At 37.7% G+C, this 144,179-nt stretch overlaps 1 protein-coding gene and 1 long non-coding RNA gene across 2 annotated transcripts; both read right to left on the minus strand.

Annotated features, from left to right (window-relative positions):
- Nucleotides 1–12,623: 12,623 nt before the first annotated feature.
- LOC308653941 lies at nucleotides 12,624–62,045 on the minus strand. Its single transcript, XR_014023141.1, has 5 exons — nucleotides 61,829–62,045; nucleotides 46,463–46,497; nucleotides 35,178–35,222; nucleotides 33,953–34,075; nucleotides 12,624–12,711 (listed from the first exon to the last, which is right to left on the minus strand). It is a non-coding gene; the product is annotated as an uncharacterized lncRNA (long non-coding RNA).
- A 46,544-nt stretch (nucleotides 62,046–108,589) lies between these two features.
- ADAMTS1 (ADAM metallopeptidase with thrombospondin type 1 motif 1) lies at nucleotides 108,590–119,317 on the minus strand. Its single transcript, XM_081302369.1, has 9 exons — nucleotides 116,624–119,317; nucleotides 114,700–115,046; nucleotides 114,224–114,356; nucleotides 113,666–113,833; nucleotides 112,727–113,016; nucleotides 112,308–112,494; nucleotides 112,026–112,198; nucleotides 110,913–111,088; nucleotides 108,590–110,523 (listed from the first exon to the last, which is right to left on the minus strand). The coding sequence occupies exons 1-9, from the start codon at nucleotides 117,348–117,350 to the stop codon at nucleotides 109,824–109,826; spliced, it is 2,901 nt and encodes a 966-aa protein (XP_081158495.1). The 5' UTR covers nucleotides 117,351–119,317; the 3' UTR covers nucleotides 108,590–109,823.
- Nucleotides 119,318–144,179: the final 24,862 nt, after the last annotated feature.

Here is a 144,179-nt window from a genome sequence, read left to right on the forward strand (position 1 = left end):
AAGTTGCTTAGGGCCTTGCTAAACAGTAAGCACATCCCCAGGTTGTTTTTTATTTTTTTTCATCTTGAGACAGGATGTTGATAAGTTGCTGCGGCTGGCCTTGAACTTTCAATCCTTCTACCTCAGTCTACTGAGCCACTGGGATTACAAGCATTCACCACAGTGCCCGGCAATCTACTGATTTTGATAAGAACTAGTGACTGAGGTCATTTCTTTTCCAGTAATTCTTAGCTATTCATAGAAACTTGAAGACATCACAAATCAATAAAAAGGGATTTTGTGTTTTTACTCATTTGATGGTTTGCAAATACTTTCAGTTAAAATGTTTTGAGCTCTTTACTTTTATTTGACCACAAAGAGGTATGTGTCTTTGTCTGGGTTTGTTGAAGGGGAAAGTTCCTCTGCCACCGGTTTTGATTAATTTTACCTGTTAACTGGCCAGGGTTTGCAGTACATCCACCTCCAATCTACCTCTAAGTAGCTGCAAAGTCCCACTAGGTCAATGCCAGAGCCCCTTTAATGCATTGCCACAACCCACACTGGCCATGAGTTTTCTTCTCTTCATCCTCTCTTTTTCTCCATTATGATTTCTTTTAAATTGCCTGCATGGTTAAAAAAAAAAAAAAGTACTTCTTTCACTAGCTCTACCTACAAGTCCCTCTGTCTGTCCTCCCCCACGTTGCGTCCTCTGCTTCATGGCTCCAGTCCTTCTCTGGTCTCCTCTTCGGGCCACATTGCTGCTTCCACATGAACCTCCCATGTCTTTCCATAGCAGGGCTCTGTCCTTGCTTTTTTGGAGGCTTCTCTCCCGTCACTGCCTGTATTATGGTTTGGATGTGAGGTGTACCCCAGAATCTCGTGCAAGAGGCAATGCAGGAAGTGTCGGAGGTGAAATGATTCCATTAGGGGAGCTGTAACCTTATTGGTGGGTGAACACATTGGATGGGTTAGTAATTTGAATGGAGAACTAACTGAAGGCAGGTGGTGCGTGGCTGGAGGAAGGTCAATGGGAGTGTGCTCTCAAGGACTATATATTCTTTTTTTTTTAATTTTTTTTTATTGATTATTTATCGCATTACATAGTTCATGATATATCATCTTTCATACATTAGACTCAAATTGTGCTTTGAACTCCCATTTTCACCCCAAATACAGATTGCAGAATCACATCTGTTACATATTCACATTTTTACATAATGCCATATTAGTGACTGTTGTATTCTGCTACCTTTCCTATCCCCTACTATCCCCCCTCCCCTCCCCTCCCCTCCCATCTTCCCTCTCTACCTCCCCTGCTGTTGTTCAATTCTCTCCCTTTTTTTTTCCCTCCCCCTTGCCCTTCATAACCTCTTATAATTTTATGTATCCTTGAAGGTCTCCTACCATTTCCATATGCTTTCCCTTCTCTCTCCGTTTCTCTCCCCCCATTCGTCTTTGTTTACTGTAGTCTTTTCCTCATGCTCTTTCTTCCTGTTCTGTTCTTAGTTGTTCTCTTTATATCAAAGCAGACATTTGGCATTTGTTTTTTAGGGCTTGGCTAGCTTCGCTTAGCATAATCTGCTCTAATGCCATCCATTTCCCTGCAAATTCTATGATTTTGTCATTTCTTAGTGCTGCATAATACTCCATTGTGTATAGATGCCACATTTTTTTATCCATTCATCAATTGAAGGGCATCTAGGTTGGTTCCACAGTCTAGCTATTGTGAATTGTGCAGCTATAATCATTGATGCAGCCGTATCCCTATAGTGCGCTCTTTTAAGGTCCTCAGGGAATAGTCCGAGAAGTGCGATAGCTGGGTCAAATGGTGGTTCCATTCCCAGCTTTCCCAGGAATCTCCATACTGCTTTCCAAATTGGCCTCACCATTTTGCAGTCCCACCAGCAGTGTACAAGTGTACCCTTTTCCCCACATCCCCGCCAACACTTGTTGTTGTTTGACTTCATAATGGCTGCCAATCTTACTGGAGTGAGATGGTATCTTAGGGTGGTTTTGATTTGCATTTCTCTGATTGCTAGAGATGGTGAGCATTTTTTCATGTACTTGTTGATTGATTGTATGTCCTCCTCTGAGAAGTGTCTGTTGAGGTCCTTGGCCCATTTGTTAATTGGGTTATTTGTTATCTTATTGTTTAATTTTTTGAGTTCTTTGTACATTCTGGATATTAGGGCTCTATTGGAGGTGTGGGGGGTAAAGATTTGTTCCCAGGATGTAGGCTCTCTATTTACCTCTTTTATTGTTTCCCTTGCTGAGAAAAAACTTTTTAGTTTAAGTAAGTCCCATTTGTTTATTCTTGTTGTTAACTCTTGGGCTATGGGTGTCCTATTAAGGAATTTGGAGCCTGACCCCACAATTTGTAGATCGTAGCCAACTTTTTCTTCTATCAGACGCAGTGTCTCTGATTTGATACCTAGCTCCCTGATCCATTTTGAGTTAATTTTTGTGGATGGCGAGAGAAAGGGATTCAATTTCATTTTGTTGCATATGGATTTCCAATTTTCCCAGCACCATTTGTTGAAAATGCTATCCTTCCTCCATTGCATGCTTTTAGCCCCTTTATCAAATATAAGATAGTTGTAACTTTGTGGATTAGTCTCTGTGTCTTCTATTCTGTACCATTGGTCTACCCGCCTGTTTTGGTACCAGTACCATGCTGTTTTTGTTACTATTGCTTTGTAGTACAGTTTGACCTCTGGTATCGCTATGCCTCCAGATTCACACTTCCTGCTTAGAATTGCTTTTGCTATTCTGGGTCTTTTGTTTTTCCATATGAATTTCATGATTGCTTTGTCTATTTCTACAAGAAATGCCATTGGGATTTTGATTGGCATCGCATTAAACCTGTAGAGAAGTTTGGGTAATATCGCCATTTTGACGATGTTAGTTCTGCCTATCCATGAACAGGGTACATTTTTCCATCTTCTGAGATCTTCTTCTATCTCTCTCTTTAGGGTTCTGTAGTTTTCATTGTATAAATCTTTCACCTCTTTTGTTAGGTTGATTCCCAAGTATCTTATTTTCTTTGAGGATATTGTGAATGGAGTGGTTTTCCTTATTTCCATTTCAGAGGTTTTGTTGCTGATATACAGGAATGCCTTTGATTTATGCGTGTTGATTTTATACCCTGCCACTTTGCTGAATTCATTTATTAACTCTAGCAGCTTCTTTGTAGACTCTTTTGGGTCTGTTAAGTATATTATCATGTCATCCGCAAATAGCGATAGTTTAATTTCTTCTTTTCCTATTTTTATGCCTTTAATTTCTTTTGTCTGTCTAATTGCTCTGGCTAGTACTTCGAGAACTAAATTGAATAGAAGTGGTGATAGAGGGCATCCCTGTCTTGTTCCAGATTTTAGAGGAAATGCCTTCAGTTTTTCTCCGTTTAGGATGATGCTAGCCTGAGGTTTAGCATATACAGCTTTTACAATGTTGAGGTAAGTTCCTGTTATCCCTAGTTTTTCTAGTGTTTTGAACATAAAGGGATGCTGTACTTTGTCAAATGCTTTTTCTGCATCCATCGAGATGATCATGTGGTTCTTGTCTTTAAGTCTATTGATGTGGTGAATAGCATTTATTGATTTCCATATATTGAACCATCCTTGCATCCCAGGAATGAATCCTACTTGATCATGGTGCACAAGTTTTCTGATATGTTTTTGTATTCGATTTGCCAGAATTTTATTGAGAATTTTGGCATCCAAGTTCATTAGAGATATTGGTCTGTAGTTTTCTTTCTTTGAAGTATCTTTGTCTGGTTTTGGGATCAAAGTGATGTTGGCCTCATAGAATGAATTTGGAAGAGCTCCTTCTTTTTCTATTTCTTGAAATAGCTTGAAAAGTATTGGTATTAATTCTTCTTTGAAGGTTTTGTAGAACTCCGCTGTATAGCCATCTGGTCCAGGGCTTTTCTTGGTTGGTAGTCTTTTGATGGCTTCTTCTATTTCTTCTTTTGTTATTGGTCTGTTTAAATTGTGTGTGTCTTCCTGTCTCAATCTGGGCAAATCATATGCCTTAAGAAATTTATCGATATCTTCATTATCTTCTATTTTATTGGAATATAGGGTTTCAAAATACTTTCTAATTATCTTCTGTATTTCTGTAGTGTCTGTTGTGATATTGCCTTTTTCATCCCGTATGTTAGTAATTTGAGTTCTCTCTCTTCTTCTTTTCGTTAGCATGGCTAAGGGCTTGTCTATCTTATTTATTTTTTCAAAGAACCAACTTTTAGTTTTATCTATCTTTTCAATGGTTTCTTTTGTTTCAATTTCGTTGATTTCTGCTCTAATTTTAATTATTTCTTGTCTTCTACTACATTTGCTGTTGTTTTGCTCTTCCTTTTCTAGGTTTTTGAGGTGTTGTGTGAGTTCATTTATTTGTTGGTTTTTTCTTTTTTTGAGGTAAGAACTCCAAGAAATGAATTTCCCTCTTAAAACTGCTTTCATTGTGTCCCATAGATTCTGGTATGTTGTGTCTGTGTTGTCATTTGACTCTAAGAATTTTTTCATCTCCTCCTTTATGTCTTCTACAACCCATTGATCATTCAATAACATATTGTTCATTTTCCATGTGATGTAGGATTTTTCCTTCCTTCTTTTATCATTGATTTCCAATTTCATTCCATTATGGTCAGATATGGTGCATGGTATTATCTCCACGCCTTTATACTTACGAAGAGTTGCCTTGTGGCATAATATATGGTCTATCTTTGAGTAGGATCCATGTGCTGCTGAGAAGAACGTGTATCCACTTGATGATGGTTGATATATTCTATATATGTCGGTTAAGTCTAGGTTATTGATTGTGCTGTTGAGTTCTATAGTTTCTTTATTCAGCTTTTGTCTAGAGGATCTGTCTAATGGCGAGAGCGGTGTGTTGAAGTCACCCATAATTATTGTGTTGTGGTCTATTTGACTCTTGAACTTGAGGAGAATTTGTTTTATGAACGTTGCAGCTCCATTGTTTGGTGCATACAAATTGATGATTGTTATGTCTTGTTGGTGGATGGTTCCTTTTAACAGTATATAGTGACCTTCTTTATCCTTCTTGATTAACTTAGGTTTGAAGTTGATTTTATTCGATATGAGTATGGCCACTCCTGCTTGCTTCCGAGGGCCATATGAGTGGTATGATTTTTCCCATCCTTTTACCTTCAGCCTGTGTATGTCTTTTCCTATCATATGAGTCTCCTGAAGGCAGCATATTGTTGGATTTGTTTTTTTGATCCAGGTTACTAGCCTATGTCTCTTGATTGGTGAATTTAGGCCATTAACATTTAAGGTTACAATTGAGATATGATTTGTATTTCCAGTCATGCTTCTTTATTTATTTATTTTAGTTTGGCTAGTTTTGCTTTTTGGTTGTTTTCCTCCCCCTTTACTGAGATACCTCCTGCTGTTAGTTTTGGGCACTATTTATCAAGTCCTCTTCTTGTAGTGTTTTGTTTAAAATGCTTTGCAGAGCTGGTTTTCTTGCTGCAAATTCTTTTAGCTTTTGTTTATCATGAAAGATTTTAATTTCATTGTCAAATTTGAAGCTCAATTTTGCTGGATATAGTATTCTTGGTTGGAATCCATTATTTTTCAGCGTTTGAAATACATTATTCCAGGATCTTCTCGCTTTCAAAGTTTGTGATGAGAAATCGGTCGTTAACCTAATTTGTTTACCCCTGAAAGTAATCTGCCTCTTTTCTCTCGTAGCTTTTAATATTCTCTCCTTGTTCTGTACGTTGGCTATCTTCATAATTATATGTCTTGGGGTTGGTCTATTATGGTTTTGAATGTTTGGGGTACTGTAGGCTTCCAGGATTTGGCAATCCATTCCATCTTTCATCTCTGGGAAGTTTTCTAGAATTATTTCATTTAATATGCTGTCCATTCCTTTGGTTTGAAACTCTGTGCCTTCTTCTATCCCTATGACTCTCAGATTTGGTTTTTTTATGACATCCCATAACTCTTGAATAGATTGTTCTTGGGATTTAAGCATCTTTTCTGTGTTGACTATATTCTTTTCAAGTTGATAAACCTTGTCTTCATTATCTGATGTTCTGACTTCTACTTGATCAAGTCTATTTGTAATATTCTCGTTTGAGTTTTTAATTTGGTTTATAGTTTCCTGCAATTCTAGGATTATTGTTTGATTTTTTTTAAGATCTCTATCTCCTGGTAGATCTCGTTCTTTGCCATTTGAATTTGTTTGTTTAATTCATTTTCAAAATATACTTTTATTTCTTGGACTTGCTGTCTCATGTCTTCTCTAATATTCCTTTCCATTCGAGTTAGGTATCCCTTGAGTTCTTTCCATATCCCTGTTTCTGAAGTTTCTATGTCCTCCTGTAGAATTGAGTTGTCTTGCATTGTTTGAAATCCTTTTTTCCCTTGTTTTCTCATGTTGTCCATGTTACTTTCCAGCTCTTTTTGATTGTCGTGTTTCTGCTCTCTTCTATAGATTTGTTTTGTTTCTGTATTACTCTGATGTCTCTCCTTTGTGTTGTTGAACTATGCCTGCTAACGTGGATTCTGCTGGGAAGGAATTCCGACGTCCGAGCTCCTGTGACGACACTACTCTGCTATGCCGTGCCCCAGTCTCCTTGCCGGGGTGCCCTAATGGGGGGGTGTGACTGGACTGTCTCTGTTTGGTTTCAGCACCCGGTTGTGGCAGGCGGGCAGACTCCCGCCGCCCAGTATCTCAGGCCGTGGGCAGGTGATCCATCGCCAGCGGGAGGGCGTTCTCCTACCGCCCAGTTACGCTGGCAGTGGATGAACTGTCGCCGGCGGGCCTGCAGTTTACAGCTGCCCAGTCACGAGAGCCTTGCCTCTAGTCTCCTGTTCTCTCCTGCTAGGCTTGGGTTCTCCTGCTAGACCAGATTTCCCCTCAGTGATGGTTCTCGGCAGTTCAAACTGTACTCTGGGCCTGTTTTGTTGCAATCTGTGGGAGAGTGGCGGTGGATACTTCAGCTCTCTAAGATGGTGGCCGCTGTTTGCCTTAGCGGAGTGTCCCTTGTGGGGGGCGGGGCCTTACCGGCTTCCTTCCCCGACTGCAATCCCGAACTCAGCCCGGGGGTCAGTGCGGGCTTGGGCTTGGCTGGTGGGATACCACCGTGTCGCAGCCACTTAATTCCCTGCTGACTGCTTAACCCCTTCTCTGCGGCGCCACGCCTTCTGTAGCCTCGGGGCAGGCTGCGCGTATCAGACAGCCTGGATCTCCGGGGTCACACCGTTGGCTTTTGGGATCCCCGGCACTCTATGGTTTTGATTTTTTCTGCTTGCCCCTCCCCCAGCGCTTGCTAGGCAGGTTTTGTTTTGTCCGCTGATGGGAGGGGGGGGTTGAGCGTCAGGTGCCTCTAGCTCCCCTTTAGTCTTTATGCAGGCTCACTCTGATACTGCCTCCCCCTGAAAGTCTAGGAGAGATTTTATGCGAAATCCCCCTAAGTATGGGGGCTGGGCTGGGTCACACACACCTGTTTTGTTGCTGCAATCTGTTGGAGAGTGGCGGTGGATACTTCAGCTCTCTAAGATGGTGGCCGCTGTTTGCCTTAGCGGAGTGTCCCTTGTGGGGGGCGGGGCCTTACCGGCTTCCTTCCCCGACTGCAATCCCGAACTCAGCCCGGGGGTCAGTGCGGGCTTGGGCTTGGCTGGTGGGATACCACCGTGTCGCAGCCACTTAATTCCCTGCTGACTGCTTAACCCCTTCTCTGCGGCGCCATGCCTTCTGTAGCCTCGGGGCAGGCCGCGCGTATCAGACAGCCTGGATCTCCGGGGTCACACCGCTGGCTTTTGGGATCCCCGGCACTCTATGGTTTTGATTTTTTCTGCTTGCCCCTCCCCCAGCGCTGGCTAGGCAGGTTTTGTTTTGTCCGCTGATGGGAGGGGGGGTTGAGGGTCAGGTGCCTCTAGCTCCCCTTTAGTCTTTATGCAGGCTCACTCTGATACTGCCTCCCCCTGAAAGTCTAGGAGAGATTTTATGCGAACTCCCCCTATGTATGGGGGCTGGGCTGGGTCACACACACCTGTTTTGTTGCTGCAATCTGTGGGAGAGTGGCGGTGGATACTTCAGCTCTCTAAGATGGTGGCCGCTGTTTGCCTTAGCGGAGTGTCCCTTGTGGGGGGCGGGGCCTTACCGGCTTCCTTCCCCGACTGCAATCCCGAACTCAGCCCGGGGGTCAGTGCGGGCTTGGGCTTGGCTGGTGGGATACCACCGTGTCGCAGCCATTTAATTCCCTGCTGACTGCTTAACCCCTTCTCTGCGGCGCCACGCCTTCTGTAGCCTCGGGGCAGGCCGCGCGTATCAGACAGCCTGGATCTCCGGGGTCACACCGTTGGCTTTTGGGATCCCCGGCACTCTATGGTTTTGATTTTTTCTGCTTGCCCCTCCCCCAGCGCTTGCTAGGCAGGTTTTGTTTTGTCCGCTGATGGGAGGGGGGGGTTGAGCGTCAGGTGCCTCTAGCTCCCCTTTAGTCTTTATGCAGGCTCACTCTGATACTGCCTCCCCCTGAAAGTCTAGGAGAGATTTTATGCGAAATCCCCCTAAGTATGGGGGCTGGGCTGGGTCACACACACCTGTTTTGTTGCTGCAATCTGTCGGAGAGTGGCGGTGGATACTTCAGCTCTCTAAGATGGTGGCCGCTGTTTGCCTTAGCGGAGTGTCAGGACTATATATTCTTGTCCCTGGCTTCTCATGATCTGTTTCCTGATTGCCTACAGCTGATCAGCTTTCCTCTGCCACACCATTTTGCCATGATATTCTGCCTTATCTCAGGCCGAAAGTGGTGGAGTCGGCTATCCATGGGCTGAACCTCTGAAACCGTGAGACAAAATAAACTTGTTGGAAGCCCTAAATGAACTCTGGGCATGTCTGAGCCATCTCTCAGGGAGGTGGGCCTCTCAGTAATCTCACAGATCTGAGACCTCTGCAGGCTACAGTGGCAAATGTCCTGCTCAAAGAGAATCCTGTGATAGTGTGAAATTTATTGGCTTAGACAACCTTAGGTTCAACCACAATGCCCTGAAAGTAGAAAGAGATACCAGTGCACCCCACTAGCCTTGGAGCCCAGCTGCCTGGAAGGGAAAAATTAGTGTGCAAGTGATAAGTCCCCAAGCAGGCCAACTTCCCAACAGCCTGTTTACCTTGAAGAAACCTTCCTCACAATAAATTTCTTTGGTGTGTTTCACTATAAATAAAACATTCCCAGGCTTTTCCCCTTTGTTAGGATCAGACTCAACAGGTCTTTTCCATCCATTAAACACTCAATTTAACAAATGTTTTTCACGTCTTTTGTTTTATTTCTTAATACTAATTTTCCAGACTTTTATTTTCAGCCAGCCCACACCTCTGGTAGTTACTTATTCTCTCCTCATGCAGGTCGTTGGTGAGAAAACTTTCCATCCTGTAAGTTGTTTTTGTCAGGTATTTTGATCACAGTGACAAAAAGCTGACACAGACTGGTTGCGTATATACAGATCCCAACCCATGCATCACTTCCCTGATTTTTTTTTTTTTAGGTTTGTAGTTTCATTCTTTGCACTTCAAGGTATGAAGAGCAAAACAAAAAATTTTAAAACCCAAATACCTCACTATTATTGTTTTTTATTGGTTGTTCAAAACATTACAGAGCTCTTGACATATCATATTTCATACATTAGATTCAAGTGGGTTATGAACTCCCATTTTTACCCCAAATACAGATTGCAGAATCACATCGGTTACACATCCACATTTTTACATAATGCCATATTAGTAACTGTTGTATTCTGCTACCTTTCCTATCCTCTACTATCCCCCCTCCCCTCCCCTCCCATCTTCTCTCTCTACCCCATCTACTGTAATTCATTTCCCTCCTTGTTTATTATCCCATTCCCCTCACAACCTCTTATATGTAATTTTGTATAACAATGAGGGTCTCCCTCCATTTCCATGCAATTTCCCTTTTCTCTCCCTTTCCCTCCCACCTCATGTCTCTGTTTAATGTTAATCTTTTCTTCCTGCTCTTCCTCCCTATTCTATTCTTAGTTGCTCTCATTATATCAAAGAAGACATTTGGTATTTGTTTTTTAGGGATTGGCTAGCTTCACTAAGCATAATCTGCTCTAGTGCCATCCATTTCCCTGCAAATTCCATGATTTTGTCATTTTTAGTGCTGCGTAATACTCCATGGTGTATAAATGCCACATTTTTTAATCCATTCATCTATTGAAGGACATCTGGGTTGGTTCCACAGTCTAGCTATTGTGAATTGTGCTGCTGTGAACATCGATGTGGCAGTATCCCTGTAGTATGATCTTTTAAGGTTTTCAGGGAATAGTCCGAGAAGGGCAATAGCAGGGTCAAATGGTGGTTCCATTCCCAGCTTTCCCAGGAATCTCCAAACTGCTTTCCAAATTGGCCGCACCAATTTGCAGTCCCACCAGCAATGTACAAGAGTACACTTTTCTCCACATCCTCTCCAGCACTTGTTGTTGTTTGCCTCCATAATGGCTGATAATTTTACTGGAGTGAGATGGTATCTTAGGGTGGTTTTGATTTGCATTTCTCTGACTGCTAGAGATGGTGAGCATTTTTTCATGTACTTGTTGATTGTATGTTGTCCTCTGAGAAGTGTCTGTTCAGGTCTTTGGCCCATTTGTTGATTGGGTTATTTGTTATCTTATTGTTTAATTTTTTGAGTTCTTTGTATACTCTGGATATTATCTGAAGTGTGAGGAGTAAAAATTTGTTCCCAGCTTTTTAGTTTGAATCCATTGCATTTATTCATTCTTGATTTTACTGCTTACACTTTAGGAGTCTTGTTAAGAAAGCCAGGTCCTAAGCCCAAATGATTTAGGCCTACTTTCTTTTCTATTAGGCATAGTGTTTCTGTTCTAGTGCCTAAATCTTTGATTCACTTTGAGTTGAGTTTTGTGCAGGTTGAGAGAGAGAGGTTTAATTTCATTTTGCTACATATGAATTTCCAGTTTCTAGCACCATTTGTTGAAGAGGCTATTTTAATCCAGTGAATATTTTCAGCACCTTTGTCTAGTATGAGATAAGTGTGTTTCTGTGGGCTTTTCTCTGTCTCTTCTATTCTGTACCATTGGTCTACATGTCTGTTTTAGTGCCAATACCATGCCTTTTTTGTTACTATGGCTCTATAGGATAGTTTAAGGTTGATATTGTGATACTTCTTGCTTCACTGTTCTTGTTAAGGATTGCTTTGGCTATTCTGGGTCTCTTATTTTTCCAAGTGAATTTCATGATTGATTTTTCTATTTCTATGAAGAATGTCATTGGGATTTTAATAAGAATTGCATTAAAACTGTATAATGCTTTGGTAGTATGGCTATTTTAGCAATATTAATTCTGCCTAAAGATTGATTTGTTAATGTAGAAAATTTATTGTTTTCCCCCAACTGCCTCACAGTTATTTGCTTTGTTGAGTAGATTGGTGTAATAAAAACATATTTTTATAACTTGTCATCTTTATCCATTTTGACATTTTCCCATAACATCTAAAATGTTGAAATAGTATAGGAGTGATCAGTCAGAGTTGTCTTTCCAGAAATCTGGGGCACTTTGGTGCAGAGCTTTCCTGTACTGACATTGTCATTAAGATTGAGATTTATAGAGAACTCAATATAAAGTAAAAGACTTGAGTTTACTTAGAAGACCTCTGACTGCTGAAAGCGTATTGAGCTCTATGCTCTCCTCTTCATCTTGGTTTGACATCTCTATTCTGGATTTTCTTTCTATTCCCCCCAAATACTTATTCTCTGTGACAAATCCTGACTCACAGATGAGTTCAGAGCCCTTCTCAGCAGAGGAGCTAGCTGCCAGGTGGTGAAGGTTTTTAAATAGAAAGCCAGACATCAGAGAGTTTATTTTCAGAACAGACCAACCAAGCTCCACCATATATGAGAATAAAATAGGCATGGGAGAAATTTTTTTATACTTTTCATATATATTGATGCTAGATGGATGCTTAGATTATATATATATATATATGGTTAGTGGGACTTAAGGCCATGTTAATTTGATGTAGAAAAATGAATGTGACATTTTTAGCTCAATTATTGTGGGTTAAGTTTAGATATGTGCTTTCAAATCTGGAGCCACATTTGAATTTAATTCAACTTTTTTTTGGTGGATGACAAATGCATTCCTAATGATACCATCAACATGAGCAAAGAGCAAATGGACTAAATTAGTTATAAGGGCTCTAAGCTCCCCTTGGTTTTGGACTTGTTATCATTGAAATAGTGAAAATAAATTGCAGAAATATTCTTGTTTATAGCATTTTTTAACTTTCCCAAGGAAAAAAATCATGATATCTAGTTTATCTTTCACTGATTTTCAGGAGAATGTGCAACTTTAACAGAGGAAGCAGAGAATCCCCCAAGCTATTCCCACACTGAAGTCGGAAACTATAATATGGAGACACTAAACAGTTAAGCAATATATATCAAGATTTTTAAAATCTTATTTGTATGTTTTTGCAGAATAGTTCTGCTTTTTGAAATCTTTGTAAAAATTATGCAGAAGATATTATTGCATAATTATTGATATTTGACAATCATTGGGAAGAACATCAATATCCAAAGATATAAAATAAGTACCTACATCATCTAGGGAACTGTCTTCTCCACTTTTTATGTAGGATAACTCTTTTCCTGGATCTATGTTGTTCTCTTTCATGGTTCTTCTTCTTTTTTTGCTCACTCAGATAGTCAGATATTCTGGTAGCTTTTTGAGAAAGAGTGCAAAGAAAAGATAAAATGATTTTTAAGATTTATTTGTGTGTCTGAAAATAATTTCAATCCACACTTGAATGCAATAGTTTAATTAGATTTTGAATGTAGACTGCAAGTAATTTTCTCAGTTTTTTGAATGTATCATGCTATTGACTTGCAACTTCAGATGTTGCTCTTGAAAAATCCAACAGCATTATAATATTTCATCATTTATAGGGAACTTTTATGTCCAGAATTCTGAAATTTCACAGCAAGATGCCTTGGTATAATTACTCTTATTTTACTTTGCTTAACTTATTGACAAGTTCTGCAATTTCAGGTCTTTCAGTTGCAAAGCGTTTTCTTGCATTATTTTCTAATATTTTCTTTCTCTTTTTCTCCCTCTCTTGCAAAGAACATTTGCCTTTCCAGACTGAATATCTAACTTTCTTAACTTTTCTTTACAACTTTATATCTCCTCTATGTGTTATCTGATGAGAAAATTTTATTTTATTAGTTCAGCTATTTTATTGACTTTTTTATTCTTGCTATCATATCTTTGAATTTCCAGGAGCCCTTTCTTTCTTTCTTTAAATATCTTTTTATTACTTCATATATTTAATATTGTAGTACTTATATTCTTCTTATCTATGAATTTTTCTTTTATACTTTCCTACTTATTAAATCAATAGCTACAGCTGTTTTTTGTGCAAATTTCTTAGCATATATGGGATAATAAGGAAAGTGAACTTTCATCATGTTTATCTTTTCTATTGTATGTTTGGTACTACTTATTAATTTCTGGTCCTTTTCTTTGTCTTTCTATTTATTTTCCTTTTCCTTCTCTTATAATTTTGAGGTGTGACTAATTTAATTAATTAGTTCATTAACATCACCTTTAAATGAACTGATAGTGAAATTAGCTCATTAAATTTCAACCATTCATTAAAAGAAATTCTCCTGAAGAAATGCAAATAATAAGAAACCCCAAATTGACTTCAAATACATATGATCACTTTAGTTGATGCAGAAGTGGTGGTGAAATCAAGATGAATCAATGCTTAAAAATAAAATAGATTTACAAGAAGAAGACAACATCTTCTACCTGGAATACCATATGAATTACCATTTAACAAAAATCATTGCTAATGGTGATATGTGGAAAGCATATTCTGAATATCAGCAACAATGCAAGAGTGACAACTAGCCCTACTTATATTTAATGCTGTTAGGGAAAGTCAGGGAAAGAAAGTCCTAAAAAATACCAACTGAAGCAGAGTAAAAAGCAGAAAGTCATTCAAACCTTATGCCTTACACTTAAATAATCTGGAAATGGATCAAATGTGTAAATAAACAAAATACAAAATTTTGAAAAATGAGAGTTTCTTTGTGACTTCAGAGTGAAGAAGGACTTTAAACCTGGGTTTTAAAATCAAGGACAACAAATTAATTAGTAATTTTAACTACATTAAAATAAAAATCTTCTGTGAAGTTAAAAAGCATTTGTGCTTCTGGGAGTCTATCCTATGGTGTGTCTGTTCTCCATGTAACATTATGACATTATTCACAAGATTAAGTGATGGAGGTATGCATCGATGATGAAATTATCATTAATATTATTATAATTACTGAATAATAGTTAGCTTAAAAAACAATGTGAATGCTTCCTGATAACATGATAGCCAGGACAATTTACCAAGTGAATAAACCAAGATATAAGATAAGATAAGCCACTTTTTGTAGCGTGCAAGAAATGCAAATATCAAGATACATTTATTTGTGAAATTATATTTCTTATAAATAAACATTGAAAAAATACACAGTAATAAAAGTAGTTCCCTAGAGAAGCTGCAAGAAGGAAGAGCCTAGAAATGGACAGACTTATTAGTGTATATATGTTTATATAGTATGATTTTTTTACCATATAAATTATATCCTACTCATTAAGTAACACCAATACAAATAAAATAGAAGTAGCCACTAAAATTCTAACCAATATGCACCCAAACTATACATGGAGAAAGTTATAGAAAATATTAAAAGAAATAAATGAGACCAACTGTATTCATGTAAAACTCAGTATCAAAGTTAGTTCTCAAAATGACTCATTAAATCAATTTACTCTCAAGATATAAGTGAAACAAGTGTTTTAGTGGAAATGGTCCAGCTGATTATATCATTATGTGTTAGTACAGAAGTATATAAATAAGTAAGATAACCTTGAAGAATAACAAACTGAGAAGACATGTTTTCTCAAATATGTGAACTTATTTTAAAGTAATAATAATAAATATAAGTAATCCCTGATTTATAATGGTTCAGGTTATAATTTTTTTTCTTACTTCATGATGGTAAAAAAAAAAGTTGTATGAATTCAGTGGAATCCACACTTTGAATTTTGAGTTGGATCTTTCTCTGGAGTTGTGATAGGCAGTGTGATTTTCTCTTGATGCTGGGTAACGGCCATGACTAGTGAGACACAGCCTCTTTGTGAGTTGAGGATCATCTAATATGGTACAGTCATAGAGGAAGGACAGACTTATAGACCATCAGAATAAGTAAGTAGCAAACCAGAAACACATTATGCCCAGCATGTACTTAGCCTCTTGTAGTGTGTCAGGGATGCTAGGATTCACCAAGCACCTCCTATTCCTCACATGACTTCACTTTGGCTGAAACCATCTGTGTAGTTCTGACCAATGGGCCATAAACGGAAGTCATGTATCACCTCCACAACAAAGCTAATAGTTAATATCTATTGAACAGGCAAATAAATAAATAGTTAATATCTATTGAACAGGCAAATAAGAGTTTGCTAGGATTTGGTACTATTCCGTTTCTTGGTCTAAAGGAAATGTATAAATATTTTGTACTTTTGTTTTTCTTTAAAATGTACATATATCATTTTATATATTATTTTTCCTGGGTATGCTTTTTTCACAATTGTACAGTTAAAGAATAAGTAAGAAATGGTTTTTCACCGATATTCTAGATAAACAAAAATTTTCAAATAAATCACTATTTACACAGTACACTGTCATATTTTACTACTTAGTACGTGAAAAAAAATTTAAACTATGGTGTTTTCATTGATTTAAACTTCCCTCAATGTAAAATGCCTTGCTTATTCCTCTTAATGATTTTCAACTTAAAATATTTTATGTCTGATATTATTTTGACCTCTGCTTTCCTTTTTTAGTATTTTCCTAGTAAACATTTAGCTTGTTATCTTATGTCTAAATTGTGTGTATAATTTTAAGTTAAACACATGCTCTAAGAAGTATTTAATATCACTTCAAAAGCCTCACTCTGAAATTTTATTCCATTAAATGGGCCACATATACCACAACCCAAATTTAATATCAAAACAGTATAGTTGACTTTATTTGTCATTTGTCTTTCACTACCTGGGGTTTTATGCTTGTTTATTTGTTTGTTTGTTTTTTTTTCTTTTTTTGTCAGTTTCTGCTCTTATAAGCTATTTAGTTTACTATTGTTTGAAAGGCAGATGTACTACTTTAAATTTTACAACTTGTTCTTTATTGTTTTCAAATCTGTGTGTGTGTGCATGTGTGTGTGCCCAAAGACGGAATAATAAAATTCCATTTCTTTAAAGGATGGGAATTAAGCAAAGACAGGACTTGGCAAAGAAATAAATACACTAGATAACAAACATGGGCCCCCAAGACATTTCAGTAGATTCCATCATTCAGGGTCTGGGTGAAAATGAGGTGAGCCTTTCGAAGATCCCTTTGGCTGTAGAATGCAGCTGCTGGGTGCTCAACTCTAGAGGCACAGCTGCATCATTAATTAGATGGAGGGTAAAAAAGTCTCTACCAACTTTCTAGACATTATTAGGAAAAACAATATTTGGTGCTTCCAAAATGCAAGTCTAAGATTTCAATGTGCTAATGTGTTCCGGAAGTATGTTAGCTTTCCATTCATAGGCCAGGACTGGGGATGCAGGTGTACATTGACTGTTTCAAATTCTTTTTTTTTTTAAAGAGCCAAGGAGAAAACTGTGTAGGTCCCAGTTGTGGATTCATGTGACTTGCCCACAAACTCTAGTCACCCTCCACAGGGTCTAGAGTGGACTTCAGACTGATTAACCATATTCATGGGAGGAAGAACTCTTCCTTAGGAGTCAGGTTTCTTGGGCTGAACAATTTCTTGTAAAGACATAGTACAATCAGACACAGGCCCAAGAATGAAAACATGCTGATGCAAAAGCATGGAATTGGTGGTGTAGGTGGCCACTGTTTCAAATTTCTAATCTTGTTAAAACAAGAGCAATGCATCTAATATGACTTAGAGAGGTACTCTTTGTAGATATGACAGATTTACACAAAATTACACAAAATTTGTGAACATTTCATGAATTACTTCATGGCAGAAATATTTTCCCCTCTTCAATGTAAATTCTCAGTTTCTGGATTCTTGACCACTAGCATTGACCCTCTGGCTTGCCAGTTGAGGCAGAAATCAATATGGTTTTTCTTTCTTTGTCTGCTATTTTTGGCAACATTAAGTACTTGATAATAAGAAGATAGTTTTGGCTAAAAAAAAAATAACCACAGATACAGGAATAACTGGTTTTCTAAAAGTTGTTGATGTGGTATTAATACTGAGACAATCTTTCTTCTCTTATTGAACTTCTAAGCCCTTTATAAATGAGGCTTATAGGGTGTATGGCCTTGAAATAATACAAACTGTGAGGTGTAAAACAGACTGTAGACATCCCACTGATAAAAAGCCCAGACTATAGAAGCTATTTCATCACCCCTAGGTTAAAAGACTGTTCTCCTCAAAACGAAGGAAAATAAGAAACTTGGGAAGATTTCGGTTGGTATTTTTGAACTCTGAAATTTAGCTGATGATACTTAGGATATTTGATTTTGGATTTTAAGTCCTTTGAATTTTAATGTCTCTGTGCTTTCATTTGCCAGGGGATTTCAACTTTGGAATTTCTCCTTTGGAACTCAATAATGGGAGATGATTTGCCTGGCAACTCTCTAGTTTGCTGGAATTTCCATCATTAGAGCCACTTTTTGCATGCTAGAATCAAGTGCTGCCAGGTCCTTCCCTCTCATTCCAGACAGTTGCTTCTGAATGAGGAGCATGATGACTCCAGAGGTTCAAATTCATTGACTCAGTAATTTTTGTTGTGAAAAGAAAGATCAGAAGCATCACTAGGCAAGTTGAACCAGTTTGGTGATGAATGAGGCATCGGCAAAGCCCACAGATAGTGAAGCAGGTATCATAGTGAGTGGGGAAGGCAAATCCACATCCAGAATGAGATAGAAAATCCTAGAGCACCCTCCTTGAGGGAGAGATCCCTGCGTAATCAAACTTCCACCAGTTAAATGGGCTCTGTCATTTCTTTACCCTGACAGTTTCGAGATCAACATTAATCTCTGCTATTGGCTATTCAAACAGAACCAATAGTCCTCAAATCTGATTTTAAAGGGTAACACGTGTTGTGACCATCATTGACACTTTGCTCATGGGCCACTGAACTGACTGATTTGAGAAAAGGACAATTTTGTATCAACACAGCAGATGACCCTGAACATCACTTCACTGAGAAGTTCTTAACACAGTCAGAACCATGTGGGGAGTATTGCTCTCCTTGGGGCATATCCTTAAAAGTCCACATCCACTTATGCTTCAGATATTTTTATAACGAGCAATTCTTTCTTTCCTTCTGGATTCTTAATTATTAGTTAAATGCCCATTAATCAGTACAGCCATTTTTCCTTTCATGTAAATTATACAGGTAGATGCAAACTTGGAAATTCTGTTATGTCTACCTTCCCTCCTTTATGGATAACTATAATTTCACAGAAATCCATTTCTTCTTCAGTTTTTTACTATTTATAAATCAGATTCCAGATTTTTTCTCCATCCAGAACATGCAGAATGCATTCCATTCATTCCACAGATGTTCAATAAGAAAGAGATGTAGAATACAGTCTGTATGAATCATCACTTGTGTACAGGACCCATACCTTCAGAACTGGATCTGTCCTGTTTTGTTTATAACTTTCCTCCCTGATGATAGAGGGCTATCTATCACTTCAGGGTTATCTTTTTTAAAAAGAGCATCATGGCTCTTTCTTAGATGATAGGAGAGCAAGTTACAAGATATTCTAATTGTATTTGAATAATTTTTATATTTCTTAGCTCCCTAGGTCTTTTGAAAACTTCCCTGAAGTAACAAACTTCTGATTTTCTGATGACATGTTGCTTTGTCACATATTCTTCTTTCCAAAGAACCTGTTAGTTCTTCCTTTCCAGTCGTTATTGTCCAATTGTATTAATAGAGAAAACCAGCCTGTGTTCTGTAGGATATGAGACAAACAAAGCCTCAGAGAAGTCAATAGTAGTAATAGAGTCAGAGGATTGATGGTAGTCCTAGCCAGAGCAGAGAAGAGGCATTGATGTCATGAACAAATGAAAAGAAATCACTCTGGTAATCTTAGAGTAATTTTTCTAATATTTCATAGCTGATGGACACATAGAACAACTGCCTAGCAAAACTGTCATAGGCATGTAGATTGTTCACAGCAAAAGTTCACTTGAAGTCAACACCTAATTTCATCTAAAGTAAATCTGCTTTTACTCCCTGAGTTGGTTATTTTGAATTGTCAATGTGACTGGATTAAGAGAAGCTGATTAAGAGGCTTATAGGTGTGTCAATGAGGGTGTGCCTAGAAATGATTGGTTTGTGGGATAGCCAACTGAAATGGAGACCCTCCCTAAGCATGAGCAGCACCATCCAATAGGATGATGGCTTGGATGGAATAAAAGTCAGAAGAAAAGGAAGCAGCAGCAGATGCAAGCTCCGTTCTTCTTGAATAGGTTCTTGATTATTGCTGCCATCTCTGAGGATATAGGACTCTTGCTTCTTCACTCTTCCGAGCGGACTCTGCCAATGACTCTCTAGAAGCCTTCCGTCTCATACTAGGATAACACTGTTCTGGGGCTTCAGCCTCTTAGTCTGTGCAGTTACCACTACTCCCAGCTCTCCAGCCTTCAGACAGCCATTGTGGACTCTCCCGCTTCAGGTCACATAAATCAACCTGTTAAATCCCCTTTTTATACTTATATTTCCTGTGGATTCTGTTCCTCTGGAGAACCCTGACCAATACACTGCCCAAGTCACAACTTCCCAACAGTACCTGCTATCTAGGCAAGTTAAGTGAGGATGCATAGGAACCACCACAGTTTCATCTCTTAAGTCTTTGAAGAATGTAGTATTGCTCTTGTTTTATTCATCTTGTCGCATGGACAAGAATTCTGTGAACCCTACTATTATAATAGTTGCCACTTCAAGTTTCAAAGAGCCAATGAAGTCTAAGAATTTTATTTTCAAGTGTGTATTCAGGAACTGAGTTCTTCTTTTTGTAGGATATAATGAACAAATTAATTGGGATCCTTTCCTAACTCTAAGATGAACTTTGTCAGAATGCCCATAATATCAACTCTAATTACTGCTTTATGATGGTGTCCAGATCTACAGAGATGGACACTAGCTCAAAATGAGATACTAGCAATCAACAGCAGGTGGGACTATTTCCCTTCAACACTGAATGTTTCTTTGCAACCAGTTCTAAGGAAGATCAATAGTATATACACATGACAGTGTCACAAGGTCCTTAAGGTATCTAGATTTCTCTTTATTTAATGTCTCCAGACTTTTTAATGTAGTATAAATCTGGTAATTGAGTGCAAGGCTCTCATTATGGTTCAAATTTGATCACCATTCAGTATATTCAAAAGTTTTATATTACCAGGTGCTTGAAATGAGACCTTTAGGATAATTCTACCCAATTTGTTTTTGAGAATCCATAATTAACTATTGCCCAAGATCTTGAATTTTAAAACATTGTGATTACCTCTGTGATCTTGCTGCCAACCCCAGCAATTACATCTACTACACCCACTTGTGTTTGATGGCTATGTTGTCACATGCTCCCTTCCATTTCTTGAAAATGTAGAGCTCAATTCAATGGCCATAGGACCCTCCCCAACGCAGATGCTATCATGTCCCAGCCACATCCCTCTGATTCCCAATCTTAAAGGACAAAGGTGTACAAGTTTAGGACAAAGTAAGGCTGGTCACCTGGTAATGACGTTGAATGACTTTAGTGCCCATAGTCCATTTATATTTTCTATCTGATGCATGCATGAGGCGTCACTGTTAAAAGCATTGAATAAAGGTCCACTCTTATCACTTGAATTCTGGCAAAATTTAAGGACAAAATGTAGATTCACAGATAAGACAAACTTCTTTTTGAAAAACAACAGAGAAAACCTGTGGGTTGAATAAACAAGCTCCTATTGGACTTATATAAGATCATGAAAGTCAGCAAATTAATGTACAGCTATGTGCCCAGAGTTTAGAATCCTAGCAACCAAAGGAGATCCACAACTCTTATCAACAGGGTAATCTGATGTTATCAGTTGGCAGGCTTGGCAGAGAGTATAATGACATAAGGCTTCAAAACATCTCAAAGAACTCTGTGCAGCCTCAGCTCGTTCAAGAGTATTTTCCAAGGGTGGTGGTGTATTTTGTACAACAGTGTCTCAAGTTTCTACAGCATTGCTTGTTCTGACTCCTCCCTTTTGGCATGGAAAGAATATAGTTGTATTATTGTAAATACCTGGAATAGATTTCAGAACCAGTTTACTTTCTTGGTACAAATAATGTAAAAGTGAAATGTTTGCCAATGAAGTCATAGAATTCCAGAGAAAACATGTGCTGGTCCAGCCCTCTAATTTCAGGCACAAAGATAAGAAAGCATTTCCTAATCACCAGTTGAATTCTGAATCACCTTATCTGTATTTTCCTCATTTTTTGCTTCATGACATAGTTGAGGAAACTAGAAATGTACACAACCAAGCACCAATGTAAGGTTTTATTCATGTTACATCAAGGACAATAAATTGATGGTGATATTGTAGAATCAGTAAAAATGGCACAAAAAATGCACTGGTTATGCAAATAAAAATGATAGGTCACATGAGAAAAAAATATATGCAGAATTTTGATAAAGTGTGAAGATCATTTCTAAGATGAAGATGGGGGATTCTTAAAAGACAAGAAGTTCCTAATTCTATTCTGCATTATTTTCTGTTTTGTGTAACAATTTACCGCAAATTTCATTGTTTATAAGAAAACATTTATTACCTTGGTTTCTGTGGGCCAGAAGTCCAGGCGTGGTTCTACCAGGTCCTCTGCAAGACTGCAATTAAGGTGCTGTTCAGGGTGAGGTTAGTACCTGGAGCCTCAGGTGGAGAAATATACACCTGAATCTCAACTCAGGTTGTTGGCAGACTTGCTTTCCTATGGTTCTGTAGTTATAGAACTCAGCAGCTTGCTTTTTCACAATGAGCTCAGGGGGGTGCAATGGCTGATTTTAGGTATCAACTTGGAAAGCATTTTGGAAGAAGTTTAACTATTTTTTTCTATACCATTAAACTCAGGGGCACTTTACTATTGAGCTATATACACTCCCAGTTCTTTCTACTTCTTTAAATTTAGGGATTGGGTCTTACTAAATTTCCCAGACTGGCCTGCAGCTTGGAATTCTCCTGCCTCAGCCCCACAAGTCTCTGGAATTACAGGTATGCGCCACCACACTGGCTAAGGTTGACCATTGAATTGGTGTATGGGGTAAAACAAATGGCTGTCCTTCCTGAGATTATGCCTCATTCCATCCATGAGACCAAAAGCATCTGCCTTGTCAACCATTGTTTCTCTTGGTCCCTACATCAAATTTGGACTCACTAACCTCCAGAACCATTTCAGCCAATTCCTAATGATAAACCTCTCTTTCATTTTCTCTCTTGCAAGAGTTATTTGCACAACCAGAGAAGGAAAGAGAGAGGTCTATATCATACACATCTTAATTGCTTCTGTTTCTCTGGAAAACTCTGACTCATATAGCCACTTTACAGCCAGCCAGCCACTAAAATGGAGATATCCATAATGTATGGTAGTAAAGAAAATGACATCTCATCATCTTGGTTATATTCTATTAATGAGAAGCTGGTCCTAGAACCCACCTACATTCTGGGAGGGGGTATTATACAAGGATAAGAACTCCAGGCAGTCAAGATCTCAGGGACCAACTTAAAGCCCATGCACAGTAGCTAAAAAGCCTCTAAAATCTACATAACCATGAACTTATATTCAGGGCCCTTGGCATTTTCAGCATGACAAAAAGAGAGAAGCCAAGTCTGTAGTCAATGAAGAACATATGGGATTATGGAAATGCAGGAATTTATACATGAAAATAAGAGTAATCTAGTGGGGAAATAGAGTTAATCTCCCACTGGAAAGGTGTAAAGATGGGGAAGGCAAAACAGGGAGAGGGGCCCATCATTTCTATTGAAAAGGAGAGGGGCATTATTACCCTCAGGCCTCAGAATACGAAATTGCTAAGAGGCTAAAGAAGTTCAAGCTGCAGAAAAAGAAGGTGGGTAAAACCTGATAGATATTTTCAGCCTTTAAAGATCTTATTAATGGGTCCCTTTGTTTCCTACCCAGACCAGGAAATAAGAGAATCAGCACCCACAGCAATGAGGTTCCAGAACAGACTCAGGCTGTGGTATAAAGATGTCCATCACAGGTCAGCTGGGATGTGGCGGTCAAAATAAATCTGTGAAATATGGTATATTAAGAACTATGTAATGTTTTGAACAACCAACAATAAAAAAAAAAAAAGACAAAAAAAAATAGCAAGAACAGAAGGTGTTGATAATGAAGGATGTCAGATCACCACACCTGGCACTGAGTGTGGTAGCCAAATCCCATCCCTGGGGAAAGAAGGTGTCAGAGGGAAATGGCAGTTATCTAGTATTTTCCAGTGGTTGCTCTCCACAAAACTTAGTTTTGATGCCAATTGTGGAATTACCCAGCTCTCGATTATATTTCTCTAGGGTGATGGAGAATCTGAACACTTACTTCACAGGATTGTTAAGACATAGCAAGACCAGGTATATGTTATACACTCATTAATACCGTTTTCATTTCCAATTGGTGAAAAGAAATATTCAGGCAAGTACTGACTTGGTAAACTTAGAGTGTTTTTGAAGTTGAGATCATTTAATTGACTGAAATATTTTCATCTAAAATAGAATCCAGACAAATTCAGGGATCCAAAGTAATCTACAGTTTTTTAAATTATTATTATTAAAAATCTAAGCTCTCTGCTTCCTGCTTGCAACTGGACGTTGATTGAAAGATATGGCCAAACATGCAAACAGATATTTCGGGGTGGGAAGGGGGCTTGTTCCTATTGGAGTAGGTACGAGCTGGAAGGTACTGGTGGTTTGGACCACTGGGATTAAATTAGGTTCAAAAGTAAGTTTAATTCAAAGACTAAATTCAATCTTATTAAAAGAAATTAAGGCAGAACAGTATTTTAGGCAGACTAGCAAGTGTAAACTGTGACCACTGACCATCTGAGAAAATGTCAGGGGCTAAAGAGAATAGAACCCAGTAGAAAAGTAAAAACCTTTTCCAAAGTAAAAACCAGTGGAGCAGTAAAACCCTCCAGAGGGGTCTGGCTTCATGGCTACACCCTCTGCATAAAGTACTTCTGCACAGGGCCCCCAAACACGCAAAGGACCCATGCTTGTCTTAATCTTCTAATGCCATTGTCTTAAAATAGTTAATAATTTTTTAAATGAATGACTCCTCATTTTCAATGAGAACTGGGTTCAGGAAATTGTGTAGCCACTCCTGCCTCAATGTCCCAGGTGAAGGGTCACAGAAGGCATCTCCCAATAGGATGGCCTCAGGGGCTGTTCTACAGAAAAACAGTCAGGTGGAATGTTGGTAGTAGGTATATATGACAATTAACCTTGAGTGACTTGCTATTAAGGGTTCAGGGTACAGAATTTGCCATCCTGGAAGTTTGCAGTCAAAGAATTGTACCCATATTTTTAATTATTTTTTTTTGTAGATGGACACAGCACCTTTATTTTGTTTATTAACTTTTATGTGGTGCTGAGGATCAAACCCAGTGTGTCACACATGCTAGGCAAGCATTCTACCACTCAGTGTCCCACGGAAAGGATCAATAGGTGGTCCCCAACCACCCCGCCAATATTTTTTTTAAGTGGATGTTGTTAAGTTATTAAGTTGCATCTTAATAAGTGATTTTGTTGTTATTGTTGTTGTTGTTGTTTTTGTTTTCTGCTCTACCTTTTCTGGCTTCCCATTTACAACTGTTTATTTGTCTTCTTATCAAAGTTCCAGACTGACTAAAAGAAAGAGAAGAGTTGTGGACACTGTAAAGGGGGGAAAGAGGTTTAAATACACATGTGCACACACACTTTTTGTGTTAATATCTCAGAAATAAAATTCTATTGCTTTCAATGAGTTACAAAAATTAATTTGTATTTAATATGTAATACAACGCTGTCTGTAGATTTGCTCAATGCTTTTGAAATCAAAACTTGCTGTTTAGCTATGAATTTAAGCAGGTTTCCTGGATGCTTTGACATTGCCTGCCAAAGACAGTAAAAAATAATATCCAGGCATCATGAATAAAAACAAATGAAACAGAGAGTCTTACCTGTTGAATTATTTACCATACAGACAGTCAGTTTCAGTTGGCAATTTGGTTATATGCAATTTATTTTGAAATTTATAAATAAAGTTAGCATTACTATTTTGACAGAAGCATTTCTCTAGGCTCTCTCTCTTTCTCACTCCCCCTCCCTTCTTTCTCCCTGTCATAGTCCCATACACACATTTTTATTGTTCCTCCCTTTTGCCCATCATGGTCTCCCAGCCTGAGTGCAATGGAAAAATAATAGGAACAAACAGCCCTTCAGCAGGAACCCAGTTCCTGTGTTTTCCATTTGGGGCCAGGAAGTAGCAGAAGACTTCCATGCTGTGCTGTTGATGTCAAATCCCCTAGGTGATGTTCTCTCCTCATCACGTGGGGTAGAGGTGGGTTGTTTGGAATGCAGCATGTTACTGGGCGCACCCTTTCCCTGCAGTGATCCCACCCAGTGAGGTGACCTGAATTGGCCTCCTGGGACAGAGCAAGGGTGGTTACCTATGTGGTCAGATTTCATGCCTTGATAAGTACAAACTTAATGAGACTCCTTACCTCATCTAATTATTTTTTAAAACCAACAAATATTTTACCTGTTATGCTATCTAGCCGAAAAGAGACAAAGGATTCATTCAGACTAGATTTTTTTTTAAACAAAACCTATCACAACCACCAACACAAAACAAAAGCAACATGTCTCAACCAGAAGCACCTCAAAACACACAGCAGCCATTTCAGTCAGAAGGTGGAGAAGTGCAGCTTGGGCCCTCCAGAGAATGACAAATGCTCTCCATGGTCCTCTGCCCTTTAGGGGAATGAGTGCCCTGTAGCCAGCAAAGAGGCTGGGAGCAGCCCTCACAGTGCAGGTGTTTCTTACTCATCCTAGCAACAGACAGTCTACAAAGCTAACGTTGGCCAAGATAAGACTTTTAATCCATTCCTTGCCCTAAAGTCTCTATTAAGAATGTTTCCCTTAGTTAGCCAAGCCCTAAAAAACAAATGCCAAATGTCTGCTTTGATATAAAGAGAGCAACTAAGAACAGAACAGGAAGGAAGAGCATGAGGAAAAGACTACAGTAAACAAAGACGAATGGGGGGAGAGAAACGGAGAGAGAAGGGAAAGCATACGGAAATGGTAGGAGACCTTCAATGATACATAAAATTATAAGAGGTCATGAGGGGCAAGGGGGAGGGAAAAAAAGGGAGAGAATTGAACAACAGCAGGGGAGGTAGAGAGGGAAGATGGGAGGGGAGGGGAGGGGAGGGGGGATAGTAGGGGATAGGAAAGGTAGCAGAATACAACAGTCACTAATATGGCATTATGTAAAAATGTGAATATGTAACAGATGTGATTCTGCAATCTGTATTTGGGGTGAAAATGGGAGTTCAAAACACAATTTGAGTCAAATGTATGAAAGATGATATATCATGAGCTATGTAATGTTTTAAATAATCAATAAAAAAAATTTCATAAAAAAAAAGAATGTTTCCCTTGAGCTGAAATCAGTGCATGGTGGTCATTAAATCAAAGAGCATGGATACATCCTTCCCAATGTCCAGGAAGTAGCAGTGCATGAGTATCCAGCCATATCCCCATGGTCAGCCACCTCTTCCTTTTCCCCTCTTGTTGCATACTCTTTTGAATGTTCTCCTTTCTCATCTCTAATCATTTTGTGCTTAAACTCCGAAATGAGATAACAGCTAACCAGAGTCACAATATGAAGTCTATCAGTGCATTAAGAAACTATCCAGTGATGGGACAGGGATATATCTCCGTTGATGGAGCACTGGTCTAGTATATGCAAGTCCCTGGGTTCAATCCCCAGTACTGTCAAAAAAATATTTAAAAATTATTTATTCAAAAAGACAAGAGATCAGTTAAATGCAAAAGGCATTATTTCATCAATTACAGTAATTTTGGAAACATCGTGGTGACTTACAAACTTTCTTTTAGTTCTAGAACAAAACCAGACTGAAGATTTTATTTATGTGACAGTGAGCAATGACTTCATGGCTATACCCATTTTGTTCAGAAGTTGTTTATATTTGGAGTTTAGATGTTTCCAAATTATGAAAGGCAAAAATGGCCATGTTTCTTGTATTTAGTCACAATAAACATTAAACAGTTTGCAATTCTCTCCTTATAAGAACTTGCTCCTCTGAAAACCTGACTGCTACAGAGATAAAACACACATGCTCACGGTCATACATGCATGTATATGTGTGTATTGTAATAGAATATATATGCAATATATATAAAGGATAGTAATGTCTATAGTTTTCTACATTAGTTTCAATTTTTAGTATTCTGTTCTAGAAAAAAATATCATGTGTGAGATCATAGGTCATAAAAATTGGTCCAGAAAATATTAACCTCTCAGGTGAAGCTCAGCTGGTAGTGTCTAAAAGCCAGGAGTCAAATTGGTCCAATTTTTCTACGGAACTTGCTATACATTTCCTAGCAGTTAATTAAGTTCAGGGCTTCAGTTTTATGGTTTGAGTCAAGGATATACACTTAGCTCATGCACTTTACAGGATTATTTTGAGAGATCAGGAAAATATTTTATGTGAAAGCATTCTGGAATCTATAAAACATTTCACAAGCATGTGTTTCCATGTCTACGTGGTATCTATTGTTTTCAGAGAGAAAGGTGGTTGAATTTGGCCTTTAGTTATTCAATAAATTATTTATTTTTCACAATACTGACATATTGATATGAATGAAAAACAGAAAGGTAGAAAAAAAAAGTCTTTCTAATCAAAGGTAGACATAGATTTCTATGTCTTTCTTGGAAGACATAGATTTTAAACACATATTTTGAAGATATAACCATACTTTGTAGATACCTAATAAATATTAGTTTTTAATTTTCCAAAAAAAAAAATACCACATGTAACAATTCTGTTAAGAAATGAAGGCAGTTTTTTTAAAATCTGTTTTACCATGACAAATTCAACACAAGGGGGCGTTGCCACCATTTATTTTAAAATATTCCCCCATGTATTCTCTATGCAAAGTGTTTTTCATCATATATAATAGCTCCACATGTGCATGTGACAGAGCACATTTCCTAAAATTTATTCATCCCAAACATCAATGTACGCACACTACAATTTTCACATGCTAGGTATAATCCTAGGGACTCTAAAACTCCAATTTTCTTTTTACTTAATAATTCTTCATCACACTTAGCGACTTGAAGCTAAAACAATCTAATACAAAAGAATAACAGGTACTAAACAATATGAAAATATTCTGAATTTTAAGATTTTGAACAATAAACCTACGAAAAGCTTTCAAGTCTCCCTCCCTTACCTGTCTCCACTATTTTACCCAGCTCTCACTAAAACACTCAAATTGTCTTGCAGATTCAGAGGCAACAGAGTTCAACTTAAGAAGATGCCTGAGTCCCTGAAAAGGGAATCTGCTATCACAGTTCCCTTAGGTTCAGGGAATGTAATGAGCAATTTATTAGAAACCACACCTAGATTAATAATGAAAAACCCCAGGTTTATCCTCTGACATACCTCCAGAACTTTGGAATATAGAAAGCATACATTTTAACAGGGAAAGGTAGACTCATGTGAGTTGTGTGTGTGTTTGTGTGTGTGTGTGTGTGTGTGTGTGTGTGTGTGGTGTGTTGTCAGAAGCAGTAGGGACTGAGAAGTGGTCAAAGGTACAGTATGGTAAGGGGGGGCTATTTGGATATATTATTTTGGAAGGCACATTGGAAAAATCTCTTTGATTTTATTTCAGGCAGTAAAAGTAGATACAAAAATTCACAAGTTATTCCCTAAAACGCCCTCTCCAATTTATTGTGAATTCGTAGCTGCATATCAGAGAAAACATTTGGCCTTTGCTTTGGGGGAGATTGGTCTATTTCACTTAGAATGATATTCTCCAGCTCCATCCATTTACCAGAAAATGCCGTTATTTCATTCTTCTTTAAGGATGAGTAATATTCCATTGTGTGTATGGACCACATTTTCTTTATACATTCATCTGTTGAAGACCACTTACATTGGTTCCATAGTTTAGTTAATGTGAACTGAGCTGCTATCAATATTGATGTGAATGCACCACTGTAGTATGCTGATTTTAAGTTCTTTGAGTATAAAGTTAGAAGTAGGATAACTGGGTCAAATGGTTGTTCCATTCCAAGTTTTCTGAGGAATCTCCATACTACTTTCCAAATTGGCTGCACCAATTTGCAGTCCCACCAGCAATGTATGAATAGGCCTTTTCCCCCGTATCCTCACCAACATTTATTGTTGCTTGGGTTCTTGATAATTGCCATTCTTGCTGTAGTGAGATGGAATTTCGGTATAGTTTTGATTTGCATTTCTCTAATTTTTAGAGATGTTGAACATTTTTTCACATGTTTGTTGATTGATTCTATTTCTTCTTTTGTGAAGTGTCTGTTCAGTTAGTTAGCCTATTTATTGATCAGATTATTTGGGCTTTTTGGTGTTAAGTTTTGACAAAGCAATGTGAAAGGAGGGGAGGGTGTGGGAAGAATGGTAGAATTAATCTGACATTATTACCCTATGTGCATATGTGATTACTCAACACATGTCTCTCTACATCATGTACAAATATTTACATATGATGTGTCAAAATGAATTCTACTGTCATGTGTAACTAAATAGGACAAATTAAAAAAGAAAAAAATATAAATTCAGAAATATTTGAAGAATATATATGTACCCACATAACTGGAGCTATGTGAGTGGGGAGCACCATAGTTGGATATGAAGTCAAGGAAACATTGGGAAGCAAATAAATAGGGTGTGTGCTTCTCTCTAAAGATGTGACCTTTATTCCACATGAAAAAGAATAGAAAATAAACCAAATGAAGGATTTGAGAAGATGAATGACTTGATCTGCTATTTGCTTTTAAAAGTATTACTTTAGATCATGCGCATGAATTGATGGAAAGAACCCTTTAGGAGACTACTCCAATGTTGCAGGTGAGAAATGGTCTTACATCAGATTACTAGTTGTGGGGTGATGAAAAGTGGTTGAAGTCTAGAGAGAATCAAAGGGATTTCTTGGCAAATTATAGTAAAAGAAATGGGGGAGTCAAGAATGATGGGGGTATTAGGCCCAAGTAGATGGAATATATAGTTGCCATTAATTGAAATGTGGAAGACTTTTGGAGATTCAAACTTGACGTGAAAGATAAGGGATTTGGTTTTAATAAAATGCTTATGAGGTATCAAGTGGAAATCTTAATGGATCTGAATTGAAAGTTTGAGAATGAGGCCAAGCCTGGAGATTTAATAAGGAGTTAGTTGTGTAAAATTGAATTTACAGTCATTAGATTGGGTAAAATATTCTAGATATCAAGACAGAACAAAAAAAATCACTACTCAGATAATAAAGAGAATCCTTTAAAGGAGATAAGAATGACTGATCACTGAAGTAGGAATAAAACAAATGAAAGACAAGCATGTCAGAGACCAAGTTGTAAAAATAATTCTGTGAGTTCAGGGTAATCAGTGGCAGCAAAATTGACAGGCTGGTCAAGTAGATGAGGACTCCCAACTCAGACCATCGATGATGGACTTGTCTAGAACAGTTCTGGAGTTGTGGCATGAGGAAATGCACAGTTTTAAGACAGCAGCAAGTTATTTTTCTAGAAATATGGTATAATAAATATCCTGAAAAACTGTCTAATTCAACTAAAATTCAGTCTACACAGAGTATTGAATCCAGGACCATGCACATGCGATGCATATGCTCTACCACTAAGCTATATCCCCACTCCTAAATTTTGATAAATATGATAATCATTTTTTAAAAATTCATGATGAACTAACAAGAAAGTAAGGGTTTTCTTTTTTTTTAAAGAGAGAGTGAGAGAGAGAGAGAATTTTTAATATTTATTTTTTAGTTCTCGGCGGACACAACATCGTTGTTTGTATGTGGTGCTGAGGATCGAACCCGGGCCACACGCATGCCAGGCGAGCGCGCTACCGCTTGAGCCACATCCCCAGCCCAGTAAGGGTTTTCTTGACAGTCAAAATTAACACACACACACACACACACACACACACACAAATCAGAGAGGTAAGCAATCATATGGATTGCTTGGAAACATATTTATTTACCTTTGTGATGTAGACCTTTGGCTTTAATAATCACACAGGAGATCAAAGCTAAAGCCCTGGGTACATACAACGTAGGACTTCTGATCCAAGATTTTTCTGCATAAGACCAGTTTATTGAGGTCTATTTCTTATGCTTATAGTTAAAATTTTTTAAAAAATTAATTGATTAAGCAAAATAACTGAACAATTTTCTCTGATATTGACAGTGTGTAGTAAGGTGGGGGGGATTTTTCCCCTGAGACTATGTAATTAAAACCCAATCCTGAATTAGATTTGAATATTAAATTAGTACCATTTGTGTTGTCAAAAATCCCTTAACCAATACTATGGCACATCCTTAATACCTTCCTTTGAGCCTGGCAGAGTGGCATATGCCTATATAGTCCCAGCTACTCAGGAGGCTGAGTAAGGAACATTGCTTTAGCCAAGGAGTTCTGGACAAGGCTGGGCAACACTGTGAGATCCCATCTCAAGTATAAAGAAATACATACATACATATATATATATATATATATATATATATATATACACACACACACACACACACACACACACACAAATCCCCCTTAGAAAACATACCTTAAACCCAGACTCCAAAGTATTCTCAAAGATATGGAACTAATCTACAAGAACTCACAATAATAATTTAAAAATAAGAAAATTAGATACTATGAGCAAAAATCAGCAGAAGCAATAAATAGCACAATTTGACCCACAAGGACTTCAAATATTAGAATAACATCAATAGATCATAACATCACTATTACTATATAAATTTTATCTAAGGAATTAAAATATGATAAAGAACCTATAAAACATGACAGAATCTACTAGAAAAACAGCAAAATAGGATTCTTAGAAATAAAAAAACATAAACATCAGAATTAAAATTTGGCAAAAAATGGATTAAATATCCAAAGAATCTTCTTGGATCAGAAGTCCTACAGTGTATGTACCCAAAAATGGATTAAACAGAAAATTAGAGGTAGCTAAATGGAGATTTAGTAAAATGGGAAGCAAATCACAAGAAAGCGACTCAAACATAGACCACTATCAGACAGAGAAATGAAAATTTAAAGGAGAAATGACACACATAAAAATCAAATCATGGGGCTGGGGATGTGGCTCAAGCAGTAGCGCGCTCAACTGGCATGCGTGCGGCCCTGGTTCGAGCCTCAGCACCACATACCAACAAAGATGTTGTGTCCGCCAAGAACTGAAAAATAAAAAATATTAAAAAATTCTCTCTCTCTCTCTCTCTCTCTCTCTCTCTCTCTCTCTCTTTTTTAAAAAAAATCAAATCATGGTCAATGTATGTCAAATTGGAATTCTAGGAAATAATAGGTTAGAAGAGAGGCAGTATTACAACATAACAGCAGAGAACTCTCTAAAATCTATGATGAAAACACAACTTGGAGTTGATGTTTTCTAAAATTGATCCTAATAATTTCAAGCAGCATAAATAAAATAAATCTGCATCAAGATGTATAATAGTAAAACTGTGGAATGCCAGGAGATTGACTTTAGAATTTGCTAACTTAGGAAGTATCTATAATTTCTATTATAACCACTAAAATAATGGAGAATATAAATATTTTTTATGTTAATTATGAATCCACCAAAACTTAAGAATTGGTTAAAAAAAGTCAAAATGACAACAAATATATTGTTTTTCTATAAGGGAATGATTGATCTTTACAAATATATTTCTGTAATATTAGAATAAGACAATGTAAAACAAGAACAGTAGAAAGGTTAAAAAAAGAAGAAGAATGAAATTCTATAGAAAAAATGACAATGCTTAAAAGAAACATAGTTTGCTGTGTTATAAACATACAAAATAGATTTTCATGCAGAAAGTAAGTCTAGAGATGAAAAGAAGTTCACAACAAAATCATGATATGATTCATCATGAAGAAACAGTAATTTAAACTCTTACACAACTAACAGCACAGCTTCCAAACACAGGGAAAAAAACTGATAACACTGCAAGAAGAATTTGAGAAATTTACTACTATTTTGAGAGATTTTTGACCAAAAAACAAGTAAAGTTATGAAAGATTGAAAAATTATCAACCTTGTAATCTGTATATATATTAAACATGATACCCAATAACTGGATAGCATATTATTTGTTTTTTTCAAAAATATAAAAATTAACCTCATAGTTTTCACAAATTTCAAAGCCACCTTTCATTCACCCACTTTACATTCGAAGAGAAAGTGAAAATGCTGTGATGTTCAATACTGGTAACAAAGCTATTAAGAATCAGCCCATATGGTTCAAGATTTTAATAAATCATCTCTTTCATGTGAAAGAAGAAATTATAAAATAAATTGGAAAATACTTAAAATTGAAGAATAATAAAACAGTACATATAGGCTACATAGTGAAACTAATAGAATACAGTGAAACTCCTCATTAACTACTTGGGAAAATGGATAATCAAGCATTCAATTTCAAAGTTAGTCAGTTTCTCAACAGGCATGTTATTGAGCTTTGGGGAAGAAGAGTTCTTTGTTGAGCTGGAATGTCCCACGCATCCCAGGATAAATACCAACCTGGCTTTCTTCCACCAGCTGCCAAGACCAGTCTAGAGTTGCTGTGAAAACAGAAAATGCCTCCACACATTTCTGCATCACCCCCCTCTCCGCCTCGTAGGTGATACATCCTCCATTTGAAAACTGTGAATAAGACAAAGAACAAAAGAATTTAAAAAAATTAAAAAAAAAGAATAAGCCCAAAGAGAGAAGCAGTAGATAACAGCCAAAGTAAAGACAAGAGTTTGATCCAGAAAGTGAGAACAATATAATTTGGTCAATGGAAAAATATGTGACAACAGATCCCACAATCATGTATAGCTTTAAAGCACACACACACACACACACACACAAAAGGATTAAAAACAGAAAATGATAAAGATCAAAACAAAAAGAGAAAAAAAAAGCAAAGTAAGTACCTAACATCAAACTCAAGACTAAAAAGATAATAAAATGATAGTGCGAATAACTAGGCTAATAAATTTGAAAAAGCAAATCCAATGGGCAAATATATATGAGGACGCATATGTGCATACACATACACACACAGTGTGTGCGTGTGTGTGTGTGTGTGTATGTGTGTGTCCTTCAAAAATTTCAGGAAGACATGGAAGACCTGTTTCTAAACTTGACTGAAGCAGTGAGTTTGTATTTGTAATCTTTCTGACCAATGAAATAACCACCTCAGACTGTTTTTAGGCTAATTCAACAAAACATTTAGGGAACAATTACAATGTCTTACAACATCTCTAAGAGGACAGAACACTAAAGAAATATCTCCAACTCGGTTTATAGAGCTGGCATAGCTGTAGAAACAAAGCCAGAAAAGAATAGTGTGAGAAAATTAAATTAGAGGCCAATTCACCCATGACTGTCAAGGCAAAAATCCTAAACAGAGCATTAACAGACCGAGTTGGCAAAGTAAATAAGAAAATACAGGACAACATGGGCTTTAACTCAGTAACACAAGATTGGTTTACCCCTAGAAAATCAATTCCTGGATTTAACCACATAAATAGAATAAAGAGGAAAAGGCGTGATCACTCCTAGTCATCAACAAAGTATTTAGCAAGTTTAACATTCACTTTTGATTGAAGTAAATAAGGCCTTAATAAACTAGACATAGAATATAATTTCTTGAACTTTTAAAAGACTATCTAAAAAGTATTTCAAATATTGACCATAAAATTTGAGAAATATTCCCTTTGCATTTGGACCAAATCAAAAAAATTCAGAACTGTCCTACCTGTTTGACACTGTTATGAAGGATTTAGGCAGTGAGTGAATACACCTGGAAAAAAATGGGTAATAAATGTTATAAGGACTAGAAAAGGAAGACACAAGTTAGTGGCAACACTGTTCATGACTGTTGATATAGAATGCTCAAGTGGATTGTCAAAAAAAGAATTCAACAAACATGCTAAAAATTAGATCAATATAAAATTCATGCTATTAAATTAACAACAACAACAAAAAATGAAAGTGCAAAGGTAAAGGCCCCTACATTCTCGTGTCTACATCTGTCAATCTCTGTGTCTCTATCACTATATCTCTCCACCTACATCTTTGCTTCACTTTCTTGTTTAGCTATTTTTCAGAGATTAACATTGACCATATTTTAATCATCTTTGTATTTTAATATCTCTCACATTATTTCAAATCCTTTTCACTTCTTCCTTTATTATTTATTTTAAAAATTTGTTGTCTTTTACCTTTTTTTCTCTTAAGTCGTTATGTGCTTACATATCTTCCAACTCCAATTCTGAAAAGTATTTTTCTTTCATTTCTAATATTTTCCTCAGTTCTTTCATCCTGTGTCTGAAGTTTTGCATCTGACCGATGTTGTCCTTTTACCTTTGTGCCATTTTCTTAATTTCCTTACCCATCTTGAATGGGTAGATAATGGTTTGGGAAGTGTTTGTCAACTTTAATTTCAGGGTGCATGAGGACATTCCTTGACCTCTTCCCACTCCCTCACCACCCCCCCCAAAAAAATCCATGAGATTTGATTTTGAGAACTTTCTGTTGCTCGATTTTATGTGAAATTATGTTTTTCTGAACTTTAAAAAGGAAACAGTGTTTAAGATAACTTTTCTAGTGTAATAAGCTTCCTCTTATGGTGTTTTCATAGAATGCTCAAAAACACAGCAGCTGTTTTGTGTGTGTGTGTGTGTGTGTGTGTGTGAAATTTCCTGTCTCCTTCATGCTTTTATTTGTATCTTTTATTTCTCTCCCCATTCTTAAAATGCTGCTCAATTTTTGTTAGACATGGGGTCTTGTCCTGGGGGAGTTCCCTGGTTTTGGAATTTCAGGGATTCCTAGAAGCCAGATGGTGCCAGCTCTCCATCTTTTCATGGTAGCTGGCTGTACTCATGGCTATCTCGCTTGACTAAACCCTTCCTAGTTCAAGGCTCTTTGCAGACTGGCTGTCCCTGCTTTCCTATAGATAACCTGCTGGCTCTTTTCAAATGGTTTTCTTCCCAGGTAAGGCAGACAGTTTTGTTTTTCCATTTCTTTTTCCTACCCAAATGCTGAAACCATGAAGTCTTATTCATTGGTTTATTTCCTCACGCACTTGTGTTTTGGGGTTATCTTGGCATTTTTATTGAAAGGATTGAACACAGGATTTAGATTTATCATTTATTTGCTTTGTCTGATTTTAATGGAGATTTATGGAAAACTATGCCTCAGTCAACACTGCCATCTACCCAGAATCCTGGGTCTTTAATTTTTCCAAAGAGGAAAAAAAAGAATTTATTAATAGAACTTTATTTTTTCATGAGTGTAATAATGGAAATTGGCTCTATTTTAAATTGTGAGCATTTTAATATTGCTGGACTTATATTATTTGGACGATTTGGGCTATTCTTGGTGAGTGAAAATGGACAGAAGAGCCGAGCTAATTTAAGATGAGAAATAAAATATGGGCCATATATCTTTGGCTTGGATTGCTTTCTAAACCTATCTCAGAAGCTTTAGTGAATGACAACTGCACTGTCATGGTATGCTTTTCCCATTCCATTAGTTTAGGAAAATGCAAAGAAACTGCAAAAGTGGTAGGGTGGATGTGTGGCTCTTTCTGATCAAAGGCTCCTCATAATGGACGAAACTCTTCAGGCCTTCCAACCTCAGGTTTCCCATTACCCAGAGCAGTGCCAGCTTAATAAACATAAACTATTTATGCTTTTAACATAAGCCAAAGACTTACTCAACAACATACACAGAACTTATTGCCGCCGTCTGGCTGCAGCAAACTAATGGGGGGGGGGGGGGGACGACGAGCAACTTGTGTAGATTGATACAGCAGGAGTGGGAGCCATTTATTGTAGGACAGGAGAGGTATTTATACATTCCACACAACTTATCTAATTAGCATAAACTAGATACATCAGTCAACCAATAAGGAATCTCCACACTTAATGGCTCGCTGGCGTTACTTCACAAACCACTCCCTCTGGCATTTTGCCAGGCGCCATCTTGACTTGTTTACAGACCCTAACATTTCTCTGGCAAAATGCCAGGGGCCATACCTACTCCACCATGGCTCTCAGCAACTAATTATGGAACTTCCATATTTTGATGGCCAGCTTTTAGTTAGTTGCACAAAGTGTCCAAAATTCCATTTACATTTACTGTTTTAATCAGAGTATTTTGTTCTTAAAATTCCGTTCCTCTAGAATCATTCTTGATATCAAAATCTGAATCAGCCAGGGTTCCCCAAACCAAACAGAAACTATTGGTTCTATAGCACAGAATTGATCAGTCCTCTCTCTATAAAGAGATGAAAGGAAGCTTATTACAAGGAAATGGCTAGTGTGGTTAAGAAGCTGGCAAGTCCAAATCTGCAGTGTGGATGGCATGCTGGTGACACGGGAGAGTGAAGGATATAGTTTCAGTCTGAAGGTTGGCAGCCTATACACCTAGGAAAGCTGAAAATGCAGATGAAGTCTGAATGTGGTCAGCTGAGAATTTCTCTCTGGCTCAGGGAGGCCCATCTTTCAGTTCCATTAAGGCCTTTGACTGATTAGATAAGGCCCATCCACATTGCAAAGAGCAGTCAGCTTCCTCCAAGTTCACAGTTCACCAATTCAAATGGTAATCTCATCCCAAAATACTATCCAAGTTGACCTACATATTTAACCAGCACATTTGTCTTGGTTTAGAGTAAACTGTTAGACTAGGTATCCTCTCTAGTACCAAACCGTAGAACCAATTAAACCCAGCAAAACAAAAACTCCATGATTCTTAGAGATAGAGCAGTTTGTATTCCATTTACAGTGGAGCTACTCCTGTGGGGAATCGGGACAGAGGGGTTCTCTACACTGTCCCTGCTCTTCCTCTTAATTCATTATGTATGTATCTTAGGCTAATGCACAGACACTTTCTGATACATTTTGTGATGATAGATTCACCAGATGGTAATTATGGATTTTTGTTTCTTGGAGATTGACCTCAAATTAATATTGAATAGTATTATTATGTCAACTACACTCCAGATATCCTTTTTCATGTTTCATGAAATCATATAGAATCATATACTAATATAACTTCTTTCCCTAATTTTTCATAATTTTCTCATTTTATTTGTGCATGGTTTTGTGAAAAAAAAATCTTTAAAAAAATATTCAGAACGACATAGAATTGTGCTTTTCTTCCTTAATTCTGATAGGTTATCACTCTGTAATGAATGGAATTGCCATTCTGAGATTAAGAAGGAAGGATTGACTCAAGTAACAAGCAACATGACATACTAACTTAAAACCTTTACTTAACTTGAACCTCAACTCAATGATTTTCACCAATTCCTTGCACAGATGGTGCCTAATTTGTATGCGTTGATGTGACAGAGGCCAGAGTAGCTTGAGGTTCATTGTGTACAATTTAGTTAAGTTTCCCACTACCAGTTTTGACCAAAGTGATGGCAATTGCTCCTGCCTGGACAAAGAGAGGACCTGCAGCACACATACCTCTTGCTTCCTGTGATGATCCCTCAGTTAACTCCATGAGGAGATTCTCTGCAGCCATTTTCTTTTAAAGGGAGAAATTCTAATCAATGACTCATATTAACACTCATTACTAACTCACTGAGCTAACCAGCAATATATTTATTGTGAAACTAAATACCCAGTTTGATTATGGAGTACGTGTATAGAAAATTGTTTAATAAGCAAAATATATTTTTTTAGGAAACCAGTAAGTAGAATAGCTAAAACAAAACAAAACAGAAATTTTTTAAAAAGACTCAGTTCATGTGATATACATCTAGGAAAAAAAGTTATCTACTACAAATAGACAATTGTTTATATTTGGGGGCAAATCATAATTTAAAATTTCTGCTCCATTAATTTTAAATGTGCTCCCTAACAAAGTCTCCAGTGTGCTTTTTCATTGTTTGTCTGCTCATCTCTCATATATCTGTTGGGGGAAAGATATATTTAATGTGCTGAGTCAAAATGAACCACTGAGATTAATGAAATTAGTATAATGAATTTATATGAAATAATTCAATTATGAGAAAAGTCTATTTGGGTGAGTTCATGAAGTTTATCATTCATTTTTTTAATTAATTTAATGGCAAGAGTGCTTCTTACAAAATTTATGAGACTCTTTGGACTTAATAGTTTTTCCCAGTTTCCAAAACTGTAAAGCAAATGTATTTTCCATGAGAAAGTGAAATTATTTTCTTCATTTCAACTTTTTAACAGTGGCATTTATCAAACTCCATTTTAAAGTTCTACAACATACTTTATTTCATGAATGCTCTTTATTGAGATTTATTAGCCTCTTTCTTCCTATATTAAAATAATTTTAAAGTGATAATACAAATTTTTGCTTTAATTCCAAAATTTAAAAAAAAAAAAATAAGATGGGGTTGCTCTTCATCTTAGTTACTCTAAATTTTGGCAGGACAATTCCACAAGGACACAAATATCCCATTTCAAAGTGATTTTAGAAATGTCTAAAGGATCAGCAGCTATTCCCATTATACAAATCTACATGTTCAAAATGCAGGGACCATAGTTTGGGTTTCTTTTAACCTGATGATACCTCAACAAAACAGAGTCAAAGGTAGCTTTTAAATATTAATGCCTATTAATGTCATCTAAGAAACACTGCCCAGCCTTTAGGGATGATTGTTCTTAAGTTCAGGCTTCATTAGAAAGGCAGAAGGCAAAAAAAATAAAATAACAGTATTAAAAGAGGCCACTTACCCATTGTTCACTTGGAATATTAAATGCTAGAACTGTGGTTTCCTTTCTGTAAGGACAGAAAAGCCTAAATGCCCTTTGCCCTCATTATATAACTGAACTCTTTTTTTTTCTTTTTTTTTTTATTGTTGGTCGTTCAAAACATTACATAGTTCTTAATATATCATATTTCACAGTTTGATTCAAGTGGGTTATGAACTCCCATTTTTACCCCGTATACAGATTGCTGTATCACATCAGTTACACTTCCATTGATTTACATATTGCCATTCTAGTGACTGATGTATTCTGCTGTCTATCCTATTCTCTACTATCCCCCTTCCCCTCCCCTCCCCTCCTCTTTTCTCTCTCTACCCCCTCTACTGTAAATCATTTCTTCCACTTGTATTATTTTTCTCTTACCCCTCCTTTCCTCTTATATGTAATTTTGTATAACCCTGAGGATCACCTTCCATTTCCATGTGATTTCCCTTCTCACTCCCTTTCCCTCCCACCTCTCATCCCTGTTTAATGTTAATCTTCTTCTCAAGCTCTTCGTCCCTACCCTGTCCTTGGTTACTCCCCTTATATCAAAGCAGTCATTTGGCATTTGTTTTTTAAGGATTGGCTAGCTTCACTTAGCATAATCTGCTCTAATGCCATCCATTTCCCTCCAAATTCTATGATTTTGTCATTTTTTAAAGCAGAGTAATACTCCATTGTGTATAAATGCCACATTTTTTTTATCCATTCATCTATTGAAGGGCATCTAGGTTGGTTCCACAATCTTGCTATCGTGAATTGTGCTGCTATGAACATCGATGTAGCAGTGTCCCTGTAGCATGCTCTTATTAGGTCTTTAGGGAATAGACCGAGAAGAGGAATAGCTGGGTCAAATGGTGGTTCCATTCCCAGCTTTCCAAGAAATCTCCATACTGCTTTCCAAATACTGTTATTTTATTTTTTTGGCAGAGCTGGAAATTGAACTCAGGGCTTCATGCATGCTAGGCAAGAACTCTATGCTAAGACTGTCTATATTTTTAGCCCAATAGTTTTAAATAGTTGGCATTTAAAATAGACTAATAAGAGGAAACACCAATATAAGAAGATATATATGACTCGTTTTATTGGTCATCTATCTGGGTTGAACATGTAATTTTCTAATGGTTGGTCAAAGGAATATGGATCTTGAAGCAAAAGGCACTTATTAAGGATTGTAAATAAGTGTCTAAATGGCTGTAGATAACAGTACTGGAGTCTATATAACTACGTAACATATATATGATATATAGCTAGCATATAAAATACACATATAAATATTTCTATAATGTGTTTATTACTCTATTTTGACATATAAGCTAAAAATTAAATTTCTTAGGCTATCATTTTTACAAAAGAAGATTTAAATCACAAGTAGAATGGAAACATAGACGATTAGATTCTGAAATTTAAATTTTAGTTTGTTCAAAAATAAACACTTTCTTGGTAAGTAAAAAAAAAAAAAAAGAAAGGCAGGAGGCAGTTCAAAATTTAAAAACTGTGTTAAAGGAAGGTATTATGTATTTCTATAAACTGAACACTCTTGGTGTTATGATTTGGATCTGGAATGTTCCCGAAAAGCTTATGTGTTGAAGGCAATGCAGTAAGACCAGAGGTGGGGCTTTTCAGAAATGATTGGATCAAGAGGACTCTAACCATATAAATGGATAAGTCCATTTGATGGATTAATAATTTGAATAAACTAATGTGTATTAAATGTAGGCATGTTGATCATGGTCAGAGGAAGTAGGTCACTGGAATCATGCTTATGGGGACTATGTCTTGATGTCTTGTCCCTGGTCCCTTTCATAGTCTCTGCTTCCTGGCTGCTATGAGCTGAGTAGCTTTCCTCTACCTCACCCTTCCTCCATGACGTTCTTCTCACCTCAGGCCCAGAGCAATAGAGCTGGCCAACCATGAACTGAAACCTCAAAACTGTCACCCAAAATAAATCATTCTTCCTCTAAGTTGCTTATGTCAGGTATTTTGGTCATAAAATCATTTAAAAAAACTAAATAAAACATGTCATAGCTCATTAAGGAGCATATTTTAATGATATTTACAACTAACTCTACTTCATTGGCTTTAACTATCTTGTTCCCATTAATTCACTGATTTGGATTTTTGTCAAAGAACTCTTCAATTCTTTCACTTGTCAATCAAATTTTACTTCTACTTTGAAGATTTTGAGTTATCTTTTCCTTAATTCATAGGCTTCTTATATCTCAGTTATCTATTTCTGAGCAACAAATTACTCTAAAACAGTGTCTTAGAATGTCACTTATTATTTCTCACTAGTTTGTAGTGTTTAATGCTGTTGACTGGCATTGACTAGCCAAAGTGATATTTCTTACCACTAAATAATAAATAAATTCAGAGTTAATCCCATCTCTGGGGGCTTATCTGGGACTTTTCACGCACATGCCTGCCAGTCAACTGGCTGTTAGCTGATCTAGGATGGCCTCAAACGGGAAAACTTCCTCTTCCATGTGGTCTTTTAATCCTCAATAGACTGTCAGGAGACTCCTCCCTAGATTTAATGAGAGTAGAAGGAGTCACAGAACCCAACAAATAGCCATACTCATTGGTATAGTTTTATTAGCAGGAGAGGAAACAAAGCAAAATTTATAAAAGCAGAAGGCACATGGTACAAAATCCTGAGGAACCAGTCACAAGCTTCCAAGGACTAGGATGTGCTTAGTCCCTCCAGCAATTAATTATAGAAACACATTTGCAACATTCTATTAGGGAAGTTCAGTAGAGACCCAGTAGCCATGATTCCTTTTGGGGGCTATTTCTATTCCCATTTACTTGGCTTGTACCACAATTCCAGAATCTTCCAGAATGAAAGTAGATATTCAATAGAAGCTATAGAGTTTGCACAAATAGTTTAGGCACAGTGAACTATTTTTATTAATTAAGGTGGTGAGATGCCATCTAAAGAACCCAAAGGTCTTACCAAAGACAGTAGTCTCCGGCTGTTTCATTCACTGTTGTCTGGGTATTATCCTGAGCTTGTTCTCTGGCTAAAGCAAAGTTCTCAGAAGGTGAGGAGAACCACACATGGCCTCTTGAGGCCTACACTAGGAATTGGCACTTCTTCACTTCTGACATAGCCAACTGGCCAAAGTGAGTCTTAAGATTCAAGAAGAGAGGAAATGGATTCCATCTCTTTTTTGGAGAGATTGCTGAATCACTTTGCAAATGCCTTAAGTAGTCATCAGTTGGGTCCATGAAGGCAGTCTGTCTACAACACTTTCCAAACTTTTGTTCTTTGCTTTAGTAAATCTAAAGAAGCTTGTGACTTGTCTTATCCCATCTAGGCAGCCCCATTTCATAATTAGCTTTGCTCATTACTCCTTTCCAATCATGTATGGATAAGATTCTGGACATCTTTCAAAAGTTACTCCTCAATATCGGTTCATTATGATGTCTCTCACAAGACTGAACAGATCTCTATCAACTCCAGCTTCAGCAACTCAACGTGTCTACGTCCCACTGATGAACTGCAGTCTCTGTCACACCCAAGAGGTTTGAAACCCAACTGGATTCAGTCTTTTAAATAGCAGCCAAATCTAGGACCAATCCCACTGCTGGGAGTCCAAGTCCATAACTTTCCAAGAGCTTGTCCAGAGCTTCTTGGGCAGCTGGTGGAGAATGCTTCAGGGAAAATTCCAGGACAGTTGAATACAGATCCCAAATTGGGGGTTATACTTGGAAATCAGAAATAATTGATGTCTAACGCTCATTCTTCTTGACGTTTTCAGGCTAGCAATGATCAAATCAGAGTGTGTCACTATCGGGAGAACTTTATGACTTTTCTTGGTAAGATGGTTCAGCTGTACAGTTTCTTTTTAGTGGAGTATAGTCTTAATACCCAAAATAGCAGATTTTTAGCATGGACTTTAAAGGAACATTCCTCTTAGGACTCTTTCCCGGACAATATAATTCCTCCCCACGACATTTCCTTGGCAGGACAAGCTGACCAACTTTGTCTCAGCCCAGACATGACCACACTAACTGCTCTTTCTCATGAGTTAATGAACTGCTTTCTCTGATTCCCTTCTTCCCACATTCATGTGGCCTGACTTTTAAAGCTAATTGAACAATTTTCTCTCTACTATAATGACTTTTGAATAGAACACCATTCCTTTCAATGAAGGACTGCTTGCAGTATTTTTAATTTTTTTTTTTTTTTTTTGGTAAGGATATTGAGGCGCTTAACCACTGAGCCACATCCCTGGCCCTTTTTTGTTATATTTTATTTAGAGACAGAGTCTTGTTCAGTTGCTGAGACTGGGCTTTGAACTCACCATCCTCCTGCCTCCAACTCCCAGCTGCTGAAATTACAGGTATGTGCCACTGCACCCAGCTATTTGCAGTATTTTTAGAGGATAAAATTTTGGGGTGAATTTTGGAGAAGAAGTTTTTTGTGCTCACTGATCAGTTATGATAAATTCAGAATTTAATACCCAAAGTAAAAACACACTATTGAGAAGGTATTTATTTTTAATCAAAATCTCAATGAAGACTTCAATAAGCTTAAAGGACAAAATAAAAACATTCTCATCCAAATTATCCTTTTAACACAATGATTTTTTTTCTAAAATCACTCAAAAGACTATTTCTTTTTCTGATTGTGTTTGAAGTAAATTATGTTTAAATCAATAAACATCTAGTTTATAGTTGAGTACTTATCATGGGAAAGGACTTTGTATATTTGATGATGTATATTAGCCATATATCAAACAACATTGTTCAGGGACACAATTTTGCTAAGGAAAATCAAAGACTTACAGAGATTTAGGAGTGTAATCAAAAACATATTGAATTTGGCTAGGAGAGTTTATATGCATTGGAATTCAGTCGTCTGACTTGAGACCATCTTATACTGATTTAAAATATTCAGTATACTTAGATATATACCAACTTGTGTGTGTGTGTGTTTGTACGCGTGCACATGCACATACATGCTTATATTTGGTTTTAAATTGGATTTGGACATTTAAAAATGTTACCACCAAAGCTATTCTCAAAACAATATTATTCAAGAATCTAGAAAACTATACCCTTGCGTTTTTTTTTTACAAACACCCAAAGATGTCCAATTTGAATATTGCTACAGTGTCTTATAATAGACTTATTGAAAGCTATTAGAAAGTGAATGCTAAGGAAAGTAATAGAAGTATGAGATATCTGGCAAAGATTCTATGATTTATTGTGTGTCACAGAGATTTTCCGTACTTTCCTCCATAATTACAAAATGAAAGGGGTCCACCTCTTTTTATTTCACACATGCAAAAAGAGCAGTTGTGATTGGGGCTCATTTCTCCAGCCATCTCACATTTAAAATAAAGGGTTGCATCTGCTCCAAGCAAGCAATGGCCAGTCTGTTTCCAAGAGTCAGCCTCCTAAGACAGGGACTGGATGGGATAAGGAGGGTTTCTGGATTGTAACAACAGAAACATCAATGCTCAATCACTTGAAATAATGCCAAGAAATAAAACTGCACCATCCTAGAGTGGAAAAAAAACAGTATTTTTTTGCTTAATATTTTTGACAGGAAAATAAAAGAGACTTTAATGAAAACAAAACAATATTAAAAAAACCCACAGCAACATTATTTATATATGTAGTGCTTTAATCATGTGCCATAACTAGAAGAAGCCATTTAAATATGTTATACTGATTGTATTCTGGAACGTTCCCTCAGATTCTAAGACTTAAAAGATTGTTGCTAAGATGTTATTTTTTTTTTCCAAAATGATAATTCTTGGCAGGCAGAGTATGATTTTATTCACAGGAACATTGTCTCAGGGAATTTTTTGGTAGGAAAATTTTGAAGAGAATTTATAGAAAATGCTGCTCAGAAAACTCCTTTTCAAGGCAGTCTGTAAGAAGACTGGTCCTGTTGTAGAAAAAAATGCCTAAGAAAAGATTCCAAACAAAATTATGGAGACATTCTTAAAAGGATTCTAATAAATATAAAGAATACACACCATCACTTGGAGATGAATTTAACTTTATTCAATGGAATTTTGTCTAAAGCATAATAGAGATATGCTATTATGGTTTCTTGTTTTTTTAATGTTTGTTTACTTAACTATTTCTGTCACATTTTATCTATCCTAGTAGTTGGGTAGTGGAAAATCTGAGTAAAAAGGAAAATACATTTTGATTTAGCCAGAATAATTATGGGTTAGTTGGACATAATATGATCCCTTACCAATCAAATACTGGTTTTACAAAATATTTTGAGAAGTTAAATTGTCCTAGAGATCAGAGCAGTGTAAGAAGCACCTACCTGAACTGTGTTTTGTCTTCCTCCTAGTCAGGTCCCTGGAAGAAACAGAAGTGGTAATCCTCAGGAGACACTTTGATTTAGGGGTTGATTTCTCACCCTGCACAACATCTAGGACTTAGAATGTTATTTAAAGGAAGACCCTCTAGTGGGCAGGACACATGATAGGACAGTGCAGGGCTTATGGAACAAGGAGTGCGATAGTCCAGAAAGACAGTAAAACCTTTACATAATAAAACAGTTAACTAGCACGTATTTGAAACACATTATAATCCAAAACCTGTATTAAACATGTTGCATGTATTGACTTAATAGATCCTTGGAGTACTTTTGTTCAATTCCTCTTATACAGTGTTCTCCAAATCTTTTCCTTGCATGCACTGAACTAACTATTCTACTTCTCAAATAAAACCAGAACTGATGGGACTAAACATACATCCTCAGAATCAACTTGTACTAGAAGAGGTCCAGTACACTCTCCATCACATGTCACCATAGAGCCACCAATGATTCTAGACTGTAGAAAGATCCTCTAGATAAGAAAACAGGAAGAAATTAGGGAGAACTGCATGTTTCCACCCAGCCAAAACTGGTGTCACTGAAGTGACAATCCATTCAATATGAACTTCATTAGGCCAGAATGAGTAATTCCCTGAGCAATGAAATACTGAGTCTACAACATTTTCCAAATCTTGCCCATTCTTCTTTATTCGTCAGTGAGCAGCCTGAAGGGAATTCCAGGTTAAGGTTAGAGCTCTCCACACCACATCCATCTTCTCACTATCCTTGTTTCTTATCATTCTCTTCCATTCTCCCTTTTCCTTTCCTTGGAATGGCTCATGTCCTGCCAATTCTGTCTCTTTCCAAAGTCCTCCTCTCCTTGGACCTACTGCCAAAAAAGTATTACCAAATGTGCTTTTCCACACTGGAACTGTGAGGGATACAAATCAGAAGAGTCCCTAGCCAGTATCCTTCCCTTCTGGTATTTTCCTTTGCACTTATGATGCCTGTTTTCAACCTTAAACTTTCCATTACCATTTCCATTCCATTCCTGTGGGAGTCTCTCAACTTCTGCCCATATCTCACCTTCAGAACTCAGGACTTAGAATTAATAATGTTTGAGGGAAGGAGCTTGAAGAAACAATTTATCTGGTAACCTTCACATAACAAATTCAACAATAAGAAAGAAAATGTAAACTCAATTTCCTAAGCATAACCTTACATTAGGAAAGTCCCATGCAGAGCACACAGGTCTCAGGTATGTGACATGCTTGGTTCCCCTCATCAATCCTGGACATTTTGAATACATGTAGGGTGTCTTTTAAAATACTATTCTGTCAAATGACAACCTGTAGTTGGACAAGTCATTGGAAATCCACATGGAGAACTATGGGTTGTGTTCTTTGCTAGCACACTGCTCCAAATCCTCAATTTGTTTATTTAGATTTCTTTCCTGGATGTGTTATATATAGATATATTTTTTCCACTACTTGGGATCTAACTCAGAACCTTTGCATGAAAGGCAAGTACTCTACCACTGAACTACATTCCCAGCCCATTTGCTAGAAATTATGACCTTGTCTACACAGAAACACTTTTTTCTTCATTTACTATTTGATTTGTAATCCCCAAAGGCCATGTGTTTAAAAACTATGTTTGTAAAATTCTTTTAGCCTTTGAGATTTCCATTTTTTTAAATTCTCAAAATGAGTAGCTTACATTGGCACATTGCAGATTTAGTAGCATAGTTCATACACAAGGCTTATGAGATGTTAGAATGATAACATTGAACTTATATATTAAGAAAATACATATATGAAAAGAAGAATTCGTCCTCTTAAATGGTTATGTGTGCAATTACAGCACTTCAGGCTGCTCAGACAACTCAGCAACTGTTCACTTTGTATGACTCTGAAATTTTTCTTATGAATACGTAGCTAAGAAGTAGGTTTTATATGCAAAACATAAATACATACATTTAGAATTTCAATACAAATATGTAGGGAGCTTAAGTGTTTGGAGTTCAGTTTCTCTGTTCCTTTTCAGAATTGAACCTCTAAAAAAGTTAGACTTCACACATTCACACCTCAATTTCTTCTTATTTGCCCAAATATTATGTAATTTTTTAAAATTCTAAAATTGATTAATTAGTTAATTCTTCTGGAGCTTCTGGGAATCAAACCCAGAGCCTTGTGCATGCTAAGAACATGTTCTACCACTGAACCACTCACTGTTAAAAAGTTATTTTGTAACAGTTACTTAAAATCTAAATGTTTTAATTATTAACTTGCTGCAGAAATTTGTTTATTTTAAGTATAATTTTACATAATTTCCCCTGATATGCATAAGTCATTTCATGCTGATTTTATAGCTATCAGATTCAGAATCAGCTAGTTATTATATTCAAGGATCAAGTAGTGATTTTGCTTCTCTGAAACCATGGACCTGTCAGTTGCTAAAGCTCCAAAATTTGCCATGTAATGGGATATTTGAACATAAAGAATGGAGTATTATAAAAATCAAAGATTCCTAGTGTAGAAATTTTCTCTTCTACATTTTGATCAATGACCACGTTACCTGTTCCAGAATATTTCTAGAATATCATTATTTGAAACAGTCCTAATTGGTAAGGTTTTTCTTTGAATTGAGGACTACATTTCTGTGGTCCAAAATTTACCATCCAGTTGAACCCAGAAAAAGCCTAGTGATTTTTAGCCAAGATAATTTATCAAGTACTTAATCATAGTTATTCTTTATAGTTTTCTTTACAGAATGTTTGTGTAAACCCAAATAAATAAAAACAAAGAACACTAAAGACATGTGATTTGTTTAGATTCATGTTATTATATTTCATATCTTGGAAAGAAAAAATGAAACTAAATATTAATATGAGGACAACATTACTGTAAACAAAATACACTTTGAATTTTAAGGTCAAATTTCTTAATTAAAATTTGGGATATGTCATACATCTATGTCCAGTATTTTATAATGTAAAAGTCTACAACATAACATTAACAAAATCAAAATATTTCAAAATAATTTCTATTTTTAAATCATCTAGTAACAGGCTTTATTCAGTATAAAATATCTACCATATCATTTTTATCTTTATTGATATAACTTGAGACATGGAACACTGATCCATTGTTTTGCAAAAATGATTTATTTATAAGATTTGAGTGCTTGTTTAGTTTAGTCTAAAAATACCAAAGCTAATCTTAAAGAATATAATAGAGTATTCTATTGGCTTTACTACAGCAAATGGAACAATATATTACCTAGGATGTACTTGTTATTACTGAACAAAGCATAAAGTTAATGAGATGTTCTCCTTAGAGATAAGTATGGCTCTCATAACAGTAATTAATTTAGATTTCAGTCTCCCTGCTTGACAGACTATCACATCTTAATTTGTTTTGATTTTGTGGCTACTTTCTTATGAATTATTCTATGTGACAGGTAATTTTACACAAAAGTATCCCTTGACAGATTAAATAACCTAGAAATGTAATTTCTGTGCCTTTTATTTTTAAAAGGTGGGCCCCTTAGATCATTTCTGTGGATGAAGTAACATCAGCAGAAAAATAAATGTTCTTCCTACCCTTCAAAGTTACTTAACTCCAATGTATTATTTATGTTGTTAGCAACCTTGACCTTATACACTGTCTGAACTGATCTACAACTTTGAACCTTCATCTCAAAAGCGTCTAGTGTGATTTCTTTCTGTTTTCCTTAAAAATCCTTTTCTATCCCAACATGTGTTCTTTTTTTTTTTTTTATCTCATTATCTTTATTTTCACATGTCCTTTTAGGCTGAATGCTAACGTCTGTGGTCTACGCAGTTACGTTTATTTATACTGTGTTTGTATTCGGCCCATGATTTACATAATTGTTCCTAGCTTGTGTTGCCTTAACGTTAGCAGTCAAGTTGGCGAAAGATATTATCAACAAAGTACTCTGCTAAAAGTAGATGTACTCAGTCTGGGCCAAATGCTGGCCGTCAGTTACTGTCACACGCAACTTCAGGGTCAGTTCCTGCCCTCTTTTTCTTACGCACAACTGCCATAGACATCAGCATCCATGCAACTGGAACTGAGTGTGAGTGTCCAGGACAGGTTTTGGCATGGAAGTCCCTGACAGCAGGACTTGGCTCGGGATTTGTTCAAATACAGGACCTCACTTTGGACTACAGGAAAGGGGGGATGGAGAAAAGAAAGAGAGTTGTCTGCAAGAACATACTGCTTAAAGCCTGGTATACAAAACAAATAGATATATTAAAAGAGATTTTTTAATATGTGATATTAAAACACATGACGGATATGATTTCTTATGATGAAAAACAACCAATAAAAATAAGATAGGGCAGCAAATTAATGGTTTTGTTCATTTCATAACTTTCTCTCCTGCTTCCAAACTCCCCTTGGCTTTATGCTTGATTTATTTTCCTTTCTATTACATATATAAAGGTGTCTTTCTTCCGATATGAGACTCGTCACATAATACGCTTTTGATCTTGTCCTCTTCCAAATCTTCTCGGCATGGCTCTCTCCATCATTGTACCTTTGTCTTTCTTTCCCCCCTTGTTTTGCTGTTGGAGTTTTAATAGGATTGTGAGTACTGAAAACAGAGACTCTCAAAGGAGAGCTTAAGAACAGGTAAGGCAGCCAGTAGGAGCCTCACCTGACTCCTTCCAGAAGCTGGAAGGAGTCGGACAACCAAACCCTGATCCCAGAAGTAGGAGGGTGTGTACTTCCCTTGGAATTCCAACAACAGCTTCATATGCCCACTTTGTCTGTGCTCCCCATTCAATTTTATTATTATTACTTTTTTCATCTTTTTATTCTCCGGGGCTCTTTCACTATACTGTGAGCATTTTTTTCTTCCCAAAGCTTCTGCTTGCTCTTCCTATGGCTTACTCATAGTTTTCTCTTGCAAGAATGACTCATCTTCAAGCACCCATTCACCCTTTGATCCCATTGCTAACCACAGGATTCCCTGTGCATTCTTAGTTCAGATATTAGAGAGTGAGAATCTCTCTGATGTCATTCATCCCTTCTTAGAGGATTTTGTCCTGGATTTTTGCCTCAGGGGCTACAGGTATCTGTTAAATGCTTGCATTGGTTGCCAGTCTTGGTCCAGTCATGAACGGACTGGATGAACAGGATTACAGAACAAAGGCATGGACAGCAAAGGCCATCAAAAGCATCAAATAGCTTCATTTAGTCTGTTCTGCATTTCCAGGCCAGTTTTTGAATGGAAGTTTGTTTTCTCCTCTACGATCAGAGTCACTTATTTCCAACAAATGTCTCTCTCACCTTGAGATCAAAATAGGGCACACAAACTTCATTAATCAAGATACTATTCTAACACAATATTTAAAAAAATTAAAATTAACACAAAAAATTCCACAGTGAACAAAATGCCAAAATGTATAACTGGTATTTCCTTTTGCCTCAGGCTGTCATATGTCTTGGCATGGACTAGATCAAGAGAATGTTGTCCTTGTTACCTACAGTTTTCATTGATTCATTCTTTAGTTTTCTTCTTTTTTCTTACCAACCTATTCTTTCTGGAAGTCTGTTTCTCTTGAATCTGTATTGGAATACCTGTATTTGGAAACTTAATTCTATGTAGTTCTCAAGGTGAGGGAGACACTGGTTGAGAATGTATAAATTTGATGATAGATGAGAAAATTAAAAAAAAATTATGCTCAAAAACTGACCTGAAAATACTTACTGACCTGATTAAAATTAACTATTTGGTTCATTCCAGGGCCTTCCATATTGATACTTGTTTTACAACCACTAATTCTGAGTCGAACTGATTATAACATATAGCTGGGAAAATTCTCTCTATATAGACTTGCCAAAATGGGGGGCAGAGGTGGGGAGGTGCAAATAAAAGAGAGACCAATCAAACCACAGGAAAAGCATTAAAAAATTGAAACAGTCATATAAAAATGTATTAGGGAATCAAAATAGGACTGCTAAGAAAACACAAGTTTTCTCCTGTAGTGTTCCTTCCCTCAAGGTATGGACTATCTTTGAGCCCTCTCTATCATTCAGTGATTTAGACTGATTCTTCCTAGTAGAAACCCTTTTTGTTTTGTTTGTTTGTTTGTTTGTTTTGTTTTGTTTTGTTTGTTTTGTGCCGGAGATTGAACTCAGATTTGCTCAACCACTGAACCATATCCTTCAACTTAAAAAAAAAATTAAATTTTGAGACAGGGTCTCCCTAAGTTGTTTATGGCTGGTTTTGAACTGGAAGTCCTTCCTGCCTCAGCCTCCTGAGCCACTGAGATTACAAGCATGAATTCCTTTTCAGAAGCTGAACATTCATCTCCTTTCCTGCCATTGCTTCCCTCTCCCTCTCTTCAAGGAAGGTGTAATGCAAGGATATGTCTTGGAAAATCTTGGGTTTCTTTTCCATCATCATGACAATCTCACTTACTCTTAGCCGTTTAGTTTTCATGCTCCAGGAAATGCATCTCCAATCCCGGACTTCTCCATTGCTAGAAGCTTCTGTGTCTCCCCTTTATCTCTATCCCACTACTTTTCTCTCCTGCACATCCACAAGACCTCCCCTTAGACTTTTATTTAGGTTATAAAGAATGTGCAATTGGTTCCAGTCTTTTTATTCTGTTGAAAGTTATAACTGTTTTATTTGTTTGAGAAGTTAATTTATATATTATTTTATTTATATTTTTTTATAAGAAAACAGTAAACTAAACGGATTGTCTGCTCAAGATCCTAAATCATTATGAATGAAAAGCCTGTGATAGGAACCTCTGCTTTCTAACCGCCCCTCCATCTGTTAGAGGGATAAAAAATGTAAGCATTGTGCCTTGAAGAAAACTAGCAGATACTTGGGGAAATTTCTTTCACAAACCTCAATCTTTCCTTTTTTTGAAATTATTTATTTTGGAGAATTTAAACTCTCTAATATATACAAATGAGTCAATGAGTTCACTTATTAACTTATTTGATTCAATTGTGTTAGCAATTGTGGACTGCTCTGATTTGAATATGTTTGTTCCTGCCAAAATAACTTATTATGGTTTGGTCACAAATGTAACAGTGCTGAGAGTTGGTGGGAACTTTAAGAGGCCATTTGGGTGATGGGCCCCCATCAGAAAGGATTAGTGTTTATCTCGCAGGAGCAGGGTGGTTCCTGTGCAAGTCACTGTTATAGAACAAAAATCTTAGCCTCTCCTGAGCACTTGATTCTTCCTTCTCTGTGCAATCTCTCTCTCTCCCTCTACCTCTCTCTGTCTTTCTTATATATATTCTCTCCATGTGATTCCACCCACCATGAGAGGAGGATCTCGCAAGAGGCCAGTCATGGCACCATGATGTAGACCTCTAGAACTGTGAGCTAAATGAACCTCTTTCCTTTATCAGGAAAGTACCCAATATCAGGAATTCTGTCATAGCAACACCAACTTGACTGATTATAACTTTGTTTTATTAAAAAATGAAGAGATTCCTTCCTGTTTCCTTTCCACTGCAAATCTCTTGACCTATTTGTAGCTCTCTCTTGTTGGCTGGGTCCTCTTGCCCAAGCAGCTTCCATGTGATCCAATTATCACTCACTTTCTTTAGCTCTCAACTTCAAACCCCCAGTCTCAGTCACCTTTCATCTTCTTTCATCTGCTCTAGTGTCTCATTATCAACAATCTTATCACAGACCCACTTCAGGCACAGTGCCTGGGTCTAGTCTGTTATCTTCTCAGTCATAGCAAACCATCTAGAATGCAGTGCACTTTTAATCAAGCCCTTTTATAAACTCTTGTTCAGGCGTAGTTCTCTCAGTTATTGTCCCAGATGCTGCATAAATTCAAATGTAATTTTATTTTTCAGACACAGGCTGGTGAGATTAAGGACATCAGAGCTGCATTTCTTTCTCTTAGTCCTTTTACCTGGGAATGAAATGAATGACTTGATGTCACAAATGCTTTTGTCCAATACCTATTTTGGTTTTTTCCCCCCAGTATCAGTTTTTAAAACTGAAAAACAAGGACAGCTATAACAGCAACTCTCAAATTATCCACTAACTTCAAAATTGATTTCTTGAATTACTAAACAAAGAAATTATAGCAATGAAACGTCCAAACCATTACCCTCTTATGCCCATTTCTTTTTCAATCTTTTTTCTACCCCTTTTGGCATACACTGCTCGCTCCACCCAAGAACTCTGCTGCCTGGCTTTCCTGTTGTCATGTGGTCTCACACCTTCTAACACCCAATCAAGAAAATGATTTTTCATGTAAATCAAATAATAGAGAAAGATGGATTAGTGCACTCAGTTGGATGATAATTCAGGGACTCAGGTATTATGTTGGCAAAATGGACAAGTTAAAGATGTGACCCCCCTGCCTTCAGCTCTCTTCCGTTGCTGGGGTAAAAGTGGAGTGGTTTTTGCTTTGGGTAAAATAGGACTCTTAAAAGAATTCGTTAGGACCTGGTAAGACCTGAAGTAGAACTGGATAGGCAGGTCTTGACACCATCCAGCCTTTAAAGAGAACATCCTTGTAATAAGAATGCCTTTTCTAGCTTGTTCATTAGGTAGAGAAGCAAACATAGGAGAGAATAAATTCAGTGTTTTAACCAGGAATAGTGTATATTTGCTAATCTGTTTTCCCAATTTATTAATTTTTTCAACATCCAATAAGTATTTTTCAGTGCATTCTGAGAATCAGAAAATGTACTTAGACACTGGGGCCTGGGTGGGATCTAGAGGACAGTGGTGAAGGAAGGAGTCAAAGATGTTCCCTTAATGAGTTACATTTCAAGGTAACTCAACCATATAATATATTAGATGGAAATAAAGGCTGAAGAGTATAATAAACCAAGAAGGGAGATGTGGACCAGTATAATAAACCAAGAAGGGAGACGTGGACCAGGGAGTTTATAATGTTAGTTAAGATAACCAAGATGGCGATCAACGACAGATGAGCAAAGAACTGTAGGACATGAAAGAGTTTCCCATGTAGATTATCTCAAGAAGGGAGGTTCTAGACTAAGCAAAGACCCTGAGGAGAGAGCATGCTTGACATGTTTGAAGAATGCAACTATAGCAATTATAGTGGGGTAGGAAAAAAGGAGAATATAGAGATGAAATCAGAGAAATAATGAGTGGAGTGGTCAAGTCAAGCCTCGCCTTTTACTTTGAATGAATCGGAGAGGAGGATTTTTGAGCAAAGAAGTGAAAGGATTTGACTTACATTCTAACAGGATAATTCTGATTGCAAAATTGAAAATCATGCCTGGTGGGACCTGAGATAGGACAAGAACTAGCAAATGCATGAGTGTGTGTGTGTGTGTGGGGGGGTGCAGAAGTGGAGAAAGGGAGACCTATTAGATTCTCTTGCAATAATCCAGGTAGCAGATAGTGGTGGCTTGGACTAGCAGAGTGTCAGTAGAAATTGTAACAGTGGGTGGAACTGAAAGTTTTTTTTTTTGAAAAACCTTTTTTTAGTTGTTGATAGACCTTTATTTATTTATTTATATGTGGTGCTGAGAATCGAACCCAGTGCCTCACACATGCCAGGCAAGTGCGCTGCTGCTGAGCCACAATCCCAGCCCCCACTGAAAGTTCTTTGAAGCAAAGACTGTAAGAGTTACTGATGAGCAGTTGTGGAGAGTGAGGAAAACAGAGGAGTGAAGGGTGACTCCATGGATTTTGAACCAAGGATTTGGGAAAAGGAATTTCCTGAGATGGAGGAAACTACAAAGAGGATGCACTGTTTCTTCTCCTTCTTCTTTTCTTCTTTTAAGTAAAAGTGGTGTTTGCAGGAGAAAGGAGACCTGGAATATGGTTTCCTGAAGTCAAGTCAAGACACACTTTCAAGGAGAAAGCAGAGACCCTGGGTCAAGTTCTGCTGATGGGCAACTAAAGCAAGAGCTGGGAAGTTCCGCTGTCTTGTCTATTGGTTTTTATCTCTAGCACTGTTTATGCAAGGGTCAGGAGAACTAATTGGGATCCAAGGGATGAAGACAGTTTGTGCATCTCTTTGATGCTACCTGGAGGAATATATTCATCTTATCAGGTAAAGCTACCTAAGGATTTCCTTATTCACTGGTACTCCCTGAGGAACCATCCCCATGTTCAGTTCAGGATGGTGCCTTTGTCCTGCAAAGAACTTCCTTTGGGGAGAGGATACATTTCTCAAACCAACTCAGAAGATCCACGGTTGGGGGAGCAGGATCTCTTCCAACCTCTCTCTAACTTCTCAACCAACAAATAGGCCTCTATTGGGACTTAGAAGATGAAATACTTCTAAAATAAATAAATAAATAAATAGCAGGGGGAATTATGCATTCATGCTTTTTCAAGCTGACATAAAAATAAAGAAAAAAAAGCAGATAACAAGTGACTAGGAAGCAATCACAGGCTGAAAGTCATCTCCTATCAAATCCGGGCTATGAAGACAATGGGGACTGTGTAAAGACCAAGCAGCTGCCATACCCTTCCCAGGGAGCAAGGCCGGGTGTGGCCCACAGAGCAGGGCTGTGAATTGTGAGCACCATGCTGTGAGGGTTGGAAGGAGGCGGAGGAGAGGATTCATAAAAAAGTAGTGGGAAGGCTGCCAAAAGAGTTCTTTCTCTAGAGATATCTAGAAAGAGAACATAAATAACAGTGATTCATTCTTTGTGATGCTACAAACTCTGTCCTGCAGACCTTATTTACGTAGGAGAGAAGCCTATGATGACTCCAGTTGTTTGTGAGAACATGGAAAAATGATTGTATTGAGCTCTAATTTGACTCTGGTTACCAGGCCTAAGATCATCCGTTTTATTTTCTCTGGGAAACTTAAAAAAAAAAAAAAAAAGCTAAATACGTAGACAACAAGCAGAAACTAATAAGAGATGATGGCAATATCCAGAATTTGGTATTTAAATTTCAGGGAGAAATCAATTTCTAGATCTTTGAAACACATGGTATTTCAAAGCAAAGACTTCTGGGCAAAGAATCTGTCTCTTCTATTCACTTAAATAAATCATATAAATAAATCCATGATAAAGGACACTCTGTTCTCAATATAATAAGCTACAACAATATATTCCACTCACCTCTCTCTCTCTCTCTCTCACTTTCCCCCTCCTCCTCTCTCCATATGTCAAAGATAGACGAACATTTTACCAGTTTCCTGTATAAATAAATACAGCATATATTTTCACTTGTTTCAGAGAATCTCCATAAAATTCTATCAGAAATATGTCCTTGAGTTTGTACAAATATGAAATCACGTCACGAAGGCAAGAACACTTTTCTAATGATACTGATTCAAAGCTTTCATGGGGTAGCATCCTTAAATGACAGCTTTTCTTCTTCCAAACTAATCAAACAATATTCCTTCTTTGATGTAAATCCTATCTCAAACAAGTACTGGATTTAAGAAGAAATAAGTCACAAATGTGCCCCAATGTGTTCTCATTAATACACTAGTTTTGGACCAATAGTTACAGACCTTTCCTTCTTTTGGGCAGGAACAGAAACTTGGAATGACCCAACAGTGAAAGAAGAAACTCCAACAATTGGAAGAAAAGGTTCTTTTGCAGGAAAGAAGCACAGCAAAAACCAGGATGTGTGTCATTCTGATTTTGTCCAGAGTTGGAATATGAATCTACATAGAATGACTTCTGTAGTCTACCCCGTCAACTGCAACCTGATGTCTGAAGTTCCACTTAGATATTATATTAAAAATGCACAGATAGTTTTAAACCCTGAAAAAACTGATGGCTTCCTATTTTCTTGTTTATCCTTTTATTCTTATAGGACAATTGCTACCAAGATGTATTATCTCCACTGCCTACAAGGGATAGTGCAGGGATTTAATAATGATTTTAAGAAACTGTAGCCTGGGAATCCAATCCCTTAAGTTTCATCACTTGTCACTTTTTTGTGTTTAACACCTGACCTAGGATTACCCAGACCCACCTGAAGACACTACACCGCCCAGGCAAGCACACGGATTCACCCAGACACACAAACATACCCATAGCCTCTCTCCACACACCTTCCAGAAAGGTTAGCAACTCCAATCAATTCACTGGTCCTGTGTCCATTAGCTTCCTGTCCTCAACACTGTCACCCTGCCTGCACTATGGCTAAAATGTCTGATCCCAAGAGTGAGATGTGTTTGCCCCACCTTGGGCAGGATGCTTCCATTTTCTGTTCTGCTAAGTGTTGTTAAGATTAATGTCTCCCTGAAAGGATTTGTGAGGATCAAGATAATTCATGCAAAGGATTTAAGACAGTGCCGCTGCTCAAGAAATATCACCTTCCATTATGACAGTGAGTATTGATTTCCTGTTACTACTATAATAAATTTCTATAAACTTAGTGGTTTTAAAACAACACAAATTTGTTATGTTACATTTCTGTAGGTTGTAAGTCTGACAAACGTCTCCCTAGGCTAAAAGTGAGGTGTTAGCATGGTTGTATTCTCTTCTGGATGTTCTAGGGGAGAATTGGTCTCCTTTTGTTGCTCAGCTTCTAAAGATGGCTTACATTCCTGATTCACAATGCTTCCTCCATCTTCAAAGGCTTCAATATGGCACCTCTCCGACCTTTCATCAGCTGTTGCATCTTTATCTGACCACAGCTGTTGAAGTTCTCTGTTTTTTTTTTTTTTTTTTTAAGAACTCGAGTAATAACACTGGGCCCAGGAGGATTATCCTAGATAATCTCAAGGTCTATAACTTTAATCACATATGCAAAGTCTCTTTTTCCTTGCATAGTAACATGTTCATAGCGTCCAAGTGAAGAACATGGACTTCTGAGAGGGAGGGTACTCTTCCACATACCACAAGGGAAGCTTTTAGAGATTATAAATCCAAATGAAAAATGTAAATGTATTCCTATTACATTGATGGCCTCCTTTGTTTCTACCTGTTCATTTTTCCATTAACATCACATTCTAGGGGGCCAGACTCTGTGGTAGGTATTTCTGTGCCCTCATGGACCTGATGATCCTTTAAGCTGCACAACCATCTTGGTCCAAAAGGTATGGCCAATTATTTTAAACTCCCTTTGATATGGAGCAGATACATACCTTTATAAGATCTAGATATTGCACACTCACTTATTTGTTCAGTTAATCACTCAACAAATATTTACAAAGTGCTTGACATAAAAAAGTCACTCCACAAAAGGAAATCTCAATTCCTGGCAAGTTTTCAAAGCGACAAACTGTGACATCATTCTATCTCAAACAAACCAACTTCTATAAACATCCTAGAAGAGGCTTTATGAAGCCTGCTCTAGAGAAGGTTCTTAACCAAGGACATTTCGGAGGCTCCAGTAGTCTGGGACTTCTTGCCAATTTCATGGAAAATTGGACATGTCTGTTGTGTCTGTATGTTTGGGGACAGGGGAGGGTAGTCCACTGATGTTACCTTTTTCACAAAGGGGCCAAAAGATCTTTGGGGCGCCAAAGATCTTGCTATTTAGTTTCTGCATCTGGCATTGGGAGGAATTTCATGGAATAAACTAAATGATACTGTTAATTATTTGGGCTCACCTCTTGAGTCGCCCACCCAGCGTTATCTCTGTCTTGATGAATTCTCTTCTGCCCATTCAGATCTTAATGCTGTTACCAAGCACAACTACCTCTGCTGAGCCTTGTGCCATGGGACAAAGGAAAATTAAGAGTTAGACAATGGCAGAACTTGAAGATCAGCTCTGGAGGATCCTTTCTTATTCTGATTCTAAAAAATTGTCCTGGTGATAGTTGCATTCCATCAGGTATCTACATCCAGTTATGCACTATAGCTCATGTGTGAAAAGAAGAATCCCAAGAGCAATGGGATAAGAATTGTATTTAAAGCAAAGACCTGCCTTTCCTACGTTAAGCAACTAAAATCAATTGGAGACAGAGATAAATTATATGAATTAAACAAAGAAGGCTTGTCTTCTATCACCCTCTTTCAAAAAGCTGTATGCTAGGGAGAAAAAAAATCATTTCTTTGTTTTTTCAGAGAGTATATTTGATTCCTGTAGATCAAGGTCAGCCAGGTGGGTTGTGCTGTGCTCAAATCAAGGAATGTCTGCAGCCCCAACTCTCCAGACCCACTGCTTTAACTGTTCACTCCACCCTCCTTCCCTCTGATTCTAAGAAAGGCATAGGATACAACATCGATTCTCTTTTCTGAAAATTTCAGTTGTTTTCTATTGAAAGAGATACCCATTCCAGGCAGCTCTTTTTCACATATTGCAGAGCAGCAGAGCTCTGACTGGCTTTTACAAGTCATTCCCAGGCTCTGGGACAGCTCACCCTGTGGGTGGCAGGTGGATGATGTGCCTTATGTAGATACGTAAATTCGTGTCCTCATACACATAACCCACGGGTGTGATCTGAGCCTATTTATGGCTTTGGTATGTATTTTTTATTTCTTCAGTTAAAAGAGTTCCCTTGTCTCTCCTTTGAATCAAGCTTTCCTCTCTTGCTCATTACAACATTCTTCATATACCTAATCCCAACTACTTGCATTTCCTGTGCATGACATGATCAGAAACTATGTCATCATCTATTGTTTTTTTTTAATATTTTTTTTATTTGTAGTTGGACACAATGCTTTTTTTATTATTTATTTTTATGTGGTGCTGAGGATCGAACCCAGCACCTTGTACGTGCTAGACAAGCACTCTGCCACTAAGCCCCAGCCCCAGCCCCCAACTATTGGTTTTATGTCTTATAATCCATCTTATTTTGCTGGGCTGCTAATATCCGGAACAGATAGAATAAAGAAAGCAGGGAGACTTGAGTGATCATCAGGTGTCAAACTAGAGCTTAGTTTCTGAGTAACCCAGTTGAAGAGGATGAACAGAATCAATTTGTAGACTATCTGTGATTTTTACAGCATTTGGGTATTATAAATATAAAAGTGCAGGCTTTTACCCTGCATTGTTTTTATTCAGAATTCAGTTTCCCTGATTTTTTTTTTTTAAATATAGGACTCTAAATCCACGTGATCTCTTCTTTCTGCCCATTTCTGACTCTAGGATCACATGATCACACATGTTACTTTCATTTTAATCCACTTGGAAATGTTTCAGAACATTGAGAAAGAGAAAATACTAATTCAGGAGTTTACTTCATAATATCTCATTTTGATATCCATAGAAAATGGTCCTATGGAAATGACCAAGTAAGTGCACACCAGGTCATGGTCTGTTCAAATTCTGTTTTCTCATTAGGGACCTTCTCAGGACAGAGCCCTGGAAAAGGATTGTACTTGAGTGAGTTTCAAAGATCACAACATTTGCAAAGAGCCAGAGAGACTTGAGAAAACTACTGCAAAACAAGGATGCAATTATCTCAAATTAAAAGCAGTAACATGATTAACTTGGTGTCTTGCTTACCACAGCCGCAGGACATATTGGAAAGTTCCCGATGATTCATTAGTGTTCACATGTTCCATCCAAGTGACAAAAAGGTTAGAAAGAAAACGTTATAGCCCCATATTTTAGAGCATTTTTATTCTACATTGTTCAATTCCCGATTTGAGATAATATAAGGAAAAATAGTCTCAATGGAAACTGAATATACTGGCAAATGAGAGATTATTAGAAGAGAGAAAACGGGAATTTTTTAGAGGCACTGGTGGGGAGGATTGTGCAACTTCCCACTATGCAAACTTTTGTAATTGTAAATTCTGCTACCTTTTAAGGAGAAAACACCATCAGCCTGCAACTTGAGAGCTTTTATGAGAACCAGGAGAGGGCTTTTCCTTCACTCACATCTGTCTTCATTTGCTACAAGTATGCTGCTGATTTCACGCTGCTTAGCAAAGTCTAAAAAGTAGAAGATGAATTACTTAAATCAAGCAAATGCAAGTGTCCTTGGGCCATAGTAAATTTTAAAAAGCACATGAAAAGAGGCTTACTTTGAATTCTATGCTCTCTATTATTTGTGTTCATTGTTCTCATGAAAAGATGCCAATATATGAAAGTTCATGATTTTAAATAATGTCACAGGTGAGACAAAGGATCATGTTTCAAGTGACATTTTTAAACAATTTCATCACATTTACATTTCTACATAGCTGAATAAGTACTTTAAAAATTGTGTGCATTTTATTTCTCCTCCTCCTCCTCCTCCTCCTTCTCTTCTTCTTTTTCTTCTTCTTTTCTTTTTTCCAGCTCCTTCCATACTCAGGCATTTAATATTATGAAATCATAGAAATTTGGTCTTAGGATATTTTGCCAAGATCTCAAACACATTTTTGATAACACCTTTTTCACTATTTTCAGATAATCTACATTGTTGAATTTGCCATTTTATTTTTTTGTTCATCACTATCAACCAAATTTTCTCAGCTTGAAGTAACAGTATTTCAACAGGAATCATTTTAACACAGGATGCATGGCAGGTTGAAAGTCATAACCACATAGTGTATACATATAGACTTTATTCTCTTGGGTACTCTCCCCCCCAAAAAAAATTTAAACCATATTTAACATGTTAGCCATTAGAAAGAAAAATGAAAACTTGAATAAATGACCAATCAGCCAGATCTTGGGAACAATGATGACTCAATCAGAGGTGTCTAGGGATTGAAGGCATGTTTTTGTGGGAAACTCTGTTGTCTGGGGGAAGTAGCTCTTAACTATGAAGAAAGAGAATATAGTTTTTTTTGTAGAAATGAAATGTCATGAAACATAATTGGCAGTATGAGTCTTGATCAGGTCTGAGTTACACGTATTTTATTTCATTTTACTTTACTGTTATGTGTGTGTGTGTGTGTGTGTGTGTGTGTGTGTGTGTGTGTGTGTGTATTTATTTTGTGCTACTCTGAATGGAGCCCAGAGATGCTCTACCGCTGAGCTACATCCCCAGTTCTTTTTCTTTTTACTTTTTTTTTTAATTTTCAGACAGCTTTCTCTAAATTGCTTAGCTGTCCTCTAACATTCAATCCTCCTGCCTTAGCCTCCAAAGTTGCCAGGATTACAGGTGTGGGCCACCATGCCCAGTGATTGGAATGTTTTAATTCTATTAACATTTTTATGTATGTTTGAACCAAATATATAGAACTGAAGAATATCTTGTATAGTTCTTAATTTTGCCTAGAACCTCTTTAATTCTGGCATGTAAGAAATATCTTAGAATATTTGTATAATTCAGTGACCTTATTAAGCATCATACTGGTAAGAAGTCCATCCTGATGTCCAACTGCCTTGCTTTTCTACACACATTCCTGCTAGCCTCCTCACCCTTGTCTTCTTCCTTTGTCTTCTAGGTATAATATAGCCTATTCCTTGGATGCTTTGTGAATTGGTGGGAATTTTTTGTTTTCTTCTAGAACCAGTGAACCCTTCTTAATCCAAGAGGATGCAGTCGGGGCTTGGAGCAGCAGAAAGTACTGTGCACCTGCCTTTGTCCATCTGTGAATGGATTTTAGAGGTTGCTTTTATAGTAACACACAGCTGTCCTTCCAGTTTTCTTTTCCTGTATTGCCTTATTTTACTGTTTCACACTTTTCCACCAATGTCTTCCCCAACTGTAGCAAAGAATTTCTCATAAGAAACAAGCCAACATAAGTGCAAAAGAGAATAATAATTTTTGGAGGGGTGTATTTTGATCAAATATTATTTTTTTCCTCTGTAAATATAATGTCTGATATTTTGTCCTCCCAAGTTTTCATTTATAAAAAATAGCATCAATTGCACTTTTTTCTTACTAACCACAGACAGGATTTATTTAGTGTTTCAGTTGCTGAGCATTTAATCCTCACATAGCCTTAGGAGATAAATATTTTTACTGTCTTACTTCACAGATGAGGAAACTGGGGCTTGCACCAGTTAAATCTTGCTTGAGGTAGCACAGTTAGCAAGAAATGGAGTTCAGAATCAAACCAAGTTATTAAACAGCTGAATCTCTGCTATTAACTGCTACCATTTGGCAATGACTTTCCCAAGATAATGGAGTGTTCGATAGCTTATAATTCATATCAGGCTCTCATTGCAAGAGTTTCCTTCCAAGTTCCTGAATTTGAGGCTTTATCATTATTTACTGCATAATTAATGATTTAGTTCCATTTAATCCAAAATGATCAAATCAGTAGTAATTCTGTGGGCCTTTGATGCTACCCAAAGCTTTCTTTAAAGACCTTTGGTTGGGAAATTGTGCTGTGAATCTCTTGGATTCCTTCCCTGTTTGTAGGGAGCTAACCTTTTGTGAAACACACTGAAGATTTATAGTTATATTAGCAAATTACTTCCCAGAGTTCTAAAATATGATGGTTTGAAATAATCAGTGTGTTCAGTCATGGCCCATCTGCTTCATTCGACTCTGATCCCTGGTTGAATATCAGACAAGAAGGGAGATCTTAATAAATAAGTGCCAAATAAAAGAGCTGACTCAGACGCACTCAGCAAAACACTTTTGGTGTGCATCTGAGTGGTTATGTCACTAGCAAACCTAAGCTCTAGGAAGAAATAAAATAAGGTATTATCAAATGAACATCTAAGCATGTTCATACCATTCATGATCATTTGAAGGACGGACTCACTTCCTATTCCATTCCATCTTAATTGCTTTTGGTCTATTGACTTGACCCACCTTTTTCAGTTGGCCAAGGCAATATAATTAATGTCTCAAACCCCTCCTCAAAAGCAGCGGTGATATTCAAAATATTTGTTAATCAATACAGGATGTTCCTCAACCAGTCAGAATGGGTGCTGGTGTTAACAACGTGTGTAGCTGTTCTGAGGCTTACTCACTAAAAATCAGCTCTTCCCGCAAGTTCTGCAATCTCAAAACTTCCTAGAGATCCGGGGGCTTCTAAATGGCTCTTCTCACTTTCTATTCAAAGATTTAGCCCCTAAACACATTTTCTTAATCACCATTTTAGAAAAAATTCCTGGGAAATTTGTCAGAATCTGTGTAATCATCATTAATTTAGCAATTCTCAAAGGTAACCCAGAGTTCATCCAGCTGCAGTTTATTCCATTGATCACAATAATCCACCCCACCCAGAAGTTTCCTCATGAAAGGAATCTTCTTGGAGCGGACATCTGGATCGTATTATCCCAATCAGAGTGCATGGGGCATACTAGGTGCAGACACTGTTTCCACTGAAGAGAAAGGCCAGTTCTTGGATGGGCTTTCACCTTTCCTTTCACTTCTGCCTTTCTTTCTTTCTTTTGTCTCCAATGAATGGGTATTTGATGTTTTTACTGACACTAAAAAAAATAAGATTCCAATAAATTTTAGTTTCTCTGAATAAAGCACATGTCTGAAACCTGCCATCCCCATTTATACACATTAGGGAGAGAGGGTGGCTTAATTTGAAAAGGAAAACCTTCCCTTTTGCAGATAATCCTGGAGTTGGGAAAACCTTTGGCTCAAGCTTAGAGGTACCAGATCACAAACCAGCGGCCCCAAATGTATCTTAATGCTTATACTCTGTGCTTGATTTCTAGGAATCTTTACACACATATCTACATACTTTCATCTGTTCAATTTGAGTAAAAAAACTTTGCTTATCAACAAAGTATAATGAAAGTGCAAAAAATAGGGGAAACAGGAGCCGACAACTGGGGTATTAAAATGTTTCTTTCACAGTGTTTCTAATTGAAAGCTAAGCATTTTGGATTCTCTACTTGTTTATAACTCAGGTAAGGAATGAAAACTAACACTTACCGGATATCAAATCAGTTAATAGTTAAAATATTTTTATCCTCGTATCCATTTCCCTGCAATAAAAATGAAAAGAAATGAAAGACAATAAAAACCTAAATATGGTATTCAGTTCTTTGAAATTAGTACTTTCCCTTTAGGGAACCCTGGGTAATTAATGAACATTTGATCTTTGCTGCGTACCAACAGGATGAATCAATAAATGTTGGGGACTCTTTTCTGTCATTCTGTCACTAATTGAAAAAGAGGAAGTCTACTTTTTTATCACCTAAGAAACAAGGTCATAGCATATTTAGAATAGAATACTAAGTTCCGAACATCAATTGAGAATCCAATATGTTGTAAATAAACGGAAAACAAACAAATGGTGGCTTAAATAAGTAAAGCATTTTTTCTCATATGCCAAACAAAAAGTCTAGAAACTGGCAGTCCAGGGTTCTTGCAGAGGTTAAGGGTACTGTTGAGGAACAAGTTTCCTTCACCTGCCTATACCGCCTTTGATCTCATGGTCACAAAACTACGGTGACAGTTCCAGCCATGGCATTCTTATTCCAGACAGAAAGAATTGGACAAACTTAAGGGGCCAAAGCTCTGCTCCAGGAGGCTTTGCCATTCTCCTTTGAAAAGAATTCTGTGGGTGTCTTTGACCAAAACCATTTTACATCTCACCTGCCCCCACCCAACAGCAAATGAGAATGAGAAGTTTATTTTAAATGTTGTGAAGAGGAATGAAGGGTGTTGGGACAGGGGTTAAAGATGAGCTGACTCACAATATTTGCCACATATGTTTCTGACCAACAAATAGTCAGCTCTTTATGGATATAACATGTGTTTCCTCAGACCACACAGCTTTGGGGGCAAAATATATGAGTCACCGTAAGTCTTCCTCAGGGTTTCTCTGACTCCTTCTCCACAAACTCTTCCAGACCTACAGGAACCTTTACTATCCCTCCTAAATAGTTCTGTAATTCCCAGAGGATGTCTTCTGAGTATTCATAATTGTAGCTCTGAAATGTATCCCCTGTGTCTGTTTCCATCTTTTCTTGCCCTGACTTCACAATCAGAGGTCAATGATGTTGACACACTGAAAAGTGCCACAAGCTGCTAACACCGTTGCTGATTGCTGCTGCCATTGGTGAGATTTGCCTGTAAAGGAGCCACTCTGCAGAAACTGTTCCACAGCCCCCCAAACCACCATCCAGCTAAGAGCCATTTATCTGTTTTCCTTGCCCAAGGCCATGTGGTGAAGACGCCGCAGATGAACTCACCTTTTGAGTTCCATGGGTCGTGTCTTCCTCCCTTGGGCTCCCTATTCCTTGCAAAGTTTGGGTTGGAAAAGTTGTTTCCATTTCAACTTATGCAAAAAAATAAAATTACATAAGGCTTGGCAATGGGACGGTACATGGGTCCTGCCATGATCAAATTGACCTTTCCTTCAGTTCATGGGACGTTTTTCTTGGACCAAAATTATATGCTTTGAATTTTCTTCATGGACGTCATTTTTTTCTTAGGAAGCTCTCATAAGCCTCATGCATGCTTTGCAGGGATGGCTTGGCACAATCTCATTTATCCAAACCAAGGGGTACATTCAGTTGAGGATGACAAACTGTCACAATTAGAGCAAAGGTGATCAATGCTAAGTGTAGTAGATTTGTCTTCATCTAAATTCCATCCATAGCCCTTCTCACCTAGCCATATTTTGGGTTGTCAAAATTCAAACTGGTTTCACTATCCAAACTCTAGGCTTCACACCTGTTTACATTTAATTTTGCATACCAACTCTTACTTTTTACATCATATATGTGTGTGTCTATATAGATGGGTATATACATATGTATATGTGTGTAAATATATACATGCATATATGTGTGTATATACATGTACATATAAATATATACAATATTTTTGAAATTATGAACCCAAGAGGTCATATTATACTCACTTACCCAGAAAATGAGTATTATTACTTTGGACTTATTTATGCTGCTCAACATAGAGAAGAAATTTGATGGGTTCTTAGTTGGATCATCTTGGTCTTTAATAACACACTCCAGTCCTCACCAGGAAGGTATTTGCAACGCTATTTTTCTTTCTACCACTAAACCTGGATTTGAAGTCTCGGGCAAAATTTCAACTTGGGGTGGGGAAAAGTCTGGTGTTGAAACAAAGCTAGAAGCCCAGAGACAGTAAAAGGAGGGAAAAGTAGCCAGAGTAACATTGTTCATCAGGCCACCTACAGCGTGACTATAAACTAGCTGGTTGTGATCATTGTTGAATAATGACTGCCTCACAGCCATCGTTAAATCCAGATACGAGGATCTAAATTAAAGTTACAAATATGCACAGTAGAAATCTGAATACAATTTCAACAGTGACAGTTATGATCACAATATTCAGAAAGTGCCCCACCTCCATGTGTAAACTGGATTTCAGCTTTCCTGGAATAAGGGACATTATATAAGGAGAACTTATGCCTGGAATAAAAACAAATGACAAAATAGCTTTAAGGACTATTAATACTTAAAGACTATAAATGCTCTTGAAAAAACTGAATGTTTCATTTCTGCTTGCAATCACCTCTAGAAAAAATCAGAGAATATATGGGAACTAGTAAACCAGGACACTATTGCATTTATGAGGACCTGGGGCTTGTGACAACATCTTTTAAATAGCTCTTGTAGTATCAGCAGATCCTTGACACACTAAGTGCAAGGCAAGCACTCTAGTCCTTACCATTTGACTTCAGTGTGGTATTGTTGAGACCCGTAAGAAATCAAGTTTCCAAGCTTGGGTTGGAGACCCTACTAGGTCAATGGCCACACCTTCTTTTCCTCTTCCACCTGAGCTAAATTATTTCTTCTCAGAAATAACTTTTCCTGTTTTGGCAAGTAACTTTCTGTGATTCTAAAAGGAACTGGAACTTTAGAATAGCTAATTCACCTCAGATGGTTTATGCTTTCATTTCCAGAAACAAGTTTAATATTTTTTATCCACTCTTGACTATTGGGTCTAATCCTTATTAATAAAATGTGCACCACTGGAAGGGAAAGACACCTTTGTTACTTAATCTGTGAGCAATCGTTTATATTTGGCCTGCATAAATGTCATGAAGAACAGGGAAAAAGTATAATTCATGAGAAAAATTCATTTTTATGCTTACTTGCCTATTGCCAAATTAAGTATTATGGTTGGAAATGCAGGGTGGAGGCCCACTTTGGAAAAAAAGAAACGAATCAGATTATCTGAGTTTGCTTTCATCATCAAAGGGTATTTAAGGCTTTGGATGGATCATCAATTCCTAACTTGCTACTAGAGAATGCTCCCACTTTGCACAAATAGTGCAGAATTCTAATAAAGCGTTCTTGGAATTCCTTCTCTTGACTATGAACTTCTTTAGCATTTTTTTCAACATTCAATTTTGAGGTGGTCAAAAGAGGATGGAAAAATACACCATCTACGTTAGAAACTAAGTTTTCCTGAATGTACCTAAATGACGGCCTCTTGATGAATTTGCTTTTCTGTTCCAAATATATTTATGAAAGATTCATTAACTTCCAGATTTTAAAACAGAGAGGAAAATTATAATAGTTTATTTCTTAAGATATTTTTAAAAAGTGTCTGAAATTGATTTATCATTGGCTTTGTTATAAGGCTAGTGTTTCAGTCACAGCCATTTAAGTTCTGATCCTAGTTTCTTAACAATCCTGATGGAAATTCCTACTTAGTTCTAAAGCCCAAAGCGGAGAAGGGGGAAGTAAAAAGAAAATTGACTTTGTATTCATAATTTTTTTTTCCAATGGGTGTATCAGATACTAAATTTGTTTGTTTGTTTAATTTGGAAAACAAACTTACTTGAAACACATTCATTTTCTAACTGAAGTGGAAAATAACAAAATAGAAGTCATTAGCATTTCTTTACTCGAAGCAGGGTTTCCCTGATGTTTCAGCATCCAAGGTGCTGAAGGTTATTTGTCACACCAAGCAGGTGAGTAATAAGCACACCAGACTTCATTTCTGTGCATGCAACCTATGGTGACAAAATGTGAGCCAGGCCAAAAAGAAATACTTACTAGATTTAGTAAACTTTGTGTTTAAGTTGCTAGCCCCCAAGAGTCGTGTTCTGCTCAGAACGTCATATGGAATTTTCTATGGCAAATATTCAGGATAAACACAGTTTCCCTACTTTTCACATGCGTTTTTCCCAGATATTTGTAGACTACTGCTCCCTTTACAATCTCTTTAAAGGATAAAATGCAGTGGTGTCAGGCTGGGGTTGTGGCTCAGCGGTAGAGCGCTCACCTAGCATGTGTGAGGCCTTGGGTTCCATCCTCAGCACCACATAAAAATAAATAAATAAAGGTATTGTGTCCAACTATAGCATATATATATATTTTAAAATGCAGTGGTGTCAAATTCATCATTGCTCTTTCATGTTGTAGATTTTATTCATTTCCACTTACTTTATGTCTAAGGTCAGAGCCATCCCCACTGACACTCCCTGACTACATGCCAAAAGTACAAGCTCAAACCATTGCAAGATCCTGAAATGTGTGCTGCAAACATCTGGCTGATGCTGGCTCTTCTTCCCAGTTGTGCTTGTCACTCACCATTCACATAAATTCTGAGCCAGTTTAGGTGACATGTTTACTTAGAGCTCTTGTGACATGTGTGTGTGTGTGTGGGGGGGTGATTTTTGCCTGAGTTCCTCACCACAATCCTGTATAAGAGAAATAAATTTTTGTACCTGAAGTAAAGGTACTGATCATAAATTGGTTGGGCTCATTTAAAAAGAGAAAGAAATAAAAAGAAAAAAAAAGAAATTTAAAATTGCTGTGCCTCTGTTTTTCTATTAAACACGATAGTACCTGCTTTAATTAAAATCATGAGAATAAAAGTAATTTTTTAAAAAAGGAAATATGTGAAGGAAAATAATAATAACAACACATTAAGCAAGTTCACACATGGCTTACAAAATTGTATCTGATTTGCTTGGCAACGGAATGTGATCATGTTTTTACCACCAGAACTCTCATTGACATGGGTAATGTAATCCAAATATTTTAGTTCCCAGTGAGAGTCAGGAATAAATAAGACAAGCTCTGCACGCTAATTCCGGCCATGGGGCCTGAATATAAGAGATTTTTGAATGAGGAAATCGGATTTGGTGTCAAGCTTAATAAAATGAAGAGATGTTTGTTGATGGGCAAAAGGAAGAGATGGGTTGAGAATATGTTGTGTTCCCTGCTGGGAGAGTAGTTTGACTTTGGACAAAATAATATTCACAGTTTCTCTTTGGATTCATTATTGCTCCTGGACTCTGTCTGATTTGAACCTCATAGGGGTCATCTGTGCCTCTGTCATCTCTAATTCTCTCCACTTCAATGAATCATACTTCACACTGCCAGGATGACCACCCAGAAAGTCCTGTTTACGTAGGACTTGGCTTCTGCAGAAGAGTTCATCTGAAGTCCTGAATGTCTGAGTTGGGAGCCTACAATGGTCTCACAATTGTTTCTGTGCATAGAGGGAAATAGAGTCATCTATAAGGCCCAGTAATAATCTGAGAGTTAGTCTGTTGGAATTCTCATTTTATAATTGCATATATGGAACTTTGTTATAGATTACCACTTTTATTTAAAATAACGTGTACCTAAGGAAAGTTAGTCTACATAAGAATAAGGGAGTTGAGATTATGAGGATTCATCTAGCAAATTATACCTTGTTAACCTGTTGCTTTTTCTCCTTCTGTATGATTTTATGATCTTATAATTTTAACCACTAAAATATTAGAAAACCAAGATAGGCTTTCTTGATTAAATCAATAATAATGTATTTTTTTAGACCTGGGGAAGATTAGGGAAGATTTTATAATGGGTAGAAGAGATTATCGAATAGCCATTTGATGATACACAAGAGTCATTGAAGTGATCCTACAGAGGTGATTACCTTCATCTTTTAAAAGGCTTTCTATCTCTGTAGAACTAAAAATCAACTGACAGAAAATTGATAGAAATGGAAACGTTGCTTGTCCATAAAAATTCAAATTGTGTCCCTTCACCCTGTGGATGTATTTATGAATTCATTTCAGAATTGTTGCCATATATATATAGTCCTCTGAGTTCTTTGAACTTTTTTGAGTATCTCATTGGTCTTCCATTAATTAATGACTTCCCTAAAATCTTTGGACACGTGTTCACTTTACAGATTTGTATGGGGGTCATTGTCGCGACCCCCTTGCCCGCAAGGAAGACGCAACAACAGGAATCTTCTTTCAGCCGTTTATTCAGGTCCTTGATATTTCTTCTTCTTCCTCTCGGATGCCTCTCCCAGCCTTAATAAAGCATCTCAAGCCCCAATGCGAAGCTGCCACGTGGAGCTTTCTCATAGGGTGTTAAAAAACCATGCGCCAACTCTCCCAAATAAGGAGTTGTTTGTTACAGACCACAGCGGAGCCAGCGCCATCTTGTAATGGCGACCACAGTCCGCAGAAACGGCTCACCACAGTTCCCCCTTTTGTTTTCCAAAAACAATACAGGCGAGAGTAGAGGTCCTATCCCACTGTGCAGAAGTGGCTGCATAGTATGGCTCAGCCCCAAGGAGGGCCCTTCCCCAGATCTGAGGCCATATCAGCCGACGCCTTTTTTCATGGGACGGGGCGTGGACGCGTCTAACCCGCATGCAATAGGACATGCTCTCCTTGAGGTCCACTTCAAGGATCACTCAAGTGCAGTGCCTTGCCTCGCATCCTGTATCGTGATGATGGTGGACGAAGGGGGATGGCTGAGGCTGAACTGTGGCTGTATAGAAATACGACGACAAACAAGTTGGCAACACCCTAAAAGAAAGGCACGGGTCTTAAGGCGATAGAAAAGCACTAGTGTGGAAACCCATCTGCGTGCAATGGCAGTAAAGCCGGCAGAGTGCAAGGGCTTTCCAACACTAAGAGAATAACAAAGAAAGACATGTCGATCCCAGTGCAATGTTCATAAAACTTGGGGTGCAACGACCATGTCAAAGATTTACTGTTTAATCTGCGCAAGCCAGACTTGAGGTGAGATGCCATTTTCTAAAGCTGCAAGAGCTTGTATGATCATAGCTTTATCTGGACCAATTTCCGGCCAAATATTCGCCAATGATACGGGAGGCATTCCTGGAATCATTAAATCATGAACCGGCATCGGCATTGGCCAAGCCCGTGCCGCTGCCCACCACTGCATTGGTGTCGTCCATGTCATCGGCACCAGCACCAGAGCCAGAGCGCTCAGCAGAATGAAGATCCTCATCACGGGATTGCTGTGGTATTTCTTGTTGCTGAGTAGCTGGCGTCAAGACTCTTCTTGTCAGGCGTTCAGGGACCCACAATGGTTCCGTGCGATCCTGGGGAAAAACACATACAGATCCTCGTGCCCATGTCAGCACGGGGTCGGGGCCGTTCCATTGGCCCGTAAGAACATCTTTCCACTTAACATAGCCAATCACAGAGGGCTGAGGGGACACATGTCTATCGGCCGCAGAGCGACCGTGAATATCCAAATTCAAAAAATTAATGGTAAAGAGAGCTAAGGACAGGCGTTCTTTAGGAGTATATTCAGCTCCTATTCCCCCCTTTTGTTTTTGTAAAGTTTCCTTTAAGGTGCGATGAGCACGCTCAACAGTAGGCTGCCGCATAGTGGCAAGCACACATAATTGGAAAGGTTTATCACTTTGGAGCCTGCATAAAGTAGCATGTTGTATAGCTTCTTCTACTGTCATAAGGGCCGCTCTAGCCTCTTTAGTGAGGCTACGAGGGGAAGTAAGATCTGGATCACCCCTAAGAGTAGCATACAAAGGCTGTAGCATAACATTAGAAATATGTAAATATCCTCGTATCCAATTAATATCTCCCAGCAGTTTTTGATAATCATTTAGAGTTTGGAGATCCTGAGTTCGTATGGTGATTTTTTGTGGTCGTAATTTGCCATACCCAATTGTTGCTCCCAAATACTTAATAGAATCCCCTGTTTGAACCTTTTCAGGTGCAATATGCAGTCCATATTGAGCTAACAACTTCACTAGGTCTTTATAGGCCTCATGAATTGTCTGCTCTAATTTAGCAGCCAATAATACATCATCCATATAATGAATGATCTTGATGGAGGAATACTTTTGTCTGAGAGGTGCGAGTGTCTTCCCCACATACATCTGACATAACGTGGGACTATTAGCCATTCCCTGCGGCAACACTACCCACTCAAACCTTTGATCTGGTTCCTCGTGGTTACACGATGGAAGGGTGAAGGCAAAACGCTGCGAGTCTTTAGGATGCAAAGGAATAGAAAAGAAACAGTCTTTAATGTCAATAACAATAATGTGCCAGCCTTGAGGAACAGAGGAGAGCAGAGGCAGCCCTCTTTGAATGGGCCCCATAAGTTGCATTTGAGCATTAACTGCTCGTAGATCATGCAGTAGGCGCCACTTCCTTGATTTTTTCTCAATTAGCAAACCTACAGTGCCAGGTGGTAAAGGCCCTTTGAACTCAGTTTCCACCAATTGGACTCCCATCTTAGGTGTTAATACGAGTCTGGAGGTGGAACAGAGGTCCAATCCCGCGGCACCTGTAGTGGCTCTCCGCGTTTCATGGGATGGCGTAGAGATGGCCATGTCTCGGGTTCGGGTGTAACATTCTCCACTGCCCCATATATTTGTGGGCCCTGGGGTCGAGGGCCCCGTCGGCCGTTTTTTGGCCCAGCTGAAATAGGTTGTCCATGGATGTCCCTCACTGATCTACACTCTTTTGCCCAATGCTTCCCCTTTTTGCATCTTGGACACAACCCCGGTAGATGAAAGCCATTGGAAGGGCCACCGTGAGGAGGTCCAGTAAAATTGTCTTTTTTGGGACATTCACGTCTGACATGACCGGGTTGACCACAATGGAAGCACGTTCCGGTGGCAGGACCGCCCCCTTTTGCAATCCGAAGGACAGCAGCTGCAAGACCTGCATTAGTTAAAGGTCCTCCAATCTCTCTACACACCTTCATCCATGCTTCTATGCCTTTGTTCTTATAAGGAGCGATTGCTGCTTTACATTCCTTGGTGCATTGCTCAAAGACCAATTGCTTAACAAGGGGCATGGCTCTATCAGGATCCCCAAAAATCTTTCCAGCGGCATCCACCATCCTTGCTACAAAGTCTGAAAAGGGTTCTGTAGGGCCTTGTATAATCTTGGTCAAATTACCAGATACCTCTCCTCTGTTTGGAAGTGACTTCCATGCCCGAATGCAAATGTTATTAATTTGATCATATACCTCAAGAGGGAATCCCGTCTGTTGATTAGCAAATCTACCTTGCCCCAAAAGCATGTCCTTATCCCAATGAGGATGTCCCGCCGCATGGTTTTGGGCGGCCTGTTCTATTGCGCCCTCTAACACAAATGTTCTCCAGTCCAAATATTTACCTGGGGAAACACAAGCCCGAACAAGGCTAGCCCAATCAGAGGGAGTCATACAGTATCTAGACAGACTCTCCACCTGAGTTAGTGTGAAGGCGGCATCCACCCCATAAGTGCACACAGACTCCGCCAGGGTCTTCACAATTTTAAAATCTAAAGGCTCATGGAATCTTCCTCTATTATCGTCCTGAAAAACTGGATAAGCAAGACCCATCTCAGCGTGAACAGCCTTCCATGTTTGAGCATGGAAAGCTCTCCCCGAAACACCCCCACCATACGGCGGTGGATCCGGAGGATCACATTTCTTGAGCCCCTGCTTATCTTTGCTCCCTTCTCCTACAGCTAAACTCCCTAGCTGGCGAGACAGCCTCCCAAGCTCCTCCTCCTCATTCTCCTCTTCCTCTGACCCACTTTCACATGGAGGTGTGCGCAGCGCACTGAGATCTGGATACAATCGCCTCTTCCCCTGTTTCACGCTCCGCACACTTCCATCCTCCCGAGATACCTCACTTCCTGCCGTCTCTGATTTCTCCTCATGTAATTGTTCTAGAACTTCCTGTCCTTTAGTAAGTGCGTCATGACATCTGTCCTCTGTGAGGCAACTACGGACTATTCTCCAAAGGGGTATCACCCCGCCCTCTAATATGCCCTGCTCAGAAGCAGAGTCAAGATCTTTGCCTAATTTATCCCAACTAGGTATGGTAAGGCTGCCCGAAAATGCAAACCACGGTGCAGCAATATCTATCTTCTGTAAAAATCTCTGTAAAGTACGATGCTTCACTTCCAGGCCCTTGGAACGTAACAGGCCATCTAGGGCCAGGAGAAGCGGACTTGAAGATGCGGCACCCATGACACAACAACAAAAGAAACACAGAAAACAAAAGACACAGACGACAAAAGAAACACAGAAAACAAAAGTGAAAGTACACATTGCAGCTGCAATAAAATATGAGGCTCTCTCTTTCTTTGTAGAGGAGCTGACCCCGCTTTGGTCGCGGATCCCACTTACTGGGACTATCCCCGCTTTGGTCGCGGGTCCCACTTACCTGGGACTATCCGGTGCACCACCCCTGACGACTGAAAGTTCTGGTTCCCGGGTTTCGGCACCACTTGTCGCGACCCCCTTGCCCGCAAGGAAGACGCAACAACAGGAATCTTCTTTCAGCCGTTTATTCAGGTCCTTGATATTTCTTCTTCTTCCTCTTGGATGCCTCTCCCAGCCTTAATAAAGCATCTCAAGCCCCAATGCGAAGCTGCCACGTGGAGCTTTCTCATAGGGTGTTAAAAAACCATGCGCCAACTCTCCCAAATAAGGAGTTGTTTGTTACAGACCACAGCGGAGCCAGCGCCATCTTGTAATGGCGACCACAGTCCGCAGAAACGGCTCACCACAGGTCATGATTTCTCCCTTTTTAAAAATCCATCCTTTAGCAAGATATATACAGCAAGCTCATCAATAGCTTTCTGCAGAAGCTAGTAAGTTATTTGAACAGTTGTTTGATAGGCTTAGGATACAGATCAAGATGAATATCAGGGAGCTAGAGATGAAAGGAGAATAACTAGACAACATCAGGCATGTTTATCAGGAGGCCACCTTCATGGGCAGAGATAATGAAGCATCTAAAATCAATATTTGGAAAATTTAGGGCCCCAGGGGAGTGGGATGGAGTAACAGTAGACACTGATAAATTAATAAGGTACCCAAAGTAAACTCAATTTCATAATATTGCTTTTATCAGAACCCACATATTTAAGCAGGATATTCATTTATACCAAAATAAACAAAATTTTAAAATTTATTTAAATTAAATAGCTTAAATTTATTTAAATTAAATAGTTGTATTTCTCCTGTACAATTTTTGGGATCACAGATTGCATTTTCCCAAAACACCTGAAAAACATCTCTTGTTTCACACATTCTATGTACAATGTGAGGTCTACATTCATTCTATATAAAAATGAATGGAGAAGGGGTGGGGAAGTCTATCTCCCCTCTTGCTCTTTGAATCTGGGTAAAGTGATGCTATATTACCACACGACTAGGTCATTAATGACATTTTCTTGGGGCCATTGCTGTGAAAACACAATTCCCATGTGGTGAGGAGCCATACACAGTTGGGAAGAGGCTTACTTGGAGGATCTCACATGAAAAAAACACCAAGCCACAACCTCAGAAGAGCTTGCAGCTGACAGCCACCACCAGGTTCCCAGTCATAAGGGTCAACCATTTCTGAAAGTGACTTCTTGGGTGCTAAGTTTAAATGTTTGTTCCAGGTGATGCCCTCATGGAGCAGAGACAAAAGCTTGTCTTACCAAGTCATGTGCAAATTGTGTTTTTGAGCTAAATAAGCAATTGCTGCTTTTAGGAGGTAGGTTTTCAAGTGGTTTGTTTGTAGCAATAGATAATCCATGTCTCCTTATATTGGGTGTTGCATTTCAAATATTTCTAATGAATTAAACCTTTTCTAATTAAGAAGTGTTAGGAAATGACTATATATGGAGAGATTTAGGAAACCCATATAGCCTGTGTGCTTTTTGGGTTCATTTGGAGCTCAGTAAATGTGTTTTGCCTATAGTTATATGGTCATTTCAAGAACAAATTCAGGGGAATTGTTTCCAATAACCACTGTTATTCATGAATAAAGATTTAGTGGAAAATTCTGTGTGTGTTTGTGTGTGTGGGTGTGTATCCTCTGAGAGCGTATGCTACTTACTGCAATGTGTATTTTGGCTCATTTGTTTCTTATTGGCTCCGGATACAGACACTATCATTGTTTTGAGACCCTCAAGTTCTTATTTAACATATCTTTCTCCATCTACTATCAGTTCCAGTTATAAATTTTCTTTGTTTAAATCCAGTACTTCTATGCCAAACTCCGATAATTACTTATTTTCTTCAGACCTTCCATCCCCATTTCAGGCTGCCTACAAAAGAGGTCAATTTCTTAATCAAGGTAAAATATGCAGAACACAAAATATACCATTTAACCATATTAAGTGTATATTTCAGCAGCATTAAATATATTCACATTATTGTGTATAGAACTTCATCATCATCATCTCATATAAGTAAAATCAGATAACATTTAACCATTTGTGTCTCTCTATTGCACTTAGTATAATGTGTGCAAGTTTCACTTATGTTTTGCATGTATAAGAATTTCATTCTTTCTTGCTGAATAATATCACACTTGTTTATCTGTTCATTCATTAGTGGACATTCAGATTATATAAATCTATTTTGAATAATGATGCTATGAACCTTGGTGTATGAATATCAGATTGACTCTGAGCTGTCAATTATTTCTGGTACATACCCAGTTGTGAAATTCCTGGTCCTTATAATAATTCTAAGGTTAAATTTTTGAGGAACCACACCATACTTGAAAAGGGGTACTTTAAAGGGGGAGCAGCCTATATTGATGAGTATATTATTTGGTGCCATAAAAATTATGTAATTTATCTTTTTTACTAAGGGTGGCATTTCATCCATATTATCTTACTGGGTCATTTAAACTAGGTCAAGCCACCACTACCTACATTAGATTTGAAGAGCATTTAGTCACTTGTTTCCATGTCTAATTACCTTGTTTCTGATCATGCTTTGAAATTTTTCCATTAGAAAAAGAAAAAAGAAGACAAGAATAAACTGCTTAACAAAACACATCTTCTGTTTTCCACAAAGATTTGTTTGCTGCCTTCACATACCATAGTATTATCTCTAACAAACTAGTTCATTGTGTGTGTGTGTGTGTGTGTGTGTGTGTGTGGTGTGTGTGTCTGTACAGATATACTTAAGGATTTGCCCACATGCTGTGGAGGCTGGAGAGTCCAAAATCTTCAGGGTTGGCCATTGGTTTGAAGACACAGGCAAGAGAAGAATTTGCAATCCAAGTCCATAGGTGGTCTGCTAGCCAAACTCCCTCTTCTGCAGAGAGACAGGTCTTTTCCTTATGAACTTCAACTGATTGGATGAAGCTCATAAACATGATGGGAGGTAACATGCTTTACTGTTAGTCTACTTACTTAAATGTTAATCTCATCTAAAAATGCTTTCACAGCAGTATCTGAGGGTTTGACTGAATATGTTGATACTGTTGCGCAGTCAAGTTAACCATCACAACAATGCATTTCCTTTAAAAAAAAAAAAAGACAGCTTTATACACAGCTTAAATTCTGCAACTTATTTGGTTCCTCATTTTCTATACTTCATTTATCTAGTTCATTAACATGGCTTCGTATTACTTAAGTTATTTGCATGTACTTCCAAATATTTTTGAGTAGAATTTTTTTTTCACTTTGAAGAATTTTATTGAGGCTTCCAAGAAAATTGTGAAACTGAGCATAAATCCCTGAACATCAAATTCTATTTTCTTAAACCTTGAACATATTATTTATTTAACATTCTGACAACACCATCTCTGTAAGCACTCAGAAAAGTCAGTGTTCAGCAAATGCAGATCCAGTGCTCCCTCACATTGCCTCTGGAGCCTTAACTGAATGTGGACCTCCTTCCTGGTATCAGCTACACACCTCTCCTTTTCTTTCAGGTTTCTGTGAACTCCTCAAGTCTTTACGGTTGCCACCATTTTATTCCAAATCCAATATGGCTTAATTGGCCATTTTTGAAATGTTTCTCTTATGACCTCCTTAAAAGAATCCTCTGTCCTAAGCTCATCTGTACCGCTAAGACCTTGCTGCAGTTTCTGCTGTACCTCTAGGAATGCCATTCTCAGCCTATCCCAGTCCCACCCGCTGGGTAGAACATAGTTCAAATTCCCTTCCCTCCACAAGGCTTTCTCAGGCTGCATGACTCACTGCTGCCCATTTTATCTGTAATCCTTAGTGTTGGTAGCAAAGTGTGCGCTATTATCTGATGTTTGGAGGTCTCATCTGGGAAGTAGGCATCCCAAAAGGAGAACATAAAAGCAGAGACATTTATACTTTTATCTGTCTCCCCTTTCCCACAGAAGTAAACCAAAAGGTCTAAGTTCAGAGATAAATCAGTGAGTCTTTTTAAAAGAATGAATTGATAAAAACATAAGAGGATCTTGTTCAGTGTAGCTCAATCCTGTATGTTGTCAGAATTTACTGCTGGTTTGTTATCAATGGGTGCATGTAAGTAACTGTTTCGGACTTTGTTTATGCATGAGTTTAAAAACAACAGTTTCTCATTTTGAATTACTAGAATCTTAATGATTATGCCCAAACCTAATCTTTTGTGCATTTTTTTTCCTGCTTGAATTCAGAACTATTTCATTGGAGCACAGTGTTTACCAAACTGAAGGGTCCCACATATTCTTGGAAAATCTCCTAACAGATTTATCTATAAATGATACCTTGGGGACAATCTTTACAAACTCAGTCTGCTTTTCCTCATGCAGTGCAAATAAATAAAGCCATAAATTAAAGTACATGGAAAAACATGTGAGCTAAAACATTTCTGCAGCTAACTCACATACAGCTGTTTAAATCTGTGCAGAACACTAGGTTTTATTCACAGTCCTATTATTAATTTTTATAGGATTAGCCATTTCTTCCTTTAGCCATTCCTTCTTTTCTAGTTGGTTTCATATTTCTGGCCGTTACAGTGTTTTTCATGTTGTTTGGGACCAAGATAGTGATATAATACTTCAACACTGCTTTCATGTCCCCGTATGTCAAACAATGTATAAATGTCAAGTATTTTTAGTCTCTGCATCATGGCTGTTACTGGATTCCTGATTCCCAGTGTGCATGCTGTCCCTAGGGTACAAAATATCAGTGAGTCATTTCATTTGGGAATAAAAGAGCTTTCCATCCAAATGCTGTTATCATTTTCATACTTCAAATTGTGTGTTAAGAATCTCTAAGTATTTATAGCCACAACTGGCTTTTCAAATTTTATACGTAATCAATTTCGTTGTTTAGTGTTTAATCTTAAAATTTCTACTAAAAAGTTAACAAATATTTAAGAGGTAAATAGTTATGTTTTTCAAGTTATTAAAAGCCCTGTGTTTTCTAGGGGAGAATTTGTTACTACTTGATAAAAAACACAGCGAGCAATGATGGAACATTTCCCACTTAGCTCCACTAGAGGTCTCAGTTGTGTGTGTGTATTTTTATTTTTTCCCAGAGAAAACTAACATACTGTTATCGTGATGATCTGATAGCACAATATTGCCAAAAAGTATAGTTATCATAGGAATAACAGAAATTTTCTAATCCAGTATAAGTAAAAACAAATTCTAATACTTTTCCAAATGTTTAAAGTTTTGCTGTACATTTCCTGTTACAATGTCATAATAGTCTTTATACACATAGAGATGATGTTTTCTTCAGGTGGAAAAAAACAATCACAAAAAAAAAATCATAAATGTGAAATACATTTTGGGTTATTTCTAGTGAATTAAAAAAAAACTCCCTAAATGCTTAATCTCCCTTATGACTATGACTTCATATTTTTATAAACCTTGATTTTCCATCATGCAATGTATTCATCAAAAGTGTGTACTGCTGATCTTCTAATTTATTCTGAAATGTGAACCACTGAAAGAAAGAAGGTGGGATTTTTGTTTGAAGAACTTGGACAGTAGTTCGGGACCCTGGTTCTAGGTTAGTCATCATCACCATCAAAACTGTCTTACTTAATTTTAACAAAATCAAAATTCCCCAAGAGCATCCTCATGTAGTTGGGGATTAGTTATGTTTAATAATTGAAAAGGATATGTATTTATTTTTACATTAGAAAAGCACTTTATCCTTTACAATGAAGTGCTGCTTGCCACTATTGCAGTACCCTCTAACATGTGGAAAATTCCACCTGTGTAAACTTTTTTTTTTTTTTTTTACCTGAAGGCCAATTGAACTCAGATCAGTTTTTACTACTAAGAAACTTGCTGAAGTAGCTGAGTTGTATCCATAAATCACAATGGGGTTGGAGACTTGTTGAATCATCCAGAAAGTGACCATACTCTGCTATGTGTTCTAATTATTAATATCAATAACAAAAATGAATTTATCCGGTGTGCTTGGATTATACAAATAATATCTCATTTATTTTAGAGTAATCCTTGGAAGTATCTCCTAGTTTTACAAAAGATAAAACAGAAACTCAAAAATATTAAGTAAATTGTCAGCTCCCAAAGAAACTTACCACTATAGATACAGTAACTTTGGTAGAAATGGCTCTATCCCCCTGGAAAGGTCCTGTAGCTGTGGTAACCGGCCATGATTGCTTTTTGCAGGGAGCCCATATGTTTGTGAATGAGGAAAATTTTTATTGAGTCTATACTATGTGGGAACTGTAATTCGAGGAACTCAACAGAAAGAAACATAAAATCTACTTATAGAGATAAAGAAGCAAAGGAGTACAGAGTTGCAATGAGTACTTCTATAGGGAATGCTTGTCTGCTGGAGGATCTGGCAGATAAAAACAATACAGCTCACTGCAAAAAACATTCAAATGAATCTATGCTAAATAAGGATCATTTAAACCAAATATATGTACTTTTAGTAAACAATTAAAATGACAGCATGATGGCAGAAATTGGAAAAAAAATCATGTTTTAAAGGAAATTGCCTTGGCTACAATGAATATATCTGCTTTTGTGTCAATATCTGTGAAGAAGTACAATATCAGGATATGATTAATTTTAGATGGCATTAGCTTTCCACGTTATTTTCTAGTAACATGAGATAAAAAATATATACATATATCTTAGACCACAAAAACAGGATAATCCAAATTTCTTACCTTGTTGAAGAAATAACCAAGACCAAGAAAAATGAAGTGATTAGCCCAAGATCACATATTTGTAAAAGGTCCAGTACTTCAAACCTGATTACTGTCAGCGGCATGGATGGAGGAGATATTTTTTTATAAATTAATAACCAAAATATTAAGTATTAACATACATATGCAAAGTATAATAAGAAAGCATAGCAAGTTCTTTATAATGGGAAAATGTATTGGCTGACAAAGCAAACTAGTATATGTAAACTTAGAGTCTTTACAAGCTAAAATTTTTAGGAGACTGTGAGCCCACTGTGAAGAGCTAGGTTCTTGATGGTGGTGGTGGGGGGGTAGATGACCTCAGACATAGATGTAAGGGACTGTGTGTCCTGGGACTTGAGGCAGACATATGGTAGATATCATATGTTATGCTTATCACAAGCTAATTCTAGCTTTTTCTATCACAGAAATAGTGTGTATATCACACATTCTCTAAGTACGTTCTCTTGGCCCATGTATTTGTACTTTTTTTTTTTCATTCTTATCAAATATGTATTTTATAATATAGATTGTGGTGTCAAGTGGGAATACCCCGTGCATACAGAGAGAATAGTGCAGATGGTTCCTTGAGGAGAAATACACAATCAGTTGTGGTGGAGGGAATTAGATGTGACAAATACCAGCCTGGTGTCAAGGTCTTTGTCAATAGGACAGAGTGTGTTCTCCAGTCAGTGTCCAGCTGCCTCCACATTATTTTTTTTTTCCTGGAAATGAATGAACAGTTGCCCTTAGTATCTTTAACTGTGTGAGGATGAGTAGTGTCTGTTACGTACCAGGTATTGGCTTAAATACTTTGCGGGCATTACAGAATTGATTCCTCAAACCAACTGTAACTTCCCATTTTACAGGAGAAAACTTGAGGAGGAGAAAACAAAGAGTAAGGCAAGTAAATAGAAGTTGGAGGACTGAAGTCCAAAAAGTCTGATTCACATTTTGCAGGTTCAGCCAATCTGTCAAAACATTCAATATGACTCAATCACTTTTTAAAATCGTTTTATTCTAATTTGTTATGTATGACAGCAAAATGCATTACAATTCATATTACATATAGAGAGCACAATTTTTCATATCTCTGCTTGTATACAAAGTATATTCTCACCATTCGTGTACTTCATACATGTGCTTTGGATAATGATGTCCATCTCATTCCACCATCATTTCTAACCCCTTGCCCCATTCCTTTCCCTCCCACCCCTTTGCCCTATCTAGAGTTCATGAATCAATCATTTTTAACAGATGAACCAAAAAAACACACTCCAAGGTACTCTGGCTCTTGTCATCTGGGGCGTCCACACTTCTTTACTAATTATGTTTGCTGTGGTTTAAGTATTTCTAGAATGGATCCATTCAAACTGCCTTCAGAGCCTGAAGATCATTCTTTGAATATATTCTGAGGTGGCAAAAAATCTCTTTGAAATTTATTTTGGGCACAACCAAAGTCCTTTGTAGCCAAATGACTAAAATAGGTCTCAAAACTGGGTGATGCCATTTTTGGTCAAAAAATAAAAATATTTTGAGAGACAATGGGACAGAGTTCTGTCTGAATTGGCTCTGAGAGACAGTTCCTAGGAAAGTCTTTGAAACAATGGTTACTCTGGGTTCATGGCTTGCAGTCCCAAATTATTAGACTTGGGATTGAGTATGATCAAAGATATTTGGGTTTTATCATGTCTTTCTTCAAAGGTCATATTGCTTGCCTCTATAACTTGTATTTTTTTAAAAAAATTTACAATATAAATATAAATGTATTCTGTATTCATATATATAAAGAATATAGAATATATTTGTGTGTGTGTGTGTATCTCCAATCTAAATATATATACCATGGATCAGAGACTAAAATCACATGATCACAGAGCTTGAGAAATTTTAGGATGGCCACTGAATGCTATACAGCCAGGGAAGCAAGCAGTCTGGCTCAGTGCAAGAAGCTGGAGCTTAGAAACCAGAGAATCAATAATGCAGATCCCAATCTAAAGTCAAAGGCTCAAGACCCTCCAGAGGGCCACTGGTTCAAGTCTCAGATGCCAAAGGCCAGGGAACTTGAAGCGCAACATCCAAGAATAGAAACAGAAAATTTGCTCATTCCAGAGGGAAGAGCCAGAGAGAGTTGGCTGATTTACATGTCAGTCTTAGACACACCCAGAAGTAACAGATCCACCAGTTCTGTAGGGATGGATTCCCAATTCAAAAGAGTTGACACGCAAAATTAACCATCCCAGTAACGTTTAAGAAAACTAAATTGACTCTGTGAATGAACTGGGATGAAGCTAGCCAGGCAGAAAGCCATTTTCTAGGTCTTTATTTTCTGTTTCATGCCAGGAGAGTTCCAGGTTTCCTGCTCCCTGCTCTCTACAGCCCATCTGGTGACAGTATCTACACATGTCACGAGCCATTATGAGGATCTGTGCAAAATGGATCACGTTTGCACCTATTGTTCCTTCCCCAGTATCTGGGAACAGGCAGCTTATTTCAATTTCAATCCCTAGTGCCACATTTGTGGTCTGCTCCTTCTTTGACCCTTTGACCTGAAGTGATCTTCTGTGTTCCTGAGCTCATATTGTCATGCAATTCATTGGATTCACTTCCTTGTATTGTTAATTGACTTTTCTTTTCTTTTTTTTTTAATACTCAAGAATATATTCTATTTTTTTTTTCTTTTTTTATTGGTTGTTCAAAACATGACATAGTTCTTGACATATCATATTTCACACTTTGATTCAAGTGGGTTATGAACTCCCATTTTTACCCCATATACAGACTGCAGAATCACATCGGTTACACATCCATTGATTTACATATTGACATACTCATGTCTGTTGTATTCTGCTGCCTTTCCTATCCTCTACTATCCCCCCTCCACTCCCCTCCCCTCCCCTCTTCTCTCTCTACCCCCTCTACTGTAATTCATTTCTCCCCCTTGTATTATTTTTCCCTTTCCCCTCACTTCCTCTTATATGTAATTTTGTATAACCCTGAGGGTCTCCTTCCATTTCCATGCAATTTCCCTTCTCTCTCCCTTTACCTCCCACCTCTCATCCCTGTTTAATGTTAGTCATCTTCTCATGCTCTTCTTCCCTACTCTGTTCTTAGTTACTCTCCTTATATCAAAGAAGACATTTGGCATTTGTTTTTTAGGGATTGGCTAGCTTCACTTAGCATAATCTGCTCTAATGCCATCCATTTCCCTCCAAATTCTATGATTTTGTCATTTTTTAATGCAGAGTAATACTCCATTGTGTATAAATGCCACATTTTTTTTTATCCATTCGTCTATTGAAGGGCATCTAGGTTGCTTCCACAGTCTTGCTATTGTGAATTGTGCTGCTATGAACATCGATGTAGCATGTAGCATGCTCTTTTTAGGTCTTTAGGGAATAGACCCCGAAGGGGAATATCTGGGTCAAATGGTGGTTCCATTCCCAGCTCTCCAAGAAATCTCCATACTGCTTTCCAAATTGGCTGCACCAATTTGCAGTCCCACCAACAATGTACAAGTGTACCCTTTTCCCCACATCCTCGCCAGCACTTGTTGTTGTTTGACTTCATAATGGCTGCCAATCTTACTGGAGTGAGATGGTATCTTAGGGTGGTTTTGATTTGCATTTCTCTGACTGCTAGCGATGGTGAGCATTTTTTCATGTACTTGTTGATTGATTGTATGTCCTCCTCTGAGAAGTATCTGTTTAGGTCCTTGGCCCATTTGTTGATTGGGTTATTTGTTATCTTATTGTCTAATTTTTTGTGTTCTTTGTATATTTTGGATATTAGGGCTCTATCAGAAGTGTGAGGAGTAAAGATTTGTTCCCATGATGTAGGCTCCCTATTTACCTCTCTTATTGTTTCTTTTGCTGAGAAAAAACTTTTTAGTTTGAGCAAGTCCCATTTATTGATTCTAGATATTAACTCTTGTGCTATGGGTGTCCTATTAAGGAATTTGGAGCCCGACCCCACAGTATGTAGGTCGTAGCCAACATTTTCTTCTATCACATGCCATGTCTCTGATTTGATATCAAGCTCCTTGATCCATTTTGAGTTGCCTTTTGTGCATGGCGAGAGAAAGGGATTCAGTTTCATTTTGTTGCATATGGATTTCCAGTTTTCCCAGCACCATTTGTTGAAGATGCTATCCTTCCTCCATTGCATGCTTTTAGCCCCTTTATCAAATATAAGAAAGTTGTAGTTTTGTGGGTTGGTTTCTATGTCCTCTATTCTGTACCATTGGTCCACCCGCCTGTTTTGGTACCAATACCATGCTGTTTTTGTTACTATTGCTCTGTAGTATAGTTTGAAGTCTGGTATCGCTATACCACCTGATTCACACTTCCTGCTTAGCATTGTTTTTGCTATTCTGGGTCTTTTATTTTTCCATATGAATTTCACGATTGCTTTCTCTATTTCTACAAGAAATGCCATTGGGGTTTTGATTGGCATTTCATTAAACCTATAGAGAACTTTTGGTAATATCGCCATTTTGATGATGTTAGTTCTGCCTATCCATGAACAGGGTATATTTTTCCATCTTCTAAGATCTTCTTCAATTTCTCTCTTTAGGGTTCTGTAGTTTTCATTGTATAAATCTTTTACCTCTTTTGTTAGGTTGATTCCCAAGTATTTTATTATTTTTGAGGATATTGTGAATGGAGTGGTTGTCCTCATTTCCATTTCAGAGGATTTGTCGCTGATATACAGGAATGCCTTTGGTTTATGCGTGTTGATTTTATATCCTGCCCCTTTGCTGAATTCATTTATTAGCTCTAATAGTTTCTTTGTAGACCCTTTTGGGTCTGCTAGGTATAGAATCATGTCATCTGCAAATAGTGATAATTTAAGTTCTTCTTTTCCTATTTTTATGCCTTTAAATTCTTTCGTCGGTCTAATTGCTCTGGCCAGTGTTTCAAGAACTATGTTGAACAGAAGTGGTGAGAGAGGGCATCCCTGTCTTGTTCCAGATTTTAGAGGGAATGCCTTCAATTTTTCTCCATTCAGAATGATGCTAGCCTGAGGCTTAGCATAGATTGCTTTTACAGTGTTGAGGTATGTTCCTGTTATCCCTAGTTTTTCTAATTTTTTTAACAGAAAGGGATGCTGTACTTTGTCTAATGCTTTTTCCGCATCTATCAAGATGATCATATGGTTCTTATTTTTAAGTCTATTGATGTGGTGAATAACATTTATTGATTTCCGTATATTGAACCAGCCTTGCATCCCAGGGATGAATCCTACTTGATCATGGTGCACAATTTTTTTGATGTGCCTTTGTATCCGATTTGCCAGAATTTTATTGAGGATTTTTGCATCTAGGTTCATCAGAGATATTGGTCTGTAGTTTTCTTTCTTTGAAGTGTCTTTGTCTGGTTTAGGCATCAGGGTGATGTTGGCCTCATAGAATAAATTTGGAAGTTCTCCCTCTTTTTCTATTTCCTAAAATAGCTTGAAAAGTATTGGTATTAGTTCCTCTTTAAAGGTTCTGTAAAACTCTGCTGTATACCCATCTGGTCCTGGGCTTTTCTTAGTTGGTAATCTTTTGATGGTTTCTTCTATTTCCTCAATTGATATTGGTCTGTTTAGGTTGTCTATATCCTCCTTTCTCAATCTTGACAGATCATATGACTTAAGAAATTTATCGATGCCTTCACTATCTTCTATTTTATTGGAGTATAAGGATTCAAAATAATTACTGATAATCTTCTGTATTTCTGAAGTGTCTGTTGTGATATTGCCTTTTTCATCCTGTATGCTAGTAATTTGAGTTCTCTCTCTTCTTCTCTTCATTAGCATGGCTAAGGGTCTGTGGATCTTATTTATTTTTTCAAAGAACCAACTTTTAGTTTTATCAATTTTTTCAATTGTTTCTTTTGTTTCGATTTCATTAATTTCAGCTCTGATTTTAATTATTTCTTGCCTTCTACTTCTTTTGCTGTTGTTTTGCTCTTCTTTTTCTAGGATTTTGAGATGAAGTATGAGATCATTTATTTGTTGGTTTTTTATTTTTTTAAGGAATGAACTCCATGCAATGAATTTTCCTCTTAGAACTGCTTTCAATGTGTCCCATAGATTCCAATATGTTGTGTCTGTGTTTTCATTTATCTCTAAGAATTTTTAAATTTCCTCCTTGATGTCTTCTATAACCCATTGATCATTCAGTAACCTATTGTTCATTCTCCATGTGATGCATGATTTTTCCTTCCTTCTTTTATCGTTGATTTTCAGTTTCATTCCATTATGATCAGATAAGATGCATGGTATTATCTCTACTCCTTTATATTGTCTAAGAGTTGCCCTGTGACATAATATATGATCTATTTTTGAGAAGGATCCATGTGCTGCTGAGAAAAAAGTGTAACTCCTTGATGTTGGGTGGTATATTCTATATATGTCAATTAAGTCTAGGTTGTTAATTGTGTTATTGAGTTCTATAGTTTCCTTATTCAACTTTTGTTTGGAAGATCTGTCCAGTGGTGAGAGAGGTGTGTTGAAGTCTCCCATGATTATTGTATGGTGGTCTATTAGACTCTTGAACTTGAGAAGAGTTTGTTTGATGAACATAGCTGCACCATTGTTTGGGGCATATATATTTATGATTGTTATGTCTTGTTGGTGTATGGTTCCCTTGAGCAGTATGTAGTGTCCCTCTTTATCCCTTTTGATTAACTTTGGCTTGAAATCTATTTTATATGAGTATGGATACTCCTGCTTGTTTCCAAAGTCCATATGAGTGATATGATTTTTCCCATCCTTTCACCTTCAGTCTATGTATATCTTTTCCTATCAAATGCGTCTCCTGTAGGCAGCATATTGTTGGGTCATGTTTTGTGATCCATTCTACTAGCCTGTGTCTCTTAATTGGTGAGTTTAAGCCATTAACATTTAGGGTTATTATTGAGATATGGGTTATTCTTCCAGCCATATTTGTTTATTTATGTTACTGAACATGGTTTGTTTTCCTCTTTGATTATTTTCCCCACTTTACTGTCCTACCTCCCACTGTTGGTTTTTATTGTTATTTTCCATTTCCTCTTCCTGTAATGTTTTGCCGAGGATTTTTTGGAGAGATGGTTTTCTGGCTGAAAATTCTTTTAACTTTTGTTTATCATGGAAGGTTTTAATTTCATCTTCCATCCTGAAGCTTAATTTTGCTGGATACACAATTCTTGGTTGGAACCCATTTTCTTTCAGTGTTTGAAATATGTTATTCCAGGATCTTCTAGCTTTCAAAGTCTGTGTTGAGAAATCAGCTGACTTTTCATCTGTATATATTTTATCACCAGCTGAATGGAAAGACAGCTCTCTTTGTGAGCTTTTCCTTAGTCCCTAAAACAGTGTCATATACAATATTACCCATACTTGTTATGTCAGCAGAATGAATGGTCTAATTCCCCCCCCCCCCCTGCAGATTTATCTTCATGAGGATAGTTTTCTTAGGAAAAAGCTAAATTAATTTCCATCCTTCTTTCCCACTTTCTTCCCTCTCTTTCTCCTTCCTTCTTTTCTTGGCATATATCACTTGAAGGATTATATTTCAGGGGAACACAAAATGAAGCAAATACTTCATTACTTTTTTAAAGGGATCAATGTTGAACGTGTTAAGAATTGGTTATTTTGCCAGGCATGGTGGACCATGCCTGTAATCACAGGGGCTTGGGAGTTGAGGTAGGAGGGTCACAAGTTCGAAGCCAGCCTTAGCAAAATTGAGGTGCTAAGCAACCCAGTGAGACCTTGTCTCTAAATAAAATACAAAATAGAACCGGGGATGTGGCTCAGTGGTCAAGTGCCCCTGAGTTCAATCCCTGGTACCGCCCTTCCAAACAAGAATTGGTTATTTTTTAAATAAGTGAAGTTTTTCCTAAACATATGTTCTTAAAAAAAAAAAAATATATATATATATATATATATATATATATATATATATATATATATATATTTATTATTGGTTGTTCACAACATTACAAAGCTCTTGAGATATCATATTTCATACATTAGAATCAAGTGGGTTATGAACTCCAATTTTTACCCCAAATACAGATTGCAGAATCACATCGGTTACACATCACATTTTTACATACTGCCATATTAGTGACTGTTGTATTCTGCTACCTTTCCTATCCTCTACTATCCCCCCTCCCCTCCCCTCCCATCTTCTCTCTCTACCCCATCTACTATAATTCATTTCCCTCCATGTTTGTTATCCTATTCCCCTCATAACCTCTTATATGTAATTTTGTATAACAATGAGGGTCTCCCTCCATTTCCATGCAATTTCCCTTTTTTTCTCCCTTTCCCTCCCACCTCATGTCTCTGTTTAATGTTAATCTTTTCTTCCTGCTTTTCCTCCCTGTTCTGTTCTTAGTTGCTCTCATTATATCAAAGAAGACATTTGGTATTTGTTTTTTAGGGATTGGCTAGCTTCTCTTTGTCCTCTATTCTGTACCATTGGTCCACCCGCCTGTTCTGGTAACAGTACCACTCTGTTTTTATTACTATTGCTCTGTAATATAGTTTGAAATCTGGTATCGCTATACCACCTGATTCACACTTCCTGCTTAGCATTGTTTTTGCTATTCTTGATCTTTTATTTTTCCATATGAATGTCACGATTGCTTTCTCTATTTCTACAAAAAATGCCATTGGGATTTTGATTGGCATTGCATTAAACCTATGGAGAACTTTTGGTAATTTCGCCATTTTGATGATGTTAGTTCTGCCTATCCATGAACAAGGTATATTTTTCCATCTTCTAAGATCCTCTTCTATTTCTCTCTTTAGGGTTCTGTAGTTTTCATTGTATAGGTCTTTAACCTCTTTTGTTAGGTTGATTCCCAAGTATTTTATTTTTTTGAGGATATTGTGAATGGAGTGTTTTTCCTCATTTCCATTTGAGAAGTTTTGTCGCTAATATACAGAAATGCCTTTGATTTATGTGTGTTGATTTTGTATCCTGCCACTTTGCTGAATTCATTTATTAGTTCTAGTAGTTTTTTTGTAGACCCTTTTTGGTCTTCTAGGTATAGAATCATGTCATCCACAAATAGTGATAATTTAAGTTCTTCTTTTCCTATTTTTATGCCTTTAATTTCTTTCGTTGGTCTAATTGCTCTGGCCAGTGTTTCGAGAACTATATTGAATAGAAGTGGTGGTAGGGGGCATCCCTGTCTTGTTCCAGATTTTAGAGGGAATGCCTTCAATTTTTCTCCATTCAGAATGATCTAGCCTGAGGCTTACCATAGATAGCTTTTACAATGTCGAGCTAAAGTTCCTGTTATCCCTAGTTTTTCTAATGTTTTGAACAGAAAGGGATGTTGTACTTTGTCAAATGCTTTTTCTGCGTCTATCGAGATGATCATATGGTTCTTATCTTTAAGTCTATTGATGTGGTGAATAACATTTATTGATTTCCGTATATTGAACCAGCCTTGCATCCCAGGGATGAATCCTACTTGATCATGGTGCACAATTTTTTTGATGTGCCTTTGTATCCGATTTGCCAGAATTTTATTGAGGATTTTTGCATCTAGGTTCATCAGAGATATTGGTCTGTAGTTTTCTTTCTTTGAAGTGTCTTTGTCTGGTTTCGGGATCAGGGTGATGTTGGCCTCATAGAATGAATTTGGTAGAGCTCTCTCTTTTTCTATTTCCTGAAATAACTTGAAAAGTATTGGTATTAATTCTTCCTTAAAGGTTTTGTAAAACTCCGCTGTGTACCCATCTGGTCCTGGGCTTTTCTTGGTTGGTAGTCTTTTGATTGCTTCTTCTATTTCATCCATTGATATTGGTCTGTTTAAATTGTGTGTATCCTCCTGACTCAGTCTGGGCAAATCATATGACCTAAGAAATTTATCAATGTCTTCAGTATCTTCTATTTTATTGGAATATAGTTTTTCAAAGTAATTTCTAATTGTCTTCTGTATTTCTGTAGCATCTGTTGTGATATTGCCTTTTTCATCTCATATGTTAGTAATCTGAGTTCTCTCTCTTCTTCTCTTCGTTAGCATGGCTAAGGGTCTGTCGATCTTGTTTATTTTTTCAAAGAACCAACTTTTTGTTTTGTTAATTTTTTCAATAGTTTCTTTTGTTTCAATTTCATTGATTTCTGCTCTGATTTTAATTAATTCTTGCCTTCTGCTACATTTGCTGTTGTTTTGCTCTTCCTTTTTTAGGGCTTTGAGATGAAGTGTGAGCTCATTTATTTGTTGGTTTTTTCTTTATTTGAGGAATGACCTCCAGCCGATGAATTTCCCTCTTAAAACTGCTTTCATTGTGTCCCATAGATTCCGATATGTTGTGTCTGTATTTTCATTTATCTCTAAGAATTTTTTGATTTTCTCCTGTATGTCTTCTGTAACCCATTGATCATTCAGTAACATATTGTTCATTGTCCATGTGATGTAGGATTTTTCCTTCCTTCTTTTATCATTGATTTCCAGTTTCATTCCATTATGATCTGATAAAATACATGGTATTATCTCCACCCCTTTATATTTACTGAGGGTTGCCCTATGGCATAATATATGGTCTATTTTTGAGAAGGATCCATGTGCTGCTGAGAAAAAAGTATATCCGCTTGATGATGGTTGATATATTCTATATATGTCTGTTAAGTCTAGGTTATTGATTGTGATATTGAGGTCAATAGTTTCTTTATTCAACTTTTGTTTGGAGGATCTGTCCAATGGTGAGAGAGGTGTGTTGAAGTCACCCATGATTATTGTGTTGTGGTCTATTTGATTCTTGAACTTGAGGAGAGTTTGTTTTATGAACGTCGCAGCACCATTATTTGGTGCATAAATATTGATAATTGTTATGTTTGTTGGTGAATGGTTCCTTTTAACCGTATATAATGTCCTTCCTTATCCCTTTTGATTAACTTAGTCTTGAAGTCGATTTTATTCGATATGAGAATGGCCACCCCTATTTGCTTACGAGGACCGTGTGCGTGGTATAATTTTTCCCAACCTTTTACCTTGAGCCTGTGTATGTCTTTTCCAATCAGATGTGTCTCCTGGAGGCAGCATATTGTTGGATTTGTTTTTTTAATCCATGTTACTAGCCTATGTCGCTTTATTGGAGAGTTTAAGCCATTAACGTTTAGAGTTAGTATTGATATATGGTTTGTACTTCCTGCCATGTTTGATTATTTATCTCTTTTTTTTTCTAATTTAGTTTGTTTCTCCATGATTAGCTTTCCCCCCATCCTCTGTCTTTACCCAGGCACTTCCCGCTGATGGTTTTGGTTATTGTTTTTCATTTCTTCCTCGTGTAGAGTTTTGCTCAAGACGCTTTGCAATGCTGGTTTTCTGGCTACAAATTCTTTTAGCTTTTGTTTATCATGAAAGATTTTTATTTCGTTTTCGTATCTGAAGCTTAATTTTGCTGGATACAGAATTCTTGGTTGGCATCCATTGTCTTTCAGTGTTTGAAATACGTTGTTCCAGGATCTTCTCGCTTTCAGCGTCTGTGATGAAAAATCCGTTGTTCACCTTATTGGTTTACCCCTAAATGTAATCTGCCTCTTTTCTCTTGTAGCTTTTAATATTTTCTCTTTGTTCTGTATATTGGATATCTTCATAACAATGTGTCTTGGCGTTGGTCTACTGTGATTTTGTGTGCTCGGTGTCCTGTATGCTTCTACAATTTGTATATCTGTTTCCTTTTTTATTTCTGGAAAGTTTTCTGTAATTATTTCATTCAGCAGGTTATTCATTCCCTTGGTATGAATCTCTGTGCCTTCCTCTATCCCGGTGACTCGGAAGTTTTTTTTTTTTTTTTTTTTTTTTTATACATTTTGTTAAAAATCTATTCGTAACTTTTTTTGGGGGAGATTTTTTTAATTGATTATTTAAAACATTACATAGCTCATGATATATCATCTTTCATACATTTGACTCAAATTGTGTTTTGAACTCCCATTTTCACCCCAAATACAGATTGCAGAATCACATCTGTTACATATTCACATTTTTACATAATGCCATATTAGTGACTGTTGTATTCTGCTACCTTTCCTATCCCCTACTATCCCCCCTCCCCTCCCCTCCCCTCCCATCTTCCCTCTCTACCTCCCCTGCTGTTGTTCAATTCTCTCCCTTTTTTTCCCTCCCCCTTGCCCCTCATAACCTCTTATAATTTTATGTATCATTGAAGGTCTCCTACCATTTCCATATGCTTTCCCTTCTCTCTCCCTTTCTCTCCCCCCATTCATCTTTGTTTACTGTAGTCTTTTCCTCATGCTCTTCCTTCCTGTTCTGTTCTTAGTTGCTCTCTTTTTATCAAAGCAGACATTTGGCATTTGTTTTTTAGGGCTTGGCTAGCTTCGCTTAGCATAATCTGCTCTAATGCCATCCATTTCCCTGCAAATTCTATGATTTTGTCATTTCTTAGTGCTGCATAATACTCCATTGTGTATAGGTGCCACATTTTTTTTATCCATTCATCTATTGAGGGGCATCTAGGTTGGTTCCACAGTCTAGCTATTGTGAATTGTGCCGCTATAATCATTGATGCAGCCGTATCCCTATAGTGCGCTCTTTTTTTTTTTTCTTTTTTTTTTATTGATTATTTAAAGCATTACATAGTTCATGATATATCATCTTTCATACATTTGACTCAAATTGTGTTTTGAACTCCCATTTTCACCCCAAATACAGATTGCAGAATCACATCTGTTACATATTCACATTTTTACATAATGCCATATTAGTGACTGTTGTATTCTGCTACCTTTCCTATCCCCTACTATCCCCCCTCCCCTCCCCTCCCCTCCCATCTTCCCTCTCTACCTCCCCTGCTGTTGTTCAATTCTCTCCCTCTTTTTCCTTCCCCCTTGCCCCTCATAACCTCTTATAATTTTATGTATCATTGAAGGTCTCCTACCATTTCCATGTGCTTTCCCTTCTCTCCCCGTTTAAAGGGCACACTTGTACACTGCTGGTGGGGCTGCAAAATGGTGAGGCCAATTTGGAAAGCAGTATGGAGATTCCTGGGAAAGCTGGGAATGGATCCACCATTTGACCCAGCTATCGCCCTTCTCGGACTATTCCCTGAGGACCTTAAAAGAGCACTCTATAGGGATACGGCTGCATCAATGATTATAGCGGCACAATTCACAATAGCTAGACTGTGGAACCAACCTAGATGTCCCTCAATAGATGAATGGATAAAAAAAATGTGGCATATATACACAATGGAGTATTATGCAGCACTAAGAAATGACAAAATCATAGAATTTGCAGGGAAATGGATGGCATTAGAACAGATTATGCTAAGTGAAGCTAGCCAAGCCCTAAAAAACAAATGCCAAATGTCTGCTTTGATATAATGAGAACAACTAAGAACAGAACAGGAAGGAAGAGCATGAGGAAAAGACTATAGTGCGCTCTTTTAAGGTCCTCAGGGAATAGTCCGAGAAGTGCGATAGCTTGGTTTTTTTAAGTTATCCCAAATCTGTTGGATGTTTTTCTCGTGATTTTTTACCAGCCTATCTGAGTTGGCTAGACTCTTTTCAAGATGATATATTTTGTCTTCATTATCTGACATTCTGGCTTCTACTTGCTCCACTCTGTTAGTGATACTCTCGATTGAGTTTTTAATTTGGTTTATCGTTTTCTTCATTTCTAGAATTATTGTTTGATTTTTTTTATAATCTCTATCTCCTGATAAAGATGCTTAACTTCTTCTTTTATCTGTTTATGTAATTCATTTTCAATGTGATCTTTAAGGTTCCTTTCCATCTGCCTAAGGTGTTCCTTGAGTTCTTTATGTGGTCATTTGTCTGATGACTCTAGGTCTTCCTGAATATTTAGGCTGTCCTTCAGTGTTTGTACTCCTTTTCTTCCTTGCTTTTTTATGCTCTTGATACTTCTTGTTCTGTTTGACTGCTGAGTTACTGTTTACTCTTATAAATTTATTTGATGCTTGGGAGGAGAGATATTAGAAGGGAAGGGAAGAAGTCACTAAAGAGAGTGAGTGTAGGCAGGTAGAATTCAAGAAAGGTGGAATAAGAAAATTGAAAAGAAATGAAAAGACAAAAGAAAAAAGTGAAAAGAAAGAAAGAAAAAACAAAAAAATAAAAATTTAAAACCAAAAAAAATTATGATGATAATAAACAAATGGAAATTAAAGTTTAAAAAATAATAGTAATAATAATAGAATAAAAAGAATTTAAAAAAATGAAACCATTAATAAGAAAGTTAAAGAACAACATCAACAACAAAAAGTGAAAATAAAATTTAAAAAAAATACCAATAATATTCATTAAAAAAATAATAATAATAAATGCAGTCATAGAGCTCAATTAACTTCTCTTCTAGTAGGTGGAGCTATGCCCACTGGGCAAGGGTTCTCTTCTTGATGGGTGGGAACCAATCACTGTTCCTCAGCTCTTCTTCCCAGACTGTGCGGGTCTCCAGTCCTGAGTGCCTAGGGCCTTCTCTTGTGGTTCCTCAATCCAGGCCCCGCTCACCTGTGACGCTCACCACAATACTGGCTATACGCCGGGTCTGCTGCTCCTGGGAGCCCTGTTTCCATGGATGCCTGGGCACACCCTTTCTGTTTGCCTCCCTCAGACCCTAAGTTTGTAGGGCTTGGGGCTGAGGACCCCCAGCAAATTTGTTTGCCCTCAGGTAGCAACTCCCCTGGTAGCTGGTGCAAGGGACCTCTGTTGTCAGCACTGGTGGGAGCGATATCCTGAGTCTGACTATCGTGCTCAGTTGGCTTTTACCTCTGTGAGTTCAGGTGGGCTGACTAGTTATTTCAGTGGGATCATTAGTGCTGAGTCATGAGAAGCAGGCAAACCAGAACTAGAATGTAGCCCAATCCGGGCTCGGTGTGTTCTGAGAAGGGCAGACTGTTTGCCTGGGATCCCCTTCAGCTCAACAGTGCATAGTGGTCCTGAGCGAACAGTATTTTGACCGTTTACTTCTCCCTATGCTCGCGCAGCTGAAGGGGTTAGAGACTTGATCTCTCCACGTCCGCCGCCATGTTGGATCACTTAGATTTTAAATTGTCACTCATCTTATCAGCTGTTCCATTTTACTCGGCAGCTCACTCGCGCGATGAAGAGTCTGCTCTATGGTGCTCCGCGGGAAGCAGCGGCGGCGGCAGCGGCGGCAGCCTAGCTGTGGCCTTCGGGACCCCTGGGGAGGGGGTGCGGGCTGGGGGAGGGGAGGCAGCGCCTCGGGCCCGTGCGGGCCGGGTACTGGACACGCGGGAGAGCGGGCGGGGTGGGGGAAAGAAATTGAGATCTAGATTTAGGGACTGAGCGTGGGAGGAGAGATGGCGGGGGAGAAGCAAAGTGGAAAGGCGGAGAGGAGAAGGAGAAGGGGCCGAGGGAGCCGGGCAGCTCGGGGGCTGCAGCCTTACTGCTCGCGCTGAAGTCGTGATGGACTCACTCCACCTTGGCTGGAGTCGTGGCGGATTCACTCCACCTAGGCCCCTTTCTTGACATGGTGCTGAGACTTTGTCGACAGATCTCCTTTAATGATCTTTACTTCTTCTTTTAAGACGCGGCAACATACACTGCGGGCGTGGCGGCGCGGAACACGGAGCGGCTTACTCACTTCCCGCCGCTATCTTCCTTAAAATATAATTGACCCTTCTTGCTACATATAATCTTTGGGGTTGGCAATTTGATCCTTCTGCAGTTTCTGTCAAATATTACTTAAAATTAAGCATTTGTTTTAGCATTATTATTTGTTTTTCTTTTATTTTGGATTCTGAATAAAAAATAAGTGTAATACCTAACAATCTGAAGACAGATAAGCTTACTATTATGGACGCTCTGTACTCAACAAAGATTCACACTTTAGATTGCATGTTTTGTTGGTTATTAATAATTAAAGTAAGATTCAAGAAAGAACTAATGGTGTACTATTTTTCCCCATAAAGTCTTATAATTGGTGGATGTCAACAGTCCCTTGGAAAAAATGTGCATTTCTCTAATTTTGGACTGTCAATAATGTTTTATTTCATCTGTAAAATCATTCCATTTTTTTCTTCTCCCAGCCATGCTAAAAATAGAATATGACAGTTTCAACTGAGTATGAATTTTTTTTTTAATTCATAGGACCTACTTTAAAAATTACAACTGTACTTATGAACAACTGCCTGGGATCAAACATTTTTTTCCAGGCGTTCAGTTTTGTTTACATTTTACTTTTCTTAAATTTATTTTTTAGTTGTAGTTGTCAATACCTTTATTTTTTTTATTTTTATGTGGTGCTGAGGATTAAATCCAGGGCCTTGCATGTGCTAGGTGAGTACTCTACCACTGAGCCACAACCCCAGCCCCTACATTTTACTTTTGAAGTTGTTCATACTCACATGGATGTTAAAGCAGAAAAAATGAAATGTTATGAAAAATTTAGTCAGAAAACCAATGTTTTTGGTTTGGGAATTGGAAAAGGAAGATCATAAAGCAAAGATAAGCAGGATGTTCTGCAATTTCTTTAGCAATCTTGTGTCTTTGTATGTTGAATTTAGATGTCAAGTTCAAAGTCATGTACAGGAAGGTCTGCATTAGTAGTGTAAGTCACTATTCACATCACAATAGTATCACTACTGCCTACTTGTAGGAAATTGTCAGGATATTTTAATTAGAAAGCCACAACCCTTGACTAATAAATATCTATTTTTTAATAGAAATGGCCCTACTGTTATATGGAACATTCCAGAATATCTTATGTTTTGCTAACTATATATCATCTCCGCAAAGGACCCTGGCCACAGACTTGAAGATCTAGTGTTTAGGACCACATCCTTATTGTTTAGGATGAAGCCCTCCTGTAGACTTCCATTTATTCAGAATTTGTTTAACAAGGTAATAGGTGATCTACTTCCCCTTTCCCTCAAGTACCCTTTGGAATAAGTCCAGTTTTTATTATTATCTCTGGCATACTCTGAGAAGACAGGAGATGAAAGCCAAGGCTTCTACTGCTGTTAACAACTTTGAGAAAACTTTTGAAGGTGAAAGGTTCTAGAGCATTCAGAGCTAAGTAAACTGACTTGAAATAAATGAAAAGTCAGAGGAATATTCTAATGCCTCTCACTGTCTACCCCTGTGTTCTACCACAGGGTTCTACCCCTATCTTCTGTATATGGTACACTTCTCTGCTTTTATGCAAAAACGCAGGTGGAACTGAAAAATTCTCAGCCTACTTTAAAGAAAAAAAATAGGAGAGAAACTGTGCACAGGGACAACCTAACACTTCTAGAAGCAATGATATTTGATCCCTGCCCAGTTATTTAACCTTTCATCTGAGCTCTCGCATCTCAAGGTGGCCAAGTGTGGCCCCTACTTAGGCAGACTTAGTGTTCCTGCTTCACAGCGGTGCCTGCCTCCCTCAACTTTGAAGGCAGAGAGTCATTCTGAGTGCCTCCATATTAGTTTCTTTCTCTTTCCTCAGTTTTTTGTTCCTTAAATAAATCCCTTGATATGTGTTTCTTATAGCCATAACGTATTTGTTTTTAATCCTTACGATTGAGTTCAGAACATATGCAAGCAAAAAGTGACTCTATTTTCACTCTCTTCTTAGTTTTCTTCCTTTGGTGCAAAATACAAGTTCTAGGAGCCTCTAGAAGGAAACAGTGAGTCTTTAGTAACTGGGAATCCTGGTGCACAACTAGAGCACAGCGTTATCATCAATTCCTATCTTTGGCTACTTTTGTAACCTACACAGCTGTGGAACAAAAAGACTTTACACAATGTAATTCAGTGAAAGATAACTTGTAGGCCTGTGGATCCTAAAAGTCATGGAGTCAGAAAAGGTTTTGAACAGAAAAATGATATCTTTTGCATTTTTAAACATGAAAGAAAGAATGCTCTGCACGTATGCTTTGGAAAGAGCATTGCACAAGAATGCAGCTCTTTCCCCTTAGTAGGAAGATATAGCCCTGTTGAGAGACTTGATTAGTGGCAATGGGGAAACAGTTGCAAGGAGGCACTGAAGAGTTTTCTATGCAGTGGAAGGACTTGACTGTGGATCACAGGCAAGAGGGAGGCAGCCCTGGAAATCCTATCTCCCTGCTTCTGCAGCATCTTTAGAACAAGATACCTTTCAATAGATGAATGGATAAAAAAATGTGGCATATATACATAATAGAATATTACACAGCAATAAAAGAATAAAATCATGGCATTTGCATAAAACCAAATGCCCAATATTTTCTTTGATATAAGGAGGCTAATTCATAATGGGTTAGGGAGAAGGAACATGGGGCGAATAGATGAACTGTAGATAGGGCAGAGGGGTTGGAGGGGAAGGGAGGGGGCATGGAGTAATTAATAATGGTGGAATGTGAGGATTATTATTATCCAAAGTACAGGCATGAAGACAGGAATTGGTGTGAATATACTTTGTAAACAACCAGAGATATGAAAAATTCTGCTCTCTCTATATAATAAGAATTGTAATGCTTTCTGCAGTCATATATAAAAATAAATAAATAAATAAATAAATAAATAAATAAATAAAACATTCAATTAGTAGTGGGAAAAACAAAACAAAACAAAACAAAACAAAACAAAAAAAATGAATGAGAAGTCTGAAGGAAAATCTCTTTAGTCTGGGTGCCGCAGTCTGGCTGGGCACAATTCAGGAGCCACTTGTCAAAAGAAACTAACTTTATTTTTAGAACTACAACTGCCAAACAAAATGGCTCCTCAGGAAAAAACCCTCAGAGCCCAACTGCCACCACCGGCTTCCCACAAGCCTCTCCCCCCAACACAAACCTCACCACCTCCCACAATCCTCCTGCTCTTGAGGCTGATTGGCTGGGTCGTGTGGGCGGAGCCAAAGAAGTCCCCCAATGAGCAGCTCTGTGGAGGAGCCAATCAGCTAGATGTTGCTGGGGCCGCTGTGAGCCAATCATCAGCTGGCAGTCTGAAGGGCAGGGAAACAGCCCAATGAACATCACCGCAGAGAAGCCAATCAGCTAGATGTTGCTGGGGCGCTGTGAGCCAATCATCAGCTGGCAGTCTGAAGTTTGCTGGCAGCTGGAAGTTTGCTGGGGCCCCTTTGGCTGTGGCTCTCAACAGTCTGGGTCCAGAAATAGAATTTAATTTTGAAAATAGAAATCTGGAGTTGGAAAATGATAAGTACAGCTTCAATAAAAATTGTTAGAATTTACGTGTGCAGGAGAATTATTCCAGGGGCTTTCCTATGATTTTCATCAATTTTTAAACATTATTATAATTGTTTACTAACATTATTATAATTGTTCACTAACATGATTTTAAGCATTGCATATTTGGCGCCTGAATTTTAATCTTGTCTAAATGTGCACTCTGATTTCTAACCTATTGAGCATTGTTTTTGCTAAGTGTGTGCAGATTTCTTTTTCAATTATCTCTTTATGTCCTTTACCATATTTTTTGTACTTATCTATTCCTCTGATTTTTTTCTCCCAAACAAACAACAACAGTTATGTATTTTATCTTTAATGAAACTACTTTTCTCTTACTTTTTGATGTATTCTTCTGACACATACAAATTTAATATTATTTTTAGCCATCTTGGTTGTGTAATAAGTTTCATTATTTGTAGTTTTGGGTACCTTCTCCATCCAGAGATCAGATAAATATTTCTCTGCATTTGCTAATACTTCTTAAGGTTTTGCATTGTTTGATTTTATGTGTCAACACATTGAGGCTTGGAGTACCCAGGTGTTTGGTTAAACAATATTATTTTTTGTTTCTGTTAGAGCTCTTCTGAATGAAATTAGCATTTGAATTGGTCAACTTAATGAAACACAGTGCCTTTTCCAAAGTGGGTGGGCCTCACCTGCTCTGTTGAGGGGCTGAATAAGGACAAAAGGACTAAGTAAGGAAAAATTCACTCTTTACCTTTTCTTTTCCTTCCTTCCTTCCTTCCTTCCTTCCTTCCTTCCTTCCTTCCTTCCTTCCTTCCGTCCTTCCTTCCTTCCTTCCTTCCTCTCTCTCTCTCTCTCTCTCTCTCTCTCTCTCTTTCTTTCTTTCTTTCTTTCTTTCTTTCTTTCTTTTTTCCTGTATCTTTGAGTTAGAACATCAATTGTCTATTGCCCTCAGACTCAGACTCAAACTGTCACTATATCATCAGGTCACCCCATCTCCAATTTTGGAATGCACATCTCGGACTCCATAATCATGTGAGCTGGTTCTTCATAATAATTTATTGGTTGACTAATAAATTATGACAGAGTATAGAATATAGATCTTGGATTGGTTTTGTTTCTCTGGAGAAGCCTGATGCTTTTTTCCTTTAGACACATTAACTTCCTACATATCTGGAGTTTAAGTTGATGAATGGTCTGAAAGAAGATTCAAAATTTATTGTTTTCCAAACAAAGTTTGCTTCAGGGATATGTTTGGAATGATCCCTTTTGCTCACAGACTTATGTTTTTCACTTTATCATAGTTGAGATTACAATGATTTGGTTTGGATTTATTTTTGTCATCCATTGATATATTTCTCAATAATTCTACAAGTGTCACTTTTGTCTGATTATAATTTGGTGAATTTTCAAGTCAGGTCAAACACATCTCTTATATTACACCTCATTTCCTTATGTGTTATGTGTTTCTGTCATCATCGAATTTACTTCTCCCAGATAAACTTTATAAAATGTTTTCAGATTCCAAAAATTGATGAATCATTTGCTAATGACTGGAATTTCACTACATTTACTCATTATTTTATAACAAAATAAAAAGTTCAGAATCTAGGATCAAACTTAAGGAAACATGCATGTTTCTTGTTTTATTTGATCTTCTTTTATGTCTTCCCAAAATTTTTCATTTTTTTTCTCTCATATGTGCCTGTCCTTAGTTAGAGAAGGTGGGAAACAGAAAATAGTGCTTTCTATTGATTTTTCTTTATAGTTTCAAAACTTTTAAATTTTTGTATATGTTCTATTTCCTCGGACATATATTTTATCATGAATTACAACTTTAATCTACAAAAATGTATTTATTTATTTTTTAGTGTTTTTCCATCTAAACATAATTGAGCTGAGATCATATTCTATTCCCATTTTACGTTTGCCTGATTTTTGTACTTCTTTAAAAAAATTATTTTGACTTAGTTTCCTATTATTTTTCATGTCACTGGATGTTACTTTGAAGCATACCCTGAAGATACTTGTCTGTTAACAGGAAAATTTAAAACATATATTTTTATGATAATGGTGGGTGGCATTCTGTCATCTTATTTTGTGTTTTTTTCCCCTGCTTTATGGGTCTTTTTAAATGTACATTCACTTTTCAAAAAATAACAACAACAAAAAACTATTTTTGTGTACTTTTTTTAAGAAAAGAAATACCATTCATTTATATTTAATTACTAAATTCAAGAATAAAATGGTATTCTTTGATAACTTCCATAGCAAAACAGAAATGCCTGCCCATTTTATAATTTTGTCAATGATACGTACTTTTATCCATGAATTATTAAAATATTTTATAATATCTTATTTTTAACTGTTATTTTTACATGTCTAGTTAATTTTGAAATGTGTTTTCAATAATTATTCATATTTAGCTATAGGTTTAAGTGGTTTCAATACTTATTAACAATTCTGAATTTTCTATTGGTCTCTAAGTATACTAAAATGTACATCTATGTCATACAAAATATCTTTCCCCCATTCCCACTCAAAAAAAAAAAAGGAGAAAAAAAGCCTGGGACTCATCCACAAACAATATTCTTTTTCCTTTCATGTCTATATCCACCTGCAAATTCCATCTTGATCTGCAGAATTTGAGCTCTTATTGTCTCCATAGCTATTACCCTAGTTCAGCCCCATCCATATATCATTCATTGCAATTACTGCAATAGGATCTCACAGGTTTCTATCTGATCTCCACCTATAATGAACTGTGATTCCCCAGCTCAGTTGCTGCCACTGGCTCCCCATTTCTCTCTAGCAAAACCCAAGGGTACTTCTTATTATTTGGGACATTTTCTCTGCCTTCTACTATCCCAACCTCCTCCTTTTATACTTTCCTCTTTGTTCCAGCCACACTGGCCTCTCACTGGATCATCTTGCAAGAGGGTAGTCAAGTTTACTGTCATCTGTGGTCATCACCCCACTGTTGTAAGCTCTTCCCTCTGAAAGCTGACTCTTTTGCATCTTTCTGGTTTCCACCCAAACATCTTCTTATTTAAGAAGCCTGTCTGGTTTACTCTACATGAAGCTGTACTCTCTACTTCCTTCCCACTCCATCAAGTGAATGGTAAGTACCTTCTCTGAAGAGCAATAGAACATAAAACTATGTTCCTAAATAAATGGAAACTCACATAGCTTAAGAAAACAAGATAAATTCTAAACAAAGAGCTACATGGTAATTATGGAAACTTAGCCTTAAATAAAGACTATGTGAACAACAGACGGGAACTATAAAGAAAATTTCCATTTTCTGAATTATGGAGATAAGATTGCACTGAACAACACCATACTAGGGACTCTCAGGACCGTGGCCAATGAAGAGACAGGAGGGAATGAGTGGGCATTGTGTATGGTTCCGTTTTTCTCTGTGACTTGTCATGTTCATGGCTTAGTATTTATTGTGCTACTCTTATTAAAGAAGGTACAAAACCTTTGCTTCCTGGGAAAACTTGATTAACCAAAGAATCTTCTTGGTTTTACTGGCCTCTTTCTCTTCCTGCCCATGTCCTATGATGAGCTCATCATATCACAAACATGTAGACAGCAGAATGAACCCTCTTTTGGGGAAGAATGTTGGTCAATTTCTGCTGAGGGCCATTGCCAAGTAGGAATGACGCATCGAAATTTCCTTGCCAGCGTACCCCATGTTAAATGGACTTGCCTTGGAAATTCGCTGTGACATTGCATGTGTGTTTGAGAAAGGTGACCCTGCTCAAGGACGAGGGTGGATCCAGGTTTAGGGTGTATCCTGCAGGTTTTAGGAAGTATCCCAGTTTAGGATAATTTGGGTTTAAGGCATTCCTGTTTAAGACTTGGGTTTAGGGAAGTTCCAGGTTTAAGGTGTACCCTGCGGGGGGGGGGGGGGGGGGGGGGATAGGGGGGATAGGGCGTATCCTGCTGCCTCAGGCACGCCCGATCCTTGAGTTCCCGTTGAGTTCTCCTGAGATTGGAAAAGAAAGCCTCCTGGGGTAGGTGAATTGGGCGGTGGCAGAACTGGGATTTTCTCTGAACTTGTGTAGAGGCCGGTGTGAGTTCGGGAATAAAGAATTGCTGTTTGAATCTACAAAGCTGTGTGGTGGCTCGTGATTCTTGTGCCCAGCCAAGACATTGGCAAATTTCCTTGATAGGGCAAATATTCACAGTACTTTTTGTATTCCTTTCTTCTAGGAAACTGAAGAGGTTAGAAAATTGTGTCCACCATTTATTGTTCCTAAGACACAGTAAGAGCTATTGTACCCTTCTTAAGATGGCAAACTCCACAAAGAGCAAGAGCTAGAAAACAATTTTGACAATGATGAAATCTCTCCTCCAAATATTATCCTTGACAGTTGAAATGCTAAAGAAACTGTCCCTTGCATATTCCAAAAATGAGGAATTTGAATTAGAACTCAACTACGTTCCAGCTAATCATCTATACCAGCCACTCAAGACACCACAAAATCTCTCTCCTGCCAAGCAGGTACCTAGTTAAGCTCTCAGGACCGAGATGTGTTTTGAATGCGACTTCTTCTGCTCCCAACATAATCTGTTACGACTAGTGATAAAAGAAATCTCACCAGCAGAGGGCTGAAAAATAATATGGCAACAAAAGAAAGTCATGTGACATTACCTTGGACAGAACAAAGGGGATGGCAGAAAATCTTTTTGGCTTGTTCTATCTCTTCATATTCTGAATCCTGAGAATTGTTACTGTATCAAATCAACCTAAGCCTCTTAAGAATAAAACACTCTTGCGACTGAGTTAAGATCCCCAAATGACTTCTTTATAGCACAAGTTCTTGTTTGAAGTATATGAATCTTCTTTTCTCAAATAGCATGTATAATAAACAAGAGTTGGAGCACTTTGAGTGTGTGTGTGTTCTCCATGTCACTTACTACAGGGATTTGTGCAGTGCTAATGTAAGCATTAAATTACCATGATGGAGATTGCTGGTGCATAGTGCAAATTAGGCCTCTGAACTGCACAAATAAAATCTGTTTAAATGGGACAAAGACTAGTTCCCACAATATGAGAAGAACTTGCTTTTTTTTTTCTACTTTTCAATACTGTAGCCTAGTAGGTTCTAAAAGGAGTTATCGGAGATTAGCATGACTCTCTCCTACCCCATCCCCCTTTTCGCACTAATATACCAGACTCCAGAGTATAATCCCTTCAACTGCTGGTGGACACTCTGCATAACTGTGGGGTAACTTAAAAACTGTCATCTGAAGCTGAAGGGGGCATGTTATTATTCTACATGAGAAAACTTACTTAAAAAAATGAAAATATGAAGTTGGGACTGTCTGCAGTTAACCACATCATCTGCCTTATAGTCAGTAAACTGCATTAGTAAATAGCAAGTTAAGAAAGTAAAGAGCAAACTCTTTCTCCAGAGCAACACAGTTACTTTGGAAGCAGTCCAAACTTCTAAAAAGCCATTGATGTACTGAAACTATAAGGATTTACAAAAGGCTACACAGAAAGACCTGGATTTTCCAATGTCTCCAAAACACCTCAGGTATTCCTGATAAGCAAACAAAATTTTGCAGAGCTTGGCCCATCGTGCATGTCCAAGTGCAATTTATGATTTATTATTTTCTACTCACTAGTTGAAATACTTTCCCATAGTTTCACATATGTGATATAACTGAGGAAGAGATCAAAATCCCAAATGGGTCCAGAACCCCAACCTTTTCCGATTTAATTTCTGATATACATCAGAGGTTGGCCATCTCATCCCACAGAACAAACCTGGCCCACCACTTGTTTTTGTAAATAAATTTTTATTAGGACACAGCCATGCCCATTCATTTACATATTATTTATGGCTGCTTTCATGCCTACAATAGCACTGCTTTGTAACAGAGATGGTACAGCTCATAAAGCCATAAATATTTACTATCCGGCATTTTACAGAGGTTTGCCAACCACTGGTGTATATTATTAGAAACATGAGTAGCAAATTTATCTATCACTAAAGATACAATAAATTCCTTTATTATCAGCACTACCATAAACCAAAGATACATAAAATATGTCATTAGAACTCAATCTTATTTCCAAAGAATTTAAGAAAAAAATTGTCTTCAGAGTCAATGTTTGTCTCAGATCTCCTGCCATGTCAGAAAACAGTCATTTTCCACTTCAGAAAATAAACACACATATCCAAAAGTGTTCTTTTATTATTTCTAGTAACATATATTGTATAAATACTCTATTTTTATATGCACTTTTACAAAAGCGATATAACTTAAAAGTTTTATCATTAGAAATAAATGTATAAAAATAAATATGTTATTATAGGCATTTATTACAAACTGTAGCCCTTCTTAGAAGGAACACACAAACCAATACTTATAAAGTACATATATAATTTATAGTAACACACTTTACTATATACATATGGAAAAAATCATATTATCTCTCTGTAGAAGAGCTGAACAGACATTCACCAGGATACGACTGTTGGACCAGCTGCCGGGATGGACCCGCTACCCCTCAGCAGCCTCCTCACCATGAGACAAGTGATCTCAATGTCCCTAAGCCCAGGGGACACTGTTCTATGTGCTCCATTCTTGCTCTGGCATTACATCCTTTTGTGTGGTCTCACTGACTTCTTAAGACACAATTCACTTTTCCACATCCACATTCCCACAGTCGGCTTACATAAGGAGGAAGGTAGACCAGAAGTACCAAACTCATCATGTCACCTTGAGTTTTTATCAGCACCTCGTACTCTGCTGCTTTTCTTGGCCTTGTAGACTTGATGCACTCTTAGAAATACATGCATTTACGTGAACGACACAGATAAAGACTGAGATGGTACAAGGCGTTAGAGAAGGAGCTATGAGCCTTTCTCTCATGTTGGACAATCTGAACTCTTCACTCTTGATGGAAAAGATGCATAAACATTCTCTGATACTATAGCGGCCATAAGGAGTGCTGATCAAATACCCTCTTTGTACTCCTTTCTTCCCCTTTTGTTAGTGAGGTAAAGTAAGCCATGTCTTAAACAAAATTTCATCTTTCTTCTGCTTTTCATTCCCAACTTGCATGGTACAAAGAATTTAATCAGTACCAGGAAGCAGGGCTTGCAATATAAAAATATTGGCTTATTTTGACAATTGTTTTTGTGATAGATGTAACAAAAGAAATAATAATAATAATGCCCTGGGGCTTTTCATGCTATATCATTGCTCACAGGTTAATAATCCTCATTAACTAGCCTATCAGATTTGTAACTGGCAGGATATTCTCACGATCTAACTCCTATTTACCTCCACACTCCCACGATTGACACACCTCACTGGCTACTGGCAAGATACACTGAATCCCTCCAGCATTCTTATTCAGTGTGTCAGTCCTTCCACACTGCCTTTTCCTCAAAACTGACCCTGCTTAACTGCATTCTGCTATCGTGCAAAAATCTATGTAATGCTTAGGTTTCTTTGAAGGATCGCAATTCTCATGAGACAACACTCCCCCATCATGGGACAGGCACTTCAAGGTTCTCTTTTTGTAACCCTTCCCACAAGTCTTGGAACATGGTGACCATTCTCCCAGCTGCCAGTGTGGGCAAGGCAGGTCTGCACAAGGTCGGGTGCTTTCTGGTTTCACCTCCTTTGCACACTCAGATGCAGGCTGCCCGTTAATGTCCCGACATTCCACCAGTCTTCTCTGCAAACCCAATCCACATGACTTAGAGCATTCACCCCACTCTCCAATGACCCATTCTGAAAAAGTAGGGATAGCATTGAAAGATTCCTTCTTCTTCTTCACGAAGTAGGTGTATTTAATTTTGGGTCGGAGAGCATTGCCCACAGTAAGAACCTGGATGGTTAAGGGCTCTTTGAGTGGGCTAAAGCTGCGGATTCTTTCCAGCGCTGCGGAGGAGCCACTATACCATAAGACCATACCTTTGTATGTAATATCTTGCTCTAAAGTGGACAAAGTGAAGTCACCATTCAGAATATACGTGCCATCAGCAACTTTGATGGCAAGAAAACTGCCATTGTTTCTGGATCCCCTCTGATTCCGGTGTTTCACATCAATGTTTGTGGCTCCACTTGGAATTGTGACAATATCATGATACCCAGGTCTGCAGGCAAGAAAAATAGAGGTGAGTCTCTCATTCATCGACTAATTGATTGGAATCATTTCTACTGAGGATTGAACTCAGGTGCACTTGGCTGCCGAGCCACATTCCCAACCCTATTTTGTATTTTATTCAGAGACAAGTTTCACTGAGTTACTTAGCCCCTTGCCATTGTTGAAGCTGGCTTTGAGCTTGAGATCCTCCTGCCTCAGCCTCCCAAGCTGCTGGGATTACACACATGCACTACTGTGCCCAGCCCTGATTGGAATAATTTCCAATCTAATTGGAATCTAATCTAATCTAATCTAATAATTTCTAATCAAATTTCCCCATTGCCATGAAACAGTACATTTAAATTATGAGGTATCTGAGAGATGTATTTTAAAACTTACTTTGCACTAGCAATGGATCCTGATATTTTCTTGCATGTAGATCCATTTCCTCCACAAATACCACATTTGTCGAACTTCTTTTTGGAGTCTATGATGTGATCACAACCAGCTTTTACACACTGTCCTTGCACACAGACAGAAGTGGAATCTGGACTACATGGAGTACCATCTACAACCTGAAACAAGGAGGTCATATGTCCAGTGTTACGCATCAGAAGAGAAGGAACCTGTGCTATGGTAACTGTGAACATTTTTCTTGCCTACACTTATTAAAGTAATATTTTTCATACATGTCATGCACTTTCCTTTTCTTTGGCTTTCTTTCAGTGGGTTGTTATAAGCATCTGAGGAAATCATAGATTTTCTGATTATCTGTTTATTGGCCTATCTTCCCTACAGCTAAGATCAATGAAGCTCTGTGCAGGTCAATTTCTTTACTCCTGTATTCTTAGTGTCTAAAGTAATATCTGACAATAGACAGTGCTTCATAAGTGGTTCACTGAATGTTGAATCTGCTACTTGGGAATATTGTCATGGCTTACAATACTAATGACAATCTCAACTGAATTAAATTCTATTTTTTACTTTTGAACCAGATTTAACCCCGTGGCCAAACCACAAGAGAAAGGATGCTTCTTGTTCAGTATATGTGCTCAAACATACAAATTATCAATGCTCAGACTTCCATTTTAATGTTTCCATATGTTACTGCTAGTTACTCAGTGACGAGTTCTTTGGATCATGCCTAAACTATTGTCTAAAACTACTAGTTGTTGTGTTAACATATAATATATTTAACCACAGTTACAGGTGAAACCTAGTTATACAAAGAAGCTCTTGATTTTCAAAGGGTTTTCCTGGTACAGAAAAGGACTAATGCTAAGCAATTGCCGGAATCTCAAGTGCAGAATTTAAGTTTCATTCATAACTGGAAGCAATAATAAACTCAAAGCAGGCAGTTGCTAATGCATTTGGAAGAAAAGAAGTCTGAATTTAGTCTTCTTTTAAAGTAAAGAAAGCAAGTCAAAGGATGCATGAAAAAAAAAAAAAAAAAAGTAACAAGCCAAGACCTTGGCTCTTGGATGGGGGAAACAATAATGTAAAAGTATCTACCTTGGGCTGTAAAACAAAGAAGTAGCCGATCCCTTTGGCTTGACAAATGAGCTTGCACCTGTCCTTTGGTGAGACACCAGCATACTTGGGGGTCCACTCCACCACAGGCCCGCTCCCAAAGGCTTTTGAAAACTCATTGTGTGCCTCACACTGTTCCTCCCTAAAGGTTTTTCCTGGAAAAAGAATGACATGATGACATTATCAGTTTCTGGTCTTGAACTGCCGTTTGTGTACTCATCTTATTTACCCCATTTCTGAAAGCGCAAGCTCACTGCTGCTCACCATTGTTGTCTGGACAGTCCTCCACGTTACAGGACCTGTAGCGCACTCGTTTGCCTTCACAGTACTTCCCTCCATTCTTTGGGACTGGGTTGTCACATTCCCTTATTGTATACTGAACTCCTCCACCACAGGTTCTTGAACAGTCTCCCCAGGATCCCCAGGATCCCCAGCTTCCATGAACAGGGGCCTAAGGGGCAACACAAATCAGTGTCAGAATTCTCCAAAGAGACCATTTTAGGGAATAAAAGAAAAAATATGAGAAAAAGACTGAATTCCAAAAATAAGCTATCTTGCATTCCCACTGGAGGAATTCCCACAGATTAGGGTATTTATCTTGGCAAGAAATCTTTTAACATCACTTTGCTTTTTCACTTCTGAATTTTAAAGGGATGTAAATATGTTCTGGGGGAAAAACTCACATCAAAATGCTTCTTGTCGGTCTTGTTCACACACTTGCTGTTGATACACCATTTCCCTTCCCCACAGCTGGTGCCATCCGCCCAGGGGAAGTGCTTGGTTTGGCACATCAGCACACCAGAGGGCGAGTTGACATTGCACCACAAGGTGGCACACGTGCTGGCTGGGTCTGGGCAGTGTTTAGACTCCTCCCCGAACATAAACTGGCACTGCCGGTTTACATCATACAAGGTGCCAGGGAGATCAGATGGTAGCCGTATGGGATTCTGGGGCTTGTCCATCAAACATTCCCCTACAAAAAAACAACAAACAAAAAAACAAAAACACATTATTAATGAGTAGTTAAAGAAATAATGCAAAGTGTAGATCATGGTTTCTCAAAATATTCATCATATGAATTAATACACAGCAAAGTAATCTAATATGCAGAGCTTTGGGGGAAAATGCCAGAGAGATTTATATTATCACTAAGATATTATGCTTAATAGGGGATTTCTGGATTATCAATGACAGGAAGTTATTATTCTGTTAAAATATGAATGAATGGACTCTAGGAGCTACTCAGCCAGAAACATTATCTTTTATCAGGAATTAAGATCTGAATATCTATGAGCTTGACAGTAAAATGTAATTTTGTTTTTTTTTTTTATTGGTTGGTTGTTCAAAACATTACAAAGCTCTTGACATATCATATTTCATACTTAAGCTTCAAGTGAGTTATGAACTCCCAATTTTACCCCAAACACAGATTGCAGAATCATATCAGTTACACATCCACATTTTTACATAATGCCATACTAGTAACTGTTGTATTCTGAAAATACAAAAACTGTTGTATTTTGAAAATACAAAAAAAAAAAAATTAAAAAGAGCTTGGTTAATTAGAACTCTATATATGAAAGTTGGGATGTTTTCTAAAGAGAGCAGCTAAAGTATCTTACCATGACCATTATCCAGAAATGATGTGATCATGTAGGCACTGCAGGGAGACCAAGGATGGCTGTGATCCAAATTGGAGAGCATTGAGGCCATCATGTGGGAACCCTGGTTCCCAGCGTTAAGGCTGGCACACTGCTTCGAATCATCATGAAGCATGTTCAACACGTGGCCTAGGAAGCAATCCAAAATCCAAATTGAAATACAGATCACTTGCAATAATACTTTTTTTCTCCCGACAGGGATTCATCTGTCTCCAAGTCACATTTCTACAGGAAGAAGTCTATTTAGGAGACAATCTATTTTAGAGACAATGTCTATTTTTTTTTTTTTTACCTGGTGTACAGAAATGTCAAGTTCCATATATCCATAGTTCATACTATTTTAGGTTTTATTCTAATTAAACATGGTCATATTTCAAAGATCAGAAACTATAATTTCTAAGACACACTGGTACGTAAAATAGAAATATAATCTGCAGACTCTCCTCTCAAATCAATATATTGTTTCATCAGTTTGCATTCATTAATTGGGCTTTAATTTATACTCTGAAACAGACTTACCTAATTCATGGGCTGTGGTGAAAGCAGCTTGTAATCCATCATCTTCTATGACGGAGCAGCTTCTGCTGGGATCACACACAGTTCCAACATCAGCTATTCCAAGAGTATCACATGTCTGAGTCCCACATAAGTCCTATAAGGAGTAAAGATCAGTCTTTATTAATATGAACAATAGGAACCTTTGCAATTTAGTTTCTAGCAAGGTGTGTCTTTATCTACATTTGGGAGCATTTACATTCATTATTGTTTAGCTAAAGACTTTATGTGACTCTAATCAAAACCTGTCCTAATGTTTTTAAAAACTGAATAATGTAAAACTTGAGACATTAAGATTACAGCTGAAAATAAGCAAGATGGACCATGCTAACCAATTTAAAAAATTAAGTGAAAAAATATTATTGAAATATTTTTATTCAGTTGGTATTATGCTGATTCCTAAGTGGACAATATGATCATCGACATTATCTCCTTCTCACCTCTCTGGTAAAAAGAATCGCTGTGTCATAGTGTTCTGCATCCCGGTCACTGGGAGGATTGTGTTGTTTTTGCCAGTTACAGAAGTTCCGCAAAGTGAGTGCAGCATTGGAGGTCACTTCTGGCCCCTTCTGCTCCTCATAGATAACTAAAATCTTCACCACCACGAGGCTGATGGAATTTCGAATGCTAGGGTATTTGTACAACTTGGCTGCCACGGAGAACAAGGTGAGAAGGTAATGCTTTAGGTCACTGCCATGGAACTCTGCCATTGACTGGTCGGCCACAAGCATGGTTTCCACATAGCGGGGGCTGGACACAAATCTCTTCTTTCTTATGCTTCCAGTTCCTGTAAAGAAACAAGGACAGTTTGCTTGTGGGCAGTCTCTCCAAGAATGGTTACCTTCCTTGAGTATATAAGGAAAGCCTAACTAGTCAAAGCAAATAAAACCCAAATATACTTAGAAAACAATAACAAAAATATTTGCACGTTTTTATTGAAAATATTATTTTTAAAGTTTTTTTTTCTCTTTTGCTTTAAATAAAAAGACCGTGTACTCCTTGGAGTGATCTGGCTGTTTTCATGTGTAAGAGAGCGTGGTTTCTTTTGTTCCTTTGAAGTCACATCACCTTACTCAGCTGTAGTAAAAACTTGGAGCAAGGGCAGCAGGCAGAGCGCCCTGAGTCACTCTTTCACTCTTGAGGCCAGGACTCAAATCCTGAATGAGATCATCGGGCTCCACGTGGAAAGCCTAGGGCAGGGTTGGGGCTGCTGCCAAGGGGCTGGGCCTAAGGAATCTCAGCCTGCATTGCTCAGCTTTCTCATTCCAGGGGTCCCTTGGGTGTTATGCGTTTGCCAATTCCGGCACAAGGACCACCCACTCTGCCCAGCAGCCTGATGCCCCATTCTCATTGCCCCAGAGAAATAAGTTTCTGCCTCAAACCACCGTTCATCATTTGGAAAAGAGCCCTCGGACTACGGACTGAGAGCCATCTCGCCGGCAGGTCCTAAACTGGGCTACGACCGCGTAACTCCTCCCAGGAACATAAGAGCAAACGCAAAAGGGAAATTCAAAATCAAGACACGTGGAAAAACTTAAGGAATAAAGACATCGGAATGATAAAGTGGAAAAAACTGGATTTAAGCACTGCACACAGAGACTCAGGAGAAGACTGGAGGCGTAGCAGGAAAGCTCGGCGGCCACTAACACTCAACAGTGCTAGAGTAGGATTATGGCCGCGAGAGGGAGCGCAAATCGGGAGGCGAGTAGGAGGCGCTGGGAGGCGGGGCAAGCTGCGCAAAGACCTCCCAAGCAGGTTCTGCAGAGCGGCCCCGCTGCCGCCAGCCGTCCAGGGTCAGACTTTAAAGAGGGGGAAGGGAACAGAAGCCCACAGAACAGATAACGCAGTAGCGCAGTCGCCTAGGCTCATAAGCACTGAGATCACCATCGCTCTTCTCCCCTCTCGGTCTCCGCCCTCTTCTGAGCGCCGACCGAGAGCATGCAAAAACAGCAGTTACAAAACAGCGCGAAGCTGCAACCCAGTCAAAGAGCACACACAGAATCGTTTAAAATAAATTAAAGGTAAGAAGTCACAAATGCACACTTAACCAAGGTGTAGAAGTCAGGTTAAACGCTCCCTTCTCAATTGAAACGTTTTGCCTAAGTCTGCTGAAAATCGATTTGTCTGTTCTTTCTTCGTTGTTCATTATTCGGTAGAATTAAATGGAATTAAATGTTCTAAACGTAGGATTTTATTAACTCAGTCTTAGGCTCACCAACATTAACCTCAAAAATCATTCCAGGTCTCCGTCTTGTCTGCAGACACATTCTCCTGACTGCAAGTAGGAGTCTACCAAGTCACGTTGCCTAGAGAAAATGGGGAGAGGGGAATGAATGGAGAACCAAGTAGGGAAAACTTTTCTACCTGTTGGCTGTTCCACGTGTTGCGGCTCCGGGTCCCGCTGAGGCCACTGCGTTCCAAGGTCTTCTCCCTCCTGTTCTGCACCCCTCGCGGGCAGGGTCTCATCGTCCATGACTCCACACTTGGCGCCACCACCGCCCCGCCGCCTCCGCCGCAGGAGATGGAACTGAGGCCGCTCGATCGGCTCCTCCTCGGCGGCGGCGGGGGCGAGGCGCTCAGTGGCAGCTGCGGGTGCCGGCTGGATGAAGAACTCCTCGCCTTGCAGGTAGAAGGCGCCACGCACGCCCTCACAGAGGCTGAGGGCTGCGGCCGAGCTGGGGTCACCATTAACGGTGCCAGAGTAGAAGCAGTGTGCTAGGTTGCCGGCGGGGTCCAGACGCTGCGCCTCAGGCGAGGGTTTGCGCCCCACAGTCTGGAGTGTGAAGCCTGGTGCCAAGAAGCCGCGGTCGGGCTGCAGCTTCAGGTGCAGCCGCTGGCCAAACGCGTCTAGGCTGAGGCGCGTGGTCTCCCGTCCTTCGGCGCGCTCCAGGGCGGGCAGCACCAGCTCTTCGTCCTCCTCGGCTGGGCGCCCATGCGCGCCGGGCACTATAAACAGCACTGCAGCCGCCGCGAGCAGTAGCAGCAGCGTGGGTGCAGGCTGAAAGCTCCGAGAACGTGGCGCTCGCTCAGCGTTCCCCATATCGCCGACCAGCCTGTGCCTTCGGGACTCCACAGGGACTGCTCTTTGCATCAGAGCTCTGGGAGACGCGGCACTCTGAAGGAGGGGGAGCTGAGCTGGCTTTCTCCGGATTGTCAAAGTTTACTATTATTCTTTGAAAGTTAGAGGAGAACCGGCTACAGCCGAACCTCCCAGTCACTTAGAAGGCGCCGAGATTCTGCCGGCGCGCGGGAAGGTTTTCTTCCAGCGCAGAGTTGGAGGCACCGCGCGGTGGGCGCTATGGAGTGGCCGCTGAGGGAAAAAGAAGCGCTCTAGGGCACCTCCGGGCCTGGGGGCAACTCGAGGATCGGTGCCTTGCGCTACCCTTCGTCCTCCGTCTAGTACTGCTGACTCTGAGCAGGACTCTTGCCCTCTCCGCCCGACTGTGCACTCTAGCTTCGCAATAAGCGCTTGGCTCGTAGCGGCTTCCAGCGAGTGCAAGAGCTGTGCAGCCCGGACCGCCCCTTTATAGCCCTGGAATGAGCCCCTCCTCCATCTTGGCCGCCTTTCCATCCCAAAGACACCGCCCCCTGAGCTCAGTCGGTGCTAAACCGCGCTCAGCGCCGCGGGCCCCCGGGGGGGGGGGGAGGGAACAGCCTCCGCGCTGGCTTCGTGCCAGGGCTCGTCAATCTAGGGGGCGGAAGACGCAGAACGGCACTGTGACCAGCACTTTGTACAGCCTGGGCCACTCAGGGGGGAAAAAATTCTCCCTTTCACCACGCCTCTTCCCCGCAGACTTCCTGGACCACCCTGCCTTCTCCTTTGTGGGGTACTCAGTATACCCTCTGGGCTGCAGCTCCCAGGAGGGAGGTTCGGGGTGGATAGTTGGGTCCCTTTACCAAAATTTCCCTTCGCTGGAGTGGCCCCTAAGTTTCCCTCCGTGCCTGCATAGCCCTTTCTTCCCCAGTCTGGAAGATGGGCCGCCCTTTCTAGAAAGAATAGCCTGCCCACCTCTCTGTCTCCCTGGGCTGCCAGGAGCTCCTTTGCTGCAAAGCTCTCTTTGCCCCAACTTTTCTTAGGGAAAGCTTGGTTGGTGTTGGCTTTGCGTTCGCCCTGTACAAACGGTCTGGGGGCACATCCTCGACTCAGGATTGTAAAATGGGTCTGCATTGACCTTTACTCTCTTCCCTCTCCCCGGCCCCGCGCCACATCAGACTTTTTTGTGGGGACCCGTGTTCCCATTTCCTTAATAGCTGATCTGGAACGGGGTTCATTTCCTAGAGCCCATGGAAGGAATTGGGTTTTCTCTTCTTCATTCGAGAAAGTAAGTCCCGCGGATCGCCCACCTAAGTGCAGCTGCTGCAGGCCGTAGGCGAGATGAGCAGAACAATTAAGGAACCCCACTTTGCTATTCAGGGGCAGCGGCAATCGCGGAAGATAGAAAATATGTCGTGAAGAAAAGAGGAAATGGATTTCCTTCCCCACCCCGCCCTCCTCTTCCTAGTAGGAAGGGAAAAGCATGCGTCCGTGTTACGAAAGCGACAAAACTGAGCCTTTCCACCCCCAGGTCCCTAAGAAAAAGCTGAGCGGCTCTTCCATCGAAAAGGGAGGGGCTCAGTGCTTCAAAGGAAGGAACTGTTTCACAATGCGCTCACAGGCGGAAAGCCACTGGGACAATGGTGAGAACGCCAAAGCCCGGGGCAGACTCACGTCCCTCACACTCGCTTTCTACCACTTCCTCGCCCTTCTCTGTCTCTCTCGGGTCTCGCCGCCCCACCCCCACCCAGTCCCTCCGTAGGCTCCCAGTTGCTCTCCGCTTTGCCTTGCTCCTCCCCAGATCTTTCCAACTCCCGTTGGCCTCAGTCAGAAGCACTCCCTGGAGTCCTCTCATTGGTCCCTCAAAGTTTGCTTTTAGGACTCTTACCAACACCTTTTCTCTAAGCCTTCTAGATTGCTTACTTGAACAACAAAAACAAAAACAAAAATTTTGCTTCAGGAACCATCAAATGAGAAAGAATGACAGACAGAAGCAAAACACTTTACCCTTCAAGGGGTCCATAACACCCCCTGGTCCTCAGGCCTTCCAGAATGGGTGGTCTTAACTGTAATTTTGGTTTCTTCAGCTCGAACTCATAGTTAAAAGTTGAATGATTAACTCGAAAACATATTTTAAGAGCACATTCTGGGTTACCAGTTTTGTTTGTTACTTCCTCTTCCACGTTTCCACCACCTATCACTTTGATGTTGTGTTTGAGCTTCCTCCTTGAATCTTGCAGCAATCCGTCTTGTATCATATTGGATTTCTCACTCATGTATTTAATATTGACATCCACACTCATGTATCATGAGTGGCCATTTGGTTCTATATTGTCCAGTCAAACTCCTTCTCTTCATCTTTGAACTAAGAAGATTATTCCCCTATTCCTCACAAGAGGCCTTTCTCAAACATGGAACATCTCTGCTCCCTAGTTTGGCTTGCAGACATTCTTTTACATTTCCCTCTTTTGCATCCTATTTTTTATGATCTCATTTTATTTCATTTGTTCCTTCTTTCTAACGACTAGGAAGTTTAGAGATTGGAGAGGACATTGGAAGAAAGTTATCTTAGACTTATTTCTACAGAATTATGAAAACATGATGGTAAAGTCATCAACACAGTTTCAAATCTCTAGCTTGCAAGAGGGCTCAGAATGCATATGGTAACCAGTACTTGGAGCTTCACACTGGCTTTGAGATAGAGATTTCAGATACTTGAGGTGGCCCTGGGGATCCAAAAGACTTTCCAGGTCTGGGACGGTAAGTGTGATTCCCTTGAATTGTGGCAGAAAGGGAAATTAAGAAGAAGCAGAAAATGTGTAACTTTAAATAAAAATTGTGTAATGTATTCCAGCCTGTCAACTGCCCTTACATGTATGCTTCAGCTTTTAAAATACATTAATGCAAGTTTGGCCTTTGGTTGGTTTCTGTCTCCTGTGTGTTCTTATTGGAAATTTGTTTAATTCAAGACATACATTTCTAATCTTGAATGGGTTATTTCAAATCCATTATATTTTTTTCATATTTCATGTTGTATATCCAAATAGAGCTGATAGAAAGAAAAAAAAACACAGTGAGTTCAAGGCTAAAGGATTGCCAGGAACATGGCTTTTTTATTCTTTGGGTTACTCTCCAGATTTCTGTTCTTTTGCATAATGACTCCAATCTGTTGTGCACCTGTAGTTCTGGGAAATGATTCTTTTTTAATCGCTTCAACAGAGACATGAATGTAGGAGTTGCCAGTTACTAAACTGAAAAACTCCATGCTCAGAAGAACATCTAATCCGCTTACTTTTTTTTAAAGACCAGCACTCTTCAAGTGTTTGTAGTATTGTGTAAATATATACACATGATATTATACTTACTTATAAGCAAAATGTGAATTTGTTCATGGGACTAATAAGAATGTTGCACAATAGTTAGTCCTTGTATAAGTTTCACTCTCCCATCTTTATACAGTTTTTTTGCTCCTTGATTTGAATGTGCACCTAGAAGATCACATATTGTTACAATCCCTCTTCCCCATATTTTTGCTTTTATTTTTATAAAATACATATGGCCTTGTATACACATGAATCTTAATATGTTCTAATATGTTAAAGTTCTATTGACTTTGATCATTTTTATTATTTGTCAGGATGACCTAATAGCAGTTCAAACATTTAATGTAAAACTTCTCACAATGAGTGATTTGACCTTTTAAAACATTTTTGTCCTTTCTGCACAAAGGCACTTTCTGAAAAAAAATAGAAAAGTATCATGACTTTTGAAGTGAAAGAAAATATTAATGTCTGTTTAATCCTTATATGTTTGTATTGTTTCAGTGATTCATTTATTACAGAAACAATGCTCCATAATTCTATAGCAAAGCAAGTATTCAACAAGCAGCCATCAAATGGGAAAATCTGGTAATGTATGTGAGCTACTAGAATAGTTTTAGTGTGAACATGTGTATAGAAACTACTAATGTGCATATTTTATAACCATGGAAGATTTTTTATTCACATTTTCATACCATAGGATTTACCAGTTAGAAGTAGGAAAGCTATTTGACATTAGGACTGCTTTAGGGAACATATGTTCATGAAGCATTAGTGGACAAATGGTTATTTGTTGAAAATTATTTGATTGCAATTGAGAAAGTAGACACAAAACATCTATTTTTATCAGGTTACATTTTCAGAACTATGACAAATATTGAAGACAGAAAATTTGTTGTAAATTGCATTAGAACTAAAATATTTATATAAACCCCAAATCATGCATTTGTAGAACTAAGAACAGCATCATCTGAATAAGCCATTCCCTTTGTTTAAAAGATGTGAAGTTGAGCCTCAAAAGGGTTAAGCAACTTGCTTAACATGATAGAGGCAGAGTAAAATTGGGAGCTTAGAAATAAATGGCCCTGATCCAAAATTTTAATGAAATACCCCTTGGCATTTTAATCTGCGTAATAGTTTGTAAGCGAGTTTTTTCACACTTATGACTGATTTTGTTTCCAATTATTAAATTTCACTTTAATTATTAATACAAATTTTCTAGCAATAAAAAAATTCCACCTTAAGACTCACAGCCTTTAGTACCTCTTTCTCAGCCCACAAGGTGGCGATGATCTACAACAAATGATGTGCAACATGGTTTTCTTAATAGTTCAAGTCAGGAATTTCCAAAGGTTTTACACATCTTCAGTCATATGTAAAAAAACTTCTATGAAATTTTCTCTTACCTTCTTGGGATTACATAAAATATTTTTAGAATAGTACAAGATAAAATGTGTTTGTGTGTGTGTGTATGTATATATATGTATATATGTATATATAATTTTTTAACAAAATAATAAAAACACTTTAGTTAACTATGGAAGTAACCAACTACTTTTTAATTATGTGGCTCTATGAGTTTAAACCAAAAAGTAACTGTACATAAAAAAAGAAAACTACCTCTGACAAAAGTACACACGACTATTTTATCACATTTGAGAGCTCCATGCAGTTGAAATGAAAAAAAAAAATCATACATTGCAAAAAATCATACATTGCAATCCACTAAAACTGAGATTAAACTCATTCACTTATTCATTCAGAAGATACTCATTTTGTGCACTGTTTAGTATGCATCAATTCTTGTCTATCAACTCTGAAGTTATCTGGTATCCCTGGTTTAAAGATTTTCCTTAGCAACAACAAAAACAAAGTGAAAATAAGGAAAGTGAGAAAATATTCTACCACCAGGTGGTGACAAAAGATAAAATTTAAAATAGTACTTGAAAAATGTGTACTTCATGCAACATTTGAAGATCCCCAATACACATGACTTCCAGATGTCATGTGAATTGAAAATCATATTGTCAAGATGTTTTAACACTTAGAGTGAATTAATATTAGCATAGTATTTTTACTTTAATACACAATCATTGGAAGCAACAATTTCAGCCAGCAGGAGGCATACAAGACCACAGAATAAGAAATTTCAAAATGTTCTACTGCTTTTTCCTCTACCCAGCTTACAATTTATTGATTAGTTGATGCAGGTAGGAGATGTTCTATTTTTAATTTTTAGAGCAACCCCCTCCCTCCCACCTGCCCTTAACACTATGTAGCTATTTAAGCAGAGTCTGGAAATCCATTGTCAAGATATTTGGGTAGTGTTTGCCAAAGATAAAAAAAGCAATATTGGTTTCTTTCTAAGCCTCTTTCCTACAAGAAGTATCTATAATTCTACAATGTTTCTTCTATCTTATGGATAATCGGTAGCTGAGTTATGAATTACTGCAGTTCATTGGCAATCCTCTAGGACATATAGAACTGGGAGTATCTCAGAATCACTGATAGTTGAGCACCCTTGAATTTTTATGTTATGCTTCTCAGTCTTTGTCATCCATAGAAAATTATGTTTGCCAACCTGGTGTCAATGAATTAAGATGGTTGCAGCTGGAAATACTGTCCCAGAAATTTCCCTTGCTTTAGAGCTCTCAGGCTACCCTTCAAGCTAAGGACCCCAACAATGATTGCAATATCTGTCTGAGCTAGTATATTTATGTGAAATTGATTCAGAAGGTGGGATATCTCTCTTGCTGATTGGTTGTTGAGATCATCAGACTTGGAATCCATCTTTGAGCAGCACCATGTCTAAGTGTGGGAGGAATTCCTATCCCATGCACAAACACAGAGAGCTGGGGGTAGAGATTTAGGTAAATTTCCAGTTAAATTCTCACTTTCTGATTCTGTCAAGTCCTTGCTTTGTGGCTTCTGTGAGCATCCTTGGGCCTCAGACTCCTCATGTGTGAAGTGGAGATATAATAATCCCTGGCCTGAAACGTTGTTGAAAGGATTAGAGATAACACTGGCATATAACAATGATCCATGGATGAATGGGGTTGATTAATATGATGGACTTTGAAATTAGGAAGAGATCTCAAGGGGATCATTGAGAATATAGTGAATGAATTCTGGCTAAGCATATAAAAAATATACTTAGGAAAAAAACTTCAGTGCTATAGAACAGTTAAATCAGAGACTGGCATGTAGTGGTTACCTTGCTTTTGTTTTTAATTGACCCAACTAGTAGCATAAATTTAAGAAATATAGCATAATATTTAGATTCATGTATACATTGTATACTAAATGATTGAGAATTTAACATATTCTTCACCTCAAACATTTAGGATGAGGAGAGTGAAAATGGAAGATCTGTGAAAAGGTGCAAAATTACAGTTAGATCAGAGGAAAAAATTCTGTTGTTCTGTTTGCATAGTGGGGTGACTATTATTGATAATATCTTATTGATGATTTTCAAATGGCACACGTTTTTTAAATGAGTGAGGCAGGTTGGTCTTTCCATTCAGTAAGATTCAATAATTTGAGGTTGTTTATGGTAAATGATGTAGAATAAAGGGGAGTCACTGATTATTGGGGATGTGGGGTAAAAAGCCAGATAAGAACTGAATGAAATGATTTTGAAAGTGCAGGGAAGTTAAAAGAAAAAGAGCTTTCCAAATTTATCAAGGAGATCTGTTCATGAATTGACGTAGAGTTGCTGGTTTTATAGCGATTTTGCCCTTTTACCATGCTACCTCGTTTTTAGGACCCCATCAGTCTGGAAACCCACTCAGACGTTCCTGTGGGTGAACTGTTGGGGTACTTGTGCTGGACACCTCCTGAGGCCTGCCCCACATTGTCTTGGCTCCCATTCACTATGCCATTGCATCCTGACCACTTTTGCACTAGGACTTCATGTCAGTTGTCCCCTGTGCATTGAATGTTTTTTTTTTCCCCCCTAGGGATGTCTTTGGATGACAGCCCTACATTTGCAACTAAGTCTCAGTGGGAAATGGCTCCTCTTTCATCTCTTAAGACAATATGGAGGACCATTATACATGTCCTTTCAGATTGTTCTGAAATAATTGTCCCAGCAGTGACTGGTTGGCTGTGCACCTTTGTATGGATTTCTTCTCTTTTCTCGAACTCTTCCCAGGCCCAGTTTCATAAACAAACTTACCTTTCCCTCAGCCTCTCCACCTCCACAAGGACAGCATGCACCCACGCCTTTTTCTCAGGCTCTGCTAACTGGGGTAAATGGATTAAAAAACAATGAGTGTGAGAAAACTTTCTAGATCACTCTCTGATCATCCTGTGGGATAACCTTCAGGTCTGTGCAGCAGAATGGCACCTGAAGAGAGGAAAAGAGTGATCTAAAGTTTGTAGTTGGATGGCTTTTGATAATTGCTTTGAAGTAGGGCTTGGCAAACTGTGATAACAATCTGTTTTTATCAATTTGGTTTTACCGGAACAAAGTCTCAATCACTTGTTTATATATTATTAATGACTGCTTTTGCAATACAAGTCACAACTGAGAAATTGCAAAAGAGACTGTATAGAACACAAGACTGAAATATTTGTTATATGGTCATTTAAGAAAAATTTTGTACTGGGGGAGGGAGGAAGAGAGGGAAAGGAAAAGTACTCAGGAATGAAATTGACCAAATTATGTTATATGCATGTACAAATATGTAGCAACAAAGTCCACTTTTGTGTGTAATTATAATACACCAACTTAAAAAAATAAAAAAAAAATTACCGACTTGTGCTTTGGAAGCCTTGGAGAAAAAAAAGAGAGGTTACATTTTTCTCTAACTCCTAAACTCAAGGCATGTATGAAAATGATCTTTATCTCCTGCATCCAGAGAACAGACTATGCTGACAATGTGAAAATGCATAAACTTTCAGTCATTTTATATCAAAATCAAGGTCATAATGGAGAAAGTATGGGACCTTGAGACATAGGATGTTAACATTTGAATGAACCCTAATTTTTCTGAATCCTTTCTTTTGAACCTTTTTCTCCTGAAAACTTTATTCCCTGGATAAAGTTTTCTAAAAAAACACTGGCCTTATGTATTAGTCAGTGTTATCCCGAGAAACTGAGGAATTATGTATATGTATGTATGTATATGTGTGTATAAACACATGTCTATTTATACAAGATATATGTAAATATGCTTATATGCATAGCATACATGTTATATATTTATACAATTCCCCATATAAAATTTATAAAGAATTTATGGCTCATGTGATTATGGAGGTTGAGAAGTTCGATGATCTGTTACCTGAAAGTGGGAGGCCCAGGAAATCCGTGATAAAATTTTAGACCAAGTACAAAGTTCATAGTGGAATCCCCATCCAAGTATAAGGAAAGACCAATATTCCAACTCAGCAGGCAAGTAAGAAGAAAAAAGAAGAAATTCTTCCTTCCTCTCACTTTTGCTCTTTTTAAAGCCTCAACAGATTGGATGTTGCTCACCCAAGTGGGTGGGAGCAATCTGTTTTTATGGAATCCACTGATTCAACTGTCAATCTTAATTGTTTCCTTTGCCCTGAAGAGACTTTTTAATTTGAAGTCATCCCACTTAATGATTTTTGATGTGACCAACCTCTTCCAAATAGGCCCACTTCATAAAATTTCCACTAACTCCCAATGAATGGCTCCATTTATTGGGGACCAAGTCTGAGACACACAACTCTCTGGGTAAGTTTCCAGATCCAAACTATAACAGTAGCAATGATGCAAGCAATCTTTCTCTTTGTCTCCCTACCTACTAGGGAGTGTCTCTGGGAGGAATATCCAGGGTATGTGTGTGGGAGGTGTCACTCACATTCTCTGTTGCGCTTCTCTTTTTCTCAAGCAGTGGCTGTCTGCTGGTCTCTGCTAGGCTTTATTCTCCTTTTCTTACATCTCTGAAATTAAGAATTAGTCCGCTCAAGAGAGCTAGGCAGGGCTGGATAACCGTTATCCATGATGTCATATTTGAATTCAGGGTTTTCTAGGATTTTGTTGTGTTATTGAGAGTGCTGCATGCCATACATTCTTTACATATATAAGCTAAGTAATTTTGGTGTGTTAGTATTTCTGTTTCACAGATGAGGTGATTGAAGCTCAGATAACTTAAAAATATTAGCCATACTTGTATAACTAATAATTGGTGGGTCAGACAATCTGTTATTTTAATCTTTAACATAATTAATGAATTACACACACACACACACACACACACACACACTTACGCTTAAAACTTTATAAGGGGGAGTGGGGAGTATAGATAAAGGAAAGAAGCTGGCTTAAGAAACCAGATAATTAATTTCAGTTATGTTACATTTGACCCTATGGGTTAGTCACCAATCTCTGAGTCTTAGTTTCTATATCTATAAAATGAGCAGGTTGGACAGCTCTAGATTAAATATTCTATAACTTTTAATGCAATTTTAGCTCTTTGAATGATGGTAGATATACAAATTGATGCATCTTTATTTGAATGGTCTAAAACTGTTACATACATGATTTATTATGTAAGTCCTTGGTGACGAAATTATTTCTCAATTGAACTTTACCTTAATTAGAATTGTGTTCCCATCAGAAATGCAAAGCATGCTTTTTTCCTACCTCTAGTGACCTCTGTATCTAATGACATTATTGTTACCAGTGTTGGTGATGAATTATAATAGTAAATATGTCTCTTTTGTTTTATATAATTCAATCTGTAGAAGAACTACAGAATATCATGTTGTACCAAGGGTTAGTTTTCTTCCCAAAAGAATTTAGTGCCATATTTTGTATATTCTATAACTTAAAATACCATATATATGTTTTTATATGTATTACTGAAGAAATAGATTCCAAATTTCCAATATTTCACTAATGTAGAAAATAGAGAATAAAGACTTAAGTTTCATGACTGTTTGTTTAAATAAATGCATTAGACTCTGAGTAGGTGGAAACAATGTTCCTGGGACTCATTATCATCTCTAACATTTATTAAGCATTTATTTTATACAGACACTCACCTACAAAATTCACATCTACTATACAAAATGGCCAGAAAGCTAAGTTTAAAAGGGAAAGTTACACTAAAGAAAGATAAATATATGATAGGATTTTATATCTTTCCATTAGAAATAATGTTTATTAGAAATAGACATTTCTACCTAGAGGAAGAATGGGACACTTGCTTCTACTTATTGAGCAACTGGCATGTTTCCAAAGTCAAGGCAACTGCACAAGCTATTTATGTTTCACATAAGAAATTAGAGAGCAATAAAAGAAACAGGTGAAGTCAAAGGGAACATTACGAGATCTTCTGACACACACATGTTAAACACAAGCTCTGCTCTGAACACCTGTGCACCAAGGGAAGAGAGAATGAGGGCAGACATGATGGGAGAGCCACAACAAAGGAGGCTCACATAAAGTGGTTTTTATTGTCTATTTTTGTAAAATTACAAATTTTTAAAAAGTGAAAATTCACAATGTCACAGCAACAAACCAAAAGTATAAAGGAAAAACAATACAAGGTGTTTTTTTTTTTTTTTTTTTTGATATTGAGGATTGAACCTAAGGGTGCTTAACCACTGAACCACATCCTCAGCCCTTTTTTGTATTGTATTTGAAGACAGGGTCTCGATGGGTTACTTAAGGCCTCTTCAAGTTGCTGGCTTTGAGCTCCTGATCCTCCTGCCTCAGCCTCCTGGGTTGCTGAGTTTATCGGTGTGTGCCACCATGCATGGCCTACAAAAGGCTTTCTAAGAATAAAAACGAACTAATAAATGAACACTCTCTGTCATTTCTACATAGCTGGGATCTCAGCACTTGGCTTGTGAGACAAAACAGAGAATGTGGGTTTTTGGGTTTTTTTGTTTTTTGGTTTTTTTCCCCCCTTAGCTCCTTGAGATGCAGTATAAGTTATTTATTTAAGATGTTTTACTTTTTTGATGTGTTTGTTGCCATAAACTTCCTGCTTAATACTAGTTTTTTTTTGTGTGTGGGTGTGTGTGTCCCACAGGTCTTTGTATGTGGCATTCCTATTTTTATTTGTTTCAAAATATTTTAAAAATTTCTTCTCATTTTTTTTTCTTTATCCATTGGTTGTTAAAAAGTAAGTTGTTTGATATCCATGCATTTGTGTAGTTACAGAAGTTTTCTTGTTGTTGATTTCCAGTTTTTAATGCACTGTGGTCAGAAAAGATATCCAGTGTGACTTCAATCTTTTAAGTTCATTGAAACTTGTTTTGGGACCTCTCAGATGACATAACCTGGAGAATGCTCCATTTGCTAATAAGAAAAGTCTACATTTCATAGCTTTTGGATACAATGTTCTGTAGGTATCTGTTAGATCCATCTGGTCTATGGTTCAATTTAACTCTTCTATTTCTTTGCTAATATTTGGTCTCAATTATCTATTGCCAAAATAAGGTATAACATCTCCAATATTATTGTATTGTAATCTCTATTTTCCTTTAGGTTTACTGCTTTATATATTTCAATACTGTGATACTATTTTTTATTGCAAAAATTGTGATTTCCTCTTGTTGAATGACCCCTTTGTCATTATATGTTATGGTTTGGATGCGAAGGTCCTCCAAAACTCACGTGTGAGACAATGCAACAAGGTTCAGAGGAGAATTGATTGGGTTGTGCTAATCTTAACCCAATCAGTAATTTAGGGATTAACTGAGTGGTAACTGAAGAAGTGCTAGGGTGTGGCTTGAGGTCAGAATTGGGCGTGGCTTTGGAGTATATATATTTTTATCTGGAGAGTGGAGTCTCTCTCTCTGCTTCTTGATCACCATGCTGTGAGCTGCTTCCCTCTGCCACAGTCTCTGGCCATGATATTCAGCCTCACCTTGAGCCCTGAGGGTTGGAGCCAGCCTTCTGTGGACTAAGACTCTGAAACTGTGAGCCCTCAAATAAACTTTTCCTCTTTTACATTTGTTCTGTTCAGATCCTTCAGTTGCAGCAGCAAAAAATATCTGACTAAAACCTTCTTTGTCCCTTTTTACTGTTTTATATTTAAAATTTATTTTATCCAACATAAAATGACTATTCCTGCATTTTTTTTTTTTATTGGTTGTTCAAAACATTACAAAGCTCTTATTTGCATGGAATGTGTTCTTCTATCCATTCACTTTCAGTGTGTTCATGTCCTTAGAGATGAAGTAAATTTCTATGATGGTGAATTTTATGTATCAACTTGAGGGGGGTCACAGGTGTCTAATTTGGTCCAGCACTATTCTGACATTACTGGGAGGTGTTTTTGGACTAGGTTAACATTTAAATTAGTAGACTGAGTAATGCACATTGTCCACCATAATGTAGGAGAGTGTATTCAAATTAGCTGGAGACCTAAATAAGAAAGAATTCCTCCTTCCTGACTGCTTTGAACTAAGTAATTGGGTTTTACCTGACTTTGGATTTAGATGGAAGCATCACCTCTTCCTTGGTTGCAAACCTGCCAGCCTCCTGATTGGAACTATCCTCATAGTGGTCCTGGTTTTATGGCTTTCATATTTGAACTGCAACTAAACCAGTGGATTTTCTAAGTAGACTGACTCTGCATGTCTTGGAGACTAGACAGTCTTCAGAGTTGGGTGGGCCACTTCCTTATGACAAATCTCTTGATAATTTCCTATCAGTTCTATTTCTCTGTAGAACCTGATACACACAGGGAACACCATGGTACATACATGCTTTACCATACTCTAAGTGCTCCTTACATTGTATTGTTAAAAATGTTAACCTAAGATTTGTAGGTTAAAGTTTAAAAACGTATCAAGAAATTTTGACACAGTTCCAAGTTGACCTTCAAAACTACCCGTTTTTCAGTACTCTAAAGAGTGCATGATTGTGCCCATTTTTTTTTCATACACTCTCCAACATAGAAATCCAATTTAGGATTTAATTTGAGAATATATGGTTATTAATGAAGATAACAACTCAATTAAAAATGGGCAGTATTCCTAAATAAGCAATTTTCAAAGGACACTTGCCAATAGGTATACAAAAATAAAATATGCTCAGCATCACTGATCATCAGGGAAATGCAAATCAAAATCACAATGAGATATTGTCTTACCCTAGCAAGGACCACTATTATCAAAAAGGTTAAAGATAACAAATGCTGGTGAAAAAGAGAGAAAAGAAGTACTTGCACACTGTTGGTGAAAATATAAATTAGTATTGTCATTTTGGAAAGCAGTATGCAGGTTTCTGGAAAAAAATTAAAAATAGAGCTATGATATGATCTAACAATACCACTACTGGGTGTATATCCAAGGGAAATAAAGTCAGTATGTTGTAGAGAAAGCTATACTCTCATGTTCATTGTAGCACTTATCACAATAGCCAAGAAATGGAAAAAAGGTAAGTGTTCATCAACTGATGAATGGTTAAAGAAAATATGGTGCATAGTCACATGGAATATTATTCAGCTATAAAAAATAAAATCCTAAACTTTCAAATACCATACCTGTAACCAGGGATCATTAAGTTAAATGAAATCAATCAGGTACAGAAAGACAAAATGGACCACATGATCTCACTGATATGTAAAACCTAAAAAAGTTTATCTAATAGAAGTTGAGAGTAGAATGGTGGTTACCAGAGGCAAAGGAGAGAAGAGAAAGTCAGAATTGGGGAGAAGTTAATTAATGGGTACTGAGTTAGTTAGACAGGAGCAAGAAATTCTGGTGAGCTATTGTAAAGCAGGGTAACTGTAGATAAAAATGCTGTACAGTACATTTCACAAAGATAGAAGGTTAAACTTTAAAAGTTTTAATTGAAAGAAATAATAACTGAGGAAATAACTATGTTTATTCTGATTTAAATATTATACCATGAAAACATATTAAAATAGTATATCTTACCCAATTAATATATATGCTTTCTGTGTTTTTATGTATCAGCAAAAGACAAAGTTAATTTAAAATTTACACTTTGATTGTGATTCTTTAAAAAATTTTATTTGTTCTTTTTAGTTATACATGACAGGATATATTTTGACATATTATACACCCATAGATATAACTTCCTTGTGACTTTTAAATCATATCAAAGAAAAATATTTCAATAAAAGCAATTTAAAGTATATTTAAATAAATGTATATGATTTAATGGTAGGTATCATAAAAATGCCCTGCAAAGAAAATTTATAGGTATGGTAATTTTTTAATTTTACCTCTTTCAGCTAAAAGAAATTTACAAAGCATTATGTTTTATATTCTTTATAAAACTTTGTAAATATATACAGAATCTATAGATAGATTATATAAATATATGTATATGGACATATATTTCAATAAAACAATCTGGTTTAGTATACTGAGAAAATGTTGTATTTCCATTAAAATTATACATACATTTTATAGAACTGTATAGAAAAAATCTATATAAAAAGCTGTCAAAATAAAGAAATACAACAGATTAAGGGGAAAGAAACCCACAAGTATGCTTCACACATTGTATCTTCCACAAATTTCAACAACAGGAACTTTGTTGTACAGATTTGTTTTACTTCTTTTCTGCAAAAACAATGAACAAATGCCTCCTAGTCCTTTAGAAGATAAAATCCGAACTCCTCGCCATGTCTTGTGATAATGTACCTGATCTCAGCTCTCATGAGCCCTTCTCACACTTTTCTCCCAGTAACAAACTTTCCTCACACACACAATGCTGCTTTATACTATTCTATTTATCTTTCCTGAAACCTAGGGCATTCTTTATTTTTTAGTGTACCTGAAAAACTATTTGTTTCCAATACTCCACTTTTATTTTTGGCACCAAAGATTGAACCCAGGGTTAACTCTACGGCCAAGCCACATCTCTAGCCCTTTTTAATTTTTATTTTGAGATAGGGTTTCATTAAGTTGCTTAGGCCTCATTAAACTGCTGAAGCTGGCCTTGAACTTGTGCTCCTCCTGCCTCAGTCTCCCATGTCACTGGGATTGCAGGCATGGGGCACTGTACCCAGACAATCCTCTGCTCTTATGGTGACTCCATATAGGCAAATTGCCAGATGATGCCAGTTGCTCCAAAACATACAGAGAAATAGGCTGAGGCAATAACAAACTTCTCTTTCACTTTTATTACTATACCCATCATTATCTTATCACCTTCAAATTTCTATAACAGTTGGCTTACTTGCATAATTTTTCCACTGGTGTGTCAACTTCTCTAGAAAAGGGATGGTATCTTATCACCACCTGCAACTTTTAAAATTCTCACTCACTTTCCAACAAATGTTTATTTTAAATCAGATGAAATGAAGACTATTAGTAACAATCTGAAAATAAAGTTTGTCCATGATAAGGATTCAGAAGAGAGCATACTTCTTTAAGTGCATATTTTTATGATGAAGGAATTATTGGGGAGGAGACATAATTTAAAGCTATTTGTATTTCTTTATTTAAAATATAGTTGTTTATTAGCAACCAAAATTATGTAATTTAGAACTCTTCAAAACTGTTAACTGAAGGTTTCTGTTTAGATTTACAATAAAACATTTAAAAATTAGAAGGTTTTTAAGTCTATTTCAGGAAATACTGTGGAAGATTGCCTAAGACTTCTCCTGCTGAAAAGAATTTTAAAAGCTTGAGGAAATACTAAAAATAACATCTTTATGAATGCATCTGAGAACAGAGGAGAAAGTAAGGAATTCTTAGAGGCCAAGGAGTCAACAAAGGGAAATAAAATTCAGAAGTGAGTTCTTCTTCAGGGAATTTTCAATATGGATAAAGTTTGTTTTCAGGGACTCTTTGGAAATCAGGAACATAGAAGAAACTCCAGAGCTACATGAGATGGGATTTGCACTAGGAATCGCCTCTCTACACTCCACGTATTCACCTCTCAGGAGAGGAGAAGAAAAATAGTGGAATTGAACTTTGATACTGTATGCAGGAGAAAGAAAAACTTTCTGTCTGACTTTGTAACTCAAACCATTAGATTTCAATTTTACAGACCAAATTCATAGTTCTTAGGTGGTCGCAACTCTCAACATACAAGTATTCGGTGTAACATAGTTCTTGTCTCTGTTGCTCCCAGGATCTGGCAGAACTAGACAAAATCCTTCTCCCATGAAAGCCATCAAACTCAGGGCTCAAATAATAGCCACAGAAATATGAGCTCATAGGGAAAACAAAAAGAAAGCCACAACAAAGCAAAACCAAGTAAGCCATGATTAGTAAGAGCCAGCAGAATGAAATCACAGAACCAAACTTGCAAAAAATTAGATATTGGCTGGGCACAGTGGCACATACCTGTAATCCCAGTGGCTAGAGAGGCTGAGGCAGGAGGATTGTCAGTTCAAAACCAGCCTCAGCAAAAGTGAGGCACTAAACAACTCAATGAGACCCTGTCTCTAAAAAATACAAAATAGGGCTGGGGATGTGGCTCAGTGATTGGGTGCCCCTGAGTTTAATCACCAGTATCCCCCCACAATTAGATATTGGATTTATCATACAATATGGTTTAAAAATTAGTTAAATGTGAGACTCTATAAAAACAACTAAGCACAAAATCTTAATAAAATGGTTTTATTCTCAGAGTAGACAAAGTTGAAAAGCAAATTAGTGATGTGGAAAAGATACAGAGAAATTTCAAATGATATAAGAAAGTCCATGGTATGAAAAGTAGATAAGACAATTTAAGAATCACAGAAGATAGAGTAAGGTTAAAAATAAAAAAAAATTAGGGACTGGGGATGTGGCTCAAGTGGTAGCACGCTTGCCTGGCATGCGTGTGGCCCGGGTTAGATCCTCAGCACCACATACAAGCAAAGATGTTGTGTCCGCCGAGAACTAAAAAATAAATATTTAAAAAAAATAAAAATAAAAATAAAAATAAAAAAAATTCATACCTAAATAGAGCAGTTCAAATTCAGATCACTAAGGATACACAACAAATTTAAAGCCCTAACCAGAAGTATAGACAGGTTTATTTAGAAGAAAGGCAATTATCCTAAGGGAGATTTCCCTCCATTAGTGAAAGTTTGAAGAAAGTGAAATGGTATATTTAATACCCTGAGAGAAAATAACCATCATTGCAAAATTATATACTTGCAAAGAATGATTTTTTTTAAATAAAGAATACCTAAGAGTTTGCTTGAATAGTCTCATTAAAGAAAATGTCATATTATGAAGAAGAAACATCACCTCAGATGAGAGTTTGGCAGGAAAATCAAGCAGCAACATAAAGAATTCCAGAGCATATAAAATGAAGGCATGTCTAAGCCAGTTATACTTAAAAACCCTGAAAGCATGAATGAGGAAGGTTTCTGGTCATCATACTTGTAACACTGATGCTAAAATGTTCAGCCAAATAATAGCAAACCAAACCTAATTGAAGGATGTACAAAAAAAAAAGATAAATATATTTTCACCAGGTGTTTTAATTCCGAAATTCAACAATGTTTTTACACAAGAAAATCAATAAATGCAATTTATGACCTTAACAACAGAAACATAACAATTTTATAAATAATATAGAAAAAAATATTAGGTAAAAGTCAGCCTTCCTTCATTCTGTTAAGGTTTAGTTAAGAGGTGTTCCCCGAAGCTTCTGTGTTAATGCAGGAATGTTTAGAAATGAAATGATTGGTTTGTTTGGTTTGTCTGAGACTTCATTTAGTCTCTCATCCTAGTTTGAATGCACTAACTGGGTGGTAATCATGGGCAGGTGGGGTGCAGCTGGAGGAGGTGGGTTCCTGGGGGTGTGCCCTGAAGGGTTCATCTTCCCTGCGGCCACTTCCCCTCCCCCTCTCTGCTTCATAGCTGCCATAAACTAACTTTCCCCTATTGTGCCCTGTGGTCATGATGTTCTATCTCACCTGGGGACCAAAGCAGTGGGACTGACCAACCATGGACTCATAAACTCATCCTCCTCTAAGTTGTCCTTGTCATGTACTCTGTTCACAGTAACGAAAATCAGTCTAATACACATTATAATTAAATTCTTAGGAAACAATGCATGAAAGGGTATTTTTGTGACCAGATCAACAGTTGATGTGACAATTCTTCAGCCAGCATCATACCTAACTTGGATATGTGGGGAATATTTCATATGTGATAATGAACTAATTAAGGACAACTGCCATCACAACTTTTTAAAAAAGCATTCTTTTTGGAGAATAATTATGTGCAAATGAAATAATTATCAATACATAAAGCCCAATAATTATTAACATTTGGAATCAATAAATAAGTAAATGAGTTTTGTTTCTGAAAAGGAGTAATTCACAGAATTCTCTGTACCTTCTAATACGAATTTAGAAAATAAAATTAAATAAAATATACATTTGGGACTATATTAAAATTATACATAAGAGTAAATGTCATAAAGTTTATACAAGCTTTCTGTGGATACAGAACTTTGTTAAAGGAATTAAGGAAGACTTAAATAAATCAGGAGATATGAAATGTACCTGAGTTAAAAGATGCTGCAGTCTGGCTGCAGCAAAATAACCAGGGGGTAACGAACAACTTGTGTAGATTGATACAGCAGAAGTAGGAGCCATTTATTGTAGGACAACAGAGATATTTATACATTCCACACAGCTTATCCTAATTGACATAAACTAGATACAGCAGTCAACCAATAAGGAATCTCCACACTTAATGGCTCTCTGGCGTTACTTCACAAACCACTCCCTCTGGCATTTTGCCAGGCACCATCTTGACTTGTTTACAGACTCTAACAAAAAGACATATCTAAGGAATGCAATTAGCACATGAATTGACCTATAAAACCTCAATAGTTTCTTTGCAGAATTGACAGACCTATTCCAAAATTGGTACAGAAGAGAGGGGGACATGACATTCACAAGTTTGCCTGACAAAGAAAAGTCATATGATGAATTTCTTTGGATACAATATAGAAGGAAGCAGCAGATCAATGATTCCACTGTGCTGTCTAGAAAAACCAGATGAGAAAACATTTTTGCAATACATCACATGCAAAAAGTTCTAATTGTAGAAATTACATTCCACAGAAAAGTAATTCATAGATGGGCAGAAATCAGTGGTAATAATACTACTTGAGGGACTTGCTGACACTGGGTCTGGGGTAAGGCACAGATTTGACATAAACAAGAAGATTTTCTTGGCAAAAAGAGAAACAAGCAGAGCTTCTTAGTGCTGCTTGGGATTGAGTAAAGGATTTGAGTCTGAAAGACGTGCAAATATTTCCTTTCCATTTTTTCTCTTAGGAGGCTATTCTTAAATTCTAGAAGGCTAGGATTGAAGAGTTCAGAGGTTGAAAACTTCCTAGAAGGAGGATATGAAGTAAATACTTGACAAGTCTTGCCTGAGAAATAAGGAAATCCAGAGGTGCATTGAGTATAAACCCTGCCTTGATCTAAATTAATTTTTGATGGACTGACGTAGTCAACCCTTTATGCTCTCTGCCATTCAAAAGAAAAAAACGTGTTCTCACTATAGAGAATAACCGTCTAAGGTTTTTGTGGAACCCGACTTTGGAACCAATAAGTATGGGTTTGTTAATGATGTCACAGAGGTTGAAGGATGCAGGAATTAAGAGACCATCAACTCATTACATTCCTCACTCTATTTCCTGGCTGCTATGAGCTGAGCAGCTCTCTTTCACTGTGCCTTTCCACCACATTGTTCTGCTTCACCTCAGGCCCAATGCTATGGAATCAACCAATCATGGACTGATCCATCTGAAACAGTGAGTCAAAATAAGCTTTTCCTCCTTCAAATTGTTTCTGTCATGTATATTGGTCACAGTGACACAAAGTTGAATAATGTGTTATTTTTCAATAGAAGGAACCAGGACTCCTGACCGAGCAAGGAAAATAACAGAAGGTATTTGAATATCTTCTAGTACCAGATAATAAAAGTTTAGAAAGTGGATTAGTAATTCTGAACAAATATATTTCAGAATGTATATTCACTGTCTATAAATATCCGGAAGTGAACATATCATTAAAGAATGCAAACATACATGGTGATAATCAAAGGAAAAACAGACATGCAATTCAGAACACTCTTTTCCTTATTTGCTTGCTAAAAACAAAAAAATGCTGTTGAACTTCCAGCAGCTTAATCACTTCCAAAATCAGAAAAACTTTCCTTCCTTTATCTTACATTTATCTTTCTATTTTTACAATTACTTCCATCTGTTTATGGGTCAGTATATTTGGAGATTACATCCTCTGGGTAGTAGCCAAGCTTAAAATTGAAGATTGATTTTAACTTTCTTTCTCTATGGTAAATGACTCCATTTCTTAAAGACCGATCTCTTTAACTATTTAATTATCTTTGCACTATTGCTCTGGTCTTCTCTGAGTTTTCTTCATTTTTTTGTTGTTAGAGTCTGTAAACAAGTCAGGATGGCGCCTGGTATTTTGCCAGGGGGAGTGGTTTGTGAGGTGGCGCCAGCGAGCCATTAAGTATGGAGATTTCTTATTGGTTGACTGCTATATCTAGTTTATGTTAATTAAGATAAGCTGTGTGGAATGTATATATACCCCTCCGGTCCTACAATAAACGCTCCCATTCCTGCTGTATCAATGTACACAAGTTGCTCGTCACCCCCCTGGTTATTTTGCTGCAGCCGGACTGCGGCATTTTGTCTTGGAATTTTTTGTCTTAATTGTTTAGTCCTAAATGTAATGAGTTGATGGCCTCTTAATTCCTGCATCCTTCAACCTCTGTGACATCATTAACAAACCCATACTTATTGGTTCCAAAGTCGGGTTCCACAAAAACCTTATATGATATTTCTCATTCCACAATTCCTCGGTAAAACCTTGAATGAATGGAGTTTCTTTCTTTCTCTCTCTCTCTCATTTAGCTATTTCAAAGTAGTAGCTCTATCTAACCAAGATGATTTGTAGTCTCTGAAATATTTCTATAAACAGTACAAATAATACCATAAAAATACATGGAGATATAAATTCTACCTTTTCAGAGTGTCAAGTTCATTATTTCAATATTCTCATGAAATTTTATGCTTCTCCAATAAACTAAATACAAATGGGTACACACTGAGAGCAAAATGAAAATTAAAAAAAAATATACTACAACCATAATTATACGTAAAATAATACATATATAATTTATAGTATATAAACATATAGTAAAAAAATTCTAAAACAATAGATACATTTAATTTTTTTCCCATTTTTATAAAATTTCTGGGTGAAGAAGTGTACAAGATTTCTACTTTTATCACATTTCAAATAATATTTCAAAAATATTTATTATGCTACTTATAGGTTTTTACTTATCCAAAATGAATGTATTCATTTTTAAATGAAAAATACAATGCAACTAAATTTATTCTGAAATGGTTCCTGAAACAGAAAAAGGATTAGAGGAAATATTGGTGAAATCTGAAATAGTAAACAGTTTAATCATCATATCAATGTTAATTTATTCATTTGACAATTAAACCCTAGTTACATAAGAGGCTATCATGAAGGAAATCTAGGTGAAGAGTACATGTGAGTGTTGTCTATTATATTTGCATTTAGAATGATTCAAAATAAAAACAACATTTAAAATGTTTCATAAGATAGATTTTTATTGAATGAGAGTATGCATAAGACATAGACATTTCTTTTTCAAGCAAGTTATTTAAAATTATCTATTAATATTAATAGTGGTCTTCATCTAGGATTTTTCTATCATATAAGTTTACATAGTATAAGATTAACAAATATTCACTTTTAGTTCTGAACTTATGCTTTTTAACTGTATTTCCTAATTGGTGATAATTAATGCTACTTTGTAACTAGAAGTTATCTAACATAAATGGTTCTTGTTTCAGCAGTCTAGAGCATATAATTGCCTATAAAAGATAATTCTGCCTTCAATGGAAAACATTTCTTTTAGGTGTGTTGCATTGCATGTTTATTGTAAGTTCCATAAAGTCAGCTTTATCAAATACATATTTCTACTGGCAGCCAAATGAGCAGTTTAGATTAAGAGTTGACATTCTTCAGGATTTTAACATGTAAAATGTGTAAAATACAAAAGCAGTACAATTTTAGTTTGATTCCTCAGAGTTTAATGAGCTAGTTAGAATTAAATAAACTTGGGGAATAATAAACTAATTTCTCTGTTTCCCAATATATAAAAGAAGAGCCACCCAATGTTTTCTAGTTCTCAAATGTTCTACAAAGAAAGTTCATGTGCCTCCATTTAAGTCTTAACAACATTAACTGATTTGTAATATTTTGTGAAACACAAAGGAGAAATAAGACTTTTTAGTATGCTATATTTCTTTTCCACTATTGGAAGAAATAATATCCTAATGAAATCTGTTCCATCTAATAGAAATAGAGTAGAATAGAGATTACCAGAGGCTGGAGAGAATGGCAGGTGCTGGTGGTGAAAGGTTGGTTAGTGGGTACAAAGTTTCAGTTAGGAGGAATAAGTTCCAAAGTTTTTTTAAACAGAACTTCAGCCAGTATTAAATACTTCAAAATAGCATGACAAGGGGAATTTGAATGATTCACTGCAAAGAAATGATAGATGTTTTAGGTGATAGAATATGGTAATTACCCTGATTTGATCATTAAGGCAATGTATGACATATATGAAATATCACATTGCATTCTATAAATATGTATAATTATGTATCATTTAAAATAAAATAAGAAATAAATTCATAAATTAGAGAGAGGGCAATAAGACTTGAATTATTTGAATAGGTTTGTACTTTAATTAATACCAAACTGAATTTGATATTAACTGAACTTTTCAATAGGACTTTAAAAAGTTGTCAATAAAGCTCTTATTATATTTGTGGACATTAATGATGATTCCAAAACTAAAATCTCTTCTACTTCATGAATTGAAATATGTAGACATCATTATTGGCTTTAATTTTGTCATTGTCAAAACTTTCAAATGGGCAAAATACCTGTTCAGAAGGACAAAGCCTTTAAAATCAATTCATGTTTCATCATACCATGAGGCATATAATAAAAAATCCCAAATCTTAGAAAAATTCTGAACCCTCCAATAATGTATTGAATGTACTCATTTATCTGATTGATGGATTCTAGAATTCTACTGTTCCTTATTCCATTCTTTCCTTTTTCACACAGAGGCAGTGTTTCTTAAAGTGGGTGAGTTTGGAGGGGAGCACTTAACCATGGCTAAATCCTTGGAGGAACTCATGGGTGAACTCAGAAGGAAGCACAGGAACTCTTTCTCAATAGGTATCTCTGTCTTTGGTGAATGGTTTTTGTCAGCTGTTCATCTCCGTGACCAAAAGACCTAACAAAAACAACTGAGAGGAGGAAAAGTTTATTTTGGCTCACGGATTCAGAGGTTCAGTAAATGATCAGCTGACTCCATATCTCTGGACTGAGTTGAGGCAGGTATCCTGGAAGAAAGGCTTGGCAGAGGAAAAATGCTGTGTTCATGACAGCAAGAAAAGAGGGCTCTGTTCATCAGGGACAAAAAAGGAAATTCAAAGTCCCCCAGTTGCAGTGACCTACTTCCTCTGGCACACACTACGGTTAACAACCAGTTAGACCATTCACATGGATTAATCCACTGATGAGGTTACAGCTTTCATAATTATTTCACCTCTTGTATTGTCTCACATGTGAGCTTTGGAGAATACCTCATATCCAAGCCACAACAGTGAATCACTGTCTATAGATCACCACCAAGTTCATGGCCACAGTGGTTTTGCTTCCATTAAGACACCTTGAATTCTTGATAAACTCAACTTTTCAGTGAGGCCTACTGGGCTTCTTGAGACTCTAGAAGTCTTCTTTTCTCTCCTATTTTGAATTCACTGTCATTAGTTTTGCATCTGCCTTGTCCTCAGCTCAGACTCGGGGACCATTGGGAGGCTCTTCCATACTACTCCAATCTGATATTAGGTCCAGCAGTCACAGCCTTCTTACTGGAGCTTCTGAATTCGCACCTTACATTTTGCACCTGAGCCATGATCAATGAGATTTAGGACAATTTGGAAATGTGAACATAAAAGAAGATAAAGCAATTTGGATTGAAAACAAAACAGAACAGAGACCAACAGCAAAGAGAAGAAAGAGCAAATTTGACCTAATATCTGAGATGGTCTAATTATCATAATTTGGCATGTAATTTGATTTACTTGTAAGCAAAGATATTTAGAATAATTTTGTTTCTATAGTCACAATAATTTAAATGATGCAAACTCACTTATACCAATCTTATTTTTTTTTAAAGTCAAATGTACAGAAAGTGCTTGTATAGAGAACATTAAATTCAGTGAGGACCTGCTATGCTTTTATGAGGGGGAAGGGAAAAAAGAGAGAGAGATAAGTGTCACAGTAAATTGGGTAGAGAGAGGTGATGAGAGGAGAGGGGAGGGGAGAAGAGGGGGGATTAGGGAGGGCAGCAGAATACAACTGACACTAGTATTGCTGTATGTATACACATGGATGTATAACCAATGTGATCCTGCAATCTGTACATGTGGAAAAATGAGAATTCATACCCTATTTGAATCAAATGTATGATATGTCAAGATCATTGTAATGTTTTGAGCAACTAATAAAAAAAACCCTATAAAATCATACTTAAAGGGATGTTTTTAACCTTAGGACTGGAAATTATGTTTGTGAATATTTTCTATGTCCATTGAATTAATATTTTTAGGGTTCTTACTTTTCAATAATCTAAATAATTATATGAATAGGAATGTGGGTACCTAGATGAATGAGTGGAAAATATGTCAAGTAAACTCTTTAATGAATGATTCATCAGAGTGTATGGTAGGTGCTGGATCCCAGTAAATAATGTTTTCTCTTTCTAACTTAAAGCAGAGAAACCCTGTTGTTGGGCTCCTTCTGATCCTTGTTGTTGGTTTTTAAGATACCAGAAGTGAGTCAGAGTGGACAATTCTATTATTTTGTTGGACTGTTAGAAACAATTTATCTCACATTCAGATTAATTAACTTTGAAATTTAAGTAGCAGGGGATGCTTGTAAAAGAATTTTTTTTGCATGTGTAAATGCAATTTATGGAATTAGAATTACTAAACCTGAGTTTGCTCCACTTCTTGTCAACCCTGAAGTATCAGAAAAGTTGCCTAGTCTTCTCTAGCTGTCAACCAATGACACAGGAGCTCCAGGCAGCCACAGAGTCCACTGATTTCTGAGGTAAGTAAAAGAGAAGGAGTAGACATAACTAGATTCTAATGCTATGTGAATGTGAGTGCTGGGGTTTGTGTTGGGGGACAAGGATATAACAGATGGGTTGGATGGAGCTTTTATCCCATGATTCAAAAATCTTTAGGGATATTTCATGCTCCCATTTTATTATGCAACACAAGAAAATAGAGTCATCATTCAAATAAAGTACATAGTTAATGTGAAAAGCTAAAGGTGTAAACTGGATAGGTACACATACACTGAATTTCCAGAGTTTTGAAATTTTGATGTTATGTAATAACAAGACCACCCAAAAGGTGGCACTAAAAAACAGTCATCATGTGAACTTCAAGTGGATATAATTTAATGAGAAAAAACAATGTGGTTGGATGAGCCTCAGTTTTCCTTCTTTATTGCCATTGTAACAGTATGAAGAGGTGGAACCGTCTAGAGTGGTTGGGTCACAAGGCTCTGCCTTGATGAATGGATTAATGTCCTTTCCATGGGAGTGGGTTATTTTTCTTGCAAGTGGGTTTCTTGTAACTTTGGTCCCCTCTTTCTGTCTCTTATGTGTCCTCTCACTCTGTGGTACCTTCTGCCATGTTATGATATAGCATGAAGACCTTGACCAGAGGCAGCCCCATGCTCCGGAACTTTCCATCTGAAATTATGAGGCAAACTTCTCTTGTTTATAAACAACATTCTGTGGCATTCTGTGATAGCATTAGAAATCATACTAAGAACAGCAATCTTTTAAGCTTGTTCAGGGGGTATAATAAATTGCACCCCACTTTTCATACTTGGTTTATGTAACAATTAAGAAATACATTAAATGATTCTAACCACAAAGAACAAAAAATAAATCACTTTTGTTACAGTTAAAACTGGAGAAGGTATTTTACATCTGGGAGCAAGTAGGTGTCTATATCCCAAACTCTGATGTCTGTAGCCTTGCTCACCTTGTTACAGGGGCGTTTGACTGGGCTAGCTTTACCTACAAATACAGACTTGTCCACAGAGAAGTAAGGCAGAACAGGTGGGCAGTTGTTTCTCAAGAGAAACAGAAGGAAGAAGCGGGCTCCACTTGCCCAGGGCCACCATCCAACCTCACCTGTGAGATAAACCCCTTCTGTGACAACATCTGTGTGGGAATGTGTGAGAGGGCGAGGGTGGCTCGAGGTCTGACAGGAGTGGAACCCTCTCCACTTACAAAGGAAACAGGAATAAAGGACTTCCTACCCACCCACCAATAGTTTTTCTAACGAGAAGGCTCTGGTCTACTATGAAGCAGCCCTGAGTATTCCTTAATAACAGGGTGCTGGGGTACAAAGGAAATTGTAGAATTTCCTAGAATTATCTCTGATATGAGGAATGCATATACACTTGAAGCAGTGAAATACCAAAACCAGCTCCACAGTCTAAACGTTTATGTTTTCCCC

Source organism: Spermophilus citellus, assembly GCF_964194105.1.
Source record: "Spermophilus citellus genome assembly, chromosome: 7".
Classification (NCBI taxonomy): Eukaryota; Metazoa; Chordata; class Mammalia; order Rodentia; family Sciuridae; genus Spermophilus; species Spermophilus citellus.

Coding starts and splice junctions, on each gene's coding strand:
- ADAMTS1 (XM_081302369.1), bottom strand. CDS start 117,350: ATGCAAAGAGCAGTCCCTGTGGAGTCCCGAAGGCACAGGCTGGTCGGC. Junction 112,199..112,307: donor GGACTGTCCAGACAACAATG/GTGAGCAGCAGT, acceptor TTCTTTTTCCAG/GAAAAACCTTTAGGGAGGAA. Junction 110,524..110,912: donor GGATCCATTGCTAGTGCAAA/GTAAGTTTTAAA, acceptor TCTTGCCTGCAG/ACCTGGGTATCATGATATTG.